Source organism: Crocodylus siamensis, chromosome 4 (genome assembly GCF_052110815.1).
Source record: "Crocodylus siamensis isolate JL-2025a chromosome 4, ASM5211081v1, whole genome shotgun sequence".
Lineage (NCBI taxonomy): Eukaryota > Metazoa > Chordata > Crocodylia > Crocodylidae > Crocodylus > Crocodylus siamensis.
The window spans coordinates 7832192-7954048 of NC_143398.1; the positions used below are offsets into that span (position 1 = coordinate 7832192).

Genomic DNA, 121857 nt, shown 5'->3' on the forward strand with positions numbered 1-121857 from the left:
CATCGCTGGGTAAAGTGTCAGCTTTGAAGAGCAGCTTTGGGTACCTACCTCAGTGGGACATCACCCGCCGCGACATTCCCTCCTGGTGTGCTTATGGGAGTTCGGGTGAATATGTTAATTATGGCATAAACTTCATTTCCTGCCCCACCTTTCAGCAGTTAATTGTGGTTTGGGGTTTTATACCCAGAGTCCTTAGTTTGCTAATCACTGCCCTAACCACACTGTAAATACTCTTTCAACCGTGTCTTGAAGATCGCAGATCAAAGCAGAAGCGGAGATTTGTGAGGGCAGAGAGTTCAGCCTTTGATCCCTTGAGGTTAATGAAAGGGCAGAAAGGTGGGGATGGAAAGCCAAGGTCGAGGGTCCGTGCCGTTCCCAGAAAAGCATTGGGGATTTCTGCTCCAGAGGAAGGGGAGAACTTGGGGTCCAGCGAGGCTGCCGGGTGACTCCGGCAGATCAAGTGAAGACAAGGGAGCCCCGGGAACGGCTGTGCCTGGGGCAAGGCTGGGGAAGACGACTGGCTCGTTTGCCTGAACTTTGCTAACCTCGGCCTGGGCTCTCACAACTTATCCAGAAGCCCAAGTCACCCCAGCAGACCTGGCTCGAGGTGATGGGGAACGCCGGGTCGGGGGGTAACTGCACCGAGTCAAATCCACGATTCTTCATGGTGTCTGGGCTGGGCAGCACTGTGTCCAGGGGCACCTCCAGGATTCGGCAAAGGGGGCGCCGGGGCAGTGCATCCCCGCTCCCAACCTCCTCCCCCACAACCCACCATGCCGTGGCAGCCGCTGAGGACTTCATCAGGTTTTCGAAGCAGGTAAGGAAAGCCTGCCTTCCCCTCTGTGCTCATAGGCACGTCCCATCCCTCCTCTCCCCTTCCACCCCCTCCTCCGCCAGTCCTTGCAGCTTTCCCCACGTCCTCTTTCCCCTCCTCACCCCCTGCTCTTTATATCCCAGTCTGCTCCACGGAGGCAGGTTATTGAGAAGCCGTGCAGACCGCTGCCAGGATCAAAAACTCAAGCCTGGCCATTTCCCAAGCCCCTTACAAAATTGCTATTTGCATTCAAGCTGCAATAAGAAAAGCTGAGAGCGCAAGGGGGAAGAGAGGAACTGCTGAAAACACTCGGGATATTAGTTTCCGAAAAAAGGGCGAGAAAGAAGCAACTGATTATTTATCTGGTGCCTGACTATAGTTCTTCAAGGACAGTTGCTTTATAAGCATCTTAATCCTTGTCCCTGAGTCTTTCTGTCCCTCACCTATGTCGGGGCTCATCAGATGTCAGGTGCATGTGAAAACAGTCCAAGGTCTGGCTTAATTAGTGCCTGGATGGTAATGGTAGCTGTGTGCTGTTGCAAAAGCCAAGTACATAAGGCTCTCTGGCTATTTATTTCCTGGTTTCGGACCTCTTTCCAACACTGATGCTGAGCTGGTTACTTCAGCTACACCTGCGTGGGGTCTTGAACATCAGGGAAAGTCCCTGGAGGGCTCTGCAGGTGTCTTTGGGAAATGCTAGCCCAAACAGTTTATACTAATAAGGCTTAATAGGATAACTAAATTTGGCCCAAGAGGCACAGTGCCACAATCCTAATAATTTTCTCTCCACACCCACATTGTGTTCTGCCATGTGTTCCTCTTTTTTGTTTCTTAAGTGTGAGAAGAATGGATCTGGACCATACATCTGGCGTCTTTCCCCCACCCTGACAGCTTGGTTGAGATGATGAAACATCGGGAAATTAGCGGCCGTTTTCAGCTCCCATATCGACCGTTTTGGGGTTTCCAATCCCCTGCACCATGATAATAACAGATCACCTTTTTTTTTTCATTCAGTGGAGGTCTTGGTACCACTGCAGGAAGCACAGCTAGGTGTCCCCCCACATCTCCAGGGATTAATTTTCCCAGCCTGTGCATTGGCATTTGCATACTTGGATTGTATCCTGGGTAGGCAGATCTGGAGTTTGCAAAGCTCTAATCAATGCAGTGCAAAACAAACAGGATTCATTTAATGTACGGCTTTAATGAGCTGACACGCTACAGGTTAATGCTGTCTTCTGCTGTGCAGAAATGGGTTTCATGCAGAGTCTTGGCACCTGATCTTCAAGGCAGAGTGGCAAGGAAAATGCACTGATTCCCAGGGCAGAGAGCAGAACGGGCTGATTTGCCGCTCAGCAGCGCATTAGCTGGTGGGGACAGCTTCAGATCTGCGAGCACAGTGGTGGTAGCAATACCTGGACCAGGCTATCACGTGGGGCGAAAAGAAGGCAATCCAACAGGGACATAGCGTGGACACCGAGAGGTAAGAACTGTTTTATTATGTGTTTGTTTTCAGGATCCGCTGAGTAGCTGCAGGTTTGTAGCAATGACTCCAGGGCCCTCAGAACAAGAAGGCTCCTCTTTGCAGAAGCCCTCACGGGGATACAGGGCAGGTTTCCTCCTCATCCTGTGCTCCAGCTAGAAAGCGTTGGTCTCGCGTCCCGAGTACAAGGGGCCTTCGCCTCTGCTCAACCTTGTGCTTCAGTTCAGGACACGGTGTTTGTCACGTCCCCTGCCCACCTTTCCCAGTTGCCACAGACAGACTGCCGCAGTATTCACTGGGGGGATCGGGCAGGGGTGCAGTGGTACCGTCACACCCCGCCTCGATTCCCAGTCCATCCCAAGTTTGAAACCAACTGCTTGGCAGTGGCAGCAGCATTTCTATTCAGGCAGCGCTGAGGGAGTGGTTCATTATAATCTGCCTGATTCCTTCTAAACGCTTCGTGTCACAGGTGTTAATGACCCGCTCTCCTTTCTAATGACTTTGCCGTCCCACTAATCAAGCTCCCCTTTCTTCTGCAGTTCTGCCGTCTGGTACCTGCTTCTCCTATTTCACAGCCCTGCAGATAGTTTTTCACTCCAGCTAAAAATGTTAACTCAGGTATGGAAATGGTAACTCAGGAAAATGGTAGCTCTGGTGTAGGAAATAACTCTCAGTAAAGCATTGGATGCACTGTCAAGATGCTAAAAAAGGCTAGATTTTGTTTTATGACTCTGGAAGAGATGTACATTTAATTCTAATGACTACAGGACTAATGACACAACAGCTTTTGATATTTTTTTTTGCCCAGCTTATTGTGTTTTTTATACATAATGTGTGATATAGCAAATGAATGCCCATTCCAGTTAAATTATATATTTTTTTCTTGACTCAATCCTGAACTGAACAATATATCCCAAGGCTCCTAGCATATGAGCAAAGCTTCTAGTTTCTTTTTAATTAAAGCAAAATATGCGTTGTGTTATGGGATGATGCACCACACCACCTGCACTCCCCATTTCAAAATCCCGTATTTGCCCTTATTCAGGGAAGGTCTCTATAACTGTGATTGCACATGCAAACACGACCCTTAAGGGGACCATGGAGAACAAATGCAAAGACCTCCAATGTGAGCCTCTACCAAAGCTGTCAAGTAGCAAATTGTTACTGTTGATAGGACCAGGAGAGGACACGGTCACAAGGACTCGCTGCCCTGTGGGTCTGCGGTCAAAAGTTAACTGCAGTTTCATGTGCAGATTCCCATCTGCAAACTGTTCCCTGCCAGGCTCTAGCTTAACAGCAGATGGACGATCTGGTCTGAGAGACTGCAATGCTGTCGAGTCCTACCGTCTGATTTTCAGATGCACCAGCGCACTCACATCTTTGCTTCTTACACGCGTGTGTGCTGGGGACGCTTCCATCGACTGTCTCTTAAGCTAATTTCCATCCGAAGCTTCCCGCTGCGATCAGAGCCGCCCGGTGGTAATTGCAATGGTTGGGTACAGGCAAAAGTAAGGTTAGAGCAGCACGGAAAGTCACAGTGGTAAAAACAAGGCCCCGGGTTAAGGGCGCAGCTCTTGGTGAAGCTCCACCTTCTCGGTGGTGTTTGTTCCCTGTCGGTGGGTGGAGGACTTTCCATTTATTATCATCACATCTCCCCACCGTGCCCACAGGACTGGAGGTTTCATTTGTCCTCGGTGAATATACAGCTCGGAGTCTGCTTTTCTGGATGTTTGCTATGCCTCCCATGCCAACATCACCTCAAAGTGTGGTCAAGGCTGAACTTACAGCTGACACCTGCCAAAGAAAGACCAGAAACGGCCACACACGATCAGCAGAGGCACTTTGTTTTCTAGTGCAGCTGGTCAAAAATGCCCTGTTATGTCTCAGGCTAGCGTGGGCTAGGCCACACCTAACAGGACGTGACACTGCTTAATCTTAGCAGGATCTTTGCCATGGTGTAAGAAGCAATTCAAAGGGTTTCAGTGATCTGCAGTCTTGGCTCGCTGTCGTAAACCAGACCACCATGCCAAAGAAAATGAACCAGGCTTTGAGATTCCCTGCACTATCGTTGATAAAAGAACCCGTGTAAACCATGTTTTAATCTGTGTGATGAACAGAGTCTCTTGGCTGATGAGAAATGCTATGTGACTTTTCTATCTGGACCCTGGATTTCCATCCTGAGGACCTCATCAGTTAAAGACCACGATTTTCCTGCTTCGCGGTTGATTTTGTAACCAGCTCTTAGTCCAACTGAAGATGGAAAGAATCCCTGTTAAGCATTTCCCATCAGCGGCAGATATTTTCTATGGGAATGCTTTCTTATATTTTAATGTAAAGAATCTCTAAATGCATTCCTATTCTAAACCTGGAGATCTTTTATAAGACCAACAAGATTTTTGCAAAAAAAATTCTTTAGTTGCAAGCTTTCAGGCGCAAAGCCTTCATCAGGCATTGGAGAAAAGACTGTAGAAGTTCTCCTGGGTAGAAATGAAAGTTCATATTTTATAGGATTTCACAGAGGAGTCAATAGAGGGAAAACTCCCCGGGGAAATCAGTTCATAGCTGGTATGGAGCCTCTCACCTCCTGTGAGGATCTGATCTCCGATGCCCAATGAAGGATGTTTGTGCCCAAAAGCTTGCAATTAAAGATTTATTTTTTTTTGCAAAAACCTTGTTGGTCTAATGAAAGAGATCATCTCTACTACGAGTCCTGATTGTCTTTTCCTCTAGACCAATACGGCCACAACCTGGATACCTTCCTGTTCTGAATGCTTTTCCTTGCAGCGAAGTCAAGTGTCAAGGGCTTTTGAGAAACTCAAGTACTTCCAAAGCCAATTATTTTTTTCCCTTGCATGATAATTAGGTTGTCCGGCTGACTCAGCCAAATTCTTGGAGCCTTTTCTAACTGCTTCTTACAAAACACTGAATTCAGAGTGGAGCAAATGCTGCTAAATCAGCCATCACATTAATATCACCATAAATGAGACTAAATGAGTTTGGTCCAATGCTCTCTGCACACAGATATATTGGAAAGAGAAAAGGTATGCTGGGCTGCCTTTGGTACTCAGTTGCAAAAGGCAGAAGGATATCATAGAGGGTCCTTAACCAGATGGGCTCCAATCCCTCTGTGTTAGGACCCTTCAGTGACCAGAAGTGCCATAGAAATATTGAGCGTGGCACTATGCTTCACGTCTGGTCCATGTGGCCAAATGGATCACCCCTCACCCGTGGTTTCACTTTGTTTCACTGTCTAGTCAGTAGTAGAAAGGCTGCTCTGCTGGGGCAACAGTCTTCTCTAGCTGGCTCGCTTCCCGGTTAATAGGCAGTGCATAGAGCAACATGGACAGATTTTGAAAGCGGAGGGGACAGAGCATCACTGCACATAACATAACAATTTTTCTCCTGTTAAAAATAAACTAGAAGCGTTACTAATATCCTGTAGTATTCAGTTTATGTTTGAAACAAATATATCTTTATTAGAAGGTGCATGAATTTGCTATATTCTGCATTCAGTATAAAAACACAAAGCAGGAGGCTAATAATCAAACTGTTAGAATGAAACGCACGTCTCTTTTTCAGGTTCATAAAACAATCTCTAGTCTTCCTGAGTGTGTCAACAGTAAATCCAATGTTTCATTAACAGTTATTTCCACCTCTGAGTTAACGGTCAGCACGGCCAGTCCGTTGAGACAGTCTTCGCCCGTGGCTGAATGAAGCCAAGTTTTAAGACTTTGGTAAAGATATTCGGTGATATGTTTATTGGGAGAGCTGCTGGACAAGGTGATTTGAGGAAGGGCGCTTAGGGCGTCTATATGCAAGCAGCGAGCTATAATTACAGTGTGTTGGAGCAGACTTGATTAATTGAGTCTGCTGGAGCGTGGTAATTGCCAGGCTCCATCAGGCTCCAGCATCTCGTGTATCAGCACCCCCACGCTTAAAAATGGCAGCGAGAGAGCTTTAACTAAAGCTCGTTCAGTGAGCTTTAATTCAAGTGCCCGAACACCATTTTTAAGCATGGGGATGCTGATACACAAGAGGCTGTGGGCACTTTAATTAGAGCAGCCCTGCACACATGCCTGGAGCACGTGTATAAGCAGCCACGCTGCCCAAAAGCTCATCTAACAGCTCTCCTAACTATACAGATGATCCAATATGCCAAAAAATCCTTGCCTCAAGAACAGTGCGTCATAACACAATTAAGTAGGACCTATAAGGTATGGGACTGCAACAAGCGTTGCAGAATGGTAATGCAGAGGGCTGCACAGAGACAGCGAGCTTGCCTCCAAAGGCAAGCCAGGGCTTTCACTGCTATGGTTTCTTTTGCAGCTACAGGGCGCTGGGGTGCGGGGCCCGCTGGCCACGGACATGGAAGAGCTGTAGTGTGCTCCCAACAGCGTGGCTGAGCACTCGCTGCTGGCTCCAGAGCGGGCAGTTTGCTCCCTTGTTGCAGCAATGGGAGCAGGGAAGGGGGATGGGACTCGAGCAGCACCTGCCCTGGACTCAGGGATACCTAGTCAGTCCCCCATTGCTTACCCTTTCTCCTGCAAATCTCTTCTCCTCCCCGTCTCCTTGTACCAGCTCGGTCCTCTCCCTCCAGCCCAGTCCAATATTTCACCAGGCAAGTCAGGCTCCTTCAGCGGAGCAGGAACCAAGCGGGACGATGTACCCGCACCCCCTCTGGATCCACCTCTGTACTAGGGTCGCCGACTCCACTTGAATCTACTCTGGGAGGTTTCATCACACGACGTAATGACATTAATGACTGACATACCGTACTGCACTCAGGAAGGCAAATGTACACGACTATTACATTTTAAAAACCCACTGGATTACAGTATAAATTGGATTCAACATTTAATATTTATCATTTATCTCCCGGGTGACTCTTAGAAGTCTCCTGGAGATTATATTGCTCCTTCCTGGAGACTCCAGGGCAATCCTGGAGGGTCGGCAACCCTGCTCCTTACAGCGGGAACATGCCCTGTCGAGAGGAACAGGCTGCTCGATCCTCTGAAAAGAGCTAAAACCTGGTAAGAAACGTTTAAAGCGCTCTCTAGGCCCAACCAATGGCATGGGTGAGGAGAGCAGGTTTGTGGGGACAACTCGTACGCATCTCCGCACACCGCAGTCTTGTTTGCTCGGCACTTGAGTCCCATGGGGAGCAGCACAGAGCCGCATGTTGAGTTTTTATGAGCGTTGTAGTGCCTATTTTCCTCAAAACAAATCTAATTTTTTGGGCCAAATGCCTTGTGTGTGAGGGAAGGAAAATGTTTTAACTAGCCTTAGCCAAAGTGAGGCATCTGCTGAGGTCTTCTGACGTTTTTGGAGCCAGTGTACAAGCGAGAGTTGCCGGTTCCCGCCACCAGAGGTCTCCCATTACTGGTACTTCCAATCAGGGGGTGAGCTGGCTATCACCGATGCCACCATGTCGCCGGGGGGGTGGGGGGGGGGGGTCGATGACGAACCCTGTAGGATTCACTGTGCCATTAATCTGACAAAATCTGTGTCTTGCCATCGCCCGGCAGAGTCCTTCCGCCCCACCACCCTCCTCTTCCTCATCACCTAACCTTAATGACCATCTTCCAACACAACATCATTCATTCTTTCCTTCACTTTACCATCTATGACTTGTCCCGCGTCCCTGGTGTCTGCATGTTTTCCTGTCCGACAGCTTTTGCGGGGAAATCAAAGCTTCATCCCACTGTTATTCGCTTGTCCATGACTCGGCACAAAGCAAAGCAAACCGAGGACAAGGCAAATAATAATCAAATTGTTAGAAGTAAATGCACATCTCTTTTCAGGCTCATAAAACAAACTCTAGTCTTCCTGAGTGTCTCAACAGTGAATCCCAGCGTTACTGGTGTTACTAAGTCTCTAGATATAAGGGCAATCAATAATTTGGGGGGGTTCGTAGAGTCCCATCTCTTACAGGATTAGATGGCCAAGTGTGATCCCGTTCCATCCTGCTTGAGTCCCTGAAAAACCGTTAATGGAAGAGGTGGATGAGCACTCCTCCTGACTGCGCCTTTTCTGTTAATTGTATCAGTAGTGGTTTTAGATTAACGGATTCCTGTACTATAAAGCCAGAACAGACCACTGTCATCATGGCTAGGGACAGACATTACACATAAACTGGTATAAATGATCAAAAACAGGTTTAAACATGGAACAGAACAGAAGTTCAGTGCACACAGACCCGTTTCAAAATGGCCAAACCTGGTTTAAGATAGACGTGAATGGACGATTTAACTGATTTAGGTTAAACCGGTCTATTGACCTTGTGTCCCAGATGTCCCCCCAGATCAAGTTAGGTTGCAGTCCTCCAGCATCCCAAGATGCCTTGAACCCACCGTCCCCCTGCAGGGCAGGTGAGCTAGCCCTGGCTCCGCTGTCTGCTCCTGCTAAACTGCGCTGGTCCTGACTACAGCTGTCACAGAGCCGAGGCAGCAAAACCTCCACTTCCTAGCCTGGCGTGGCAGTGGGGAAAACAGAGCTGTCCCCCCCCCCGACCCCAGCCCTGCCCCTGAGCCCTGGTCTGCCCAGCTGCGCACCCCCTTCCCTGTGCTCGGCCTGTCCTCCAGCTGGGAGGTGGGAAGCAGTCCCCCATCCTGGGGCTGGGGGGCTGCCCACATGGGGGGAGCTGCCCAGCACCAGAACAAAGGACTCTTTCCACCACCCACCCACCCACCCACCGGGCCACGGCTGGCTGAGCAGCAGCTGAACCACATGGGGGAGGGTGTGGGGGGAAATCCCCAAGGCTCCCGTGGAGGTGGGGAGAACCCCCGGAGGTGGCTCCTCCCATGTGCGCTGTCCCACGGCACCAGAACGGAGGCTTCTCCCCCCTCCCCACCCCACTGGGGGGCAGCCGGAGGCTGGGCAGTCAATCAGGGAAGGCTCCAGCTTGGAAATGGCTGTAGCACCCCCTGCCTGCTGGCCTGGGCCACTGCAGGCCTCTGGTCGCCTTTCCCAATTGAAAACTTATCATGAGCTCAGTTCATTACCAGTTCAATCCACGCAGCTGAGAGAAACCTGCAAAGGTGGAATCGGTGCCTCCTCGGGCATTTTAACTGTCTGTACCGGGCCTGTCTGGTCAAACCTACTGCTTCACGCAGGCCCTGAGTCTTCCCACATGGATTTCCTGTTGAAGTGGAGTATGGGTAAAGCAATACCCAGTGTTGGGGCATGAATGTAAAGAGGGATGGGGTTGACTCATTGACTCCACGATGAACATGGGCCGGCAGTGTGGGGAGGCAGTCAAGAAGGCCAACCGTACCCTGTCATGCATCCACAGATGCATCTCGAGCAGGTCCAGGGAGGTGATCCTCCCCCTCTATGCGGCACTGGTCAGGCCGCAGCTGGAGTACTGCGTCCAGTTCTGGGCGCCACACTTCAAGAGGGACGTGGACGATATGGAAAGAGTTCAGAGGGGGGCCACTCGTATGATCAAGGGTCAGCAGGGCAGGCCTTATGAGGAGAGGCTACGGGACCTGAACCTGTTTAGCCTCCACAAGAGAAGGTTAAGGGGGGACCTTGTGGCCTGCTACAAACTGGTCAGGGGGGATCAGCAGGTATTGGGGGAGTCCCTGTTCCCCCGTGCGCTGCCAGGAGTGACCAGGAATAACGGTCACAAGCTGGCGGAGGGTAAGTTTAGATTAGATATTAGGAGGCGCTACTTCACAGTCAGGGCGGCTAGGGCCTGGAACCGGCTTCCAGGGGAAGTGGTGCAGGCTTCTAGCCTGGGGATTTTTAAAAGGAAGTTAGATGAGCACCTTGCCGGGGTCATCTGACCCCGGTGCTCTTTCCTGCCAAGGCAGGGGGTCGGACTAGATGATCTACCTAGGTCCCTTCCGACTCTAGCTACTATGAAACTATGAGAGGAGAATGTGAATTAAAAAAGAGCAAGAGTTTGGTGAGGGAGGGACACAAGTGTGAGAAGCAGCCAAAGCTGATGCTGGATACCTGGAAAGGAGTGGGGAGAAAGTGCATGGATCCTCTGTTCTTACCTCTGCATCCCAGGGAGAAGCAGAAGACAAGCTTGGGTTTCTATATAAACTCAGGGTGAGGCCAAGTGGTTTTCTGTGGGGCATGAGGGGTATGTGGGGGAGCCTTGGAGTGAGGACAGTGGCAGCTGGAGGGGAAGAAGGGGTTGTGGGTGGGGGGGCCTGGGAAGGACCATTGCCCTGGGTAAAATTTTCAATACACACTATAGAAGCAAACTCCTCAGAAGTGTTTGAGGCCTTAAGTCAGTCACATGCTCAGGCAAACGTTCCTGCTTGCCTCCTGATGAAACGGTGGTCTTCAGTAACCCCTCCTGCCATTGGCAATGTGTAGGGGGTGCATGCGAGTGCATGCATGAGATTGGTGGTGTCCCCCTGCAAAAAGCATGGCCAATGCTGCCGGCGGTGCCTGTGCACGGTTGCCGCTCGCCACCCCCCACTGACATCGCCGGTGGCATCTGCGGGCAGTCCCCAATTGCCTCTGGCTGCTGCCAACACTGCCAGCAGTATCTGTGGGTGGTCATGGACCACTGGTCAGTGCTGGTCACCTTCCCCCCTGCCACCGACACTGCCGCAGCTGCCTGCGGGAGCTCCCCACTTGCCGCTGCCACCTGCGGGTGGTCACTGTGCCCCCTCAGCCTCTGGGGGCACATGGCGTTCATGCCTCCTGCCTCCTCACCTGGGTCCAGTTCAGTCTTGCCAACCCTAAACCGCTGAGACTCATGAGTCAAGCAGTCCCCATCCCCAAATCGGGAGAGAGGCCCTAGGAACCTGTGACATTTTTAGGTAAATAGTGCATCGCACTTCTTGCTCTGTGCATTTGTCAAGCTGCCTTGCTTGGCCCCAGTTCCTCTTTGTGCCTGTGCATCCACGTCTCCCGGATCTCTTGGACCAGGGGGCCTCTTCTATGCACTCCCACTGCCAATGGAGGCAAATTCAGGGGCAACCCCATGGGGTGGAGATCAGAGTGGGCTTAAGGGTGGGTTGGAGGGCAGGAGGGAGCAGGGCTGCCATGAGTTGTCGAGCAAATCCTGCCCCTCTCCTTCTGAGAGATTGCTACACGTGTCCCCTTCCCCCGCCCTGCAACCCCAAAACTCCTCCCAGTCCTCATCTGGGGGTGCTCAGGCTGCTCTGGCAGCAGCTCTACTAGGATGCTCTGCCCTGGGAGTGAGCTACCTGCCTTGGCAATGTTACACTCGCCTATACTTTTTAAGTAACAAGGACTCACAAGCCAAGGTGCTGGGGTGCCACAAGATCCTTTGGAGGTGTGAGTTGATAAGCCAGGTATAAGAAGATAAACAGATGAATGCAGGCACAGGTTTAGCCCCTGCCTGGCCCCCTCTGCAAGGAGGTCAACCCTCTTATAAATGACAGCTTTTGAAACGGGGTGTCGTTTAATTCACAAACATTGTGGAGGACGTCCTTGAGGCTCCCAATGAGTGCACTGAGGCTAACAAGGTTGAAAAGCACTGCTTTTGAAAGTGATAACCTGCTGGCTGCCCTTTGCTGCAGCAGAGGCCTGTGGGTTAAACAGCAAGACAAACCCACAAACCAGCATTTCTCAGCCCATGGGTTGCAAGAATATATAAAAGGTTGCAAACAGTCACAGGAAAATATGGCACAATGTGAACGTCGCTTGGGAGCAACATAAGGCTGCATGTTGATATTGTGCTGTTAACGTTTTCCTCTTGATATTGCTGTCTGCCTTGTAAGTGAAGCCTGTCGAGCTGCTTTAACTTCTAGTTTTAATTTGGGTCCAAAATCCGTTTGTGTTCCCTACTGTTTACTGGGTTGGGACTGGCCATCAATGTTTACCAACATTGTCCTGGTACAAAAAAGGTTGAGAACCACTGACTTTGGCAGCGTCCTGCCACCTGAGGGCTTTGCTGCTTCCAGTCTGATGTAGGGCAACAGGTTTCCCTGCAAACCTGAGCCCTGGTAGCCCTCTCTTGTGTCTGCCCGGCAGCATCTTGGGGGAGCCTCAAAGCAAGAGAGCAGCCAACAGGGGAGCTCCCAGTCCTCACGCACTTGCAGAGCCCACCTCCATCCTTTTCTACTAGGGGAGACGTCCTTTCTGGCCGCACCGGAAAGCTGTGCCGGGGCTGCGGTGTCTGGCAGAGTTGGGCAAGAGGAAGTCTGGAGCAGCATAAAAAAGAAAACACTCCAAAAACCCCCCCTAAAGCTGTTTCGCCCTCGCCCCCTTTCAAACAATCAAACTAAAATAATTCTCGATATTAGCATCAGTCACTGATCCTTGGCTCAGATATGACTCTGTACTTAGAATTATGCTCAGAATAGCTGAAAAGATGTTCATCTGTTGACAGTAACTCAACCTGCCAACTGTCAAGAATATGTTTGAGGAATAACATCCAGAACTGGGAGGAAAAACAGCTACCGGCCCATTTTGTAAAGCAGACACATCTGAACTTTCGTGCGCGTCTGATTTTCTGTTTAACAAAGTTCTCCAGGGAAATTTTGCTTCTGTGATGCAGAGATCTCGAGATTAAGTGTCTCGATTCTTCCCTTTTAACTTTGAAAGATTTTCCATCCAATTTTCCCCTGAATTAAGGACTGCAGACAGTAATCAGGGAAGTGATGGCAGGCCAAGGACGCTGTGTCCTTCACAACGAAGTGCTAGTTAGGAGTAAATTAGGGCATAATTAGGCAGTTGTACAACACTTCATGCCTTCAAGGTACGGTTCCAGTGGTCACAAATTATTCGAATGCCTGTGCAGCAAGTGATTTTGTGGATAGAGCAGAAATGAGCTCCAGAGTAATTGGGGATTCATTTCATAGTTTCATAGTAGTTAAGGTCAGGAGGGCCCTGAACAGATCATCTAGCCTGACCCCCTGCCACAGGCAGAAATGAATGCTGGGTTCACAAGCCCCCAGACAGGTGATCATCCAACCTCCTCTTGAATTTGCCTAAGGTCGGGGCGAGGACCACTTCCCTAAGAAGTTGGTTCCCGATTCTGGCCCCCCTAACTATAAAATATTGCTTCCTGATCTCTAACCTCAACCTATTCTCCATCAGCTTATTACCATTGTTCCTCGTCACCGCAGGTGGTGCTGGGGAGAAAAGGGCTCTTCCTATTTGCTGATGATCTCCCCTGTTGAGTTTGTAGGCAGCCACCAGTCCCCCCTCAGCCTCCTCTTGCCGAGGCTGAACAGATCCAGGTCCCTCAGTCTCTCCTCGTAGGGCCTGCCCTGTTGCCCTCTCACCAAGTGGGTGGCCCTCCTCTCCATGCTGGCCACATCCCTTTTGAAGTGTGGCGCCCAGTACTGGACGCAGTGCTCCAACTGCGGCCTGACCAGTGCCGCATAGAGCGGGGGCATCACCTCTCTGGACTGGCTTGAGATGCACCTTTGGGTGCATGACAAGGTATGGCTGGCCTTGCTGGCTGCGGTTTGGCATTGGCAGCTCATATTCATGTTGGAGTCAATAATGACTCCAAGATCCCTTTCCACCTCTGCTTTCAAGAGGGGAGCTCCCCAGCCTGTATGTACGCTGTGAATTCCTTCTCCTCAGGTGCAGCACTCTGCATTTGTCTACGTTGAACCCCATCCTATTACCATCCGCCCACTTTCGTAGTCTGTCTAAATCTAGTTGCCGCCTCTCTGTCCCTTCAAGTGTGCCCACCTCGCCCCACATCTTAATGTCATCAGCAAACTTGGACAGCGTGCTTTCCACCCCCTCATCCAAGTCACTCATGAAGATGTTAAACAGTGCGGACCCAAGGACTGAGCCCTGGGGGACCCCACTGCTCACATCTCTCCAGGTTGAGTATGACCCATCTACCACCACTCTCTGGGTGCGCCCTATCAGGCAATTTTTTACCCATCCAACTGTGTAGTTACATAGGAAGGAAATCATAGAATCATAAAATGAGGGTGGGAAGGGACTTCAGGAGGTCACATCTAGTCCAATCCCTTGCTCAAAGGAGGACCAGCCCCAACTACATCATCCCAGCCAAAGCTTTGTCGAGCCAGGACTTAAAAACCGAAAAGGATGCAGATTTTACCTCTCTAAGGTAACCTGTTCCAGTGTTTCACTACCTTCCTGGTGAGCAAGTTCCTTGATGCAACGTGAGCCCGTTGCCCCTTGTCCTGTCATCTGCCTCCACTGAGAACAGTCCAGCTCTGTCCTCTTTGCAGCCCCTCTGCAGGTTAGGGAGTTGAAGGCTGCTATTAAATCCCCTCTTGGTCTTCTCTTCTCTTTAAAGTAGCTGATCTCCCTCAGCCTTTCCTCACCAGTCATGTCCCCCCAGCCCCCGAACCATTTTCATTGCCCTCCACTGGACTTGCTCCAAAGTGTCCACAGTCTTTCTATACTGGGGGCCCCAAAACTGGCCACATTACTCCAGATGTGGCCTCACCAGTGCTGAATAGGGGGGAAGAATCACTTCCTTTGATCTCTTGGCAATGCTCCTCCTACTAGCCCAGGATGCCATTAGCCTTCTTGGCAACAAGGACACACTGGTGGCTCATATACGTCTTGTCCACTGTCACCCCCAGGTCCTTTTCTGCAGAGCTGCTGCCCAGCCAGTCAGCCCCAGCCTGCACCAGTGCATGGGATTGTTTTCGTGCTAAGGACTTTGCACTTGTCCTTACTGAACTTTTTGAGATTTCTTTTGGTCCAATCCTCCAATTTGTCTAGGTCTCTCTGGGCGCATCAACACAAGATGCTTAACTGTGCAGTAGAGTAGTTTACTGCTCAGTAAGCATGTGTGTCTATGAGTGCACATTCTTACTGTGCAGTAAACCTTGCTAATCAAGAGTAAATCTGCTACTTGCAAATGCAAGTAACAAATTTTGTTTTAATTAGTAATGGTGCAGTAGCGCTTATGTAGACACCTGATCAGGAGCAAATCTGTTCCCAGTCAGCTGTCCAACAGGGGCAGAAGATTGCTCCCTGTTCCTGGGAGCTGCCTGCTGTGGGGAAGGCTTTGCCACCAGACCCTGAGCAGTGATCATGTCCCTCTGCCCTGGCAGCAGGGAGTATCAAGCCCCCACTTTGAGATCATGATCAGGAAGCAGAGGCTGGGAGATCCTTATCTCCCAGTCCCCACTCCACCATCAGTGGCTGCAGGGGCCTATTGCATGGCCCCCAGAAGCAGGAGCAGTTTGCTGCCATTCGCAGCAAATCTGCTCCTGCTTTTCTGCATGTGTAGACGCCTGCCTTGGAGCATTTACTCATGAGCAGTTTACTCATGAGTAAACTGATCCTAGATCAAATGCACATGTAGACGCACCTGCTGAATCCTAGCCCTACCCTCCAACATATTTACTACTCCCCCCAGCTTGGTGTCATCTGCAAACTTGCTGAGGATGTGCTATGGTAGACTTGCAGTAGTCTGGGAGTTGACCTTGCCTGTAAAGACCAAGGTAAAAAAGGCTTTGAGTACTTCAGGCTTTTCCGTGTCATCTGCCACGAATGGAAAAATCCAGGTTCATAGGATCTAGGTACAGGATCTACAGTTGCATAGTAGTTAGAAGGAATTTCAGATATAACTTCAGTACAGTCTTAGGATAATATTTTATAATGTTATACATTAACAAAGCCACAAGATATGCACTACAGGGAAAACAGGTGTCTGTGCTAACAGGAAACAGCCAGTTTGTGTATTTCCCCCATCATCTACCTGGGGGTCATATTTAAAAAGCTATGAATTGTGAGGTTTTGGTGGCTTTAAAATCTTGTACATAGTACAAGGAGGGCAAAACACCTTTTCATTTTTTAAAAGCCTTCCATGTGTTTAACATGAATAGTGAGGGTAGCAGAAATATACCTAGCATACATAGTCCACTTTACACCTGGTGTATTAACAATACACAGAAAGGGAAGGCAAGGCAGAGAGAATAAGGGGTTTTGCAACTGGTCACAGTGAGTTATTGCCAAAACTAAGATGAGAGCTCAGAAAACCGTATGTCTAAAAAAGCAGTGTTGTAATAGCAGAAACACGCCAAAACCAACCCAAAGTCTCTTACCACAAACCAGATCTGACATTTCTGAAGAGTGTTTCTCTTTGCAATTGGAGTGGGTATTTTATGAATTGCTGTACATGAGAAAACCAGGTACCGTTCAGCAAACAGTCTGTAGCTACACCCGATGTCGCATAATTTCCTTCTTTTGGGGTTAAGGGGTCAACTCATCTGCTGACGCTTCACTCCCTGTATTGATCCCCAGCTGAAAGGGAACGGCCATAGGGACAGTAACTGTGACACACTGCTGTGTCATCCCGCCTCCTACACGCTGCGGCTAAGCCTTAGCACACGTAGAAAACAGCATGATTTCCTGGATGCAGCTCAGGTTACTAATACCTGCAGAGGGGCGCTCCGTTCTCTCAAAAGCATGATTCACTGACCCAAGGGTCAGCCTAACTATGCCCTCCAAACACAGATTTCCATTTTGCTCTCATAAGTCAATGGGCAGAGGATTGATTCGCCCAGCAATCGCCCCTTGACCTTTGAAAAACCGAGAGCAGGATACATTTCTTCCCTGTCGATATGGAGCGGGCCTTACTGTCAGCTTCGAACGAATCTGCGACTTCTGCTAAACAGCAGAATCACAAGGATGCAAAAATAAATGAAAAGAAAGGGTGTGGAGTGTGTTCAGATCCTTGCGGAGGGTTGGGGAGAGTCATGTTAAGAAGTTTCTGAAAAAGTCAAACCAGGCTTACTTTTGCGTAGCTGTTAGTGTAATGAGTGGGACGCTGACTGCTTTAAGTTGAGGAACGTCGTGCTGAAAGGCACTCTGTTTTCTAAGAAGGTAAGCTGCTCTTGTGCCCGCAAACCTCTAACAGGAGACGGGCTCGAGTGGGTGCTTGCACTCTCTTGTCTGGGAAGTGTGCAACTGCTGTAACCCAGCGCCAGAACAGTGGGCAGATCAAAGGGACCCGCAGCATTTGTCTGGCCTAAATGTCTCTGCAAACCCACTGTTTGTCTTCTGTTCGCTTGGAGATGTTAGGAATCCTAAATATAGTAACTGCAATGTCAGTACCAGGCTAAATCGTTCAGTAGTAGAAAGGGGGCCGTGATCACTGGAGATACTGGTCCTACAAACTGGAATTGCTCCTCAATCCATAAACTCCCCTTCTCCTGTGAGAGCAGATTCATTCTGCAACACATCGTGGATGCTTGTTTGGGATGACAGAGGAGAAACCAGGATTCCTGTTTACATGTGTGCACACCCAGATGATTGAATTTCAGGAACAGGGTGGAGGTATTTGGGGGTTTGCAGGGCCCAAATGGTCAGGAACATGCCCACAGTATTTTCCTTTTGGAGTCCCAAGGCCAGAAGTAAAAGTGCATCACAATAAGGTGAGGCAATGTCGAAAAAGGATCTTTGATGGCTGGCATCACAGACCTAGTGGGACAGCTTTTATGCCTGGACTGTCACCATCGAGGGCTGGGTTGTGCTGCAGAAGGGCAGGGCAGGGAGAAAAGGTGGTGGTGTTGCCTTGTATGTCAAGACCACGTACATTTGTTCTCTGGTTCAGGAGGAAGAAGACAGCAGAGCAGAACGCATTTAGGTGAAGAGGAAAGGTGCAAGATGCAGCACCACCATAATGGTGGGGATATATTATAGGCCACCAGATCAGGAAAGAGGAGGTAGATGGGGCACTCTTCAAGCAGGTGATAAATTTATCCCAAAAATATGGGATGGTATTGATGGGAAACTTTGATTTTCTGGACATCTGCTGGAAGAACAATGCAGCCAAACAGAAAATGTCAAGCTGGTTCCTAATCTGTGTGGAGGACAACTTGCTTTCCCAGAAAGTGGAGGATACAACGAGGGGATCGTCTTTTTTGGATCTTGTCCTGACCGACAGGGAAGAACTGGTGGAGGATGCAAAGGTGATGGATAACTTGGGAGGAAGCAATCGCAGTACACTTCTAGATCCCGAGACAGGGAAAGCAGGAGGTGAGCAAAATCAGGACGCTACATTTCAAACAGGCAGATTCCATCCAACTCAAGGAGTTAATAGGCATGGCGTCATGGGAGGATGAACTGGAGGATAGAGGTGCCCGGGAGCGGGGGGGGGAGCTTCTAAAAGGCACAATATTGGAAGCCCAATAAGAAACCATTTGGGCATAATAGAAGCACAAGAAGACTGGCTAGAGTCCAATGTGGCAGCACAGGGAGCTTCTAAAAAGCCTCAAATGCAAGAAGAAAACATAGAGGCAATGGAAGAATGGGCAACTTGCCACGGACACGCACCAGTTAATAGCAAAAACCTGCAGGGCCAAAGTCAGGAAAGCAAAAATGAAGTATGAGCTGCACCTAGCAGAGGAGGTTAAGGACATTAAGAAAGGAAAGTAGGGCTGAAAGGGACCTCAGGAGGTCCCATCTAGTCCAACCCCCTGCTCAAAGCAGGGCTGTCCTCAACTACATCATCTCAGCCAAGGTTTTGTCTAGCTGGGCTTGGAAAACCCCCAAGGATGGAGATCCCACCACCTCTCTGGGTGACCTGCTCCAGTGTTTTACTACCCTCCTAGTGAGAAAATGCTTCCTACTCTCTAACCTCAACTTCCCTTGCTGCAACGTGAGCCCATTGCTCGTCGTCCTGTCACCTGCTCCCACTGAGGACAGTCCAGCTCCATCCTCTCTGGAGCTCCCCTGCAGGTAGTTGAAGGCTGCTATTGAATCCCCCTTCAGTCTCCTCTTCTCTAGACTAAATAAGCCCAGTTCCCTCAGTCTTTCCTCATAAGTCCTGTTCCTCAGACCGTCACCATTTTCGTTGCCTTCCACTGGACTCTCACCTTTCTGTGTTGGGGGGCCCAAAACAGGACTCCAGATGTGGTCTCACCAGTGCAGAATAGAGGGGAAGAATCACTTCTCTAGATCTCCTGGCAATGCTCCTACCAATGCAGCCCGGGATGCCGTTAGCCTTCTTGGCTCAGATCTATCTTATTGTCCACTGTCACCCCCAGGTCCCTTTTCTGCAGAACTTCTGCCCAGCCACTCAGTCCCCAGCCTGCACCAGTGCATGGGATTGCTCCATCCTATGTACAGGTGCAGGACCAAGAAGAGGTTATATAATTATGATGGCCAGAAAATAAGGACCAAGGAAGCTGGGGGTCCTCTGTCAAGAAGCCAGAGGGAACTTGTAAAGGAAAATCCAGAAAAGGTGGAGCTGCTCTAGCTAAAGAAATGAAGCTGCAGCCAGACACCTAATAGGGATTACCTGGTCAAGGAAGCGGGCAAGCTGAGGAAGGAGATAACAAAAGAAACAGAGAGCTTTTGTTGGGTCTGAATGGATTCAGTCAGTAGGGCTGGGGGAACTTCATCCCAGGGTACTGAAGGAACCCACAAAGGAAACCTTAGAGCCCTTCTTCATGAAGTTGTATGAGACAGGCCAGGTATCAGAGGACTGGAAAAGGGTCAATGTAGTGTCCCTTTTTAAAAAAAAAAAAAAAGTCAGAAAGGAGGAACTGGGGAACTACGGACCAGTTAGCCCCATCTCCATACCTGGGAAATTACTGGAGCATATTTTACAGAAAATCACTTGCAAGCATCTGGAGGAGGAAAGGCTGATCACAAGCAGCCAGCGAAGATTTGTGAAAAGCAAATCTGGTCAAACAAGGTAGTAACTATTAGGATGGATGAAGGGCCTGCTGTGGACATAGTGCATCTGGACTGCAGGGAGGCTTTTGACAAGGTCCTGCACAACCTGCTCATAAGCAAAGTGGAGGAATGTGCAGTAGACAAAACTACGACAAAGTGGATAGATGACTGGCTCTCTAGCCACAAGCAAAAGTTAATGATTAGCAGGTCCATGTCAGAATGGCAGGAGGTTTCAAGTGGAGTCTCCCAGGGGTCTGTCCTGGGCCTGGTGCTGTTTAACAAGTTTATTAATGATTTGGATACCGGCATAGAAAGCTTCTTGAGCAAGTTTGCAGATGACACGTGTTAGACCCCGACTCCATGCGGTGCCCAGCGACTAGGGAGACGATGATTCAATTGCTCATGGATCCTGTTTCTCATTAGCCAGAGCAAGCAGGGACCAAACGCTACCTGCACACATTGCTCGCAACAGCTTTATTTAGAATGGAGACAGCTTTGGGCAAAAGTCCCCAAAAACCAGCAAACTGGGGACCTGCACTGAACAATAGTTTTTTCCCATATTCATACACTTTGGTTTAAGTTCATTAACATTCACTCCACCTTCGTCCCTTCCCCTGTTCCATTTCTCTTCCCATCTCAAGCTCCTCCTCTGTTTACTGTTGGCTTCATTAGCATGGAATTGCCTATGAATTTGACGCATTTATGTGTCTTCTTTGCTATGAGCGCATGTCTAAGACCTTGACTCCTGCTCTTCAGTCAATGGGTGGACTTTGACCAAAACCTGGAAGCTTCTGGAGACTTCTTTACCAAACACCATTCACCTTTTTGCATATATTCATCTCGGATCCTGTCACCAATTATGTGTTGTTTTTTGACATTCTAGTCAGTTTTTCAGTCCCAGGTTGTACCGTCTTCCACATTCCTAAAATTTTTCCTCATTCATGACACACAGACTCACACAGACTCACTTGCTGCTTTTTCAGTAAAATGGTTCACACAACTAGGATGGTTACTTAGCATAAGCAAATGGCTGGCTTAGATAAGCATTCTGCCTTGTTGTTAGCAGTTTTGCTGAGACACAGATTAAAGCCTTGTTCCAGCTGTAGGGCCAGTGCTCCCCAAAAATCCACATAGTGTTACCCTAACAACATGAAACTGGGAAGGATTGCAAACCCTTTGAAGGATGTGAGCGTAATTAAGAAGGATCTTGAAAGACTGGAAAGTTGGGCTATAGCTAACAGGATGCAGTTCAATGCAGACAAATGCAAGGTGATGCACCTCCAAATGAATCATTAAAACCACAAATATAAAATAAAGTGACAACTGACTGGCTGGCAGCTCTGTGGAAAAGGACTTAGGAGTCTTGGTGGATCACAGCCTCAATACCAGACTGCAGTGTGATGCAGCTGAGCAAAAGACGAATGCAGTTTTGCAATGCATTAGTAGAAGCATTAAGTTCAAGACAGGGAAGATGATAGTGCCTCTCTTCTTGGCACTGGTTAGGTTTCACCTGTGTGCAGTTCTGGGCACCACATTTTAAAAAGGACATGGAGACATTATATAGCGTCCAGAGGGAGGCCATAAAGATGATCAAGGGCTTGGAAGCCAAGTCATATGTGGAAAGGCTGAAGGAGCTAGGCAGCATACTCAGCTTGTAGAAAAGGGGTTGAAGAGTGGACATGACAGCAGTCTTCAACTACCTGAAGGACTGTCATAAAGAAGAGGGAAAACACCTTTTCTTTCTTGCTGCAGAGAGGAGAATGAGGACCAATGGCTTGAAGTAGCAGTAAAGTAAGTTTAGATTGGGTATCTGGAAACACGTCTTCACTGTTACAACAGTGCGGCAATGCAATAGATGCCTGGGGAAGTTGTGGACTCCCCATTGCTGGAGGTGTTTGAGAAGAGTTTGGACAGCCACCGGTCAGGGATGATCTAGGCATAGCTGTGTCTATGTTTTTCTTTGGGTATTTCCCATCCTCTGGGGCTTTGCTGGTTGCCCTTGTCCTTTCCCCACCACCCCTTTTCTGCTACATGTATTGGGGTGTTTTTAAGCCTCCCTCAGAGGCATGGGGAGTTGCCTACAGCCAAGGCTGTGGTGTGCAAGTGCCAAAGCCAGACATCCCTGGCTACAGAGTCTTTCCCCTCTGCTCAGGATCAGACCGATCACCACATTTGGGGTCAGGAAGGAATTTTACCCCATGGTCAGATTGGCACAGACTGGGGATTTTTGCCTTCCTCTGTAGCGGGGAGGAGGGACCCTGGGGTCTCTTGAGCCTATATTGATTACATTTTATAGGCACAGGATGTAGGCTGCTGTGGTTCCCCTGCTTTACCTGTGGCAGGTTTGGGTGCTAAGCCTGTGTTGTGTCAGGGTTGAGGGTGGTTTTATCTAGAGTTTAGATAATGGTTGTACAGGATGATTTGGATAGGGGTGATCCTGCCTCAGGCAGGGGGTGGACTAGATGACCTCTGGAGGTCCTTTGCAGCCCTATTTCTCTATGACTCTATAAACTGAAGTCTTCACGGATGTTTAATAAGCATCAATGGAAATGATGGAAATTGCTCCGGGGCATTTCTGAGCTTTAGGGAAAGCTCCCAGCTGAGACTCAGGGAATAATTTGATTGGCCCTGTGTCCTGAGTTATTCCTCAATGGGATTTTATACATCATAGAAGTTTTATCCTCTTTAGAGAATTATGTCATACGAGATTTGCATCTGTTTGTTAGGTGGACAATTTCTAGTAGAAAGACTTCACCACTGGCCCTTCCTTATTTTCTAAATGATGTGTTTAACAGTGTCACTCTGAAATGTTCAGCAGCAAGTATGTAAATGTTTTAAGGAAGGGGATGAGTCACCTTTCTCTGTATTACTGTACCCTGGAGCACAGCATGAGAGCTTCTGATGGCAAATCTGCTTTTATCAGAAACCTTTCCTAGAATGGAGAAAATATCCCTGGGTGTCAAACACTTGTTTTTTGTGCTGAATTCTGAGATTCAAACGTGTGATTGTCTTAAAACCCAACATGAAACTCTTGCACTGCTAATCCCTCCAGCATCACCCCCTCTTCTTTCCCCAACTTGTACTTACTTTGAAAGATGGCTACAATGTTGTTTCATGACCACGCTTCTTGTTTCTACTCTTTGCAAGATGAGAGTCCGTTTGTAGGCAAAGCCTTTCTCCGTCCTTGTGTATTACTGGGGCGTTACCTACGCGCCCTGCAGCTAGGGGTGTTGTTTTTAATGACAAGGACTGTGGGATTTTTTAGGGTAAATATAGGTAACAAAAAGGGGTGTCCTTTTATCCCCAATTCCAAGCCAAATGTCTTATCCCTTACTCCAGGAGGTCCCACCGTCCTAAGGGGAGGACACCATGGAGGTAAGGATGTTTATTGTTTTTGCAGATGATTCATCCCTTCTTTCATGTTCTGGTTTCCAACTCTTACACTGGTAAATCAATCTGATTCATGTCATACAATGCATTGATTCATGGTGCATCGATTCGTGTCTCACCGTGCATTGATTTGTGGTGCATTGATTCGTGGTGCATGGATTCGTGTCGCACCGTGCATTGATTTGTGGTGCATCGATTTATGTCGCACCGTGCACTGATTCGTGTCGCACCATGCATTGATTTGTGGTGCATGGATTTGTGTCGCACCGTGCATTGATTTGTGGTGCATGGATTTGTGTCGCACCGTGCATTGATTTGTGGTGCATGGATTCATGTCGCACCGTGCATTGATTTGTGGTGCATGGATTCATGTCGCACCGTGTATTGATTCGTGGTGCATGGATTCGTATCGCACCGTGCATTGATTTGTGGTGCATGGATTCATGTTGCACCGTGCATTGATTCATGGTGCATGGATTCGTGTCGCACCGTGCATTGATTCGTGGTGCATTGATTCATGTTGTCCAGTTCATATGGCAGATTCGTGGGCAAATATGCACTCACTGGGAAATAACTCTCCCCATCATCTTTAAGCGCTCTGTTCCAGGCGACGAGGTCCAGGCCAGAAGGTATTGAGATCTTTTGCGGTGATGCTGCAGTCTTGCAACTGGAGTCATTATCTCTACCTCTGCCAACACAGCCAAATCAGAGTTCTTCACTCAGGCACGGGTGGTAGCTCTTTACTATCATTTTGTGTCAGTGTAAATGACTGTGCATGGAACAAGGATGTTGCAATGCAGGCTTGTGAGGTCTGGGCAAAAACTATTGGGCCTGGTGGCATCCAGGAGCTTAACCCCCGCCCCTGAATATTCAGTACAACTGAGGACAGGTCGCTTTTCACCCAGGAGCTGCTGTGTCAGCCTTCTTCTACCACTGAGCTTTCCAGGACCAGATTTTCTCTCTAACATTGCCTGCACGTGCTGCTCTGCCTCTTTGTGATTCACGGCAGAGCTTTAAAACTGGCTTGGCTATGAAAGAAGACAAAAGGAGCAGGGATACGTTTGTGGTGGGGGTAGGATGCTATGGGGGGGGTGATACCTGGAGCCGTGTTTGGAGCTGCAAGGCCAAGCACAGGGTATTGGGTTATCCCCTTTTTCTGGGCTCTGCTGGTTACTCTCAGGGCCAGGAAGGAAATCTTTTCTCTTCCTGCTTAGTCATCATGTCAGGGGTTTTTTCCCCCCCTTCTCCAGAAGCATTGGGATTTTTGACTGGGGTATGCCCATTTCCCTGCTAAGATTTAAAAACCCGGTGATTCCTGGCTGGAAGATCTTTCCCCTTTCAAGCAGAACCAGACTGGGATCAGGAGGGAGTTGTACTCCATGGGCAGATCGGTACAGACTGTAGGGGTTTTTTGCCTTCCTCTGTAGTGGGGGAAACGGTCCTCTCCCTTGGGCCTCTAAAGCAGGCGTTGGAAATCTCCGGCATGTGTGTCAGAGCATGGCATACAAAGGCATTTTGCTTGGCCTGCATGCCTCGAGGCAGACGGTAGGGATGCTGTGAGGGGCCCGACCCTTGTTTTGCAGCCCTGGTCCCTTCCCCACGGTCTGCCTCGAGGTGTGCTTGCAGCGGCGAGCCAGGCCAGGGCTCTGTGGACCCTGGTGCAGCTGCTTGTAGTTTGTGCGCTGCCTGCTGCAAGCAGCCCAGGCTCTGTGGTGGGCAGCAGGGACCTACCCAGAGTCCAGCCCAGCTGCAAATGGCTGCACCAGGGTCCACAGGCTTGTTGCTGCTGGCAGGTGCATGCAAGCCTCAGGGCGGATGGCAAGGAACGGGCTGGGGCCGTGCAGCCACAACAAGGATCCGGGCCCTCATGGCTGTCCCGCCGTCTGCCCCGGGCATGCCAACATCTTACAAGTCAAGGTTGCGGGTGTTTTTGGTGCACTGCTCAAAAACACTGCTGACCCCGCTGTAAAGTGCATTTTAACAACCACTTCTTGTCCTCCAAGTGGCAGGCATTGACAGCCCCTCATCCACCTGCTTCGCCTGCGGCTAGCTAAAGTGCGTTTTGCGGTTTTGGGCATTGCCCCTAGTAGCCGTGTGTGAGGGTCATTTGTGAAGTTTTTAGGAACAGGTGCGACAAAGTTGGCGGCGGTGATTTAGACAGGGATGATCCTGCTGGGAGCAGATGGGCTCCTGAGGGTCCTGCCAGCCCTGCGAGTCTGGTTGGATAAAATGTGCCTGTCACCACCCTGGTTGAGCTCCCGCGGCTGAAGACTTGCCAAAGCCTTGAGTTTGGATCCTGTGGCACTTGCTGCAGGTGTCCTCGCTTACTGTCTCATCATGCCTGGAGATTGCTGGCACGTGTCCGGTTCACAAGCTGCCTGGCTGTTACACAAGGGACAGTTTAAGTCCAATTGCTTTGGGCCCCTGGATCCACTCGCATTGATGCATCCTCTCCCAGAACTCCAGCTTTGCAGGCACCTTGCATTGTACCATATTTACTCGTATACCACATGCATCTTGCCCCCCCAAAATTAGCCATCCAAAACTGGGGTGCTTGCCTTAAGCAAGGAAGCTGATTTCTGCTCTGGAATAGAGCCATGGGGGTGCTGGCATGACTTCCCAAGGGCTCTGCTCTCCTCCGGCCACAAGCAGTGGGGATGGAGTCCACTCCTCGGCATCTCTCACCTCCGTCTTGCTGCTCAGCTACAAGGTAGAGGGTTAACACTCATACAGCCACTGTAAAGCAGCTTTTGCTAAGCACAGAAGTGCTATTACCTGTACAGATGGCCAACTGAGGCACAGAGGGGCTGAGTGACTTGACCAAGTCCACACAGGCAATCTGTGGCAGAGGGAGAAATAAAAGTTAGGTCTCTTAAGTCTCAGGCTGGTGTTCAACCCTTTCAGCCCAGTGTTTTACTTATCCTCCCTCCTCACAGATGCCGATCTGGATTGTGTAACACCATGTGCCAGAGGTAAAGAGTCGTTTCAGACGTGGTGTCAAACTACTTGGGAGGGGGAACTTTAAGATGAGTTTGCCATGGGGCTGGTTGCTGCTATCATTGGAAAAGCTTGTAGTTGTTTCTGAAGAATTTGACTGTTCTTATCTGTCGTTCACCTGAACGATTGCTGCGTGGCTCTTCTGGGCTGCAACCTCCCGCTCTTTCCTCTTTGTGTCTCATCTGCGCTTGGAAGGAAATGTACTATTTGGTACGCTGCTGTTTTAAACTTGGCATCAAAACCATGTTAACTCTCATGCCTCAAACCCACGGAGGAAAGGAAATTCTGAGCTCAGCTTGCAGGGTGCGTGACTCACAGTATCGTGTTGACATTGTGCTGGAAATACCCACGTCGAATTTCCCCCCTCGCTTATCATGGACGTGGGATCTTTTTATAGAAAAGCTGCCCTTGCTAGCTGTCTACAGAAAAGGATTGGCCAACTCTGTTTCTGCTCTGTCTCGGCTCTTGTGTGCACAGCAGTCATGTTCCTGGAAAGGAGACCTCCAAAACAAACTCTGAGGAGGAAGGAAGTGGGGCGGGTGCTTTCCCGCACGGTCTTTTTCCTTCTGAAATATTGCTGTGTTCGTCTTCCCTATAGGCTTAGTTAGTATCTGAGCACCACACAGTCTTTATCCCTGCAATACTCCCGGGGGTCAAATTTCCCCATCGTTGATGGGGAATGGAGGGGCAGAAAATAGCCTACCCTGTATTTGCACTGCTGCTGCAGCTCCAGGTATCAGGTGCCACTCTCCACCTGCTCACACTCACCAAACCCAAGGACACTCGCTCCAAGGGCGTCCTCAGCTGCTTTCAGGCTCCCTGTCTCTGGTCTGCTTGACAGCAGCCGCTTGAGTAGGCACCCCTCGACAGCACTGGAGGAGCGGTATAGACGCATCCGGAGACCCAGGACACCCTCAGAGGAACCTAGGCATGTCACGGCCCTTGGCTTTATCATCCAGCCTAAGCTGGGAATTGAGCCAGGGGCCTTCCACATCTCCTGTACCCCCTGGCCTGGCCTTGCTCTCGTGGCGCTGAATGGCCGGGGGTGCTGCCATCCCTCTGCTCAGCCCCAGTCTGTGACCACTGCAAATTCTGCCTGGGACAAGTGGCTGTTTCTGCTCTTCCACATGTATAAGCAGTGGCTTTGAATTGGTATTGGAGGCAGGGATTCTTGTGGGTGATATCTTTTATTGGACCAGCTGCATGGTTGGGATAGACTTAGACGAGCTTTTGACCATGATGTATGCTTCTTCCAGAGAGCTCATATAGATCCACGCGTGCCTTAATCCAATCACTAAAACCTGGGAGGTCCTTCTAACTAACAACTCCCCTCCACCCATCAAAGCAAACCAACACAACCTTTTCTCCAGGTCCTGTCCTGTGTTCCTGGACATGTCCATAGCCAGTGAACCACGGACCCAGCAATCTAGCTGGGTCTACAAGAAGCATTTGCAATCAGTAGTTACCACTGGTGCTTTTTAAAGCATAGTGAAATCTTTGTATTTCAAGAAACCACAGTTCTTCTAACAAAAGTGTGTGTGTGCAATGTTTATCCTCTAACACGACACCATTTCTTTTAACTGGTGATGAGCCCAAGTCTTTGTCTTCAGTGTAATTAATATGTGAGTTGATTACCCAGTATGGTAAAATAAGAAAAAGCCTTTATGACAACTCAGGACAAGGGTCAAAGTTCTCTGGAGGTTGAAGCTTGGACAACTTTCCTTTTAAATTTTTGGTCATCACTATTTCCTGGCTTTGGTTGGAGCAGCAGCAATACTTCCAGGGCCTCTTTAAAGAAGTTTCACTGGTGCAATCTCACTTGGAGAAGAGTGGTGGGCCCCTGTTTTGGTACTCTGGAGTCTAACTCTTTTCTCTGCCACTGATCTACTGGGAGTAGGTCTGTGCCCCAGTTCCCCATAGGTGAAATGAGGAAAGTACTCCACCCTTTGCAGTGGCGGTATGGGATTAAATGCATTGAAGATTGCGAAATGCTCAGAGACTCTCGCATTAAGGCCTTCTTAAGTACTCAAGATAGAGGATGCCCTGCTAAGAAATCTACTCATCTCATAGCATGCGAGACAGATCCTCCCAGCAAGGTGAAGCCAAAGGTGCATTAGTAACTGGTTTCTATTGGCACATGTAACAAACGCTGACATTGCCACACTTTAAAAATATATTGTCCAGGACACCAAATCAGATCCCTGCTTCTAAACTCCAGGCTGGCGGTGAAATGTCATTAATACAACAAACTCATATGTGGAGCATTGCCACGCAACTAGAAAACTGGTCAAGAAGACTTGACTTCCCTCCCTTGCAAATGGCACTGGAGGAGGGTGAATAACACTTTCCCTTCTATCTAGGGGGGTTATAAATCACACTCAGCCTTTATTTGCAATGAACCTGAATACAGGGGGACTGGTGACCAGTATTCAAAATGTGGGCCCTATTTGTGGATGAGAAACGGGTGCATGTGAAACGCTTGTCATTTGAATGCACAGTGATACGCTGAAAACCAGCCCACCAACCCCATTTCAATGCACAGTGATACGCTGAAAACCAGCCCACCAACCCCATTTCAATGCACGGTGATACGCTGAAAACCAGCCCACCAACCCCATTTCAATGCACAGTGATACGCTGAAAACCAGCCCACCAACCCCGTTTCAATGCATGGTGATATGCTGAAAACCAGCCCTCTCTTTCTTCTTGTCTACCAGAACGGCTGTGGCCCTTTGCAGGGTATGGACTCCAGGCGTTGTAAGCAGGCCCGTGAGGCTGGGACCCTGCTACATGCGAGTCAGGCTTCCCAGAGGATTCAGAGAAGGGTTTGAAACCTTGAGGGGGAAGCTTGAGACTTCTTTTTCAAGGACTGTGACAGTACAGTGTTTGCAGAGCAAATCTAATCTGATAGCTCTTTAATCACCCTGACAGTCTGTGGTGAGGCATGTGGTTAACTATTTCGGGCACAGCCGCTCCTCTTAAAGCCACTGTCTGCTATTAAGGTTGCATGAGACAAATCCTTTAAAACTTCAGACACGATGGGAGGAAAGACGTTGAAGAGTTTCGGTCATGTGCCCACAGTGGTTGTCTTCGTCTTCTGCCTCCAGGCACTCTCAGTTTCAGCTTTTGCCCATGGAAGAAGAAGGGGAAGGAGGGAGGGGATAATCAAACAAAGGAAGGAAACAGTGAGTGATGCTGAACTTAGAGAAAGGGCGTGTGGCGTGCACCGTGGTAGGGTGGGGAAATCACTGGGGGCATGTCAGCAAGGCCCTGCTCAGCGAACAAGTGCCACTGAGGAAGGAGAGCCCCCCCCTCGGATGTGTAGCAACACGAGTGGGGGGGGAATGCTTCCTGGTTCCAGGTGGCAACCAGCAAAGCCCAGAGGTGTGGGAAATACCCATGAGAGAGAATAGGCCTGGCTACTCCTAGGTCATCCCTGGCCAATGCTCATCCAACCTCTTCTTCAACACCTCCAGCAATGGAGAGTCCCCAACACTCCCAGGCAGTCCATGCCACCGCCTCACTGCTCTGACAGCATAGACACTTTTCCCGATATCCAACCTAAACCTACTTTGCTGCGACTTCAAGCCAGTGGCTTGCGTCCTCCTCTCTGCAGCAAGAGAGAAAAGGAGTTCTCCTGCTTCTTTATGGACGCCCTTCAGATACCTGAAGACTGCTATCGTGTCCCCATTAAGTGTCTTTTCTGCAAACTGAGCATGCTTATTTCCTTCAACCTCTCCTACTATGATTTGCTTTCAAAGCCCTTTATCAGTTTTGTTGCCTGCCTCTGGACCCTGGACCCTCTCTAATGTCTCCACGTCCTTTGTAACATGTGGAGCCCAAAACTGCACACAGGACTTTAGATGAGGCCTAAGCTGTGCTGAGTAAAGAGGGGCATTATGACTTCCTGTGTCTTGCACCTAATGCTTCTTTTGACCCATCCCCAAACTGCATTCTCCTTTTGTTCAGCTGCATCACCCTGAAGACTAATATTGAGTCTGTGGTCCACCACGACTCCTAGAGCCTTCTTCATAGTGCTGCCATGCAGCCAAATGTCCCCTATTTTGTATTTGTGATCTTGATTATTCCTTTTGAGCAGGGGCGGCATTTGGGGAAGCTTGGGCAGCAGAGACTCCCTGTGACTGCACCCGAAAGCTTGCTAAGAACTTTTTTCCAACTACTCAGTTGATGTAATACAAGATATCGTGTCTACCCAAAGAACCTGGCCTGCCAGTATATATCCTTAGATTAACACGGCTACGACCAACAACCCTAGAGACATCTCCTGCATCTGAGGAGTTTAAAGTGAAAGTTATACTTTAATACTGAAATGTATATTTGGCCTCTATTTACATATCTGCAAGATTTCATGAAAAAATAGGCAATTGTATTGTGCCACCTTAAGGGCATCTGTCAGAGTCTAGTGTCCTCACAACTCACATTTCCAGTACTTTTGGTACTGGACAGCTCTGCAATCTAGGCACATCTCACAATATTAACTCAAAATATTAAATCAGCTCTGATAAATCAGGGTCTATATGAAGCCCAAATGTGGAATAACATAGTTTTTTTTTAAATGCAGGTTATGATGCATGCAGTGTCTATGCGATGTGTTGTTCGGATGTTATACAGACTGCCCTTCCCAATATCACATGCAAGTACCCATTACTCTGTTTCTTTGCTTTTAGAAGAAATCATGTATTTCCTCACCTGGCCTATTCTTTAGGGATGATGTGGATTATCAGGGACATTTTATTCACGGTAGACAGAATAAAATTTCAAATGAAGGTAGCCTTCCATATAACACTTACCAGACCAGCACAAATCAGCGATCCATATAGATCAATATGGACTGGATGCTTCAAAAAATTCAGGAAATCTTCGCTACTGAGAAATGTTCACTTTTTCCTAATGCTGCCAGCTAGAAACAAACCTTTGCTGCAGAGCATGTTGTTACCAGATTTGCCCCACCTTTTGGGGTGCACTCATTTATTAGAGTTATGTTTCTGGGGTCTCTGCAATTCTGTCAATGGGCTGCTTGTGTCACTTGTATTTTGCACCCTTCTGCGAGTCCTCACCCCCAGCGGACCTACCTTGCAGGGCTTAGTTTCAATGGGGCTGGGGTTCCTCCAGCTACCGAATCAATTGAGCAAACGCACACACACAGACTGGACCAGCTGCACGGTTGGGATAGACTTAGACAAGCTTTTGAATGTCATGTAGTCTTCTTCCAGACACCTCATGAGTGCATCTAGGTCTATGGACGCCTTAATCCATGAGCACGTCTGAGCCGGCTGGGTCAATCAGCATTTACAAGCTGACACCCTCATGTGCCACAGTCTCAGCACTTCCCAATTGTCCTGATAGTAACTCCCTTGATAAGTAGACCCCACAGGATTTTTTGGCTTTACAGGGATCTTTGGCTTAGGTAAAAGAAGCATTGCTGCAGAGCAAATGGGAGGGAGTGGGGGGGGGCATCGAGGAGAAGAAAGAGTAAATGAGGTTCAGAGACAGAGTACGGCAACCAGCTTGACCATCGAAGTTATTTTATTACCAGGTATATGAAACGTATGATGATACTAGTAAATAAGAGCCGTACAAGGAAGAACAAGTGAAACAGTTACAGTATTGCAGGACTTCAGTCGGGTATTTGGGGAAATCTAGCTCAAGTCTGATCAACAAACAAAAGTCAGGTTTATAAAGTAATGCCTGGAGTAAGAGAGAAGGAGAGAGAGAGACATTAAATTGAGTCTGAGGCTCAGAAAGTGGGCTTAAGCAGAGAGAGAGACTTGGGGTCTCACCACCCGGTGAAGCTGGAACCGGTCGAGGCTCCAGGCGTTTGCTGGAGGTTGCAGACAAGCGGTTCGGGTCCAGGTTCAGGCCCAGGGTGCTGGAGACGGGCAGAGCCCCCAGCACGGTCTGTGGAGGTCTTGCAGGTAGGCAAGGAGACGGTGAAGTCCCAGTGGAAGTGGTGCAGCGTTTGGATCCAAGCACCGCAACAGAAACTGGAGCTTGGGAAGGGGTTTTCGGTGGGAAACAACAATGGTTGATGGGAGAACACTAGGTTTGTTAGGGGTACGTGATGGCTCAGGGGAGTATACCAGAGCTGGTTTGCTATGCCGGACAACAGGAGCCGATCATTCCTGGCTGCGGTGGCTGTTACTCCGAGAGAGCTCGCAGTGCAAACGGGCAGATTCAGTGTTTTGGGTCACCGCTAGAATCGGTCTGATAAATGCCGAGCTGGGTGTGTGCAGACGTGGGCTGATTAGCATTTGGAGCAGAGATCCCCCATCACGCAGCGCTGCCCTGCTTCTCTGGTCCCGGAGTTCAGTGCAGTCCTTGCCTCGGAGTCTCTGTTCTGCGCTCTGAATGCTAACGGAGGAGCCTCCTTGTCCCATCGTGGATGTAATTGAGATTAGGAGAGTTGCCTTCTCTTCATACCCTTGTCTGGAGGGGGTTAGGAGTGTCTCCCGATGCATCTTCATTGCCCTTCGTAAGTCCTTCTTCTGATCAGTTCAGGTGCGGACGGAGGTGGTGGTGGTGCGGGGAATCCTTCGTGAGTCAGACAGGCTGGGTACCGCGCCAGGCTCCCCACGGACACAGAGCCGATAGGTAACAAGGTGGCTTTAAATTGCTTCTGAATCCCGTCCTTTCGAAACTCCTTCGCTGGTGTCATTCTGGCTGTCTTTGCCACCTGCCTATATTATGAATCCTTCCTCATTTCTGATAACCTCAGTGATGGTGCATGGCAGTGAGTCTCACAGCCTAATGACCGTATTATGTAAAAGGTATTGCATGTCTTGGGATTTCTGTGCATATCTTTTTCTGCATTACCATAAATAGAAGAACTCATTTGTCAATCTAAAGCATGTCCCGTTCCATATTTGTGTTCCCTCTTATCTCCCCTCTAAATTCAACAGCCTGCATGGTTTCAGTCTTTCACCATGCAGTTGCTTTTCCTAATAGTATTGCTTGCTCTCTATTCCAGCTGTTTTCATGGTGCCTTTTATGAGATAAGCTGACTAGAGTTAAAATAGTTGTCTGGGCCAGGCTGTGTCAGTGATGTATATGATCTATCCCCATTTCCAAATGTTTTTTTCATAATTTCCCTGCAACAGGAAGGAGGCCGGGGGATCCACAGGCTGTTTTTGTGCATGTGTGAAGACTAGCGCAGAGGTGTTTGTCTCCTGAGGCTTTCTTCCACAAAGTAGCTAGCTGACCGGATGCGGCGTATACAGTGGATGTAGTGTATCTGGACTTCAGCAGGGCTTTTGACATTGTTTCACACGACCTTCTTGTGAATGCATTGGAGCAATGTGGGCTAGGTGAAATGACTATAAGGTTTTATAAAACCTTTCTGACTGGTGTCACACATTCAACTTAACACTTAATAAGTGCAGTTAAAATGCACAAACAGGTGTACTTTCCAGTGGTTTAGCATGGGTTAAGTGCTCTCGTGGTGGTGCGGCATTTTTCCTTTTCAGGCCAGCCTATCTTCTAACACAGGGGCTGGATCTATTCCCACCTTATCCCGCCTGCGGAGGGTCCCTCAGCCTCACCCAGCCCAGGTATGGGGTGGGGGCAGCCCGGGCCACGGCTCATGTGGCCGGTCCCGCTGCCCCCAGGTGTGCATTGGGACAGGGGCAGTGCGTTGCTCCGACTCCGCTTCCGGGCACCTGCCACGGTGCCAGCTCGCTCTGCCCGGCTGTGCCGCCAGACCTGGCCCTGCTGCCTCCATGGTGCAGCCGGGGGGGCGGGATGGGGCTACGAGAAGGTAGCGGCATTCGGGAGCAGAATGGATGGCTGGGGCCAGAGCCGGGGCCGGGATCACGTAGTGATGATAGTGCAGGGCTGAGGCTCAGGCCCGAGCTGCAATCCTCACATCCCTGCCCATGCAACTGGCACCCGTTGCAGGGATGTACAGGGAGTGGGCTATCCTGTCCACCCAGCTGCGCATGCCCTGCCACAGGGGTCTTGGGCCCGTCTTCATGGAGTCCTCACCTGCCTGCTCCATCTGGCATCCCCCATGGTGGGTGCAGGATGCATGGATCCAGGACCAGATGGGATCAATTCTCCACCCCTGCTGCTGCACTGGGTGGGCTCATCACCCTCCCTGCCCCACCATGACAGCACCCCTCTGCCCTGCAACCGCTCACCAAAAGTCCTGAAGTGGCCCTCCAGCCTAAATTACTGTCCACCTCTGTCCTAACATGTTCTAACACTAATAGGTCCGATGATCTGCAACTATTGCAAATGAACTTGTGGCAAAGCCCTACCAGTCCTTTCATAGCATCTGCACAAGCATCTGCAAGCTCATGCCTCTCTGAACTAGTTTGTCTTCAAAGTACCACCCTGCCCTTGCTTTTGGTTGAATAATACTTCTGGTGGATGACCAGAGAAGAGACCTACCCTCGGGGGTGGATACAGCCTTGCATGCTCTGAATAAAATCTTGCTGCCTCGGAAGAAGAGGCTAGAAAAAGACATCGCCTAATGGAGCAATTCAGCTGTGCCACGATGTGCTGCAGCACGGCTGATTCACTTCATTGAGCAAAACACATGCTGCCCCTTGACGGTCCAGGACAATAGGAGACACGGTCTCCCTGCTTTCCCTACTGCCCCTCTCCTCGTGTCTGAGGCAGCAGGGGAAAGTGCTTCCCCGCTCGGCCAGCCCTGCAGGGTTTTCCACAGGTAGCAAACCCCGCAGGGCTTGCCACTAGGTAGTAGACATCCGCCACAGTAAAGCAGCAGAATCTATTACTAGCTTCTGTTACACCACTGATTTTCATGGTATGCGGCACAACAGCGGGTAAGGACGTGTCTCTTTAAAAAAAAATGTCTGTGGTACTTGTGAAAAATGAGATGATATCTACTTCCAGTCAGAAAGAGAGAGGTAAAACCAAGTGTTGCACTGGGGTGTGGCCTGCTCAGGCAGTAACCATGCTGTTCTCATTGGTCTGTACAGGTCCCCATGCCCTTCCTAGTGCTCTGTACTAACGATGAATAAAGCACGTAGCTTCTTATACTTACAAAGCTGTCCATATGTTGTTCCCCACTGAGTTTTATAGACAGTGTTGCTTGGCACCAACCAACTGGGAAACATGAGCTGCAACCATTAGGCATGATGGGAGGGGAAAACCAGTGAAGACTCCTGCACCTGGATGCTCTGGATAGCAGGGACATTATGCAGAAGAAGCTCTGTCTTCTGGCTGACTGAATCCCCCGGCTCTCTCAACCTAATGGCTTCCCCTCCATCACAATGCCAGGCATGGTCCAGCCATCAAGGACCTGATCCTGTGGCCATGAACTCAATGTACCCTTTACTCCAGCAGAGATTAACCATCTCTCCTGCAATGGTGCTGAAGGTCCCAGTGTGAACCAGGCAGGTCCACTCAATGATGCAGGAGAGACCTTTCCCGGTTGAGCTGGAAAACATCACTGAGGTCATTTTTCATCTAACCGGGGAATTTATTGTTATTTCCCATATCGTGGAAATGGAGCTCTCTGCAACAGGGCTCTCTGGTCCTGGCTTTCCCAGAGCTGTTTAAACTTGTGGTCCCACTGACAGTAATGATCCTAGTCCTAAAATCAGATGCATCGAAGTCCTCCAGCCACATAATGCGGCCTGTAGACTTTCTGTTTGCTGAGAAACATCAGCTCCCACCTACCACTTGAAAGGCTCATGGTGGGTGCCAAGGCGTGTTGTAACTGTGACTGACTGCACAGGAAACCAGGGTTGAGCGCTGTTACTCTACGCGTCTGAGAGACTCTGAGCACGTCGAGTGAACTTATGAAGTCTTGCAGCGTATCCATAAATGTTACCCGCCTTGCTAGCTATAAGCACAGGTCCTTTAATGACCTTACTGGATTCATTATTGCCAGCACCAGTGAAAAGAATTGGTGTGTCCGTGCTCATCCCTTCGCAGCGTCCCCTGGCCAACCACCCACCGCTGGCCCACTCGCATTACGAAACCTCACGCGTGCTGAAACGCTGACGTGGGACTATGACAAAGCACTTGAAAAGCATTGCTATGACGTAGGTGTTCCCTGCAGAGCTGTGAACTCGCAGTCAACAACGGGAGGCTGCGGCCCGAGAATCAGAAAGCCGAGCTAAGCACTCTCGTTTCACTCTCCAAGCAAAATGAAACCGAAAGAGTGAAAGCAAACCGTGTCTAAACTGACAGGCTTTGCAGAAAGTCTCACAAGGGTCTTGTCTCCAGGTGATGCTTTTGGTCAGGAGCAAGCTTCTAGTCGCACCCAGTTTTACTTGCACTTTGCTGAGAGCTGGCAGTGAGCTTCGACCGGTAATTAATGGAGCTAATAAATCATTCAGAGCAAGCCTTGACCATCCAGCTGGCCAGTAACAGACCCGGAAAAAACCTTGCACCTCTGTAAGGAAATGCTGGGTTTTACATCTATTTTCCGTAGTTTTTATTTAGCGTATGCCGTGTCAGCGTATTATTTCAGCCATCTTAAGGCAATGTCGTCATAAGGGTGAAGAGCCTGAAGGCCACCATGTAGCACTGTAAATGGACATGAGTCAACAATGTGGAACATGGTTTGAACTCGTCCACAATGCCATTTGTTGTCATGGGGAAGGCCCCATTGGTATAGGTTTGAGGTACAGTTACCTTTCCAGTTAAAAAATGGTTGAGAAATGCCCAATTATGGTGTGGCCAGTTAAATCCTGATTGATTGACTGTAGGGTCAGAGATGATGTGGTGAGTCCGTAGTGGTGGCTCCACAGTGAAAGAATAGCAATAGTTCTGCACCTAGCAGCATATACTGAGGGATGTGGGAAGAGCCATTTAAAACTACAAAGGAAAAGGCCTTCTTACACAAGGAGGAAGATCCTGTTGATCACTATTTGGATTAATGCATTGATGGCTAGAAAATGCTATGTAGAGGTTTGCTTTTGGAAATTGGCTTATAGGAAAAGTATCAAAACAATGGTCCAGGGGAATGGCAAGGGATAATTGGTTTCTAAAAGCCTGCTTCTGACAAAGTTTCCTTCAAGACCCACTGTGTCTGAAGTCAGCAAATACACAGGCTGGGAAATTGAAGAGATGTGCCTCACTGTTTCATAACATGAGATAAGGTGGCAAGGCCCTTGAGATTTCTGGCTTCGTTAAACAGACCAAATTAGGATGCCCAGTGAGTAGACCAAATTAAGATGTGTGCATGTGATGGCTTTGTTGGAACAAATAAATATGCTGACAAGACAGGCCGCGGACAGTAGGACAACCACAGGAAAACCAATCAACGATGCCTGGGAATGAAGAGTCATCAGAGGGGAGAAAGAATACAAAAGGAGGGATTTCAGAGCAGCAAAGGGTCTCTAAGAGGAGATCCTGAGGTCACCATGGACAGAGGGCATGCCACCAGCCCATCTCACCCACCCCACTGGAGGAGGGCGGGCCTCAACCTCTGACCTCCGGGCTGCTGACATCTAACATTCACGAAAGAACCTCAGGGTGAAGCTCAAGTACTGGCCAGACACCTTCCCTCTGCGAAAGCCCTAGGACTGGTAGATATAGAATTGGTTTCATTATTCTTATCTGCTATTACTATGTATCAATAAAATATGCCTGTGATTGAATGGAGAGGTTGGTCTGAGGGTTTGGGTCTGCCTGGAACAATGTATCTGGGTCATAAATCCAGTACCAGCATCCATAACCTGCTTAATAAAGTTCTTGTTATTAGGTTTTCTTTAGACAAGTGCTGCAAGGCTTTTGCACCTGGGAGATGCTTTCCTTGTGGCGGACCTAAAATATAGAGATTTTGTTTAAAGTAACTTCCCAGGTAGGAACAGAGCCAGCTGCTTCCACTATCAAGAATGGGAACTAGTGAAAAAAAAAAAATTCTTTTTTATTAGGGCAATGAAAATGGTGATGGAGCTATGAAAGGGTAAATGATAAGGCTACAAAGGACTAGACTAGAGCAATGAAAATGGTGAGAGGGTTGGGGCTGATAACTTATGAGGAGAGGCTGAGGGAACTGGGCTTATTTAATCAGGAGAAGAGAAGACTGAGAGGGGAAATAATAGCAGCCTTCAACTACCTGAATAGGACTTCATATGAGGATGGAGCTGGACTGTTCTCAGTGGTGGCAGATAGATAGTACATCCTCAGTTATTGAACTTCAGTTATCTGAAAGGCAGCATTTTTTTAAACTAATTAATATCATGTTCTTTGTGTAACCCCACTGAATACAGGTTTGCATTTCTACTCTTACAGTTGATACAGACACTTGTAACTGCTTCCTTTATCCAAATAGACTCAGTTAGCCACTGGGTTTTTCAGCAGGTACTTTCCGGGCGGGGGGAGCATACTATTTGCATAAGTGCTTGTACTTGGTTCTTATTTATACTGCCAAGGTGCTCAGTGAATGCAGTGGGGATACAGCCATGCAAATGAGGGTAGCATTATGTCCAGGGCCTAGAGACACATAGGTAGGGGTCTACTTAAATCATGGAGACACTAGACAATTTTCATGGGCTGGTTGTGGCCTAAATAGCAAATTCCTTGGGGATTTCCTGGATGTGCTTCAGTGGCCCTGCCCCTTGGTGCTGATTGGTGGAGAGGCCCCAGTAGGGAGAGGAGAGACTAGAGGGTGGTCATCACCTTGTCTACTTCCCTTCTTGCTGCCCTTCCAGCTGTGCCTTCCCCCCCGGATGGACTGCAAGGCTGGGCTGCAGCAGCAGTGAGGACGGCTGGCTCCCACTGGGGAGTCAGCATTTAATTTTTATAGGTGTTTTGAAGTTGATTTTGCAGACGATCCTGGATTTCATGGTTTCTGTGAAATCTCTGGAATCATGAGTTGAGTAGGGCTTTACACATAGGTCACATATAATGCAGAGGACACCAGGATCTTTGCTGTCCCCTAAGGTGTCAGTCCAGAACAACACATACTTGCTCCAGTGCTTTTTCTCCTTGACCTTTACTAGCTCAGGTCCTTTTTGCTGCTGCGGTTTATTTTCTTCTGACCACAGTACAGTTTGTACACCTTGTGCCCTACTTAGCAGATGTTTGACCATTTGTTTTGCTCTTCCATGGGGGACACTAGTAATAAGACAACTTGGCAACTTGACCATCGTGTCTGTATCTGACACCCGGCCCCATCACATGCTTATTTGGTTTAAAATTCCCTTCTGCTGGTGTAAATACAGTGTCTATCTTTGACTGTTTCGAGCCAATCGGTTAATTACTGGCAGGAAATGTGTATCTCTGTTGTCATGGATACAAGAAAAAGAAATAACAATAATAATGGAAGCAAACAAGGACACCGTTGTCTTTACTGTCAAGCTGAAAGAGAAAATTCAGGCTGAATATCAGGAACTCGTCCTGATGCTCGGAAAAATCATGCAGGGGTCAGAGTCTAACAGAGCTTGTTCATCTCTAATGTTTATAATTCTGTACAATATCTTCCTTTTTCACAGAAAAGGGTGGACTTAATGTTTTCCACAGGACACCACGATTCACCTCTGTCTGTATCTTGATGCCAGGGAGAAAGAAGAATTCAGAGCAGAGCTCCTAAGACCCTGGCAACCCCGGTCCAGTCTGACGTGAAAGGTTAAAACCAGCAGTTATTAATTCTTAGAACAAGTTTCCTCTGATAACTATAAGGTAGGTGAGTAGGACCTAGTAAAGTCCTCAGTTTTATTCCTGATTATGTTTCTGATGCATTGGGCACGTCTACATGAGATGCTTAACACCCACTGGACTAATTCTATTGCGCATTAGTGTGTCACGCAAAAAGCATGCTAATGCACTAATGCACAGTAGCTTAGCCCAATGGACATTGAGCACTGCACAAAAAGCATTCATCTGTGCTAATGCACAGTAGCACTGATTACGTTTAGTAACCGTTATTCCAGTTACTGAACTTAAGGTGCCGTAATTACTGTGCATTAATGCACGTGTAGAAGCACCCACTCTGTTCCATTAGTCATGCCCTGTACCACCTAGTGATTCTCTGTATAAATGGGGATGACAATACCCACTTACCTATCTCAGAGGAGGATTGCTTCTTAAATTGTAGGCAAGTTCCCTACGAAATACAGGGCAGTTCTGGAGCACCAATGTCCCTGACTTTTCAGTTTCCCAGTCATACTGCCCCCCTTTTGCAGGAGTCTGCCTGTGGACAAAGCGACCCCCATGGGTGGCCCCAAAATGATCACCAGCTACTGAGGTCATGTAGGCCTGGACCAACCAAAATGATGCCTAACACAGGAGTTTCCCAATAATGTTTCTTGCTTTCAGAGAGTGCTTTTCTTTGTATGCCGAGAGTCACGAAAGAGGCGCATTTCACTTCTTTCACCAGCTGGAAACAAAATAGACTCTTGCCACCTCTAGCAATATGGATTTTGTACTCCTATATGGCACTGTCCTTAACTGAACATCTCCCTTTGTTGGATTTCTTCATGAGAAAGCAGTGGGGTCAGATCTGAACCTGGCCTTGACCTAGATGTGGCTTTGAAATCAAACTACCCTAATCTGGATATGAATCCAGTATCCATTTCTTTTGCCTATCACTAGGAACAGCAGTTCGCAGAATTTTTATTCGCGTAACTATAACTGGTGACTTAAATCATGCACGATAAACAGTGACACGAGGCAGTGGATAAGATGCCACAACAGGACCCTTCACACCGCTAGATCAAGTGGCACTTTTTTCTTCCCCCCCAAAGGACACCATAGCAGCTTGATTTCTCACCTGTACACATTTTGTGCCAGCAAAGATTGTCCTGATCTAATATGAGCCTGGGCAGGTGCTCCTCTGCTGTAGGCTAAAAATAAGACCACGCTAAATGCCTACTTCCTCCTGATCCCACTGGTTGCGGGACGCCCACGCCCATCGAATGTGCCAGCATGCATACAACAGAAAGCCATGCGGGGCAAGTGTCTGCGCATACTGGGTGTGCAGTGGACTGCAAGGACGATGATGGGAAAGTCCTTTGGAGAATGCTAACTCTGCAGTGCAACAATGACAGCCAGCCTGGGGGGAGGAGGACAGAGCAGATACTTCACACAGCGCCATAGGAGCCAGCAGTCAGCTCACACTGGATGAGACAGGAGCTCAGACTTAATCTACCCCTTATCTAGGTGCTATAGGGAAGGGATCTAGCAGCAGCTGCAGGTCAGCAGAGTGAGAAGATGATGTGGGAGGCTGAATGTCACACCCAGGGTCAGGAAAGTTTCCGTTTCCTTCTTAATTCTATTCATATAATTTTATTTGACAATTTTATTTGCCTTCCTATTAAAGCGGCCCCCCGAGGGAAAAATCTGGCTGGCCACAGCTATTTTGTTTCTGCCAAGTTAGTTGTCTGACTTCCCCAGGGGCTTTCAGCAGACAAAACGGCCTCAGCAGTAGCCCAGGCTCGAGGCGGAGGAAAACCAAATGGCGTGCAGTAACAACAGGGCTATCAGCCTGAGGTCAGGAACTGAAGTGCACTGCTTTCTGGCCAGGAAATGGAGGCAGCTTGCTCGGGTCTGAGTCTATCGCCACCACATCGGACGCAGTGTGTGGGCACAGCCGTGTGCTCTCTCAGATGTGACGCGGCCGGGGTGTTTTGTAAGCTATAGTCTGTGCTCGGTGATGGTTGAATGGCCTGCACTGTACAGGAAGTCAGATTTGCTGATTGTAATGGTCCCTTAACTATGGAAATGCTACCAGGTGAGCTCGAAGAGACCCTTTCCTTAGACAAGACGTAGGAACAATGTGAAGCCTGTTGCAACTGGAAGCGGCTCTTAGCACAGCTTAAAGGAACTGACTTAAAGCGTCCAAAAAGCTCAAGAGCTGAACTGCAAAGACATTGCAAGAAAGAAGTGTCCCTGTGCCATGTTGCACTCTGTGCGGCTCTAGGTCTGTTCAGGGAGAAGCAGGGGTTCACAGCCGGGCTCCTCCAGCTGAGTTTTACCCGCAGTCCCAGGCTGCCGGGGAGCTCCTGCAAAGTCTCTCAGCAGAGACTGCGATAGTCCCAATATTTTAAAGCCCACCCGTGATGGTGTGACATAACTAGCTCCTGACTGCATGTTTTCATCAATGCAAATGCTAGGTCGATGAAGGATGGGCTGCATTTTAAAATTAATAATGCCACCAGGGATCAAAGGGGCTTGGCTGGAACCGAACCAGTTCGTGCTCCAGCCTCTAGGTCTGTCCCTGTGTGAGAGACACAGTATTGGCAGATGAGAGAAAAAACACCTCTATATCTGGGGTGAAACCTCCGAAGCCTTCCTCACCCCTGCCCACAGGGTTAGTAAATCTGTGGCTCATGGGCAAAACAGTGAACCAGCAATCAAAGAGCAGTCCCCTCTCCTTCAAGGGCCTGTTCCCTGGTACAGGTACAGTGAGTCTTTGCTCCTTGCCAGGAGGTATTTCTCATTCCTGTGCAGCAGTCAGATTTCCTGTTGAAAATCAGGGAACTTCCCTCAAGGGACTTGTTGCAGCCAGGATTTTAATGCATGCATTACAATGCATAATTCCCTGCTATTATGTAACACACCTAAACCTCAAAGAAGGAAGTGAATTGCTGGGAGGGGTCATGGGTGTGCAACTGGGAGAAACAAGAGAGGATTCAGATAAGGGAACGGCCAGATTTTAGCCCTGATAACAGCATTGCTCTCCCAGGACAGTTTTGCAATGGCCCGTGAAGCCAATGAGAAGGACCTACGACAGATCTTAGGGTTTCTCAGACATCTGCCCCATGAGCTGTGCTGGAGTTCACAGTAATGTGGGATTACTACCGTCATCACGGAGCAGTGAGTGATGCTCCCATCTCGCTCTCTGAGTAGAGGGGAGGAAGTGGGAGCTTGCTCTTGGCTTCAGGATCACAGCAGTGGCTCTGTGGTGGTGATGGCAATGCCATCTGCTAGCAGGGTCTGTCTTCCCTTAGCAGCTGCTGGCGTTACCGTCTCCCTGATCCCACACACAGAACAAGAAGATCAGAGGGGACCTCACAGCCCATCTGACTGCACGGGGACCCCATGCCGCTTTCACCCCTGGATGGCGGAGCGTGGTGAGGGGACAACGGTAAGCAGCATGGCAACTCTTTCTATTGCTCCTTTTGCTCGATGGGTGGGGAGAGCTGTTAGGGGAGCAGATAGGGAGTAAACACAGGCTGTGAGGCTTCGGCTCTCAAGTCAAAATCTCCATCCTCCTGAAGACAAAGGAGCCTCTTGCTCTGCATCAAAGGAAGCTGAGGTCTTCATAACAGCTAACTGGTAAGATTTAGCTCAGCTAAAAGAGACATATAAAATGCAGAGAGGGTGCGTGTACTTTTCCCCCAATGGTCGTAGTGTGGATCCCTACCTGCTAGTAAATGTCCTGGTGACACTGGCTATCAAAGACGTTTCCTATCATCTGCAGTTGTTCAGGAGAATATGTCCATCCTTATGTCATCTCAAGAGCAGGTTATTGCAGTCTGCATGGGGTTGCTCCATTAGGCTAGCTGACCTTTGCAGCTGGGGCTCCTTTCCCAGGTAAAGACCCAGCGTCCCCCTGAGCCATTATCTGCACTAGATGACGGTTGGATTGCAAGTTGATGTGGAAGGTGCTAATGTTGATCTTTAGCCCCCTTTCCTAAAAAATAAACCCAGGCTTTGTTGCAAAAGTCATTCCTTTTTTTCGCACGGGCGGAGACTTGTAGTGAAATGCTGCATTCCAGCCCTGGCCTGTGATTTTGGTGCATTGCCACAGGATGAGAAGATGAACCGAAACAACGACTGATGGGGATGGCTCAGGTGGCCTCACCTGCCAGCAGGTAGGGGCAGAGCAGGCACAAAGCACAAGGAGGACACACCAGGACTAAAATCCTGTATGTGAGGGAGGCAGCAAATATTTCACTGTCAGGCCTGAGCAGGTCACTTGCTGCCTGTGTTTTAATCTGCACTTCCGTTCTCTCAGCTCTTGCCTGCCTTGCCTATTTAGAGAGGAAGACTTTGGTGCCTTATTCTCCAGGACTCCTGCCATACTGTACCAACAGCACCGGGATTTTTATTTATGTATTTAATTCTGTGAGCAACGCAGACCAGGGCCAGCTAAGGCAACGCCTGCTGCTTCTTCCCAGCACATCAGCTGATACCCTTGGGACTGGATCTGCTGACCATGATGTGATGCTCTCTAGGCAACAGGAATGGAAAATTTGCACTGAATCAGGGACGTCACCCTCCATGACTGGCGTTCCCTCCCTTGTTGTCTGAGGCATCTTTCAGAGGTTGGGTGTCTGGATCTCCTCAGTGCATGTGGTTTTTGATCAGGTGGGTCTGAGATTTTTCTAAGGAGGAGCATAGCTCTATCTATGTATACTGCATAAAGAGGACTATGCCATGGGTGGAGGGAGGCAATGTCCTGGAGGCACCGGTGCCAAATGAAACGAGGCCAAATGAGACACTCTTTGGCTGGCGCCGTTCATGAGCTAGGCAACCAGCCAGTGCTGCTGATCCCTCTGTGAACCTGAAGGGAGGCCCAGGATGTCACATGCTGTGCGGAGGGGAAGGTGTGCAAGGCTTCCCCATAGCCCCCCGTGTCCCCTGCTTGCCACCTGCGAAGGGGAGGGGTTTTCACGGGACACCGGTGGACAAAGAGGAAGAGGAGTGAGAGGGGCCCTTGGTGCCACACCTGATGCAGACAATGCTGCTTTGATGAGGCCAGGACGAGCTGATTTCCTCCTGGAGCACAGCCAGGACAAGGGCAGGCATTGTGCATCTCTGAGTCACAAGCCCTCCTTCAAGCTGTCCTGCTGTGCTTGCAGCGATGATCAGCCGGGTTTATAGCCTGAGGCACAGTCCTCTTCCTGGGACCATCTGGGCATTGATCCACCTGACAGCTTCTTTGCCATTGCAGTGACAGGGCCCTTGTCTCTCTTGCTTTTTTGCCTGGATTGCTGTGGGGTGTCTGGTGCATGGTCTGTGGCACGTGTGAGGGGCTGGTGTGGACACTTGATATAAACAGTCACTTTTGATGATAGCAGACTGGGCTCAGAGGTTTGAGACACCCTGTCCAGCCCCCTGTTCCTACAGAGAGAGATGCTGTGTCTCTGGAGAGACCCCTGCCTCATTTGTACGCAGAGGTTTACAGGCGCTGCATGATTTCTTGGGACGTTCTCTGAGTAGAAGGCATGTGAGCGTTGTGGGTGAATGATATTATTGACTACCCAGCGTAGCTTGCACATGTTATACCCGGGGGCTTTTCTGTGGCTGTGATAAGGAATTAACCAAATTTCCACAATGCTGTGCAAAGAGCCAAGCAACCAGATCGTGAATCTAGGCACCTTTTCCAAGAATGGCCCAGTCATGATTCAGTGCTGGGGAAACAAGAACCCCATGCACTGCATTTTTATGATTCCTCTTTTTTCAAAATACTGCATGGTTTTCAGTAACTATGCCTGGCATTGTGTGCTATGGGAAGCACTTCTCCTTTCAATGTGAACAGAAGTAAATTAGTTCGTGCTATAGAATGATGCATCGTGAAGAAGTTAGCTATAAGAGGGAGTGTGTCAAAGTATTTGAAGCACTTGTTTGCATGAATAAGCTGCAGCCTGCAACAGAGCACAGATTGAGAAGGTATGTTTCATTTTATTGGTTGGTTATGGTGAATACAATAATTGAGCTGTGCTGGTTTGACCTTAAAAGTCATCAAATAGCCAGGAAATAGGCAAGCCAGCTAGGAGGCAAGCAGCCAGCATCCATTAGCCTGGATACTGGAGATCCTGATCTAGTTGATGGGGTCAAAGACCCTGGCAGTGCAAAACTGAGCGGTGTTTGAGCAGGCTACAAATCGTAACATCCACTCCTGGGAACATCTATCTTTTTTATGTAGGAAAAAAAGAAGGAGCAAAGCAGCGCAGGGTTTCTGTAGGGGTTGCATGGCTTTTAAAAATAAAGCTGAGCTTATGCCAAAATAATTGAGAGCACTCTGGGCAGGACAGCAGGAAAGAGAAAGAAAAAATTAGAGTTAAAACCCAGAAAGTGCCTTCTCCAGCTCATGGCTTGGAGGAAGCCGAACCTGTTTGGCTGCTTGGGTAGTAGATGGGGATCAGGCAAGGGCAGCAGCAGCAGGAGAGGAGCTGAGATGTGTCCTTCAAGCGGCCAACTTATGGATATAAAGAAGGACGGAGCGGAGGCAAGAACTGAAAGAGCAAGTGTGTCCCCCCAGGGACGGGTTCTGCCCTGACTGTTCAGCAAAGTGGGAGCAGAAGGAGAAGTGAAACAGCCATAAAGGGAGGTCCTGTTCATGATAAGAAATGCCCAGTGCACCTCTTTCAAATGAAATCCATTAACACAGTCAGAGTGAGGTTGGCTGTACCTGAAAGTAATATGGAATAATATCAGCGATGAGGTTCGTGCCACCAGTCTCCATGCTAAATACCATGGAGACCTGCCAGATAAACATTTGAATAGCAGCTCATCTGGGCAATTCACTTGGAAGTGGCATAGGAGTCAATTAGGCTCCTTATCCCATTACTAAATTGATGTGGCCTGTAGGCAGCAATATCTGGCTATGAAAACAGAATAACTCTGCACCAGCTTTGTCCAGGGGAAACTGGAGATCAAGCCCAGTGCAATAACATGTAATAACATTTATCTTCTTACTAATCTGCCTTTTTACTGTTTATAGATAAGCAACTACAGTTGAGCCCAGCTAGCAACGGAGCTGTTGCACTCTCCGTTTAAGTCAGCAGGCTCATAATTGTTGTTGATCGGGAACAGCCAAACAATCCCTGTATAATGAAGAAAGTTAGCTGGAGTCCAGACAGCTGTAAAATGGACTCGTCCAGGAGCAGGAGGGAGGTAGTTAGAAAAATGCAGCATGAATAGGAGAGGCAACACGACGTGAATATACAGCCTCTGCGGTTTATAAAGTGAAAATGCCTATGAGGAAAAAAGTAGGCCTCTGAATAAATGCGAAGGCTGTTTGCCATCCATGCCATTTAAAAAATATTCCTGGCATACAAAAATGATTAATTATTGCACATTCATTTGCTAGTATTGTTGTTTTGTACCCAAAATAAAACGGTATATCATCATCCCTGCCTGGAATGATCTAGTTGGGCTACACATGACCTCCTGAGGTCCCTTCCAACCCTAATTTTCTGTCATTGGCAATGCATAAGGGGTGCACATGGGTGCACACGCACCCCCTGAAATCAGCCGTACACCCCCTGGAAGCATCAGCCACAAAACCGGACCCACCCCCGGCTGGCGATCTGGTGCCCTCCCAGACTCGGGAGGCACCAGTTGCCTGTGTTTTCTATCATTCTGTATTATAAGCAGAGAAACTGCAATCATAATCGTGGACATCCAAAAAAGGTAGTAATATTTCTTCTTTGGGCAGCCTATGCGTATTTCCATTTGCAGCTGATTTAGTAGCAGGGGTGTTTGCAACCGTGGCTGTCCCGGGGTAGTTCTCAAAGATCTGTAGAGACCAGTAAAAAACTTTTCTTGTCCTCCAAGAGCCTCTGTGCTTCCTGACAGGGAGGATGCAGTGCCCTTGGGTAACAAGTCACCCATTGCTTCAAGCCAGGAGGTGTCAATGCCTCAAGTAGGAATATGCAGAGCCAATGTTTTTAGGAGAGAACCCCATAGTCAGGACCTCCCTTTGGTTTTTGTTAGCCCCGCTATCCCCGGAGATGGGAGGAACTTATCTGATTTAAAAAACAAAGAAATTGCCACTAAATGACTGAAGGCTGCAAAAGAAATGCCACCTTGAGTGCTTAACTGTAATGCTGCTTAGTCTGCCATTGAGTCATTTTAATTCCTACCAGTTAAAAAACCCCCAAACAACTGAAGGCAGAGCTGCCTAGGATCCAGGCGGGCGAGTGAGCGAGGGAGGAGCTGTGTTAACAGACTGAAGGCTTGAAGGATTTGGGCCAAAACAACAAATCCTCATGGTGGTCTGGGACTGTGAACATGGTATTACCGTATTCTCCTCCAGTGGGTCACCATTGGCGTAGTGGTGTGCAGTCAAGTGTGACTGGTCACACCTCTGACTTCCCTTGTGCTCATCGCATCTGTTTGTAATTATGGGCACTGTGGGCATTTCAACAGGAAAAGAGGTGCATGCAAATGTACAATTGTTTTCTTGTTATAACTGGGATAGCCGCCACGTAACCCTGGAAGTTGGAAAGAAAAATCGATAAATTAAATATTTATCTTTATGTAAATGAGCTCTGTGGAACAGCGTAACAGCAATTTTCCAGCTGGGTAGGCACGAACAAATCTGCAAATGATCAAAAAGATCTTCTATTAGTTATTATTCCTCCAGGCCACTTCTGATTCATGACTGTTTGGGTATTGCAACAGTGATGCTAAAACAGCATTGGTGACAGAACTGGGCAGTAGTTCAACTACCTTATCGGAGGCCCCTTGGACCATGTTACATGCTCTCACCCTTATTTTTGATCCCATTATTTGTATTCTTTAAAGCATTTTGTTGGCTATAAAAGTGTATACAATACACGAGGAGCAAGTCATTTTTACCGGGATCCACCCACCCTTTAGGGGAAAAGTAGTGCATATGACCATTATATCCTGCAGTAGGTATAGTTTTGTGTACTGTAGGAAACATATCCAAGATGAAAAAAAAGTACAGAGAACAGACTCCCAAAGGATGGGGTTGAGAAAGACGCTTAAGAGTAAAACTGATGAAAGGACTGGGGAACGTGGGTCAGATTGCTAGATGCAGCAAAGCCTGGAAAAAACCTGTGAAGTAGGGCTGTGCAAAACAGCACCATTCTGCTTTGACCTCCATGTCGACATTTCGACGGAGCAGTGTTTCATTGTGAGTTTTGTTTCATTTAGAAATCACCGTTCCGTTCTGCTTCGTTTCGAAGCTGTTTTGAAGCCCTTCGTTTTAGTTTGATTTTGCTGTTTTGAGCTTGAAATGAGTCGAAACAGTGTTGAGATGAAACAGCCAGCGAAGCTTCGCACAGCCCTACTGTGAAGCCCTCCTTCACAGTGTGAACTTGTGCTGTGGCAGACAGACTGACACTCTCAAATGTCTTGGGCCACCCCTATGAAGACAGGACGAGGAGCAACGGGCTCAAGCTGCAGCAAGGGAAGCTTAGGTTAGACATAAGGAAGAATTTTCTCACGAGGAAAGTAGTAAAACACTGGAACGGGTCACTCAGAAAGGTGGTGGAAGCTCCATCCTTGGGGGGTTTCAAAACCTGGCTAGACAAAGCCCTGGCTGGGATGATCTGCTTGGGGCTGGTCCGTCTTTGAGCAGGGGGTTGGACTAGTTGTGACCTCCTGAGGTCCCTTCCCTCCCTCACTTTCTATGATTTTATGATTCTACGTCATAGGATAAGCTATATTCCTGTTCAGCCTCAGACCCCAGGACTGGAAGAGGGTTCAACTCTTCTGGAGGGCAGGAAGGGCCCTATTGTAAAATGGAGCTCTTGGAGCCACTCATCCTGGAACTGGAAAAGTTGCAGGCTTTAATGATACAAATGAGCTGCAGCTAAGGGCAAGCAGTTGTGTGATCCCTGGGAATACCCGGTCGGCCTGGAAAGCAGCACCTCAAACTGGTAGCGAGTGCCACCAAGGTTTGTTGATTAAACCACTGAATTATTAATCCCATTGCTTGGAACTGCAGATAAATAAATCTGTGTCCCATGTAGCATTACAATTCAGCATTACAATTCAGATATTGATAACCATAAAAACCAGGGGTGATATAGGGTACACAAACAGTGATTCCCGATACATGATTCTTAGACAGGGACTTTTCCTTCTGTTGGGTCTTTGCATGTTCTCAAGCTATTGTCCTCTTTGGTTTATTGTAAAACCAAGTTATTGGAGCTTTGTAAAATGCAGGTGATAAAATGTTGGGCATCCTACTCTGCTCCTGGCAGAGAGACTTCCCACAGAATGGCAATAAGATTTTTTCTGAATGATTGCTGCATAAATGTCATGAAGATATACAAAATAAATATTTTCTCTCTCCAGACCAGCTGTTAGCTAACCCAGGAATTTCCCAAGGATGTTCCATAAAAAAAGCAAGCAAGCAATTTTTATCTTCCCTGAGCCGTCTTTCAGCACAGCAAGGCAGCTCCTCCGAAAGTGGTTTGAAATCTGCTACTCAGATTGTACCAGTGTCACTCGTTTAGTTGCTGCATAGTGTTTGGCACTGTATCTTCCAGCAGGTCCTGAAGAAGGCCCTTAGGGACCATGATGAGGGTATGGGCCCTACCGCTTTCTGTAGGCGTATATAGTCATACTGTTGGCCAAGTGCACTGTGTCAACTCCCATGCCCTTTCAGGGGTGCATGTTTATCCCCCACAGAATAGCCCCTGTTGCCTCCATCGCTGTCCTCGTTGGGAGTTATCATGTTGTCGGTGTTGAAGACCCAAGGGCTGTGGTGCTCTAAAAAGTCACGGTCAAGAGATCCCAACACCAATCTTGTTTTAAAAAATGACCACAGGCTCAGTCCGGGGGCAAAGGCTCGGCCAGGTTCATTGTCTACAAGGCATGGCCCTAACGCAGTCATGATCTGACGTGACCAGGCAACCCCATGTCAGCTCTTCTAGGCCAATACAAAATTCCCCTTATTTCTAATTCTGCATTTATACAGTGGTCAAAACAAATTACATATTACATCCAGCGGTATCTTGAATATCTTGAGCCATCCTGTATTATGGGCTTGTTCCAGATCCTGACAAGGGTGTTCCCATCCAACCTTATCCTCCCAGTACTCATCCATGCAGCACTTTGTACAGCTATCCCCTCCTCCCATCTCATGACAGGAGCGTACATCTGGCCCGTGTCTGAACCCATTTGGCTTACATAAGGAGTTCATACATCAGTCAGGTTTGCCGGTCAAGCCTACTCCGGCCAGCTGCTTTCACAAAGCCTTTGTGTGAGCAGTATATATATTCTTCAGTACTCCAGAGAGGCCTATACCTATCTGCTCAGAAAGCAAAAAAGCAAAGTTGGGGATAACTGAAAATAATGAGCCTAGCTGTTCTGATGCTGTAGGGAGGCTGCAGAAGACTCTGGTGAGCATTAGACCAGAACATGGTCTTGATATACGGTATCCCTGGTGGCTTCACACGTTATGTAACACACATCCTTTGACATCATCACCACATTCTGCAAGCTATGTCACAAAATGACTAGCTACGTCTTCTGAAGTTTTCAGAAGTGGAGCTGATGGTTGGAGAAAGATGCAGTATTTAATGCAAGGAAATTATTTGTATATGTATACTCTTACCTTCCAATAAGGATCTTTATGTCTACTTACTATGAAGCTTGCTACACTGGTCCTAGCCCCTAAAATAGTAGCATCACCCCCTTTAAGGACCTTCCTGCAAAGACCCTGATATCGGATTTCTTCTGAGAAGATTACAATCCTGTATGGGCAGAGACGATATCAATGTTACATTACTTCAGAGATGGTCCACTGGGTTATTATTCTATCAGGTAGATGCAGACCAAGGACAAAATGCTACACAAAACCCAAAATATAGCTCCAGATTTGCATTTGAGTTCAAAGCTCAAACCTACTTCTACACTGAACTATCCCAAATCAAGTTAATGGGTCCAAACACACTTAACATTCAGAAAAATTCAAATCCAGATGTGGATTTGGAGTCCCCCCCCCCCCCGATCCAAAAACATGTAGATTCGAGGTTTTGTTTTGCTCCGTTGCGCAGATCTGGAGTTTGTCCCATGACCTTGGAAAACAGGCTATGGTTCAGGGTTGCTATTGATGACAGAAAAGCTCTCGCATAAAACCTATATAAATACCAGCTGCCAAGTCACCTGGATAATTCCCACAAAACCTACAAAGGAAATTTACTATTATCTTATAAAAACTTTGAGGGAGCTTACAGGCAGAAGTGCTGTCACTGACCTTGTGAATGATGTATTGAATAGTAAAAGTGTGACAGTGGCCCCAGCTCTGCCCCTGGAGAACTGCACTCCAAATACCACCCGAGAAATTGGATAAAATTTAATGACGCACAATCCTTCCTTCTCCAGGAACATATATAAACAGCCTCAGGGTTGCAGCCGGCTTCCCTGGGACTGCGAATTTGAACACTTGAGAGCCTGAACAACCTCTGTGCAAAGTAGCAGATTTGGGTGCAGCTGTTTTTTTCTGGTAAGTTGGTTTCTTTATATTTCAAAAAATTGTGTTATTTATACCTTTAAAAATTCTAGATCTCAAGGCCCAAATGGGAGACAAGTCAGAAGCCAAGAAACTGGCTCAGCATGAAAAACTCTGATACCGGGAAGAGATACCTAAAAACATAATGTACTTCCAGGACTCTTAATCCACCCCAATGCAGTACATGCCAAGACCATTCAAGTTATTGGACTAGCAATGGGCTTTGGATTATGTCTTAAATTCCCAGTTAGATTGAACCTGGGCATAGTATAGCTGCTGTATCACCTACACATGGCAGGTGCTATCTCAGTACTGTTGGATGGGGACAGTTTTTTATCGTGGTGTACAAAGCTTTCTGTTATGGCAACCTATGAAACAGGTGTTGACTCTACAGGCTGTAAGGAAAAGTTATTTCAGCTTGGTTTCCCTTGATACCCAAGAGTTAGCTGATCTTAGGGAAACTAAAAGAAAGGAAGAGCCAAAGATTGGGGCCAGTTTCTCTTGCATCTTGGGATACATCTGGCAGCAGATAGGCCATCTAGGAGGTGTGGGTGTTGTCTTGGGGGTTTTGTGGTGGGCTTTCTCCAAACAGTGATCCTGCTAGCTGCTTAGGGCAGGCAGGTGGGTCATTAGTAGTCAGGAGGTCTGCAGTGCTCCTAATGTGAATGACTGGGTCTAATCCTCCTCTCAGATGAAAAAGCCTTGGGGAAATCATGCCCCAAATTCAGTATATTTAGGGCTGCTGAGCCCACCTGCCGTCTTGAGAGGAGATGCCCCAGAAACAGCCACAAAACTGCCTCTTTATCCTTTAACCCCGCTCCTTCGTAATGGCTATGATGCCTCCAGAAACTTGGCAGCAATTAAGCTGCTGCCCATTGCACTGACTAATACTGTCTCATGGTTTCACTGTCTCTGTCTTCCTGCATCTATCTGCTGTCTCTTATTTTCCACTGTGAGCCGTATGGGCTGAGACCAACTTTCTTTGGCTGGTGTTTCTACAGCATCTGGTACAATGGGGTCCATAGTACCCCCAGGTGCTACAGTAATGCCAGAAATATGAATAAGAATATGAATGAGAATAACAATAATCCTTCCCTTGGATTTTATCCACAGAAACAAGTCAGGAGAGTGGCTTTCTATTCAACCAGGTGGTATCGGTGAGCCAGTACAGTTGCACTTAGATAGAAATCAGCCACCTCACCCCCTCCTCATGACTCCTCATACAGTGACTCGGTCAGGACCAAGGGTTGACGCTGGCTCCCTCCCCACCTCCTTCTCTGTGTGCACAAGGGGAAGCACCAACTTCCATATCCATGTCCCCTTTATAAGGGAACGTGCTGAGCACGTAAAGTGGCTATGCCTTGGCCCTGACCCTCTGGGTGCACCCTCTCCACCCTCTGCTCCCCTGGAGAACCAGGCTGTGACCAGGCTCCAAGTTGAATACGAAGTCACCGTGTATTTGTCCTCTAGGTAGGGCAGCGCCTACCCACTCCCCAGGATGCTGCTGGTACTGGTCCTGCTTCAGGTTTGTCTGTGCTGCCTCTGGCTGGGAAGCACCGAGGTGGTAACGTCTTTTGAAGGCACGTGCCCTCAGTTTTTCTTCGGTGGAACGCCCCCAGGCGATGCCCTCGAACCGGACAGCGCGGCCAGGATTTGCCAGCGGTACAAGAACCAGTACCGCTATGCCACCCTATACGACAGGAACCGGCGTATCCCAATCTACTCTGCTTATCTCTACCAGCCGGGTGATGGGAAGAGGCCTAACACCTGGATGGTAGAGCCCCAGGTAGGTTCCCATCTTTGCTAGTGTACAAGTGGGCACACTCCTGGACACGTCAGAACTGAAGGTTTCAATAAATCCACTTACGTGCCTGCCCCCGAACCCTTCGCCCCCTCCCCCCACACACGGACACACGCAAGTGGGACTGGCTTTTGGGAATTCCCTGTGTTGTAATGTAGGATCCCAACGGCAGGGATCCCAATAGCGGGGGGGGATCTGATGGGAGGATCTGCCCAATAGCTGTGGCAGGGATCCCAGTAGCAGGGATGCACACTTACAGCAGAGCAGTGGGAGCTCCAGGGGCCAGTTCCCATTCCTCACTTCTCCATTGACTTGCTGTGCAGCTAAGGGTGTCCCTGCACCATGTCCCTGCGCCAGCAGTCTCAAAAATAGACATTCTTGGACATGTCCAACCAAACACAGCACACATGAAACTCTGGTAGTGAGGTGACACTTGGGGCACCCCCTTGCAGCTGCTCTTGAGGCTTCTGTCTCTGGTCAGCTTGAGAGAGGCAGGCAGGGGTGTCCCTAGGGTGGCTTCATCACCACCGGCCTGGGGTTAGCGTATGCAAGTGGAAGCAGGTAGGTGGGGTGTGTGCAAGCATCCCTCCCCCAGAAGGACAGGGATGACATACCCTGAGTCGCAGCATGTTTGTTCCTCTAGACAGACTGCTGTGAGAGCTGCTTTATCCTGGTAAAGTGCTTTGGGACCCTCAAGGGAAAGGTGCTACAGTTGCACAGACTGCAGCAGAGCCTGGATCATTCGTGCCTGGATGGTCTGCAACCCGCTTCGTTCTCAATGGGTCGATAAAACAAGGATGGGCCACCGAGTTGTTGGCTGTGGCTTTTCCTTCAGACGGCACCACTGCTCTGCTCAGCTGGAGCACATTGGTGGGCCCACAGAGCTGATCAGAGAAGCAGCGCTCTTTGAAATAAAAGCTGAAGCAATAGCTTGAGCACCTCAGTGGTCCTGTGCAGCTGTTTGCTGCAGCTGCATGTACCCCTGCTTCGTTCACAACGTCACAGGGAGGCACAGAACTCCCTGCAAAGTACCTCACCTGTTCGGTATCCGTATCATTTAGTATTATTGGGACTCAAGCAACTGATGGATTGGACAAACAGTGGGACGAGCTACGGTACCAACCCACTCTCCATAGGCAGCTGGGATTATATATTAACTTTAATGATTCTGGCTTATAGGCACAGGGTTGGGCCTGCTGCAAAATTCATAGTTGTTAAGGGCTTGCTTTCCTGCAGGGGCATTATTGCATGTCCAGTAGGGGTTCTCCTCTCTCTTTGGAGCAGTGAGGTGGGAATAGTCGTCTCTAAATCCCCTTCATGTTGGTATTTTTTTTCGACAAATGAATTGCCCACAAAAGAATGCAGATTTCTCGGGTCACCTGCTCCATTTCTCCTACACATGTGCCTGACTTTGATTTCTTTTCTACTTCCTAGCTGATGGGGTCGAGTTACCCGAAGGAAATGAAAACAGAATGGACCCTCATGACTACGCTCAATGTCAGCCAAAATGAGATTAAAAAAAGTCAGGCCGTTCTCCAAGATTACAAGAACCTTACTAATTGCAACCGGGGCCATTTGAACCCCAATGGGCACCAACCCAACCCTGATAGCAAGGCCTCAACCTTCACCCTGACCAACATCGTGCCGCAGTATGAGAAACTCAACGGTGGGCAATGGAACAACTATGAGCAATCAATCATGGCCACCAGGACTGCAGACTGTGCCAACACCTACATCGTCGTGGGAGTGGTTCCCGGCAACAATTATATAGCTAAAGGCCGAGTCAACAAGCCCAGCCACATCTGGTCTGCCGCCTGCTGTGAGGTTGATAACAACCACAGGAGGTCCTGGGCAGTCATTGCGGAGAACGACAAGAACGCCATCACGCTGGTCACGCTAGGGGAGCTGGAGGAGCAGTTGGCTGGATTATATCATAAGGGGACAGTTTCTCTGTTTCACAGCAACTGTCCTCGAAATTAAACCCTGGACTCTGCTCCCAGACCTGTCTTTTCGTCTCAGGGAAGACCAAGGTTGAGAGCCTTGCACGGCTTTTAACCTATCCTGCTTCCTTTATGAGATGCTTTTACATCTATGTTTTTCTGAACTAGCTCAAAAATGTCTCCTTTTGTGAGGGAAAACTCAGGTGCCATCTTGTTCCCTGTTACAAGCCTTGAAAGGCAACTTTGCCAGTGGAAATCGAGGAATGCTTCCCTGTGGTTCCTGCTACCCCGTGGGGCAGAGGCCGCATGGCCTGCCGCCAAGCTTGACAGGGTCCTGCCACGGCTGAAAGGAGAGCAGTGGGGAAAATTTAATACAGCTGGGTTATCGATCCTGCCTTGAGCAAGGTTAAAGGGGCTGCAGAAAGGATGGGATGTATAACGCTCAGCCCACACACTTTCCCTAAGACCAGACCAGTGCCTCTTCCCAGCCCACATACACCAGCTCTAATAGACCCTGGCACATCTAGGGCATGGATGACACCAGAGATGCAGCTCATGCCTCCTCCTCGTATGATGTCCCCCTCATTCCCAGCCCCGTCGGGATCCTTTCTAGACTTCCCAGGCTGCTCAGCTCAACTCAACTTCTCAACTGCCCAGTACCTAACCTACTTCTTCTCTCTCCAGCAGCAGTTCTCAGCCTTGGAGACGTGACCCCCGTTTGAGTTTGCAGTGATAAAAAAAAATGTGGTTGCAAAGACGCTCAATGGTGTTGACCAATTTTGGTGAACAAGGCTTCCTGTTTATAACTATGCAATAGTTAAAATGACTGTAAATGTTTTAAATGAACCATATAAAGACCATAAACATGACAGTGCCATATTTATGACTTGTTGATCTTGTCTGCATCTTTCTGGGGGGTGGGGGTTGCAAAAAAAGGTCCAGTGTTTAAATGGAAAAAGTTGGGAAGCCCTGCTCTACAGCTAGGTCTTGGGCTGCTGCCTGTGGCCTGCTGCTCACACAGATCTTCAGCTCTTTCAAAGGACCAGAGGACAGGAGGGCTGGAAGGGACCTCAAGAGGTCACATCCAGTCCAACCCCCTGCTCCAAGCAGGGCCAGCCCCAACTACATCATCCCAGCCATTCCCTCTACTCATTTACAAATGTATGAACATGCTGCAGAAGAGGAATGAGGAATAAGCAGCAAGCCATGTGACAGTGTGAAGGATAAAATTAAGAGGAGAGGGAATGGGGTCAGGCAATTAAGCATAAGGCAGAACACTTCAATTTAATAGATATAATGGGCAGGGGGGAGGAGTGAGAGCTGGCCAGGGTGGAGATAGGGAAAAAAGACGACACAGAGAAGAAATATCACTGAAGAAAAAAGTTGGACACATTGGCCAAGATGCAATCAGTGAGGTTGCTTGGGTGTATTTCCAAAACGCAGCAGGAATTACTGCTTGTATAAATGGGGTTTGGGTGAGAGGCAGGGAAGAGCCACTGATAGGAGCCCATCCAAGTAGTACTCAGCTCCACCCAAATCTGAACCTCAGTGGGCACATCTACATGAGACAATAACTGCTCAGCAGCCTAATAATTCTGCACAGTAGCACATCACAGCACAAAAACTGTTGATATGCTACTGCACAGTATTATTAGGCTACTGTAGCATCACTAAAAAGGCCTGTACCAGTATTACTGCACATAATTTAGTACTTGAGCATAGTACTTGATTTAGTACTCGATTATACAAGTACTAAATTTAATCAATAACCGTGGCACATTAATGAGCAATAACTACCGTGCATTAATGAATGTGTAAATGCACTCAGTGAATATCAAGTTGAAGTGATAGTAAAAAGGTAACTGCACCAGGAAGGTAGAAGTTGAGTTATGGGGCAAATAAACTATTTAAAAAATGTAGTTGCCAGTCCCCAGGTGGAGACAAGGTTATTGTGAAGTAGTTTTTGGACCTGCCTCATGCTTGGCTTGTGAAAGGACAATTATTGTAGCTTTATGTATAATCTTTTTCTTTTCTTTTCTTTTTTTTGCTGACATATATTTGAAATGGATGTTCAGGGCAGTAGTTAATGCAATGATTCTCAACCAGGGTGCTGTGGAAACATGGTTCACGTACTAAATTCAGAGATTTCTGCATGCTGCCCTGTTGTGGTCTTTCCGAGTTCCTGGCAACAGAAAAATTGCTCCAGGATTAGTCTGCAGTCAAAACAAAGAGCTAGCATTTTCTAAGTGGGACTCGAGCCTAACAAGGGGTCCTGGAGTTTAAGAAGGTGTGGACCCACTGATTTACTTTGTTTGGGATTTCAGTTTCTTTAAATCATTTGCAGTATAAATGGTTTGCTGTAGTGTCAGACCACTGGGCATTGCCCATCCACCGTCAGTTGGGGCCCACGAGTGTTTCCATTCCAACCTTACATGCCCGATTAGAGGAGAGGTAACAGCAACCTCATTACAACAAGAGGGCAGCATGCCAGGAAGTGCCCAGGGGCACCAGCATCCCCGCAGAGCTCTGCCAACAGGCACCAGCTCATGTTATCCCATCCATAGCACCCGCTCCTTTTCTGTCACTCACCTACTGGCTCTTATCCCAGGTTGCAACCTCTTTAGCACCAAGCCTGCAACTGCTTGCCCAGTTCCCAGCATAGTGGCACCCTAATCTTTCCCTGGCCTGCCCAGCTAGGCAGGAGGAGTGTTGCATTGACAAGGCTGAGCTTATGTGAGCTGCTTTTTGGCAGAGGAATTACTTAGAAACCCCCACTGGATGTCTATCTCCTCCAGAAGTTACACACTGGGGGACTGACCTGTTATCTTCCCCATTTTTCATCACCACTAAAGTTTCTGGCAGACCCCGGCACTAAGTCATGGAGCAGATGAGACCCAACGGTGCAGTTTCGAGACAAGCACGCCCAATGAGGACCGTGCCCTGTGGGAGACAGCTGATGTCATCAGCCACCTTTTGGGTTACTTATGCAGCCTCCTCCTCACACTTGCTGCCTGTTCCACTCGCCTCCTCCCCCATGAGTGAGTAGAAACCACAGCACAGCTCACAGCCCCTTCTTCATCCTTTCCTGCCAGGTGAATCCCCTTCCTCTCTTTCCATCGTCTCTGGAATCCCCCACCCATCCAAGTAATAACCACTTCCACTTCCCCTACCACCTGAAACCCTCCTCCAGCGTCTTCTCCCCTTGCGAAGCTCAGACATGCCCCTGGTAATACCCAGAAGTGCTCTTTCCTCCTGGGAAAGGCCATGAAGTCTTTCCAATCAGGTAATACGCAGAAGCGCCCTAATTCCGCTACGCTCTCTGTAACTAGGCTGTGTGAACCCTAGAAAATAAAGTGATGCAGATGATGTGCCTCTGTGACCACAGCAAGCCATGCACTAGTCCCCCTGCTTCGCTGAGCACGTGGTCTGAAACCTCCTACAACGAAAAGAGCTCCTGCCCACCAGTATCCAGGACCAGCATTGAACAGTAATCTACAGGGATGTTTCTCAGCCTCCTGCGGGTGGGTGGGTGGCTGGTGCTGGGGTGGGGGATTGCTCATATGATCTGTGAGGTTACGTTTGTGTCTAATCACAGGACCATAGATTGATAACCAAATGAGGGCGTTCAACAGGAGCGGGGGACGCAAACCCCATGGGTAGGTGGTATAAACCACAGGTAAAACCTAAGAAATGGGCATAATATGGGTGACCATAATAGGCTCACTGGAGGGCTCAGAAGGAGAGCAGCGCTCAAGCAGCCGAACATCCTGGATGTTCTCGTGTTAATCCCTCCTGACCCCAGCTGCTATGAAACTATAATGCAAAAGGATGGGGGATACCCAAGAGGAAGTGGTTGTCTGCACTGAGCCTGGCAGTGCCATCACGAAGCAGGTCCTGCCTCCTTGCTCCCAGCTTTCCAAATCCTGGATGTAAGGCAATGTGGTCACCTTAGAGCAGCACCGGGCCACTCCAAGGCTGCTGTGAGCGTGCAACTTAGCGTCAACTTCGTATTGCTTGATTTTTGGATTTGGATTGCCTGGAGCATGAACAGATGGACAGGGAGGGACTTCATGGTGGCTCTCCTGGGCTCTCTCTCTCAGGAAAACAGCATAGACATGTCCTTTGTATATAATTAACATTGTGATGTAACTGTCAGGATGGAGGCTTGATGTGATAATCATAGAAAATTCAGGTTGGAAGGGACCTCAGGAGGTCGCATCTAGTCCAACCCCCTGCTCAAAGCAGGACCAGCGCCAACTACATCATTCATGTGACTTCAGTATTGGTAGCAAAGGGCACAGCTTGTATGGGAAGGATAAGAAAGGAAGAAAAAGACTAGGTGTTGCCTTGTACATCAAGGAAGTCTATCCTTCTTCTGAAGTCCCGGATGCAGTGGGAGAGAGCCCTGATAAACGGCTCAGGATAAGAATAAATGGCGAGGAGGACAAGGGGGATGTCATGGTGGGGGCCATTACAGACCACCATACCAGGAAGGGGGAGTGGGTGAGGGTTTTTTGGCTCAACAAAAAATATCAGTCAATGTGTGAGCTTTGGTGCTAAGGGGGATTTTGCCTAGGCATCTCGGGAAAGTGCTACACAGTAGAAACAACAAGGTTTTGGAATGTGTCAGGGACAATTTTTTGATACAGAAGGTGAAAAAAGAAACTAGAAGGGAGACATTTCAAGACTGGAAAAAAAGGTAGAAAACAAGTTGGGTGGAAATGATTTTGAGATGCTGGAGTTCCTGATTCTTAGGAAGGGAAGGAAGGAGGATGGCAGAATAAAGGCAAGGTTTTTGGGTGGTGCTGTGTTGGCCTAAGGACATAGGCAAATGAGGTTCTTTGGGTAGATGCAATATCTTTTACTAGACCAACTGAGTGGCTGGAAAAAAAATAGTTGGAAGAATTAAATCAAGGGATTTCCACTTCAATAGACTCAGAAAATTGAGAAGCAAATTGAGGAAAGGAGTTTAGGAAAGCTGCCAACGTTAACAGCACAAACACAGATTGTTGTAATGTGAATGAGAGACGGGAAGTAAAGGAAAAGACCAACTTGGCTAAATCATGCACTGTTCAATGGCCTGAAATGCAAGAAGAGATTGTACAAGAAGTGAAAGCTGGGTAAAATACTGAAGGATGAATATAAAAGTATAGCTGTAGCTTGAGCAAGAAAGGACAAAATTAGGGGGCCAAGGCATAAAACGAGATTCAACTAGCACAGGTCATAAAAGCAAGAAAACGTCCTGTAAGCAGGTTGCTGACAAGAGGAAATCCAAGGAATGATTTGGTCAGCTTCCATCAAGGAAGGACAGTTAATAACAAACAATGTCAAGAAGGCAGAAGGTGGTCATAGGCAACAGCCAATATGAATTTACTAAGAACGAGTCATGTCAAACCAGCTTCGTTTCATTCCTTGACAGGTGAACAGATCTTGTGAATAGGAGAGAAAGAAGATTTGCTGTAACTAGACTTTAGTCAGGCTTTTGATACTTTCTCACGTGGGCTCCTTACGTACATTGGGGAAATATTTGCCCGCATGAAACTACTGTGATGAGCGCACCAGTGGCTGGAAAGTTGTACTGAAAGAATGATTATGAATGGCTCGCTTTCAAAGTGGAAAGCTGTATCAAGTAGTGGTCGAAGGGGGGCTATCCTGGGTTCTGTACTATTCAGCATTTCCATGAACATCTTGGAGGATGGACGAGAGAGTCCATCCAGATGATCCCAAACTGAGATGGACTGCAAGCAGTTTAGCGGATGGGCTCAGAATTCAAAACGATTTGGACAAATTGGAGAAATGGTCCACCATCCACATGAGGAATAAGAGCAAAGACAGCCATTCTTCCTTCTTCCAATTGACCAATTCAGGCTGGAAACCACATGACATTAGTGACTCAGCTGCTTATCCAACAGGGGGTAGGAGCCATAGCCTAGCAGACAGGGAGAGTCCACAAGCAGATGCGTTCCCACCCCGTGCACACATGCACAGAGCTCCTTCACAGACAGCCACCTCCTCAACGAGTAAGAGGATGTTGCTTTGGGGAGGGAGGGGCTGGTGGGTCTGGCAGGGACTGGGGATCGGAGAGCGCCAAACCCATGTGTTCCTCATCCAAAACGCTTTCAAAGTATTCAAAAATGTGTGTTTCTGTTCTATTCCTGGCTCCCCCACAGACTTCCTGTGTGCTCTAGGCCAAGCTGTTTACTCACTCGGTCTCTGTTTCCCATCTGTACAAGGTTTGAATGCTCCCACCTGCAAGGGAAAATGCACCAGGAGGCCCTCAGCTGCCACCATCGGGGCCACCAAGTGAAAGCCAGTAGCTGGGAAATGTCACTTGGCACAGTTTCCCCATTGCCTTCATTGGTGGCAACTCATCGGTTGGATGAAAGGCCCTGAAAGCCGGGGCATCCCAGTCCAGAAAGCCTTCGTTCCTGGGGACAAGGCTGGAGGCAGCCAAGGGCTCCACGTGGGTTGGACCCAACCTTCAGCAAACTGCATCCTGGGCAAGGAGGTCCTCGGTCCCCTCTCCTGACCCGGGGGACCAAAAGCACCAGGCTCCAGGGATGGGCCCAACCTAAGGGCGCAGTACACAGTGCAGGGTCAGCATCTCTCCCAGCTCTGCAGGGATACGGCGGTGCTGCTGAGACCCTTCGGGGCCGGGGCTGCACCCCTGTTAATTGCCCCAGACGAACCAGAACCTCCCCCATCTGCGGAAGTGACAGGGACAAGAGAGGACATCAGCCATCTGGCTTGGACATTTTAACCCTTCTAAGAAATCTTTTTGGGTTTTACCTGCTGTGAGCTTGTCCTATCCTGTATGTGCAGTGCTTGGAACAGGCATAGCCTTATTATCCTGACCGCATTTTACTGATGAATAACCATGCTCCAGAAATGGTTAGAGGTACTGGGGTGGGAGGAGAGGGTCTCTGCACCTCGCCCAGACACTTGGCTCCTGGAGTTTCCCCAAATCCAGTTGCAGGTAGACCACAGAGTTGGATCCTGACGGGTTTTTTTGTATGCTTGCTACTTTGCTGCGGTCACACCCAAGCTGAAATGACAGCAGCCTGGAACCGAGAGCACAGTCACGTATCATATTTTGTACAGATATTACCAATCCTATCCTCCACTACCATGAGAAGATGGAAGGAAACACACACGCTGCTTTGGGGACAGGCTCCTAAAAGCTGTTCCGTGGAAACATTTCGCTGATGGAGTATAGCAAGGGTGCTAAAATTACAGCTAGCGGAAAAGATTGCTGTCCCGCTCCTCTCTGCAGGAACATGGAGAGGTCGGTGTGTTTTGTCAGCTGTTAAAATTCAGGGGGAGATTGACAGTCATCCTGATCAACTCAGTTCTTAAAGTAAAAGCACAGGAAAGTTTTCTTCTGGCTCACCCATAGCAATGTGCCACGCTGCATTCAATGACTGCCGAAGAAGTCCTGGCAGGTAGGGCTGTGCGAAGCTTCAGGTGGTGATTCAATTCACAGCAGATTCAGCCTGATTCGGTGGCCGAATCTCTGAACCCGAATCAAATCAGGGGACCAATTTAAATGTCTGAATCGGTTCAAAGCTCCCCAGATCTTCGGCTGATTCGATTCAAATGAATCTGATTTGGAGACTGGGCAGCAGCTGAATCTCCGAATCAGCCAGGCCAGGCCCATCCCCTGCCCCTCTCCCAGTCCAGCAATGGCTGCCCTGCTTGCCCCAGCTCCTGGCACTTGGGGGAAAAAAAGCCCTGGCTTAGCAGGTGCTGCCAGGTGGGGGGGGCAATCCCTACTGCCCCCCACTGCCCCCCACTGGATGGGGGGCTCTGCACAAGCCCCCACCTCCCCCAGACTCCCTATGGGAGCCCCACACAGGCCAGCTCCGGCCCTTTAAGGAGAAAAAAAACTTGAAAAAACCCCCAGCAATCCCCGCCACACCGAGGCTGCACCATGAGCAATAAGTCCCAGGACTGTTCTCAGCTTTAGTTTTCTTAAAGGGCAGGCGGGGCAGCTGTGGGGGGGCAAGGGGGCTTGTGCAGAGCCCTCCATGCAGTATGGGACGGTGGGGATCGCCCCCCGCCCAGCAGCACCCAGTGAGCATAAGGGCTCTGTGGCAATCCTCTCTCGTACCAAGCTAAAGCTGAGTTGACTTTATTGCAGATGAAGGGCTTACTCTACTTAGTCTTACAAGCGGAGACTCGGGCCCACGTCTCTGACTACAGCAGGGTGAAAAGCACGGCTTTCGGCTTGCAGGAAGGTGCTTCTTTTTAACTATAATTTATTTTAACTGTAACTACTCAAAATGCCCATGGAGTAGAAATGGTAAAACTATTAACTGCATTTCACCTTAGTCACAAAGTCTTCTTTGCATTTATTCATTCACTACAAAGGAAAATGAGCTCGTGTAAATAAAGAGAGAGCACCCTATACTTTATTAGCATGAATGACAGGTATGTCAAGTCTCGCCTCCATTGTCTCCAAGGGTAGACAGTGCTCAGGGCCCCAGACCTCCTTGCCACTGGTTCCTGTAAAGCTCTGCTGACTTCAGCTGGCATCCTTGTAGACATCGAGTCTGGCCGTAGAGCACACCAAAGGATGAAGGCCTTGGGTAGAGACCTAGCCCTGAAGAGCTGGTCTGCCCAAGATGGCTGGCTGGGGTCCCCTGGACAGTCCTGAGAGGACATCTAATAGCTATTAGCTAAGGGAGGGAAGCGTTCGACCCTATTAGCAGAGTGAAAAGGATAAACAAATATTTCAAACAATCCCTGAAGGCATGGAGAGTTGCAGTTCAGGAAGAAAGGCCTTGCCTGGTAGAAAGCCAAATGACTGGCAAGACCTCAAGGCTTGCCTCCTGTTCCTCCCATCTGCCACAGTGCATTAGGCAGAAATGGCAGGAATTTTTGAACCGAGTGAGCCATGCCAGTGGCGTCTAACGCGTGTGAAGCATGGGGAAGAGGTTGAGATATCCCCTCCCATAGTTTATGTGTGTTTGGTGAGTGACCGCCAGGCCAAGAATGGCTTAGAAGAAGAAGGGTGAGCCTGTAATTCTGTGGTCAGCAGATCATAAATACCCTAGACTAGCTAGGCTGCGAACCCGTTAGGTAAGGACAATGCCGTGTTTCTTTGTAGTGCCCACTTTGTTTATGAATGCTCAAGAATAAATTATAATAAGGCTATAGCTGCATATTAGCTCTCCTCAAACAGCTCTGGGTGTTTCACTGAAGCTGTTCCTCATGTAGACATGGTGAGATATGGCACTTAATTTATTAGGGATAATAAAACCCAGGGATAATAAAACCCAGTATTACCACAAGGTTGTTTCTCCTGCCACCAGCCCACACTGGCTTAATAGTGCTTTATTATCAAGCCACCGTCCTCAGTAGGAAGGCTCAAAAATGAAGACCAGGCCGAGCAGAGGTTGCTCATGGGTCAGCCAGGCTGGGGAGTGAGGGGACAGATGCCAAATCAGTTGGGGACATAGGACATCTTATCTGGGTAACTTTACACCATCCTATGCATGTTAGGGACAGGGGTACTATTAGCCTTTCCCCTTGAACTATCTGGAACAGGATAAGACACCAGTTTCCAGCAATAATGTGTGCGTGCCTGACCCATCTGCAGTGGATGTTTGAAGGAGCTGTCAGCAATAAGTAGCAAGAGGGTCAGACCCTGTAGGAATGAGTAATCTGTCTCAGCGCTTGGTGTGAAGAAACACCCATCCAGGACACAAGCACAGGAGTTATTTTTTCCCACCACAGAATAATAGCTTTGTAAAGGAAAATGTCTGTACATGGATCATATAATCCACTGAAACCATAAAATTACCTACCCATCTTAATAAACATATACATAAGTAAGGCTTATCCTAGCAGGATTCAATTCAAGCCATGTAAATCTAGAGATACATACATAAGTGCCAAGGATATTGAATAAGAATAACTCATCAGAATTAACAAACCAGTCAAACCAGTGGTAGGGGATGGACGGGGAGGGAAGACCCTTCCAGCAAACAGTATCAAAGTGAGCATTTTCTTTTTCTGGTAATGATTCTGTACAGCCTGTATTCAGGAAACTGTAAGTCTTTCCCAGCCACTGCAAGCTAAGACATCTTGGCTGCTGGTTGTGGTCAAAACCATCCCTCTGCAATATACCTTAAAATATCATCTCCCCTCTCAGACATTCAACTTGAAACTTTGACCTTCTTCCTCACTTCCTACTTCTTTTCTTGGTGGTACAGTTGGAGAAGAGGTTGTCCAATTGCCCATCTTAATATTTGCATCTTCTACAAAGCTCCTCTTTCTTGTCCTGTAGCAATACACTAAAATCACAGGACAGGGTGTCAGAATAATATATTTCTCTTAATGTTCTCTGTTGCAGAGGATAAGGGAGTGGGGTTTGTTGCCATATGGTCCCTGGCACTTAGATCCTATAGTTGCCGTTACATAAATGAACAATTAGGATTTAAAAATATATATATAAACTAGCATCCTAAGTGTAAGGCTGGAACTGGTCGATAATCAGAGACCACACAGCACCAGGGAGACATGCTTTCTGTATAAGACTCACTGCGTAGTGATCAGGCAGAAGACAGGGTAAGGTGGCACTTTAGAGACTAACCAGTTCAGTGAATCATAGAGAAGTAGGGTTGGAAGGGACCTCCAGAGGCCATCTAGTCCAGAAAGACATAAGCTTTCAAATCTGATGAAGTAGGCTGTCGCCTATGAAAATGTATGCATTTCTGAACCAGCTCCTTCCTAAGATGCCGCGCTGCCCTACCTTCTGCTTGACTTCAGCCTAACAGGGCTAAGCACCTCTCTACTTAGCAATCAGTCACGGCTGCCTTTGCCAGGCATGGAAAATGGCTGAGATCTGGCATGAAAAAGAATAAGGCTGCCCCTGGTTGCCACACAAAGGGCAGAAACACCTCCGACAGCTGCTTTCACCCTTTCGTAGGCACCCTATGAGTCTCATCAGGACTGAACCTAGCTACCTGTCTCTAATCCAGACCTCAATCACCTTTCAACTTAAATGATATCAGGCCTTCTAGGAGAATAAGAGACCCCAGAGCTGAGGACCCTGGCACTGAGAATCAGAAAGTCATAGAAAATGGGGGTTGAAGGGACCTCAGGGGGTCACATTGAGTCCAACCCCCTGCTCCAAGCAGGACCAGCCCCAACTACATGATCCCAGCCAAGGCTTTGTCTAGCCAGGTCTTCAAAACCTCCAAGGGTGGAAAGTCCACAACCTCTTTGGGTAGCCTGTCCCAGCTTTACTACCCTCCTAGTGAGAAAATCTTCCCCAATATCTAATTTAAACTTCCCTTGCTGCAGCTTGAGACCATTGCTCCTTCTTCTGTCAGTCTCGCTCCATCCTCTTTGTAACCCCGCTTCAGGTAGTTGAAGGCTGCTATTAAATCCCCTCTCCGTCTCCTCTTCTCTAGACTAATTAAGCCCAGTTCCCTCAGCCTCTCCTCACAAGTCATGTCCCCCAGCCTCCAAACCGTTTTCGTTGCCCTCCACTGGACTCTGTCCAATTTGTGCACATCCTTTCTGTAGCGGGGGGCCCAAAACTGGACACAGGACTTGTATTTCTTATCTGCCTGCTACCAACAGTTCTCAACACACAGTTAAAAGCGGGGGTGGATACAGGTGGGAGTCCTTCCAGGGAGGTAATAGAGATTGGCCAATGCCATCTTTTGGGGCTTCTTAAAAGGATGGAGCAGAGTTCCTCCAAAGCAGCCCCAGCCACCCTGCAAGTTACTGATCATCAGCAAGCCCCTTTGATCTGAAGGACTCAGGAGAGGGTACATGCTCTTCCTCCCTTTGTCTGAAGGATCATAACAAAGGCGGCAAATGAAGTTTCAGTCCCATACTGGGGCTTAATATCCATCAGCTACAGCTGTGCTGTTGCCACCATCCTTGTAAACCTCCCACAACCTGGGAAATTCCAGGTGACAGCTGAAGGCCGGAGTGATTGGCTTTTTGAGCAAGGGCCCAACCATCGCTTTTGAAATGTGCACTTGACCCAACACCACCAGGGCAGTAGAAGTCATTTCCAGCAAAAGCCCTCTGCCTCCCCCCTCAACATCCCATATCCATTTCAATGGTGTAGGGAAACTTGAGTTTAGCTTCTGTGGAGTTGACCTGGATTTGGCCTGCGGAGTTAACTGATTTTGGAGCGTGGTCTTTTAAGCATGCAGGGCGAACTTCCCAGGTGTGTAAGACTATGGCAAAAGTCTCTTGCACTCTTGGCTTGGTTTCTATCCAGGCAGCAGAGGCTTTCTCAGCACGTGATTTCTCCTCCAGGCGGTGGCAGTTTTGCTTTCTGAACTTCTTGATGGTGTCAGGAAGTGGGGAGAACCGTTCAAACAATGAGGGCAAATTACAAAAATGAGCAAAACGTTTGGTTGCATTTTGTTTTGGCTGCCATTTGCCCAGCACTAAATTGTATTTAGCAAATACATGCACGGTCGTGTTTGTTGTGCGATCCCGGTGATTGCGTGTATCGTTAAACCGAATTAGACATCTGTGTGGCTTTACCAGACCCTTCTTCACCCTGTATTAAACAATGTTCAGTGGAACTGGCTTGCAAATGTGGCATTGGTCTTAGCACATCTGCTTGCAGAAGTATTAAAACCAGCTGTGCTAGTTAATCAGAGGTAATGTTGTGCTCAGAGCTGTCCGGCTCTCAGGACCTAGTGTGAAGGGGGCTGAAAGGAAAGAGCTTGTGTAGAGCTATTACTGTAGAGGTTTTCTAAGAGTGCGGATTAAGGAAGTGTTTGGCTTGCATTATAATCTGACTTCAGCAATAATGTAGCAGAAGAAGCACAACTGGTATAATAAATGGATGTGGCACGAATCAACGTGGAAACGAATTTAGTCAGAACTTGATTGCTAAACCTGAGACATGGGGGGCAGTTAAGGTAAACGGGTACAGTGAAAGCAGCCCTGCGTCTCAGAGATTAGCTAGAGATAAAATTATATGTGGCATTAATTACTTGAAATCCTTCACATTTGCATAGATTAAACCTCATTTCCTCTTCAGAGCGCTCTCCCACTCAGGTGTGCAGTTCCCTTCACTGACACCTCACTCTCACAGATTCATCTTCAAGATAGCAAGGATTGCAAGATGACATGGATGGCAAGTCTATGTCTCCACCTCAGCCTTAACATGCTTTCATCTGTGCTTTTCTTTTTCACTTTATTTTATATATTGAAGGGAAAAGAAAAGCAGAGTCATCCCTCGGATGCCAAAGGATATAGCCACGAATCCAGCCTGGGCTGCTTATGGTTCAGGAAAATGATTTGGCTAATAACTCCTTGCATCACGGGGATTTTTAGAGTTAACTAACTCTTGCTACTCACCATACTTGGCGAAGATCCACCCCGCAAAGATGAAGGCACTCAGCAACACGACAGGGATTGTAACAGCTAAAAAAGACAAAGACTGGAGTGAGCAGAAAGCATGAACTGAAACACCGCAGTGTGATTGCTACGGTTTTCTCAAAGCTGACTGATCAAAGTGGACAGAGGATCGGGGCTAGGAGCTCACCAACATCCCAACCGCACAGCTTTTGACCTCTAGTCTAAGAGAGGTTATATAGGAGAGACCTCCAGACTAACAGCACTCAGCAGTGCAAAATATCTATGGGGGTGCCTGTGCCCCAGGGATGCTATTCACTCCCCCACTTTGCTCGTTGTTATGTCTGATAGTAGCACTGAGAAGCCCCCAGCTGGGATCAGGAATCCACAGCAAGAGGCAGCTTGGGTCCCTAATTAGACTATAACTAATTAGACACTTGGCGGAGATGGCCTCTGATTTGGCTGGTCTTAGTTGTATTAGTTCCCCTGGGTGGCAGCTGCTTCTGCCTCTGACCCTGAACTCAGCCCGGGAAGGATCACAGTCATCGTGACCCAGTGGACTCGAAGTGAGAGCGGTCCTTCAAAGTAAAGTTCAGTAAATAACCTTTTTTTTTTTTCTTGGCACAATATTGGGGAGGAAATGTTTCAGATGGACCAAAATGTTTTCTTCGCTGTGAAAGGAAACATTTCATTTTTAGGTCATTTAATCCTTTTTTACCCAGATGTTGGGGTTTGGGGTTTTTTTTTTTTATAGGAGGTGGCCAATTTTTGAAACCAGACTAATGCCGACAAATGAAGTTAATATGCTTTCTCCTAGAAGATGTTGTCTGGGATTTGCCCCTCACCCATCTTTTTTTTTTCTGTATGAAATTAATTTGTAATCTGACTTAAATTTTCAGAGATTTTTTTTTCATGGGTCCCCAAACCTGCAGGCTTCAGCCAATTTACTATTTCACTCCCACAAAAAAAAAAAATCTAGCTAAATCTACTACTGTAGGCGCCTTGCAAAATTGCACCCTAAAAAAGCTTCAGTGTTTACAACTGCAGCTACGCCATAAAATCATTTCTCTCACCCCCTCAGGGTTTGCAGCCTAGTACATAAAATGAGATATTAGAGACCTGGGAAGCATGATTTATGAGAAAAGCTGAACACATTAGGGTAATTTTGTCTGGAGAAGAGAAGGCTGCGGAGGGCTTTCATAACAGCCTTCAGTTGGAAACGGCCTTTTCTGCGTGGCTGTGGAGGACAGGACTGGGAGCAATGGAAATTTAGACTGGAGATTAGCAGGGACTTTCTGCCTCTGATAGTGGTCAAGCACTGGATCAGGCTAGGACTGAAAACTGGAAGGAAGGGGAATTACCAGCTCTACCCTAAAGACCTCGTTGTTACCTGTTATTACGGCCGTCCTACATGTCAAATGAAACGGCTTAGTCGTCACTGTAAAGAGATGAGAGATTTATGTTGATTTACTCTTTCCAGTGATAGCTACCGCCCATTCCTACTATCCAAGCAGCAACGTAAAGCGGGGAGGCCAAGCGATATCTCGGATCTGACTGCACACGCGGCGATCGAAAGTGCCGCCTTTGCTTCTTGAGCAACCCGTTACCTCTGGGTGTGAGACCGGCTGCTAGCTGACATTGTCGGCTGTGATATAAACTGTTTCTCCCAGTTCTCCAAATGGGGGGACCCAGTGAATGAGCTCTGTCTGATGCGCCCGTTACTGGAAGCGTTGGGGGTGCAAAACAAGACGGATCCGCTGGGCCTGCGATGAGATTCCTGTTTGCTCTTGGTGTGCGGCTTCCATCGAGCGGGTCTGCTCATGTCTAGATCACGGGCAGGTGGGATCAGACAGCTCGTTGCCTGCACACCTTTGCAATAGCTGCTTTGCTTGCTGTTTAAACAGCCAATCAACGCTTCCATCCCGAGAGTTTGCACTGCCTGCCGCCTGCTACGGATGAGTAGGATAGGAGCCACGTCTTCCTGGGTCTGGCTCAGGGTTGGGAGAAGTGCCTCCCCCTCTCCATGCCCCCAGATAACACACTGGTTCCTGTACCTGTTCCTGGAAACGTCATAGGTGGAAAATGGGACAGATCCGCTACGCCTATAAAGAAAAGAGAGATACCCCTTTACTGATTTTTCTGACTCCCTTGGGCATGAGCATGCTAGCGGTGAGTATGATGCGAGTTGCATATTCAGGCAACTGAGTGCGAGCTCAGGCCTTCGGATTGAGGGGGGCAGATGTAGTACGGGTAAGGAGATTCGCGTAGGGCTCAGGAGACAGGGGTTCAGAAGTCTTTTTTCTTCGAAGCCGCCAGTAGTGAGAGAAGCCAAGAAATCGTGTGGTTTTGGCCAGTGCTGAGCCTCGTGAAGAGGGAAAGCATCTGTCCCAAAGGTATGGGACCCCCCCCCCCCCCCAGCCAAGTTATGCGCTCTGATGTACCTGCCGCGGGATGTGTTGTAGGCATAATGTGAGTTGGCTCGGCCGTACCTGTAACGAAAGCAGATTCCTGTTTATTCTCGAAGGGGGACTTCCAGGGAGGCTCGTTTCGAGGACCCGAGCGGTAATGTGGGGCAGATGTGGTCAGGCTGAACTGACAGCTCCTGCCCTGCATGCCTTGGCAAGGACTGCTGTGTTTGCAGCTTAAACCGCCCTTCACCCCTCCTCTCCGGTGGGCAGTGCAGCCATGGACAAGGAGGGCTGGAAAGGACCTCAGGAGGCCACACCGAATCCAGCTCCCTGCTCCAGGGAGGATCATCCCCATCTAAACCACCCCGGATAAGTGTTTATCTAACTTAGCTGGGGCCAGCATTTTTGGGAGGCATGCTGATAATTAGCCCCAAGCCTTCCCCAAGTGCCACTTTGATTTCCCATCCCCCGCCCCATCTGTTGCTCTGCTTTCTGTTCCCAGCCATGTGGTCCCTGCCCAATCTGCTGCTCTGCTTTCTGCTTCCTTCCCTGTGCTCCTTGCCTAACTGGCTGCTTTGCCTGGCCTACCTGCCCCCTCTCATATCTGCCATGCACTTCACACAGGGGTGGTCTGGGCTGCTTGCGGCACTCACGCCACAGGTTAGCTGCCCATGGTCCAACCTGTTCCTCAAGCCTCTGGGAGCGACATGCTGGGTGTAATAGCAGCTGCATGCTCTAGTGCATGGAGAGACAGCTAAGAGCCTCAATACTTTTATGCATCAGATTGGAGGAGGCCAATTCTCCAATGCTGGAGACTTTTGTGACCCAGGTTCAGATCCCTGCTCTGCTGCAGAGTTTGTGAGAGCTTCAGCAATGGTGTTGGCTGTCTGTGCCTCAACCCCCAACCTATGACATGGGGAAAACCATCCCCCCTCCCCGTATATTGTGAAAAGAATACCTCAACCATTGAGAGACACTCATATAATAGGGTCATTGGGGCCTGTCTAGACACCTTGGCTAGGTTTGCCGGTGACATCTCTGCAAAGGCATTGCCATAGCAAAGGCCCCCCTGAGAGGCAACATTTCCTGTCTACACGAGTGATGTAGCTCTGGCGCACGGTGGAGATGGGGGAGAAATGGCAGTCCACATTGCTGGACTGGGAAGCAGTGAAGTCCGCATCTACAGTAAAGCGATTCTTTATTTCTCATCTGCTAGTCGCACTGCTCAAGTCATCGTCATCGGCTATTCCTCGATACAAGGATGATGTCTGCCAGGGCGGAGGGGTGGGATTGCTGGTGGGTTTTAAGCTGCTCAAGTACCGGAGAAGCAGGTTTTGCAGCAGGAGCTGGGCTCCAGCCAGCCCAGCTCAATTAGATCCAAAAAGACCGGGGCTAAAGGGGTGCCGCAGTTTTCTCCAGTCGAAACACCGTCTGGAAAGCTCTGTTAAATCATGGTCCAGAGAACATCATGCATTGTGAGCCCAGCCATGCTGCACAGCTCCACCAGCTTCAGCAAGAACGATCTCCCTTCTGGCAGGGACTCTGATCAGCAGCCCAGCCTGGGCCAACTGCTTCAGGAGCCGCACCTGCTGTTTAGGAACAGCGAGCATCTTCACTGGCTGCTGGGAGACCTGCCTATCCATTTAGCCCTGGGTCTGCAGGCCAGCCAACAGCTCTGCTGTGAAGCCTCCTGGTTCCTGCTCCCTGGTTTTCGTGGTTCCTGGCCCTAGCTCAGGCTTAGTTTTGGACAGCGGCTTTGGATTTCCCACTGGATCTGTTGCCTGGTCCTGATGCTGGTTTGACTCTGCTCTTGGACGTCACTCTGTGAATTATCCCGCGGATTCTGGATCCTGATCTGTGTTGTGGACTCTGTCCCTGGGCTTGCATGTGGATTTGGTAATACGGCTCCTATCCTCTTCCCCAGCCCCCTACTTTCTCTCAGTGGTATAACCATTAAGCAAGACTGCCTGCATCCCAGTCCCTTACACCTTCCTCTTCCCCTACACATGCACAGCAGTCAGGCAGAGCCAGGTACTGGCCTGATCTTGGTGCTTGCTGATCAGCATGCTCCTCATCCTACTGCCCCATGCATCTGAGGCCCTGGCTCACAGCTAGCTCTTGGACAGAGAAGGGACAGCACTTGGTCTAGGGGAAGTGAAAATGAACTGGAGCCAAGAACTTGCTCATCAGCAGGGATCCTGGTTTTCTCTAATTTAAAAAAAAATCCCCAATTTTTGGTTAAAAAAAAGTAACCCCAACTCCACATTTTCCCATGATCAAAATGAAACAGAACTCTATACATATCTCCATATTAGTGACGTTGCCTTTAAATCATGGGAAAAAATGTGGATTTGGAGTTACTTTTTTTTTTTTAACCCAAAACTGGGGCTCTTTTTAAAAGCAGAGAAAAGCGGGATCCCTGCTCATCGGGGTCTGTGAGTGTGATGGCGCCCCATCGCACCAGCGTGTGAATAACCGGCATACTTACTGTCATTGGTGCATCGCAGATGTAGTGTGGTCCAGTTTGTCGTGCTTTCACATGTGGTGATGGCAGAGGTTGGGGGTCGAGCGTCATAGCCTCGCAGACAGCTGTACTGCAGTTTCTGCCCCACGGGGTACGAATCTGCAGTGACGCGAGCGTGTTGAACAGGCCGGGGCAGCCCGCAGAACGCTACAAGATCGAAGGAAGGCCTGTGGTTAGCTGGGGGCTATATTTAACCCACGACGACCCTTATCAATCAGTGCAGTTTGAACCGGCACGAACTGTGCGCACGTGACGAAACCAAGACGCTTGATTCTTTGAGAAATGCTTACGCTGATCGCTCAGTACCTATTCATCCAGATCGAGTTATTTCGTAAGCCAAAGAGCTGACAGATCCGGCGACTGCCAGGCCGAATCGATTGCACTGTGGTAAATAAATTATTAAAGCAGACAAGTGAATGTGTCTCTCAAATATTTTTTTGTCATGAGTTCTTGTTCTCCATATAAAAATTATTCAGCCAGACACATCGCTTCAGAGACGGTTAAACTGGATTAAGCTCATTTTCCAATAGTTCTTAAATACACGAACTTGAGAGCAGTGGGGCACAGAGCTGCTCTCATACGGACCACCGCTCAGCTCCGCTCTAAGAGCTCCTCTACCCATGCAGGGAGGCTGCTCTGACACACTGTAATTACACCTCGCCAGAGCAGACTCAGTTAATCGAGTCTCTTGGAGAATGGTAATTAGTAATATAGTTTCATTACTTCAGTCATTCTCAGGGTATTGTTGGGTCCCTGCTGGGACAAGACACCAGTGTCACCTGTATCAGCATCCTTGCACTGAAAAATGGTGGTGGGGCCCTTTAAACTAAAGCTCATTCAAAGCACCCTGCCGCCATTTTTCAGCACAGGGGTGTTGATACATGTGCTGCTCTGGGCGCTTTTAATTAGCATGGCTCTTAGACTAATTAAAGCACCCCAGCCCCCGCCTCCAGGAGCACATCAATAAACACCCTAAAAGGTTGTAACTTGAAAGAGTCTCATTTGATCGAGAAGCTGAAAATAAGCTTGATTTAATTCGATGGGTTTGTCTCTTTTGGTTGCATATCTTGGCCCCCAGATGGAAGGAACTATCCATTTACACCGTTATAAGCAAGGTATATACTTGCCCAAAGTAACACACCAGAATCCAGTGTAATTAATCCAGAAAAAAACAGGGGTAAAATTACATTGCTGTAGGTGTCATGCGTCCATTTGTTACCCCGGGACATCTATTTGCTCAAAGCAAAGAGGCTGTTCTTGGTCAGGGAAAGGGCACGTTGCATTAATAGGGACATGCAGCGATCCATCATTTGTCTCAGGCCCTACGGCACCTGGAACATGAGACCGCAGGTCTGAGCAACAGACAGGGGATCTGCACCTTGGGAACGAACGGCAGACAACAGAGTCAAAAGGTAGTTAGATCCTCCGTGCATGCAGGATGCAGTGTTCAGCTCCAAACACAGCAGCCTGGTAAGCTGTCTGGGAGAGGGGTGGGAGACACCCCAATTTTTAACTTCTGCACGTCCGACTTCAGTTTGAATCGGATGGTCTGCCAAGGAGAAACAAAGGTGCCAGGTAAGACAGAACCTGGCCCATGCCCGCACCCGCAATAGCCGAATGTCACAATGTCGGGTGCTTTCCCTTCATCCTTATGCCAGACAAGAAAAAACACTAGTTTGTTATTACTCCTAACAAGCCAGGGTTATAAGAATAAGTTCTGAATAGGAAGCTATATATTATAATACTGAAGGGTGGGAATTTATATAGGGCTGGCTTTCCTCAATTCCCATGGAAGTCAATGGGAACACGATTAGGATAAGCAGGGATTGCTGCATGTTTTACCTTTTGACGCAAGTTGTTTTACAGCTTGTGAGGTCTCAGGCCTGCTGCTCCTTGGTCTTTCCGGGAGGCGTGAAAACGAGGACAAGTTGGAGGTATCTGTGGGCAAGATTAGTCTTCTCTATAAGGACACCTGATGTGTTATACAATCAGAATAGCAAGAGATTACAGGCAATGCTAGGTTATCTCGGTGTGCTCTGGCCACTGCAGGATTGTTCCTTACAGCACACATGGTGAAGTCTATAGAGAGGCATATTATTCCACATTTACTATCTACGCTGTCAGAAGGGACACTAAGGTTAGTTATTAGGAAGAACATCCTAAGCGTGAAAATAATTAAACACTGGAACTGGCTGCTTAGGGAGGTTGTGGTATCCCTGATGGTTTGGGTTTGGGTTGTCTAAAATGTGCTAGATTGGGGGTGACCCTGCCTTGAGTAGGGAGTTGGACTAAATGCCCTCCCGAGAAGCCCTGCTTTTCTTTAGTTCTGCACTGTGGGGGTCTTATACCATCTGCTTTTGACCATTGCTGGGACAAGATACAGGATGAGGGGGATAACTAGCTGTATCCAGTACAGAAACTCCTGCATCCCTCTAGGTCCCAGTTTTAAATTATGCTAGCAACAGGGTTTCCAGAATTTCTCTGGAGAGACTATTTTCCAGCTCAGTACATTGCATCTCTGTGCAAGGAAGTTTTTCTCCTATTTAGCATCAATTTTCCCCTGGCTTTAAAGGGAAAGGTAATGGCTTCCTTATCCTTATTGTTGAGAGTAATGGCCTATTTAAGGTCACAAGAGCCTGCTATGAACTAATGGCTTTCTAACCAACCTTAGCATGAAGAGGACCATGTATGCATAAGGAATGGCAAGTGAGCATATAATTGTAATGGAACAAAAAAGTTACGGCTGATCCTAAAGCCAGAAAAATCTGGTTTGGTTTAATACAGAATGTGTACTGAACAGGAAGGAGAGTTAACAGAGGGTTTTAGGGGCTAATATATACTGATAGATAAAAAGAAAGATAATGGAAAGATATAAATATTCAGCCACCAGAGGAGCTTGTGGAAGCATCCCCTTGTGCCTGCTGTTTTTAAATAACTGGACACTACAGGCGAGTTTTGCCTAATAACTACTGGGTTGATCAAAAGTGTTGCATGGTTGAGACACTTCTGTCCAATACATTTAGGTGGGTTCATGTGTTGTTTAACAGCGAATGACAGGATTCGAGACAGAGGAACTAAATGAGGCACATAGGCTGCATTGTTATCACAGGGCTGGAGCATGCCTTACTAGAGATGTTCTCCCTAAATCCACGTCCCATCCAAAATGCGTGTACACAGGATACATTCAGCCATGGTGCAATTCAGTTTAAGTCAGGAGAGGTGCCTCTCTGCTTTTGGCAGCTGAATGCATGGGACTGGCCCCAGCATTTGTCTTTAATCGTGTTCATGACTATGTAATGGGAATCACATATCACGATCAAGCCTCAGGCCTGTGTAGGAAGTATCAGACTCCTGGCAAATACGGCTGAAATCATAGGTCTGTCTCTAGGGATGTGGACACAAATACATATTCCCTGCATCAGATCAGGTTGAAAAATGTCAAAATAACTCATGGCTGCATCTAGTCTCTGTTGAACCAGAATGAGCATGTGATGGAAGGAGATGTGGTAGTGCAATTCCCTCTTTGCCATGTGGCCAGTTTCCCCAAGAGCCCAGCAAGACTAACCTCCAAACACCTGAAAAATGTTGTTAGGCACAAGGACTGATCGTGGTAAGAGGGTGAACTGCAGAAGCAGCAGCGATGAAGTAGGTCTGAGCTAAGAGAAAGTCCTCTTCCCTTTGCTCAGACTACGTCCCTGGAGGGTTGTTACTCAGCTTGTGTATCTTGTGAGTGACTTGCATGGTTTTAGGTGTCCTAAACTTCCAACCTACCCCAAAGCTCAAATCAAAGGTCTGGTATCATCTCTGTTTGTTCCCAGTTGAAGCACTCTCATCAAAAAGGCACCGTGCACATGTCAGATCGTAAGCCCTTTGCTGTGACTCTAAGTGTAGCAGGGTGGCATCCTCAGGGGTGGCTATAAGCCCCCCACAAAATCCCTTTTTGCCCATCTCACTCTGGGAACAGTCTCCCTTTCACTTTCCTGCCACCTCTTGATGTCTCTTATGGTTATAAAAGGGAGGCTTCCCAGACCTGGTCTTGCTTTAGTGACCACCTGGTAACTGTGGTCTTTGGCCTTACAGGCTGACTGCATGGCTCCATACCTCCCCTACACCATGTCCCATGCCTCACAGATGGCATCATCATGGATGTTCTTTTTGTCAGATGCCTACACCCATGCAGCCCTCTTCTGGGCCCTCAGACTCTGGCTACAAGCAATTTTGTCCCTTTACAGATGTTGTCCTTTACTCAGGGCTCCCTTGTCCCTGGCTCTTTCTTCTCTCAGGCCCTGGTCTTCACTGGCTTCAATGCAGCCCCTACCTGGGCTCAGCCCTCTCCCTCTTCCAGCCTACCTTTGGCTCTCTCTTTCTCAGGCCCTTGTCCACTTCTGACAGCCCTATCACTGCCATCCTTATTCTGGGCCTTGGTTTCTCTGACCCCTTCCTCTATGCCTGTGGCCACATCTGTGCCTTGGGCTTCTCCTAGGCCATGACCCCACCTTGGTCCAGTTGATATGTCTGGGCCCCTCTCACAGGTCCACTCTCAGGCTACTCGGGTCCATTCTCTGAGGCTACTCAGCAGATCTCTTAAGCTCTCAGCCTCTGTATCTGAGCTGATCTGAGCCTCAGAGTAGGTCTTATATACTGAGCCCCTCACTCTGGGTTCACCTGGGTCCCAGCCTGCGTCCCTAGAAACCTCCTCCATCCCCTTAGTTCCTATCCAAACCTCCAGACTGCTTCAGTTGTCCTCTCTGCAGTGGTGCTCCAGATTTGCAGTCCTACCCCAAGTGCCCTGCTACATTAGGTTGGTAAATTTTGTTTCTTCTGCAAGCAACTAATATGTGAAACCCTTTGTTTTAATGTCCTATAAACACTTTGGATTCCATTAGTGTTGTAATATCAATGGGAGCCAGTATCAGGAAGGTTTATTTGGGGGAGACCATAATGCAGAGTGCAGTTCACTACAGGAGTGAATCATGGCCACTTATCATACCAAAATCAGTTGGAAATTACTTGTGCAGCCATCACATTCAGTTATGGAAGAAACGTGCTTCTATTTAGCAGAAGGAAGGGTGATTACTTACGGATGCATTCAAAACTGGTGTCGTATGCCCACTGAACGAGCCCAGATATGTTCTTGCATGCAATTAATGCTGATGACCCACTTTTCTTTTTGTAGTCACCTTCACATGTATATCGTGCTGTAGTGCTCACCATGTATTTTTCTGTGGTAAACTCAGCAAACTCAATTCTTGGTGGGGAACTACATTTGCCTGCGAATAGAAAGGGCATGTGTTAGGGTGAAATTGTAGAGTTGGATCTTAGACAACCAAGGGAGAAGAGCACCTTGTTCCAGTTCTGCCCATGAGGTTGCATTATAAATTCCTTTCCTGCCACTGAGAACTTGCATCTTCTAGCTCATTGATGGCTTGGAAGTTGAAGGAGTTGCTGATACAAGATCATGCCCAGAGTGAAACTCATTACCTGAGCTCTGACTGCTCTTGACAACATGGGTGTAAATCAGAAGTGGCTCTACAGAAGGGGATAAATTTACCAAGGTGGAACATGGCTCAAAGTGTGGGAAGGGAGACTTCAAAGAATTTACCCCTCTTGGCTAAGAAAGATAAAATCCTAGGTTAGACTGCTTGTAATGGGAGCCTCTGATGAGGAGAACTAGATCTCTTGGGATGGAAAGTGCAGATAAAATCCCACGTTAGATGGAAAATGATCCCAAGAATATTTACTCCAAATCAGGAAAGTCTCCTTCAAAGGGCTCCAGCATGGCTGCAGAAGAGTGATGCCCAACTGGAGTCTCTGCAAAAGCAAAGTGGGGCACTAGATAACAGCACTGGATGGTGTGAGGTCCTCGATGGCTGTCTCTGGAATGCCAAAGGAAAGGAGGCCAGTGGGTTGAAAGCATGGGGGAGCAGTGTTTTGGCATGTCCCTGGTAACTCATGCATTGGCACAGACCCCACTTCCTCTGGAATCAAGGTGTCCTTCCCCTCCTGTTATTTGTAATAGTAGCTGCTTGCATTCCCTAGGTTTCTCTGGGCATGTGTGCATATTGCCCTACAGCAATGCAGCAATATGCTACATTGCTGTACAGCACGCTACAGCGACGTAGCAATCACATGGTTGCTAGGTATGTTGCTATAGCAGGGAAATCGAACTGTGAAAATCTACTAGGGACTTAATGGTGGGGGTCTACTATAGATCTCCCAACCAAGGGGAAGAGCTGGACCGCAAATTCTCGGGTCAGCTTGTGGAGACACTTAAAGCAAGGCATGTAGTTGTCATGGGTGATCTAAATCACCTGGATATCTGCTGGGAGGAGCCATCAGCCGGGTTGGACCACTCACAGAGGTTCCTGGCCAAGATACAGGACCTACACTTAAGCCAGGAGGTGCACAGTCCTACCGGGGGAATGCCTTGCTGGGCCTGGTCCTGGCCACAGTCAATGACCTGGTAAGAGGGCTCCAGGTCCTCACCCACGTGGGCAATAGACATCATCACCTGCTGGAATTCACCATCCAGTGCAGGGTGTCAAGGGCCTTCAACAAGGCAGTAGCCCTAGACTTTAAGAGGGCCAACTTCAGTGAGTTGAGATTAGTGGGAGAGGTGCTGGGGTCCTTGAGAGTGGGGGAACTCAGTGCCCAAGATGAGTGGTCGTTCCTTAAGGAGATGATACTCAGAGCCCAAGGGGTGACCATCCCAACAAGAAGCAAGGGGAGCAAGAGCGCTCAAAAGTCCCCCTGGCTCGCCAAGGGCATTTGTGAATGCTAGATTGCCAAAAAGGAGGTATACACCCAGTGGAGGGGAGGGGCTATCACCAAAGAGGAGTATACCTCCACTGCTTGGGTCTGTAGGAGGGATGTTAGAAAAGCTAAGGCCCCCTACATGATTTGAATCCAAGATGAACATGGGCCGACAATGCGAGGTCACGGTAGATAGGGCTAACCGGACCTTGTCGTGCATCCACAGATGCATCTCAAGCAGGTCCAGGGATGTGATCCTCCCCCTCGATGCAGCACTGGTCAGGCCGCAGCTGGAGTACTGTGTCCAGTTCTGGGCGCCGCATTTCAGGAGGGATGTGGACAGCGTGGAGAGGGTCCAGAGGAGGCCACTCGCATGATCGGGGGCACCAGGGCAGGCCCTACGAGGAGAGGTGACGGGACCTGAACCTGTTCAGCCTCCACAAGAGAAGGCTGAGGGGGGACTTGGTGGCCGTCTATAAACTCACTGGGGGGGATGAGCAGGGTTTGGGAGAGACCTTGTTCCCCCTAGTGCCCCCGGGGGTAACAAGGAATAATGGCCATGAGTTGTTGGAGAGGAGGTTTAGACTAGGCATCAGGAGGCACTACTTCACGGTCAGGGTGGCTAGGATCTGGAACCAACTTCCAAGGGAAGTGGTGCTGGCTCCTACCCTGGGGATCTTTAAGAGGAGGCTAGAAGTCTACCTGGCTGGGGTCATTTGAGCCCAGTTTTCTCTCCTGCCCAGGGCAGGGGGTCAGACTTGAAGATCTACAAGCTCCCTTCCGACCCTACATCTATGAATCTATAAACAGGTTGCATCTCATTCATGACACTCAGGTTTACCCCTTTCTGTCTTCAGGGGGAATAGGATTTCATTTTAGAGACTGAAAGGCTGTATCTGTTGTCTAATCTAATTGCCTCTAATTGATCTCTCAGTGTAGAAGCTAGATTTAATCTTCACAGCAATTAAATGACAGCTTTTAATTATGCATAATGAACCCAGGGTATTTCTTTGCAGTATATTATACTTGAAATGCTACTTCTCAAAGACTTCTCATGTGTCTAGGGGCAGGGCTAGACAATGCGGTTCTTGATGCCTGTCTACGCATTGGAATATTTTGGCCTCCTTTTTTTCAATATACATATTTAAAACCATTGTTTCTCCTCCAAGGCAGTGAGGGCTACTTCTATTTCTTATATCAATAGGATTAGTAGCCCAGGAAGGGAGAAACTGGGAGTTTACCATTGACTTAAGTAGAGGCAGGATTTCTGCCATTAGCCTTTAATCCAGCAGAGCAAGATTTTGCTTTGCCACCACTAATTCCCTGTGGTGTTCATTCCCTTTCACCACTGGCAGAGGCTACACTGCTCCAGGCACGTCAGAGGCCAGGTAGGAGGGCTGGCCAGGTGGAGCGGCTATTCTGGGAGAGAAGGAACGTGGGGGCCAGGATGTTGGCTAATGGTTGGCGGTGGCCATTGGCTGCTATTGGTGCGTGAGCTCACACCAGCGCCAGCCCCCTGTTGTCTGGGCTCAGTTAACTTCTTCTGAACCCACCAACCAGTGTAAAATGCCAATAATGTTAACTCAACTTAGAGGAATATCCCTCACTAGCCTTTTGTGTGGTTGCCTCCAACTGCAATAACCAACGATACCCTAAGAAACGACTGAATTAATATGCTGGGACATTTTCTCATTTCCTCCAATGTCACACATTTAAGCACATCTTTGATGTCACATATTTAAGACACAGAAACTCAAAGAGGTCATTCTGGACGTGGAGGGCCAGCTGAGCACGAGGCGTTTGCGTTAGGAAGGACATTTGATTTATTGACCGGTCCATTAGAGGAGTTGTCTAGTGCGCTGGTTCCCAATCTGTGACAGGTGTACCACCAGTGGTATGCATGAACAGATTTCCTGTAATTGCCTTACGTGACAAAAATTTGCTGGTGGCACTTAAGGTTGAACTGAAAAATTTGCCGGCGCTACTTAAGGCTGTATCATTTTTAAATTGGTGGTGCACAATCTGTCAGAGTTTGAGAACCGCTGGTCAAGTGGAGAGAGGGCTCTGGGGGAAGTGAGGAGGCGACAGAAAAGGAAAATATACACGGTTTGGTCAGCGGCCATTTATTTCAAGACATTTTGTGGGCTGTTATAGCTGCAATTTGCTGCCTGCCACCTCTTTGCATTTCCTGTGTTCATAAACAATAATGCAGGCGCTATCGCAACAGAGGAAGGGTCTGCGTTGCCAGCCAGTCCTTCATCTCGAAGTCTCCATGTCTCCCCAAATGCCCTGTCTCTGAGCAGTGCCTTGCTGACATGACCCCAGTGATTTCTGCACCCAGCATCACCCGCCACTTTCTTGCTTCGTGCCCCTTCTGCTTCCTCCGTCCTTTTAGCGAAAGCTGAGAGTGAGACTGCAGGGCAGGAGAAGGCCCAGAGAACCGCTGAAGGCACGTGATCTGAACTGCTAAACATCTTTCAACCCCTCACATCTCATTTTCGTTAAGGGATTCGTGCAACCTAGCAGCTGACTGTGGCTTTGAGAGAAGCTCCTGTACCCGAAATAGTTAACCACATGCCTCACCACAGACTGTCAGGGTGATTAAAATTAAAGAGTTATCAGATTAGAAACATTTTGCGAGCACATACTCTCACTTTCCCTGAGAGCTAAAGCGCCTTTCCCTCAAGACTTCAAACACCTCTTTGAAGCAGCTGGTAGATTTGAATCTCAGCAAGCAGCTTGCAGGCCCCTATCTCTTTATGTTCTTCTTAAGAAAACCCACAGCATTTAGCCTACTCATCGTAAAGGGCAACTGATATTTTAACTGATAGGCAAGGCAAAAGGTCCCCCTGAGCTGCTGTGTGGCAGATGCAAAAATGGCCCAAGTAGATAAATGTGGTTTTACAGCTGCTTTCCCTGACACTCAGGACTGTGACTTATCATCCGGTTTGACTCAATCTCTCGCTAGATCTGCCTATGTAGGCTGTGTCCAGAAATGGCCTATTCTTCATTCACCATTTCTAAGATCCAACCTTTTCTTCTTCATCCATCCTGTTAAACTCACATTTCAACTGCTGTAACTTCCCCTTCCTTGGCCTTTGTCAGTGCAGTCTAACCAGTTGGGATAATACTCCACAGATATATTTTCCTATCTTTGACTATATTGCCTCCCTCTGTTGGCTCTCCCATTTCCATCACATCAAACACAATCTACTTGTTTTTGCTTTCAAAGACTACCAGAGTCCATTGCCATGCAAGCTTACATTGTATATATACCCTGATATACATAATATACCTTGACTTTAGCAAGGCTTTTGATACGGTCTCCCACAACATTCTCATAGGCAAGCTATGGATGTATGTTTTGGATGAACGGACTGTAAGGTCAATAGGAAAATGGCTGGGTTATCGGGCTCAGAGGGTAGTAGTCAATGGCTCGATGTCTAGGTGGCAACCAGTCTCAAGTGGAGTGCCCCAGGGGTTGGTTCTGGTGCTGCTTTTGTTCACTATCTTCATCAACAACCTGGAAGATGGCACAGAGCACACCCTCAGCAAGTCTGCAGATGACATCAAGCTGGGGGGAGCAGTAGATACCCTAGAGGGTAGAATTCAGGATCCAGAGAGACCTCACCAAATTGAAGGATTGGAACAAAAGATATCTCATGAAGTGCAATAAGGACAAGTGCAAGCTCTGCACTTTGGACAGAGCAATCCCATGTACCGGTGCAAGTTGGGGACTGGCTGGCTAAGCAGCAGCTCTGCAAAAAATGACCTGGGGGTGATAGTGGACAAGAAACTGAATATGAACCAGTAATGTACCCTTGTTGAAAAGAAGGCTAATGGCATACCGGGCTTCTTTAGTAGGAGCACTGCAAGCAGATCAAGAGAGTGATTCTTCCCCTCTATTCAGCACTGGTGATGCCACATCTGGAGTCCAGTTTTGGGCCCCCCACTGCAGTACGGATGTGGACAAATTGGAGAGAGTCCAGCAGAGGGCAACAAAAATTGTTAGGGGGCTGGGGGACAGGACTTGTGAGGCGAGGCTGAAGGAACTGGGCTTCTTGAGTCTGGAGAAGAAAAGACTGAGAGGCGATTTAATAGCACCTGAAGGGCGGTTCTGAAGAGGATGGAGCAGGGCTGTTCTCAGTGGGGGCAGACGACAGAACCAGGAGCAATGGGCTCACGTTGCAGCAAGGGACGTTTAGTTAGATATTAGGAAACACTTTCTCACAAGGAGGGTAGTAAAGCACTGGAACATGCTACCCAGAGTCGCTGTGGACTCTTGATCCTTGGAGGGTTTTTAAGAAATGGCTAGACAAAGCCTTGACTGGGATGATCTACTTGGGGATGGTCCTGGGGTTGGACTAGATGTGACCTCCTAAGGTCCCTTCCAACCCTAATTTTCTATGATGCTATGATCTTTCATACACTCTTGGGATGCTGATGACTTTGCCTACATGTCTTCAAGCTTTCTCTTGTAGCTTTCCTGTGTGAGAGTAGCACTCCATAAATACGATGTGGCAGGCCGGCCTGGGGGCTTACCGTCAGCCCAGATTGCTAGCTTCAGCCCAAAGGGCTCAGGCTGCTATTTGTAGAGGCAATTTTCCCTTCTCCGCCAATCAGGGCAAGGTAGAAAGAAAGCGGTCCTGCCCTGACCCAGGAGCAGGGGGAACAGAGGACTGGAAAGGGAACTAACCCCTTGAGCTTCCTGATTGGTCGATTCCCAATCTGGGGCGGAGCCTCCAGAGGGAATAAATGCCCATGTGCCGAGTACATGGGTGGCTTCAACGAGGGATGATGCAGAGGCTGGTTGAGATGACCAGCAAGTTGCCCCAGAAGAGCCCAGAAGTTGCCTCCGTCGACTAGGGGAGCAGGAAGTGGCTGCATCCCAGCCCCATTGTGGAAGGAGCCACGGAGTCAGCGTGCGGGTCGTGTACAGAGGGTCCAGGAGCGGAGAGGACCTCGGTGGCTGAATGAGGCAGTGCAGGTCTCCAAGCCTGTACGAGGCAGAGGGCGTCTCCAGCCCTGCACAAGGCAGGAGCCGAGCCCCTTCAGTTCACAGAGCAGTGCATGGAGCTGGTGGCGAGCTGACGGGACCCTGGCAGCTGGATGAGGCAGTGCAGGTCCTGGTGCACAGGGCGGTGCACGGTGAGCTGAGAGAGGGCTGATAGGCCCTGGTGGGTGCACAAGGCAGCTCCAGAAAGCAGTGACCAGATGGGTCAACTACCCCTGCCAGGAAGGATGCTGGGAGTCGTGAGGTACACAGGGAAAGGGGGTTCCCACAGGGAAGGAGGGGCCTTCCTCACTGCAGGTGATCAAGGGGAAGCCCCTCGAGGTGTGGGGACGATTCACCCCCCGGCACAGAGGACCCCTGTTTGTTAAGGGTGGTGTCACGGTTGTGGGCCCCTCCTCCCTGAGCGATCTGGGGGAGGGTAATGATGTCCTATTAGGTACTGGGATCTTTCCCTGGGTTGCCATTTCTCCTTTGGGCATAGCTGCCGTGCCATTGGTTGTGGTCTGGCTACTTAACGCTTGTTGCATTGCATCCATGTTGTTGCTATTCGAGATGACTGCAAGCTGTCTATGTCTGAATCTATTGCACTGGTTATTTTTGCACATGTAATGTAACCTTATTGTGTTCGGTTCAATTACTGTCCTGTCACCGACACATACTCCTGTCGTTGAATTGATGATTACCCTGTGTTTTGTTATTGAATGCTCCTTCGCCTGTTGAAGGGCAGGGGCAGCACACTGAACAGGAGGCCACAGAGAATTAGGCCTTAAGATAAGGGCGAATAAGAGTTATTGCTGGTGTCAGTCTAGATCTGTAAATAATACATGTGTGTGTCTATCTTTATATATAGATATCTATACATATTTACATATATATAGATAGCTATATATTTATACATATATAGATTTCTCTATATATCTTTATCTATCTATATAGATATCTATAGATAGATATCTATATCTATATATATCTATATCTATCTGTATATGTATATGCATATGCATTTAGAGAAATATTTGTATGTAAGTTTATGGTTATAACTTTTATGTTGTGTTGTATCATTAAACCTGTAAATAGTTAAGTATCACTGGGTGTTCTGGTCTTGGCTTTGGTTTTGCAGGGATAGGAGGTGAGCTGGCCTGCAGCTAAACTGCCCAGCTCCTGCAGCATTCCCACACCCGCTGACACCCCTTCAGCTGAAGGGGGGGTATACTTCGTGTACTACCCAGGTTGCACCTACAAGGCTAGCTCATTAATCTCCTTCAGATCCCTCCTTGAAACGGTCCTTTGCTATGATGCCTACAAAAAAACCCCCTAACAATGGTTGGGCTGCTTGGGGGTTGAGATCACTGTCCCTACTGCCGACTAATATTGTTTCCTTATATTTCTCATTGATGTCCTCCTCTTGGTTCTTACCTTATATTCTGATGGCAAGCTCTTTGGGGAAAACGCTGTCTGGATCTGTGCTTGTCCGGTCTGTGCATGAAAGAAACCCCAGGCAATATTGCCATGTAAATACTACTACTATTTCTATTACTACTACTACTACTATTACTACTACTAATGCAATTCATATAAATGGAAGCCATGGTTTGAATGTCAAGTCTACTTATTGCTTTGGCTTTTGCAATACTAGACTAGTGCTCAATGCAAGTTTTCCCTCTACTCAGAGGCAGGAGGGTGACAATTCAATTGTGTGCTCCTTTTAACCCTCCCAAGTCATGTTCGAGTAAGATAGGGAGGAAGATTGCTCTTGGCATTGCTGTGTTTTCATTTGGGTTGCTTGGCCCCTCTCATGCACTAGGGGCTCCTGGCATGGTCATCCCTATCCAAACCATCCCACACACACACACATATCTAGAGTATATTATATATATGTGTGTGTGTGTATGTGTATATTATATATGTATGCACCATATAATTCATATATGAGATGGAGTATTTGTACTGAAAATGATAATATCCCACTATAGAAAGGGCCTGTCTCTGTGTCTTGAAATAGCTGCTTTCTTTCAATGTATCATTACTTCCTTGCTAAGCTTTTATACTGTAGCTGGCTCCCATGTTTGCTTTTGGCTTTGTTGTTTTGCTGTTGTGCAGCCTATCTCTATATACAAGGATTGCTGTAGGAAGCAATGGTGTTTGCAATAGTTTAAAACTACCTCTCAGTTGGTAGGGGGTTGAACAGGATTTAGACCCAGAGTTGGTCACAATTGGCCAGGCAAGCCTTCAAGTTAGTAAAGAGCTCTGTGAAAAATATCCCTGTCACCTATACCAGTTTATGGTACAAGTTTGCAGATGGGACATAGGACTGGGAAGGACTATGTCAATAATCTTGTCTAGTCCCGTGCAATTACAGGCAGAGGGAATAAAGGAAAGTCCAGAGGGATGCACAAGAACATCCACTCTCCCCCACCAAAACCCAGCACACCGCAAGGCACAATCCCCACCCCTCAATGCTCTGTAACAAACTTATAATCTTTAGCACAAACAAATTTTAAGCCTCAAAAACCACAGTGTGCCACCAGAAAAGAGATGGGGAGATCAAGGGTGCTACCATCAGAGGAAGATCAGAAGTGAACACCTCTGAATGCAACCTTTATTGTCACAGGGTATTTAACTTAAAAGGATCCCCAAATCCTTTACTAACTTCACTGAGTTGTACAAAGTCAGTTGTACTGAGTTGTACACTGAGTTGCACGTGTTTTCCTCCTACTGCATAACTGTCTTTTCTTCATGTACCTAGGATGAAATATGGCAATACCTGAAATGTTTATGGTAACACTAACAACTGGGACCAGTTTAATGAGGCATTTGGGGTATGCAGAACGTATGTACCTACGTTCCAAATTCGGGAGGATATTGAAACCAAAGCCTTTATTTTGGCATAAGTGCCAGGGGTTTTTTAATGGTGAATTTACTTTTCATTGGGAAGATGTTTACTTCAGGGTCTAATACAATGACATATTCTCAGAGGAAAGAGTGACATCTAAGTATCACTTCCTTCATCGTGTGGGACTGTCCTTCAACGTTTCCCATCCAATTAAGCTGTTCCAAAATGTATAAGTGGTAGAAATCTGACAAGAATGTGGTTTTTGAGTATTTGATAGTAACAGGGCTGGTTTTATACAAGGATACAGACCAAATATTTTTGTCCAGAATAGGTGAACGGGGAAATTTGACATGGGGTATTTTTAGTATTAGGTGAAGACAAAACTATGAGTCATGCCATAGTACGCTAAACTAAGAATTTCCTTTCTCTTGAAGGTGTGTGTCATCAGATTTTACATGGCTCTGACACTAAGTTTATAACTCAGATGCAGAATAGAATCTGTTTTCCAAGTACAAGCTGGACATCAAGGGATGGGGCGGGAAGCTGGCAGTCCTAAAACCCGAGGCAGAAACCATGGGAGAAGATAATGCAGCAGAGATGAAGTGAGGAAAGCCTTTCTTAAGAGGCAGCAAGAACTCAAGGCTGGGTCAAAATCCAGAGTTCCCTTCAAAGCTACCTAAAGCTCACGCCACCCAGAGGTCTGATGCCATCTCTGTGATATTATCAGCTTGCGAGCATGGTCTCCTACAACTAAACCTGACAATGGATGAAGAGAAAGAACTGGTACCATCTACTGGACTGACATGGTAATAAGCTTGCTTCAGACTCTAACCCCTTTTGCTTAAATAGTTTGCATAGAAGAAAAAAAGGGAGCTTTGTAGAAAGTCTGTTTTGTCTTTGCTCCCTACCTCATTCCCCACAACAAGTTGTTTTGGCTTGGGCTTTATGAATAGAATACTCTTTGTGTCTTATCCAGCATTGTAAGTGGCAGTGGGATGTGAGAAGTGAAGTTTTAGGAACAGATATTCAGTTTGGGGTTGGTTACATTTGCGGTTTGGGTTTAGCATCATGTATGGTAAAGACATAGATAGATAGATAGATAGATAGATAGATAGATAGATAGAGTGTTACAAGAATCTCATAAGAACCAAGTTCCTTTCTCAAGGAGGTTATGGTCTAACTGAGACAAGTCCCATGTAAATGAATGAACCCAGCACAGGAATGAATGCAAACACAGAGCAGCCCTGGATGGGAAGTACTATGCCTGTACTCTGCTTCTTTGAGCATCACCACCCATACTGTCTCTGACTCCAGTCCTCACCCAGGCAGCCAGGCTAGCGGCCAGTGACTGTAAAAGTGATCTTAGGAAGGGATGTTGAAGAAGAGATGGGAAGTATTTGATACAGAGGAGCTTGTTCAAGCAGGGAACTATGTGGGAAAGACGCAATGAAAGAATGTGAGAATTTGTTTTATTTGGTTCTTCTTGGTTTATTCTGCCCTTCTTGCTATTGTGCAAAAGCCAAGGAGAGCATACCTCTCCAAGCTGGCTGCTGAATTGACAAAGGCAGCAGCACAACGGTTTTGAATGTAACGTGTGACAAGCACGTTCCTCTAGTGCGTGCCATCCATAGTTTCAAACAGCCTTGACCACAGTCTCACCCGAATATGTTCAGCTTCGTTGCCAGAAGCAAAAGGCCGATCTGAGATGGAAAGTGATTGTGGGCGTGTGCATTCAAGTGCAAATCTTTGGAACAATCTTCCCCGGCTTTGTCTTTTCCTGGGATTTACAATGTCATCTCTTGAGAAATATCACTTTCTGACAAACTTGTGCCCAGCCTATAGGGGGGTATTGAAAACTGAGGAGAACATGTGCCAACCTTAGCTGATAATAGCAAAGTTATGAATGCCAGCATTTTGGTTTTAAAAAGTAAATGTCTGTTGCTGCAGAGGAGTGCAGGTTGTAGCTGCGTTGCTCTGAGGACGTAGTCAGACAAGGATCTTTGGGTTAATCCGATATCTTTTATTAGACCAACTCAGATACTCAAATGTCGCTGCAGTGGGCATTGACAGACTTACGCTGACATTACAACAACGGTCATCGCTATAAAATCCTTTGTCAGTGGTCTCTACAGAGAAGCTAGGGACTGAATAGGCATTATTCTCTAGTACTAACCATTTGTGTAATCTGATATAGGTTATAGCATTTTATAAAGGATAGCAGGGAGCAGATTGCCAGCTGTGGTGGACTCACACTAGAAGCAGATGATAAAAGACAGGACCGTAGTGACAAAATTGTATAGGTCATGATAGACCAAGGAGAATTCACTGGCACAGAGAGTAAGGCAGGAAGGGTGCTGGGAAGGAGGAATTGTTGGAAGGGTGTGTAGGAGGGGAGGAAAAATGTGGACAACAAGAATGAAAAGATATTCCCTCCAAGTGTAGAGCTAGAAGGGGGAGAGGAGAGAGGTGAGGGAGAAAGTTCAACAAACCTTGCACAGAGGCAACAGACCATAGCATCTGGGATGAGAAGGAGACCCTGTCATGTTGGTAGATCCGGGGCTGAGGAAGTCTATTGGAGTTATTGGTGGTAGGGAAAAGGGTGCTAGGAGAGAAAATAACAGACCAGGGCAAAGCAAATCTCTTATCTCAAACTGGGGGTAGGTCCTGGAGAGTCCTGGTCTGTAGCATCTTCTGCCTGTCCAGTCTTGTGGGGCAGACATAGCTGTAAGCATTTGCCCTCTACAACTAGGCATCCAGAGGATTGAAATAAGGTGCCTTGTTCTCCAGTGAGCTCACTGACAGTAACATGGATCTGGTGGGTAACATCTTGTATGGCATCCTGATGCCCCTAGTGATGTGCGCCGACACACACACAGAAGGAGAGCGTATATTTAAATCCATCACAGAATTCAATGAAAATGCAAGAAATTCAGACTTACCATGCTAACTACGGAGAGATGGTGCCCTGCATCTGAAAGCAAGTTCTTTCGCTCTGATTTTAATCCCGTCTCATCTTAAGTCATGTATTCATAAAATATATTTCTGCAAGATTAACCCTGAGATTATAAACTTTCTGGGGCACAGACCGTCTTTTTGTTCTTTGTTTGTATAGCACCTTATACAAAGTGTCATGATGAGGGCTTCATGGTCTACTATAATTCAAATAATAAATAATATGGGGGGGAACAAATATGGTCCACTGAACCAGGAGTCTAGGATCAGGGGGGTTTCTTAAAATCTCTGATACGCAGTGAAGCTTTAAATAACTGAATGATGTCTCCATACCATACTTGCCTTATATATAAAGTAGGGAAATGGTGTTTGCCCATGTTTTATAAAGCAGCTAGTTAATTAATAGACGTTGTTGCCATTGGAGGTCGCAAAGGCAGAGAGAATGGACAGGTTTAAAAAGGGATTAGACTAATGTCTGGGGGACAGATCCATTAGTAACGATTAAATTGAACAGTCAGGGATGCAACTTCTGGGATCCCTAAACCAATGACAGTGCATGCCAGGAAAGGTATGACAAGGATCACACTAGACATGCCCTGCTCATATTTCCCTCCTCCACAGCATCTACTGCTGCTGCTGTCAGAGACAGGACTCTGGCCTAAATGGACCATTGCTCTGACCTAGTGTGGCACTTCTTATGTTCACTGGGGTGTCTACAGATAAAAAGTGCTGTGTAAGAGCTAAGTATCCTTATTGTCATTCATGGTCCAGCGATACTCATGATTGACAATATGTTTTCTTAGAAAACCTGCTACTATATATGAACTGCATAACACAATCCAAGTTATGCCGCTGAACTGCAAACCTAGGAGAGCCGGGAGACTGAAAATAGGGTGTCAGGTATAGTGGAGGCACAGTGATTACAGGTGCAGTGCTGTAGCAATGAAATTTGGTACCCGAGGGAGAGCCCACAATGGCAGCCCACCCTCACCGCACACACACGCACCCTTCATGCTTGCCCAGAAGTGCCCTTCCCCCATTCCCTCCTCCTCCCCCCCCCAAAATGACTCCTCCATCCCACATCCTGCCCCAGCTGGCACCCAGAGCAGTTGCCCCACTCACCCCTCCCCCCCCCCAAACTTGCTACAGCGCTGTAGAGATGTTTTCAATTTTGGCCCAGAATTTGACCGTCCCCTTTTACATCGCTATATCTCATTGCAGGACTCCTTGCTATCCATTACATGTTCCCCATTGGAAAAAAAAAAATCAACAAAGCCAGCAGTGATAGCCCTCACAGGCAAAACCCTACAATAACAAACCCAAAGGGACATATATTTTGGTAAAAAAACAAGATTTCAGATTCCAGAGCAGATGAAAATAAAGAGAACCACACAAATAAGTTACAAATGTTGTGAGCCTGTGAACTAGGAATTCATCAGAAGTACAAGAAGTGGAAAAGAGGGGTAGCCCCACAGCAGAGATGTGTGTGGAAAAATCAATGAAAGTTAATTAGGCATATATTTAGCTTCATTGCAGAATCCAATTGCAGGATTCAGTACAAAGTGCAACTATTAGACACCCCTCAGTTTTTCCACCCATCTAAGAAATGTTTCTGATAAATGCTGTGCTGTCAGCAAGAGCTTGTGCAATTGTGTCCCAGGGCACAGTAAAACAGAAAATGCTATATGCGGGACTTGACTCATTCCATAACTCATCCCATTTACATATCCCCTGCTGAACATTTCACATTGGTGGTGTCTTAAACAGCATTTAAAAAGAGGCCAGGAGCAGTAGCACTGCATTTTGCTATTAAGATGTCTCTTTTAATAAAACACAAGTCTCTTTATGGGGGTACAGTCACCTGGAGAGGGAGTGGTTTTGTCTGAGCTGACTAGGGAAGCAGTTAGCTTCATTGCATGTGATCCCATGCACTCACAGTGGTCCCAGTACAATTTCATGATCATTTAGCCATGTCTCCATTTCATCCGAGATTGCTCCCCTAGGTCCTAGTCTAGATGATCTTCTTCACTCCTACCTCTGGCTTTTGGAGTCCTTCAGACCCCTGGAAGGAAATATTGCATGCATTGAACAGGCACTTTTGCATTCAAACCAGTTCAGACTCGGACATAGGATTATATTTCGGACCTATTCCTCACATTTAGCCAATTTCTTAATGCACCTGCCCTCACTAGAAGTCCCACTGTAAACTTACATCAGCGGCTGAAAGATTCATCCCACAATGAATGGGTAGAAATGCTGGCATGAAGGAGCGCATGTTGTATTAATGGCATCTGTAGCAAACCTGGATTATACCATTTCACTACTAACAGGTCCATCAAATGCTCTTGCAGAGATATTAGCATTTTGATTTCTATGTTTAGCTTTCCAAAAGTCTCATGTGAAATGGAAAAAAATTTCCTAAGAGCTTTTAAAGCTAGATGTGTGCCAAATATTCCTTTGATCTGCCTACTATTCCAGCGATGGGTTAGAGGAGCTGTACATTACTCAAAAGATTTCACCTGCTCTGGACCGTCTCCAGCTGCTGGTTTGTGGGCACCCCTGCTCTTTCTATTCACCTCCTTAGAACAGCAGGTTCTTGAACGATTTGCTTTTTCCCTATCATCAGGTGGCGAGACTATCAGTCACCCGTGACCAACCAAGCAATAGCAAAAGTAGCAATGGTCTCTTACCTGCTCCACTTCCAGTCCCCGCTATGGAACCGATTATGACCCACATCAAAAGGAAGGCACACTCCATGTAACTTGTTCAAGTCTTTTCTCCGTAGCACCGAGGGTGAGGAGGAGGGTTTTCAAAGAGTAACAGGCTTTTTGCCGGGTGAATCAGTGATGTCTCCCTTTATTAGCGCATAATAAGAAGGTGTTTTGAAGGTTCAGCTAGGACATTTCTCTCTGGTCAGCAAATCATTGTTTTGCTGGCTAGATCTGCCTGAGAGAATAAAGCTGCTCTCTGTTCAGGTATTACTAACTTTCATCCAGGAAATCATGCTTAAGGCTCTGCGAGACAGAGTTTTGCTGTAGTAGGTAGGAAGTGGTTTGACACTTCAGAGTATGTGACAGTTATTGATACCATCACTGTTTCTCTCCAACTCTGGGGTCAGTAGAGGGGGGTGACATTTTAGCAGCAGGGGTTGGACCCCTGGACCCCAGGCTGGAAAATTTCTATATCATTGAATAGCTACACTGGAAAAGTGAACTCTCTCCAAAGAAATGTCATTGTCTCACTAAGACGGTGTTTGGGTGGTGTCTGGTTTTCCAGCGTGTGATAACAGAGAGTCCCTCTCTCGTGCCATCTATTCCAATCATAAGGAAAACAGTGCTCCAGGAGTTGTTATTGGCTTTTCCCTGGTGTTTTTTTCCTGATAAAAGGGGCACTTTGAAAATATGATTATTTTTTAATGTTAACAACTGAAGGATGAACTTCTAAAGTTCCCTTGATTCAGTCTGAATCAACATTAGTTGAAATGGGCTTGGTCGTTTGGGAAAGGGGATGTGTTTTCCCATTCCTAGAGTATTTTCCACCCTCCTGGCAATGCCGACATGAAAATAACTTATTACAAAGTGAGTGGGGATGAGGGAGAGATGCTGAAGTCAACAGAGAAATGGGTTGTAGGTAGGGTAACCATATGTCCCAGTTTAGCAGGGACAGTCCCAGGTTTCAGAAGCTGGTACCAGCTGGCTGTGGAGCATTATAACGGGTGTCCTGGAAGAGCAGGGGCATGGGGTGCAGTCTGATTGGGAGTGGGAGTGGTGCTCTAAACTGCATAGGTTGAACTGATAACCAGTTTTCAATTGGGAAAGGCAGGGGGAGGCCTGCACTGACCCAAGCCAGTAGGCGCTGGACATTACAGCACGTCTCCCAGCCCAGCCAAGTATCCTGGATTGTCTCCCCAGTACATGCCCCCCCAACCCCACCCCCTTCCCCTGCCCAGCAGGGGGTTTTAGTAGCTCCCTGCCTTGTCCCCCAGCCCAGGCAGCCCTGGGCAGCAACGGGACTCCCTCTCCCCCTTCCCAGCTGCTGCCCCCGGAGGGAGGGAGAAGGAGTCCTCCCAGCCGGGTGCCCACCCATGCAGCCCAGCATGGAGGCACCGGGGAGCCCCTGCCTTAGGGGGCTTCCCCCCACCCCAGCCCAGATTCCCCCAGCCCCGGGCAGCCCCAGGGAGCTGAGGGCAATCTTCCCCTCCCGCACCCCAGACCTGCTTGCCTTATTTGCTGCAAGGCCCAGGGGTAGCCCCAGGGAGCAGAGGGAAATTCTTCTGCTCCTCTGCAAAAGGTTTTGCCTCAGACTCACAGCAGCTCAAGCAAAACTGGCTGCAGAGGGGCAGGAGGATTTCCCTTTTCCCTCCACTTTCTGGGGCTGCCCAGGTCTGCCCCTGAGACTAGCAGGGGATAAGGCAAGCAGCTGTGGGGTTTGGGAGAGACAGAACTCCCCTATGCTCCCTGGGGCTGCCTGGGGCTGAGGACCCTGGGCTGGGGTGATGGGAAGCCCCGCAAAGTAGGGGCTCCATGGTGCACCCATGCCCGGCTGCATGGGAGGCACCCAACCAGGAGGACTTCTTCTCCCTGTCTCCTGGGGGAGAAACTGGAGCAATCAGGAGCTGGGAAGGGGGAAGACAGGAGGTCTGCTGAGGGTCAAAAAGTCTGCACAACGGGGGTTTTCCCTCTCCCCATGGGCTGTGTAGACCCTGGATAGGGGGTCTGGGGGTCTGTGCCCATTTCCCTCCATCCCACTGGGCCGATGGACTCAGGCAGGAAGCAGGCTAGGGAGGAGAAGGGCAAGGCAGTCCCTATTCCACTAGAGCAGACAGCATAGCTCAGTGCTGCAAAGCATGCTGGGATGCTGGGGGACTGTGAGTTAACTTGAACCAGGAAGGGGTCTGGGACAGAATTCTGTAAACTGGTTTGACCTAAATCAGTTAAGTCTGATACTACACCCAACCAGGTTTATCTTAAGCCAGTTTGGGCCATTTTGAAAGTAGCGTGTGCGTGCTGAACTTCTGTTCTGTTACAGGTTTAACCCAGTTTCTGATCACTTAAACCAGTTTATGTGTAACTTCTGTCCCTGGCCTACATGGTCAACCTAGTTATTGTTCACAGTAAGATTCAATTTTTGTATGGTTAGAAAGAATGAATCAATGATCAGTTGATCCTTTAATGACTGGCTAAGCAATTGCTATAGTCTACTGTAGAGTCCAAGGTGTCACAGGCTGTTTAGGACCACCTGTACCACTGATGTACCGAGACCCATCTATAACACATCCAACCCCTTTCTGTCACACTGTTATAACATCAACTGGTCTTTTACTAACGGTTTGTAAATGAATCCCCAATACAAAGTATGACTGAGAAATGTCTGTGACACATTTTAAATGTTCCCCTAATAGTCAACTTTGGCATCTACTGACACAAGTTTCTGTAATGAAACATAATTATGGTCAACCTTCTCACCCTCATTCCCGAGGAGAGCCTGTGGCAGTCTGGTGAAATGTAATTGTGGATAACACAGAGCTACCATCATGGGATGGACTAGCTAACAATTAATTAATGTACTAATAATATCTCACAAGACCACTCCAGCACATACCAGCTAATTTATTATTTAGGACTATCAAAGACTACAAGCAGTCAGTGGCATCAGGCCTATATTATCCACACTGAAGCTATTCAAAATGCAGCAAGGTCAGCAAAATCCTTTTGTTTACAACTTCTTCTCCTATCACTTCATCTCATTCACTTGTGCTTATTTTGAAAGGGAAAATATTCCAGAAGTACCACAAAGCCAGGCATATAAATAATTCTTACTGATAACTCACTGGCTTTCTTAAGCGAGAAAACAGGAAAATACAAGATATGCACAAGTCATATAATTTAGTTGAGAGGGAGGGAAAAAACCCTTAGTAGACAGTTTGCAAAACAGCCAATTAGTTATAAAAAGCTTGGCTAAGCACCTATCCTGCCTTAAAAAGCAGGCTAGTTTGGTCAGTTATTTATTTAATATAGTGCTAGAAAAGCCTTCTCCTATTAAGCATGCAAGGTAGACCAGATGTCCAAATAATAGCATTCATCAGCAGAGAGATCCCTTTTCGTGACAGCTCCTACATAGCGTGAGAAATCGTTGTTTGTCAGACTTCAGAGAAGCACGGTTTTGCTCCATCAGGGACTTACAGTCCAAGGCCCTACAACAGTCATGGGTAAAACCACACGTAATGGCAAGGAGAGCAAACAGAGCTTGTAAAGCCTGGTATGGCAGGTAGAAGACACCTGCCTGCCCCTTGCTCTACATGTCTCTTCCAAGACTGAATTGTAATAACTGGCACTAGCCACTTCCCACCGAAGCACTCCCAGATGGAAGAGTATAAATCAGCCGATTTGGAAGTTCCCTGGGATTGATTAGTGATGCTGCGCTGCTTTTTGGCAGGACTTTTGAATAAGACCTCCTGGTCCCTGCAACTATCCCCGTTAGGACCAGGCTTCTCTGCTTTCTTACACTCTGCTGCTTTCTTAGTTTGTCTCTTCTTTTATTCCTTGGCTTTCCCTGCATGTGGCTTGCAGGGCCATGAGAACTCCTCCTTGTTGCTTGCATTCATCCTTTTCCGAAGGCCTGCATTGCTGCATCCTCCTTCTGGAGAAACGCCGTTTGGACGTCTCTCCCGCATGCTCGGTGATGAGGTAGCTGTCTGTATGTTTTGATAACACCCTAAAGCACTACCTACCTACAAAATGCTCCATGCCACACACGTCTCCTGCAAGGAGAGGCTGAGCAAACAAACACAGGGCAACAGGGCGATCCTGTTGCTCAACTCACGACTGGAAGATGCTCAAGTCTTGATGCAAGGGAGAACTTGGGCACCTCAAGTAGGACTTAGGTCCTGCTGGCTCTAGTTTCATGGCTCCTCCTCATGTGCCTGCTTTTTAAATGTGTCTATTTACCAGACAATGGGCAATGGATAAAATATATAAACAGTCCTGTGGGATTGGACTCCAAGCTGCCCTTTTTATCCTTGGGCTAGAGCCATGCTCAGCATTGCACTCTCTCTTTCTCTATCTGGGTGTCCATGGATCTTGTGTTTTTTCCTGCTCAGCAGTACAGCTTCAGAAAGAGTAGACTGGGCCTCTATCCCAGACTTGACTCCCCCTAGTCTGGTGGCTGGGGCACCTTCCTGGGAGGTCATCCCCCGGGTGAGTGCTCCACTCACTAGCTTGTTATATGAAAGATGGGAAGCACCAGCCTTGTCCCTGCCTGTAAGTGCCTAAGTGTTGGAGGGGAATTTGGTCAATGGACCTTGGTCTTACGTGGGCATCCAACCCAGTACTGCAGGAAGGTACCTAAAAATCCCAGAGAGGGGTGGGCTTTCAGACATACTCCTCTTATTGACTGGCTTAGGAATTTCCCTGCTGCTCTTCCTCCAGTAAATTGCTGCCTCTGATGAATCTCATTCTGCAGTGCCCAGCTGCCCCCATGCACTGTGCAGGGAACTGGGGTACCTAAAGCGGGGCCGTGGTTTCCAGGGCAGGGACCTACAAGATGCAGCAATGCCAAGCATTGCTATGCCAAAGTTCGTATGTGGATCTGGCTCCCACCCACCACAAGTGATGAGTGTGGCTTGAGGACACACCTAGAAGCGTTTGGGTATTATTCACTTCCTAGCCGAAGAGCAACAAGAGCAGCTTTAGGAGTGTGTGTTAACATCCCGAAATGACCTCGGCGATTTTGAGCATTTACCCAAAGGCTGAGGAATCTATGCTCATGTAGGCTGATCACATCTGTGCTGAAGGAAAAATGCATTTGATTGCAATGAGGAAAAGCCTCATAGAGACACCATTGAGAAAAAAGAATTATTATTATTTTTACATCCAACCTCGGCTCTCACATCTCTCTGGCCAGATGCTGTTTTAACTCCAGGGAATGAGTGATCTAAGTCATGGCCAGAGACCAAAGAACGTCTCCTGAAGTCCTTCGGTATTTTCCTCATTGCTAGCACCGTTGCAGATTCCCCGCATTACCTGTCAGCTCATCCCGAGAGACTCTGAAAACAGGACATCTTGGGTTTACTGCAGAGGCAGACTCTGGTAGGGGCTGCATGTCTCTTCTTTTACACTGCTCCAGTCCTCTTCTCCAGCTGTACCAGCTCCTAGCACAGCTTTCCTGTGATCCTGGAGATCTTTGCCCCATTCGAAATGGATGGACGTGGATTCTGGCAAGTGAGCTGGGAACTCCCATCACCTGCTTTCTTGCTCTGAGGATCTTCCAAGAAGCCACAGGGGAGACACGGGACAGAACGATCAGAGCCCGGGATTGCACAGGATATACTGTATATTGATCTATATTGTCCTATATCGCTGTGATAGTGGAAGCAACAGAGCCCTCAAGTGGTGGGACATTGCAAAAGTTTGCATGAGCGGCTGCCTTCTTACTTTCACCCGTAGCAAAAGACAGCCAGGAGCTCAACCCGCTCTGAAGAAAGGCCGCGTTTTCTTTTGGTACAGTTCTGAGAGGAGAGGAAAGTTTGACACAGCCAAAGCCAGGTGTGAGGACGGTTTCTGTCCCCTGTGAGAAAAGAGTTTCTATAAAAGTGTGTTTTTAACCCAGGGTCTTTATTACAGTTGCCACAGAACAAAACAGAACAAACCCCAGAGCACACAGTCTCAAAAGGTGGAGTATCCTCAGCAACAACTGGGCTCAAAATAGACAGTTTTCTCCCGCATCTTGCTGCTGTGCTGCATGACATCCTGGGAGTCTCTTCCAGTCATTCCTGTACAAAAAGTGGGACCCCTTCATAACTCTGATGCTTTTATCTAAGGTAGCTTTCCACCAGCTCTGTTGCTCCTCATGCCTGTCCCTGTTCCCTTCTGCAAGGGAGGTGAATTTTGTTTTAAAAACCCTAGATTCCTCCCCCTTTTCCCCCAACATGCTCAGTGGCTTGCTACGAAACGTGGGAAATCGCTCAAATAGCTGACTTCTCAGGTTTGTTTCCAAGTGGCTTGTTCCTCCACTCTGGGCGCAACTAAACATGCACATTTACTGCACAGTAACCGAAATTACTGTGCAGCACAGGCACGCATCTACATGTGCACACCCATACTGTGCAATAAATATGGTGAGTTATCCTGACTTGAGCATAAATTTGATACCTGCATTATGCAGGTATCAAATTTACACCTAGTTAGATACTACACAGTAACACATGTAGAGGTGCCTTACTGGGCAGTTACACAGTGTGCATGGCCTGGCTTGGGACTATATTTACTGCACAGTACAGGTATGCATGTGTAGATGCGTATCTGTACTGCACAGTAATTTCACTTACTGCATAGTAAATGTGCATGTTTAGTAATTTTGGTTACTGTACAGTAATACTGTGTGCTCCCTGCCACAGCCCTGGGCCAGGCTAGACCTACCCTGTCTCTGTAACTGGATGCAGTGAAGGAATCCTTTCTTTAGCCCTCTAGTTCAATCCTGATTTGATCACCCCAAGGGTGATGCTGTCTTCTCTATGAAAATCTTGAAGACTGTCAATGAGGGCATGAAAGGAATGAAATTTTACTTCATTGACTAAAGACTTCTTAACTGAAAGTACAATTTTTTTGTAATGATGAGGGTATCTACTTATTTGAACATCTTACCTAGGTAGATGCTCAGACATTAGAAATTTTAAGTTCAGATTGGATGTGTTTTATCTAAAAGAAACGCTTTTGTACAAACAAGAATTAAAAATCCTTTGTAGGAGGTAACTGCAACCGCAGAATCAAAAAAATCGAAGGAAAATAGGGCTAGGCAAGACCTCTGGATCTTGCTTAAGTAGGATCATCTCTGTCTAAACCATCCCAGCTAAGTGTTTGTCCAACCTGAACTTGAAAACTGCAGTGATAGAGTATCCACAACTGCTCTAGGTAATCTGGTCCAGTGGCAAACCACCCACTAATAGAGGCATTATGTTAGGATTAATTTACTAAAAGATTAATCTTCCTCTCCTGAACCAGTCTTGGGGCAGATGATTTACTCAGAGTGGGCACGTCTACACGTGGCCATATGGCACGTTTGTTACTGTGCCATCATTTAGTACTTCCTTTTGGAAGTACTAAAAGATGGCGCAGTAATAGCCTGCCCTATGCCATGCCAGCCATGCGTGGTTATTTTTGGCTGTTATGTTGCCGTTGCAACATGCTATAATAAGGGAGCGCATTGCTACAGCGATGTTGCAGCGATGTCACAGTTGTTGCCAATGGATGCTACGGTGCCATAGCGCATCGCTACCATGCCATAGTGTCTTGTGTAGGCATGCCCATTATTACCCATTGGGTTTCATGATGTTCGTGTCAGATTTTCTGGGCCCCTTTATAAGCATCTGGTGCAACGTTTGAATGTGTGCTAATACAAGAGGAATGCATTTTCTTCTGGATGTGTATAATGCCTTGCTATTTATTGTCCTAACTTTAAACACTACGTGGCTTTGCCACCTGTTTAGGAGTTCTCCCACATTTAGTCATGTCTGGCAAGACTCCACTGATCTCCTGGTCCTATGAAACTGCCTCCCATGCTTTCTTTGTTCCTTCAGTATAGAGACTTAAGCATTTTGGTCTCTTAAGAGCAGGAAGTTGGATGGTGGGATTTCTTTAGTAACAGCTCATATTCACTCATCCACATCTCCTGAGAATTAGGAGTAATGTTTCAATAACTTCATTTTTCCTCTGGTCCTGGCCTCTCAACAAAATTTGGGGCACCCCTTCCTGTTGAGGAACTCTTTGCTTCCTTCCCATAAAGGAAGTTGAATTCAACTGAAGGTGAATGTTCTCCAAGGTGCTGGGAGCCTGGAAGTTTGCCTCTGGATGAGGCTGACTGACTTACACCTCAAAGGCCCAACAGGCATGAAAAATTAACGGCACCTCAGCCTTATCTTACACTAGGAATCGTAAGAAGGAAATATCCAACTTAGCTGTGCTCAGAGCTTCAACAGCTGGGGCCTGGAAGAAGGCAACCACACACAAAGATAAAAAGACAGAGTGGCTAATAAGCATTTATTTATCGTATCGGAGATCTATCCTTATCTTAACTGACAGTTACTCCTCCTACAGAGAGAGAGAGTGAGAAAGAGAGACTTTCCTTAGAGGTTTATAGGTGGCATCTGGTGCCATTTCACCGTCTGGAATAATAAAAATTAGGGAGTTTGGGGAGGTGGGGAGTTAGTATATTTGCTGAGGGCTGTAGAAAAAGGCTGCTTTTTAAACCTGTTGTCTTCAGGTCTGTCAGATCGAAGTCAGGGTGCTGCCTGTTCTGAAGAAGCTGGTTGTCGATGAGGGGAATGGTTCCCTGCAGAGATTTCCTCATAGGTGGATTAACACATGGGCCAGCAGGGCCCGGGCCCAGGGTCCCATATCCATCAGAGGCCCTGGTTGTGGCTAGCTCCTTGGCAGGGAAGCAAAAACCATGGTTTTAAACCCAATGCCATTTTTATTTCCCTGCCAGTGGGCAGCAAGCCGCAGGGCCAGCAGGACCACTGAGCTAATCAGCAGTGGGCAAACAAAAACGGTGACAAGTTTAAAGTTGTGGCTTTTACTTCCCAGCCGAGGAGCAAACTTCAAATGCAGCCCCCCTCCCCCCCAGTAATCAGGAGGGTGTGCATGGAGTCTGCAAAATTAAAGGTGCTGCCATGCATATGGCCAGGAGCACAGTGGACAGCCAGGGCCCTACAGGTAAGTCTGTGGGATGGATGGGGAATGGTAGAGGACATATCGAGGTCCCCATGGTGAGGGAGGGGCTGGGGCTGGGGTGGGGGCAGGGACAGGTGCTGCCCATCCAGAATTGCAACCCTGGGGCTGGGAGCAGGATGGAGCTATAGGCGGCTCATCTGGGGAGAAGGTGGGGGTGGGGAGAGGGGGGAAGCTCCCTACCATTGAACATACCCCTGGGGGAGGCAGGGGGGGTATGTGCCCGCCCAGATTTGTGTGTGGAGGTAAGGTGGGCTTCCTGCTGTGGGCTCAGGGCCAAGGGCTGCACCAGCCTCTTCCTGGTGAGGAAATTTTGGGGTGGCTACAGCCCCCCAAGTCTCCCCTGCTCTGCTGCCTTTCCCTTTGGAGCACCGCATGGAGTGCCCCAAGCAGGGGCAGCGCTGGGTGGGGGCAGGGCTGTAGCCACCCCAAAATTTCCTGTAGCCACCCCATAGTCACCACTCCCATCACTGCCACTGCTGCCACCTGCCCTGCACAGCTGAGCCTACCCCAAGCCCAGCCCTGGCCCAGCACGCCTGCCGGGAAGAAGCCAGTGCAGCCACTGGCCCTGGAGCCCGCAGCAGGCAGCCTGGCTCTGCCTGTGCAAAAATCCAGGGTGCACATAACCCCATGCCTGCCCTGAGGGTGCGGGCAACTATGGGGAGCCACCCCTCTTCCCACTCCCATGCGTCCCCTGGATGAGCTGCCTGCAGCTGCCTCCCATTTCCCACCCCAGGGTGGCATTCGCCACCCTGGCTGGGCAGCACATGCCCCTGCCCCGCCCCACTCCCTCCTTCACTGTGGAGGCCTCCATCTCCCCCCCTACACCCCTTCTCTTCCCCACGCCCCTTCTCCACAACAGACTTACTGGCAGGACGCTGCTCTCCAAGCTGCCTGGCTGCGTTCTGGGCTGTGTGTGTGCAGCATTTATCGGTGACATTAATCTGCTGCACTGGCCAAAAAAACCCGATAGCTGATAATGTTAATTTTCCTTTTATCAGTGCAGCTCCAATATAAGACTGATGTATTGGTGCACCTCTAGAGGGGTCCCCCAATTTTGTGTTTGCCCAGGGGCCCGATAAATCTTAATCCACCTCTGGGTTTCCTGCAAGAGCCACTTAGGACCAGATGTGTTAAATAAAGGCTCATGTTACACAATACTCATTGTTTGGGACTCAGGCACTGAATGAAATAGGCTTTTGTCAGACTCCTTGGCTCTGATGTCTGTAGGATGCAATGTATTTTCATTGGAACACTGCACTTTTCCCAGTCACCTTTAGCATGAAAAAACACCCTGGCTGCTTAAGTACTAGAGCTACTTAAATGTCACAGTCTAGTTTCATAGTTGGTTGGGTCGGAAGGGACCTGAGCAGATCATTGAGTCTGACCTCCTGCCATGGCAGGAAAGAGTACCGGGGTCAAACTACCCCAGCAAGGTGTATGCAACCTATTGTTGTTTGATAGAAAAGAGAGGAGCAATATGCATCCAGATCTTCCAATTAAATTGTTCCATTGACGTTTCCATTTGAAATAAAACTAAGCAGTACTGAATTTTACATAAGACGCTCTTTAGTTTAGCTTATGGTGCTGTAACCTAAAAGCAAGCAGGCTGATCACTCGAGATGACAGAGATAAACATCAGCTAGTTCGCGCCCTGTGCCAAATAGTTCGTAAACCAGCTTTCTTAATGTGGTCCTCCATATCTCATCATTTGGATATGAGTCACTCTTCAGCTGAATGGAGTGTAACTTCGAGGGCATCTCCCAGAACAATCGAACATTGTTAGCATGAGCAGGCTGCTTGAAAGTCTGTCTTGTGTTAATACTAATGGGGAGCTTTCATTATGGTTCTGTTGGGCTGGGGGAGCAAGACGTGGGCCACTGTACCTTTTAGGTCCTCTGGCATAAGCCATTTGGAACCTGCTGTGTTCAGAAGTTCATTTTTCACGTGCCGAGGAATTAGATGTCAGACCCCAAAACAAACAGACTTGTCTGACTCCTTGGTTCTGAGTAATTTCTGAACAAGACAATGGCCCCATGATGAAGGCAGAGTTGAATTTTGCAGCTAAGTATTGAATTCCCTTTTCATGTTTTGCTTTTCTTTACCAATGCACTGAAGGGACCATGAGCAAACCTATAACTAAATGCATTTAACAGATTTAAGTGAACAGGATAAGAAGTGGTGCCTGGATGAGCAGCAACACTACAGCCAAGACCAGTCTCTTCTGGGGCAGTCACTTGGCTCAGTACCTCCTAGCACAGGAGAGTTGGAGCATCTCAACGCAAAGGTCACCAGAGTTTTCTTTTAATCTGTTTTAACATGGGCAAAACAGCCTATATACATTTCCCTCCTATCATTCTTGGAAATGGCTGAACTGCTTTAACTGAAATTTCCATCTCCCCCACCACTTCCACCAAAAGAAAAAAGTACCAGCCTGAGGTAGACATCTGGCAGGAAAGCATTTGGCCTAAATGGATAAAGTGTGATGAAGCTGCATACTTTATAGTATCTGGCAACCAAGCTCACTGTATGCACCAAGGGATTCTTGCAGCTCTCTATTTCCCCCTTAAAGCCACACTCCTACCCCATCTTTAGGGGTCCCACCCTCCCAGTGCCAGGGACTCTGCCAGCCCCTTCTACCCTTCCCTCTGTCCAGGGTTGTCCCTTCTCCTCCTGCAGGGATTCTCTGTACTGCCTCATTTTCTTTCTTCCCAACCCTCAGTACCAGGGTCCCTCGCTCTCCAGCATCATAAAATCATAGAAAATGAGGGCTGGAAGGGACCATAGGAGGTCGTCTAGTCCAACCCCCTGCTCAAAGCAGGGCGAGATCCAGTGCTCCATTTTTTCCCTTTGACCCCAACATCATTATTTCATTTCTTTCTATCTGAGGGATGAGATATCCTTGGTGTCAATGTGTTAAACTATTGGGACATGAGGCAGAGAAGAGATGGGGGTTAGTTATGCTGGAAAATATTAAGGGCTGCCATTGGTTAGGTTCTTTGATTTAGAAACAATTGCGGACCTGGTAGAAGAGGTGGAATTTGCTAAGCAGATCCCAGGACCTTCCCGTGTTCCTGTTTGCACCTTCTGGTGTTGTAATTTTCAGAAAACTCAAACAGTTGAAAACAAGACAACATTCAGAATAAACCATGCCCGTAGATGCTATTTCAATAAGTTCCACTTGGGTACCTTAGGTCCTGCACATAAATGCTTTTTCCTCCTTGGATCTTATTTCCAGAGCTGATTGTTTCCGTCTTCAAAGTATGGCTTAAAACAGGGTTGACCATCCTGTGGCATGTGTGCCGCAAGTGGCATGGGCAGCCTTTGTGTGGGGCATATGGCAGGGGAGTAAGGAACACAGTGGGCATGTCTACATGTTCATTAATGTGCCTTAGATACTGCTCATTTAGTTTAGTAGTTGCTTAATAAAGTACTAACTAAATGTGAGTTACTGCGCAGTAACACTGGCGCATGGTTATTTACTGACACTTACTGCACATTAGCCTAATAACACTGCACAGTAGGCTATTAGCACGGTTTGTGCTGCAATGTGCTACTGTGCAGTGTTATTAGGCTAATGTGCAGTAAGTGTCTCATGTATACGTGCCCAGTGATAGATAGGGCAGAGAGAAGAAAAAAGAGCAGTGGATCAGGCAGGGAAATGGGATTGGAGCAGCACTCGGGGAAGCTTACCTTGTAGCATGCCTACCAAAAAGGCTGGTCTCTCACTGGCCTAAAATGTTCTTGGAGAACTATATAGCTTGAAAACAATTGCAGCATCATTATTTTCTTTTCCAGACATGTCAGCAAACACAGGACAAAGCTCCTTTTACTTTGCATTTCAGTCCAGGTTTCATAGCTGACTAGTTATCTCAGTTTCTGGTGGAGAAGGAAAACTTCTGTCCCTACAAAGTCTGTGACTCAGCCGTGGTAGGAGAAACATCTCTTAGTCTTCCATTGATCAGCTGCTGAATCTACAAAGCTGTCTTCAATTTTTATATTTACGTGTTATCCTTGCTGCACTCAGCTGCCAGGTTATGACTCTGTAAGACATATGAACCTGCCCCCATTGGTGACTGCCACAAACTCTGAAGTATAGGATTTCCAGGTGCCCCGCAATGGAGAATGAGCTTCCTTTCAGCCCCGCCATGAGGATACCATATATTCAAATCTACCTACAACACGCTCAGATTACTACACCCAGACCCCTATCCAATTGGACTACCCTTTCCATAAATGTAATAGGCTCCATCTTGAAACCTGGAAGCAAAGGAAATACTAAACACCCTCCATTCTGGGGACAGTAAGCACAACTCCACACATCACATGCTCTGACTGGACAGCCAGAACTCCCCTTTCTGTATCCCCTCCACAATTTCATCCAAACTCCTTTAAACTTTCATAATTAAGCCAGTTGTGGACCTCTGCTTCATTCTCTTGCTGCTGAGTGTGGTCATCCTCAACATCCACCTGCTTTAGGCTACAGAGCTCTTCTCATTATCTACTGGCAATCCGTGTTCGTGGGGGAGAGGCTCCTGGGTTGCTAACTTTACAGAGCACGCCATGCATAGCTACTCCAAGACCAGCCCAATCAGTGCTTATCCAACCTCCTCTTGTAAAGCCCCCATGGCAGAGATCCCATAACTTCCCTATTCCACTCTCTCACTGTTCTCATAGTGAAGAGTTTTTTTTCCTGATACCCCTTCTACACCTACACTGGGACAACTTCAAGCCATTTGTCTGTATCCTGCTCTCTGCAGCAACAGAAAAAAGAGAATCAACTGCTTCTGCAGCAACAGAAAATCAGCTGATTCACCTTACTTAAGCAATCAAGCCCCTTCATGTATTAAATCCAGTGAGACCCAAGCGAGGTGCATGGCAGATACGTGCCCAGGGCACATGGCAGATCACAACCAAACTAAATGGAAGGAGGGATTCTCTGGTTGTGAATGCAGGGGCAAGGATAGTGGTCGGCAGCCTGTGTTAGATGGAGAAAGAAAAGCTAGTGGATTTGTGAGCATGACCCCAAGAGGTTGCAAAGAGACAGGACTGCTTGGGCCCAGAGCTTGCTAGAGGAAGAGATTGAGGATATCTGAACTTGTTTCTACAGTGGGCCCAGAGCTTGCTAGAGGAAGAGATTGTGGCTATCTGAACTTGTTTCTACTGTGTTCAAGGAAATGTGGCTTCATGTATATGTGTGTAAACAAATAAAATTACTGGTACTCCAAAAATGGACCTGGTTTCAACTTTTGATTTCTCACCTAACAGAAACAACTCTGCAACACTCTTGTCTAACTGCTAAGGGAAAAGACACCATTGGCTTAAAAACCCCCCCTATAGAGCATACCTAGTAATTTCTATGTTATTTTCCTGGGCATTTCTGGGATTATCTCATTGGTATGACCTGCCTGAGTCTCAGCATGTGTCAAATGAAGAATAAAAGTGCTGTTGATGTGATTTGTGTGAAGCTCCTATGAGCTTGTGCAGCAGTGCTTTGAATGTAGGTATCAGACTGAACCTAAAGGGATGAACACTAATGAATTTGTAAAAAGTTTAATGAACGTGTAAACTATTTTTTTTATCAACGGAGTTGGAGTCCCCTTGATAAGTGTCTTGGATTGATGTCATTTTACTTTAATTAGCTGCTTCTTTCAATGAGAATATGATTCTGTGATAAAGTTGTTAGCAACATAGGATTGCAAAGGATCTCTTGGGTCACTGAGTCCTTGCCCCTGCCACTGAAGGCAACGGTGTCATATAATCCTTTTTATAAACTGAGCCAGCACTATCTTAAAGTAGTTGGAAAGTATCTGTGCTTTACAGCAATTCCATACTGAATTCCTGCCTGCCTGCAAGTTGCAGGATTGTTACAAACGCCAACATAATAGTAGGACTTTGAAACAACCAGTCATTGAGGTATCTTATAGCACCAAGAAGAAAAGGATAGGTTGGAGGGATAATCCATTTCATATTTAGTGGTATAATGTGTAACGCGCATGTCTCAATGTGCCACTATAGGACTTACTGCACATAAACATTTCTTAAGGAAGATACCCCTGAGGAGGGATGTGTTAGACCCCGACTCCATGCGGCACCCAACAACTTAGGAGACGACGATCCAGTTGCTCATGGATCCTGTTACTCATTAGCCAGAGGTCCCCAAAAGGTAGGTATTTGAATGGCAGGCCTGCCTGGCACCAGGTTCCAAAAAACCAACAAACCGTTTGCTTCATTAGCCTATGCCTTTCATTCATCTACATGCTTCTCTGCTACGAGTGCATGCCTAAGACTTTGACCCTGTCTTTTCCCAGTCAATTGTGGTTTCTTGCTGGTTCTTTCTGGTTCTTTGCTGATTTCAGCACCATCTCCAAGGCCGTACTTATGCTTTATCTCCTAACGATAGCCATTGGTCTGTATCCAGTTCATACACAATAAAACATGCATCTTCCACGCTATCCCGTTTGTTAGGAAACTGCTTGCTTAAGCATTTGCAAAGTTACTTTTAATATATGGTCTTCAAGAGGAGGTTAGATAGGCATCTGGCTGGGGTCATCTGAACCCAGCACTCTTTCCTGCCTATACAGGGGGCCAGACTTGATGATCTATTGAGGTCCCTTCCAACCCTAACATCTATGAATCTGTATCATCCTCCCTTGTGACCAGCAGATTTTGCTGAGATACAGGAAAAAGCCTTTATTCAGCTGCATACCCAGTGCTCCCCAAGATCCAAATATATTCACCCTAACAGGATGCCTTGGCAGAAAAGTAGGGAATTAAATATCTAAGTATACAACAAAGTACAAAGCTGAGAGCTAGGTTGAGAGAAGGGGGGAGTGAGTGATGGAGTAGAGTTATAGAGAAGTCATAGAGAAATCGGGCTGGCAGGGACCTCCAGAGGTCATCTAGTTCAGCTCCCTGCCTGAGGCAGGATTATCCCTATCCAAACCATCCTATACAACCACAATTTAAACTCTAGGTAAGACTGCCCTTAACCCTGGTGCAACATGGGCCTAACACCCTAACCACAGGTAAAGCAAGGGAACCAGGGCAGCCAATATCCTGCATCTATAAAATGTTGTCAATATATGCACAAGAGGTCCTGGGTAGAGGGCCATACAGATCATAGTTTCATAGTTTCAGACTTGGTTGGGTCAGAAGGGACCTGAGCAGATCATCAAGTCCGGCCCCCTGCCATGGCAGGAAAGAGTGCTGGGGTCAAACGACACTGGCAAGGTGTTCATCCAGCCTCCTCTTGAAGACCCCCAGGGTAGGAGTGAGCACCACTTTGCTTGAAAGTTGGTTCCAGATCCTAGCTGCCCTGACCATGAAGTAGCGCTTCCTGATGTCTAGCCTTAACCCACTCTCGGTCAACTTATGGCCACTATTCCTTGTTACTTCCAGTAGTGCTCGGGGGAACAGGTACTCTCCCATTGCCTGCTGGTGTCCCTTGGCCAGTTTATAGATGGCCATCAAATCCAGGTCCCGTAGCCTCTTCTCGTGGGACCTGCCCTGCTGCCTCATGATCATGCGAGTGGCCTCCTCTGGACCCTCTCCATGCTGTCCACATCCCTCCTGAAGTGCGGCACCCAGACCTGGACGCAGTACTCCAGCTGCGGCCTGACCAGTGCCGCATAGAGGGGGAGGATCACCTCCCTGGACCTGCTCGAGATGCATCTGTGGATGCATGACAAGGTGTGGTTAGCCCTACTGACCATGTCCTCTCATTGTCGGCCGATGTTCATCTTGGAGTCAGTAATGACTCCAAGATCCTTTTCTGCCTCTGCCCTGACGAGAAGGGAGATCCCCAGCCTGTAGGTATGGTGCTGGCTCTTCCTCCCCAGGTGCAGCACCTTGCGCTTGTCAGTGTTGAATCCCATCCTATTCTCATCCGCCCACCCCTGTAACCTGTCCAGATCCAATTGCAGCCTGTCCCTCCCTTCTAGCGTGCCCACTTCTCCTCACATCTTAGTGTCATCTGCGAACTTGAACAGGTGCTTTTCACCCCCATGTCCAAGTCACTGATGAAGATGTTGAACAGTGCGGGCCCCAGGACCGAGCCCTGGGGGAACCCCACTGCCCACATCCCTCCAGGTCGAAAATGACCTGTCCACCACCGCTCTCTGGGCGCGGCCCTCCCGCCAGTTGGTGATCGTTACAGAGGAAGGCAAAAACCCTCACAGTCCATACGTAGCTGGCCATAGGATAAAATTCCTTCCTCATCCCAAATAAGGTGATAGGTCTGACCCCGAGCGAAGGGGCAGGGCCCTCTAGCCTACAACTGCCAGCTTTGCATCGAGCAGGAGAATCGGCACACCCCAGTTGAAGTCCCCAGCCTTGGCTGTAACCAACACCCAATGCCTCTGAGCTGGCTTAAAAACATCCCGGCACATAAGCATAAAAAAGTGGGGGTTGGGGCATGATCAAGATATGGGGTTGGGAGCAAATGAGGAAATAAGCTCATAGATGTACCTGGAATGAGCTTAGAAAGGCTCTTGATTGTAAAGATAAGAGATGCCCTTCATCTGCCCTCCGCATACAGACTTGTCTGATTTGTTAGATAAGCTCTGGGACAAGGGCACTCTTCTCTCTATCAGAAGCATGGCGTATAATCAGAAACAGGATACTGGATTTGCTAGATTAATGACACCATTATTTCTGTGGAGTTCTTTGGATTGGCATCAAAACACCGTTCAGCTCCTCAGTTTTCATTTCTGCACGAAAGATGAGACTTCACAGGGTTAACCGTGGGCTAACAGAATTAGACTGGATCCTGCCAGTGCAGTTGGTCTGTCTTGGAAATCATGTGATGGCGCAGTCTCAGCTGATGTTTTTCCACAGCTAAGGCCAGCAAGTTTTTTGTTCTCTCCAAATACAGTGGTTAGCAAAAAAAAAAAAGATTTGTTTTGAACAAAGAAGCCATGGAAAGGAGCACCAGAGCTCTACAAATAACAGCCCCAGCCATTTCACTGTCAGACTTAACTACTAAACAAACTACCCGCGAAGCAAGCTTTGTTCGGTAACATCTTTAACTGGACCAACTGAGTAGTTGAAAGAGATGTTAGACTAGCTTACAGGCAGAAAATGCCCTTCGTGAGATCTGGGAATGAAGCAGGTACATGGAGAACAATGATATTTGTTTAACCACGTTATGTAAATGAAAGAGAAGTCACAGCTGGTCTAATAAAAGATATTCCCTGGATCATCACAGCTATGACTACTACATGAGTACGTCAAGCAAGACGGTCCTTGAGGAGAGCAGCAAGGTCTCATTTTGAAAGCTATTGTCTCAAGGTTATCAGTTTCCTCTGGAAAACTCTTTGGATATGTTACAGTTTCTTAAGCTGAGCACAGTATAGCCCGCACTATAGTGAAACCTCTGTTAGGTTGTCTGAAACTTGCCATTGCAAAACATACTCGTAGTCCTGTCTGGATTTGTCTTGTCAGAAACCTGGGCAGCCATAAATGTGATATTCCTTAATCAGTAGTGCTTGGTATGGCAACATATGTCAGCTTTCTTGCAAACTAGATTTTTTTTGTATGTATGCAAAACAGTTTTACTGGGCCTCTTTGGCCCAACCAGATCTTGTAGGGTTTCATAGAGTTATAGATGCATAGATTTGAGGGTCGGAAGGGACCTCAACAGATCATCAAGTCCAACCCCCTGCCCTGGGCAGGAAAGAGCGCTGGGGTCAGATGATTTCTGGGCTCAGGTTATTTCTATTGGGATGAGAGCTTGATGAGTGGGTTGCATTTGTGGTACGATCTTGTTCACTTATGCCCCCAAAACCCAAACCCATGTGCAAAAAATCCTGTTTGCCTGAACACAGCGGAAACCAACCACAGCAGGCAGTCCCTGTACTTAGAAACCCAAAGCCTGCCTCTCCAGGAAACTCTGCGACCGAGCAGCCCCCTCTGTCTGCTTCTTCTCAGGGGCATAGACATAATAATTTTACTGGGCTTTCTGCCTCTAAAATACATGGGCTGCCTACCAGTGTCGCAGCCCCTGCATTTTCAAGCAGGGAAACTCGGTCCACACAATTTAGCTCTGACCAGTCTGGTGCCTTGACAGGACCTCCCATGGCTGCCAGCTGTTGAGCCTTTGCTTAAGCCAGAAAGAGAGCACTTGGCATAACATTGGTCTTAATGAACTTGGTGTTTTTACGCAGGACAGCTTTTGTTATCATCTTTCAGCTCAGTGTAATGTTCAATATTGCTACGGAAGTGAGCCAGCCAGCAAGGAAACTCTATCCTGAACATAACAGCCTTGCTTAATCGGTGCTGGGGTGAGTTTGACCAGAAGGACAGCCTGCTTGTCCACATATATCTCACAGGAAACATAATAAATCATGTTCAACTATGCCCATATAACCTTCCTTTAGTTAAAAATGCCCTGCTAAACTGTTGGGCTGCTGTTTGGGCCAGTTTAAAGATTCTTGTCAATCCAGGAGATAGCTGTATGATTACGGTTAGATATCCGTTGAAAAAAACGGGGATATTGTTACTCTAAACAGTACAAACTTCTGGTGATATCAGCTTGGTGAGTGATTAAGTAGTACTTACTCAGCTCTGCGTTTACCGCTGCATAGGAAGCTGTTACAGTGGGTTCCAAGAATTGGACTTAGTCAGCCGAATAGACAGCCTAATAACCAAGAGAGCGGGAAGAATAAATGAAATGTAATACATTTGAAGTCTTAGATAGCTGTACTTCAATGCATCTCTTCCTTAGGTCAGGAGCCTCTGGGGTAGCTTCCCTCTGAAATTTCTGGATTGTTAAAACGTAGGAAGGATTTCCAAAAGCAGATACCTGTGAATGATGGGAAACATTCAGCAAATGTGGGGGTTTTTGTTTTAATTGTAGGTTTCTAAGACTAACCACTAACCAAGAAACCTAAAGTCTGTGTGAGAAAACTGGTGTGGTCCTCAGGAAGGAAATATAGGGTGAGAAAAAGAAAAGTTGAAGATAGGAAAGTCTCAAAGTCTTTCTGATCACCCAAGCTAAAGAAACAGCTTCTCCTTCTGTGCAATAAAACAGGTCCTTGCATCCATGGTAGGTCAGAGACATCCTGTGATCCATTACTTACTCTTCTTAAGGTGGGTTGGTTTAGTCATGGGCCGCAGATGGGTATCTTTACACCATCTCCTCTGCTCTGGCCCTTCCAACATCTGTTTCCAGCTACATTTCTGGGGTTGCCCCTTACTTCTGGCACACTGGGGACACAGATTTTCACTGCAGTGGCACAGGCCACACCTGAAGCAGCTGCATGCCTCTTCTCGGTTTGGTGCCTTGGAGCTGGAGCCAGGTGGGGAGGGCATCCTTGAGAGCAGCCCTCTCCAGAAGTGCCAGGGATGTGGTGTAGACACATCCACCAAGCCTCTTCTTATATAATGGTGTCTTTCAGGCTTCCAGCAGAGCTATTTACTGCTAGGGGTAGCTTGCCTGTCTATGGGATGCCAGGCTCATTTTTGACAGCTGCTCTATAAAAGCCCAGTCACCTGTCTTCACCTCATGTAGTTGCTTCTGGACTTTCTCTTCCAGGCATTTGTTCGTGCAAACTCTGCTCTAATTAAAGGTGGCAATGACACCACCACTACCATTTAAAGGGTAGCAAGCATAGAATCATAAAAATTAGGGTAGGAAGGGACCTCAGGAGGTTACGTCTAGTCCAACCCCCTGCTCAAGGCAGGACCAGGGCCCAACTACATCATCCCAGCCTAGGTTTTGTCAACCCAGGCCTTAAAACCTCCAAGTATAGAGAGTCTACCACCTCCCTAGGTAACCTGTTCCAGTGCTTCACTGCCCTCCAAATGAGAAAGTTTCTCCCAATATCCAACCTAAACTTCCCTTGCTGCAATTTGAGCCCATTGCTCCTTGTTTGGGCATCTGCCCCTACAGAGAACAGCCCAGCTCCATACACACATGCAAGGGGGCAAAATAAAGCAAGGGTCAACAAAGCAGTGAGGAATTTGAGCATGGCCAGATGAAGATGTATTGTGGAAATAAAGGGAATGGTGCATTCAGCGAGAGTAAATACAGCAGAGATATGCAATGAGTGGTACAACCAGGTAGCAGTGGCTTGGTTATCGGGATTTTTTTTATTCCCTTATTCCATTAATGCTGTCCAAATATTATTTATTCGCATAACTAAGCACCATAAGTGGTTCAGGGAAGGTGTGAGATTGGGGCTGGAAATATGTGAGGGGAAGTGACCATAACACAGAAATATTCACTCAGTGAAATCATTTCAGGTGCAAAGATGTACAATGACTTGGGAACTTCGATTCTTTGCCTTCCGTTGAGCAACAATGACTCTGTTCTGCTCTACCTGGTAGAGAAAGCTTTGGGACTTAAAGGCTCCAGGTTTCTCCTGCCAAAAGCAAATCCCACCTGTAGTGCAGTACCTGAGTGCCTTGAGTTACTAGGCCCAGCACGAATGATCTATAGATTGATCTCCTCCTTTAGTTCAAGGCAGCCAAGACTTTTGCTGAAAGCCCTGACTCCAGCCCGGATGACAACCCTTATGTCTCTATGTGACCACCATTTGTTTTACGTGCGTGTGAAAATTGACACACACTGCTCTTTGGAATTGAGATGCAAATATTTAAAAATATTTGAGCTTTTCCAATTGACCCCTTTGCTCAGGGGGATTGGGTCGTGCGGGTGTGCAGCGGCCTAAGGAGGTGTCCATAGTCCTGAAAGGTCAAAGCTGTGCAAACCAGTCAGCTGCTCAAACCTGACGCAGCTGATTTCTATGTGGAGTTTGGAAAAGGAAGGGAAACCTCCTGTGTCCCTGCCAGCGTGGTGTTGAAGGGGACACAACTCAACTCTCTGAAACACTGAGGTTATCAAGTGGCCCATGCTGCATGCTGTTCTTTGGACACGAACAACCCTTACTATTTGTCAGAGTGTGAAATACAACCTAACACTACCCTAAGGTCTTCCATGGCCTTTATGAAACTTATTTTTTTCTGCTGCTTCATGGTCAGGCCCTGCTTTGCACCACTCTCTTCCCAAATAAGGGGAAGTGGATCATTTTGGAGGCCTGCTCAGACAACTCATTCATCAGCGGGCTTATTCTTGAGTGACACCGGGCTTCACACCTTTTCCCTACACCAGGAGTAAGCACATTGCCTCTTCAACCCACTTAACCCTCCAGATGAGAGTCCAGAACTGAGAGTCAGACCTAGGATTTGGCCTCTACAGAGGTTTGCAGCAAGAATCCCATTTCCTAACTCACCCTTTTACCTGAATCCAAGCCATCTTTGACTGTAAGGTGACCCCCCCTCCAGTAATTAGATTCTACACATGGAAAATTATTAATTTGTTATATTTTGCCATGTATAGGATCTAATTATTGAAGATTCATCTTAAATCTATCCTCTCCACACTGCTGTGGCAGGGAAAGCAGTGGCGGGAGGGCAAGCTTCGTGCCTGCCCTGCCCCCAACCACTTGCTCCCACCCCCTCAACTCACTGCTACTGCTTACCCTATGTGGCAGCTCTGGCTCTGGCTTTGGCCAGGACTAGGAGTACACAGTGGTTCAAGCCCTGGCCACACAGCAGTGGCAGCTGCAGCTCCAGACCCAGCCTTGGCCTCAACTGGCACCACAGCAGCTTCTCTGCCGCTATGTGGTTTGCCCTGCACTCTCTCCCCTGCACAGTGCAACCTCCCCTCACTATCCCCTAGTGCACTGCACTGCATGGTCTCCCCTGAAGCCAGGCTAGAGCTGGAGTTGCAGCAGTCACTTTTCTCAGGCTCTTTCTGAATCCAGGACAAGGTTTCTTCCCCCCGCCACATGTTCAATTATGGGGGTGGGGGGAACCTGTCGTGGTCTAGAGTAGAGACGGTAATTGGAAAGCTGCAGACTTCACTTTAGAAGCTTCTCCCCAGTGCAGAGACATGTGATGTGCATTGATCAGGACAGGTGATGAGGGCAGCAGAAGGGGGGTCCTGTGGATTTGGGGGTGTTCCAGTCATTTGGCGGCACAGACCAGATCTGGGATGTGAGACTCTTCACCATTCAGACATCCCCACTCTGGCAGCAGGATGGCAATTTGTCAGCGTGGCTCCAGAACCTAGGGGGTGAACATTGCTGTCGCTCATCCTCTCTTTTCTCCTGGCCCTGATCTTAGTCATCCAGGATCCTGAATTCAGCAACAGACAAGGGCATGGGAGGGTAAGTGACAGCCGTGTTCACCCCCTGGGTCCCAGAGCTGAGCCAAAGAGCACTGACAAGTCCCACTTTAACCACTCATGGGGCACATTCAGCCTATAAGCCACCAGTTGGACAGCCTTGATGTAACTAGAGGTGGTATTGCAATGTAGATGCACAAAGATGCTGAAGCATGTTTCCTGGACGCTGCCCAACTTTCAAGTGCTCGACTTTGCCATCTTAATCTTCCTTTAGTTTAGTAGTCTCAGGATGTAACCTGTAGTAAAAGATAGAAGAACCAAGTGTTTGAAAGTAAGGGCTATCTAATCCCTCTCAAAGTCTAAACGGTGCAAAATTGGCACTTGGAAAAAAAAAGAGCTGATCAGACATTACAGTGCATAAGAGTGGAAATCCCAAAGCTTTTGATGTGACTAATAAAAAACCACAAACAATGAACCTCCTCATATTTAATATTTTGTCAGCTCATTTAAGGTTTCAAGGGGCGAAAACGCCCCAGATATAATGTGTAGATCGGTTCATGACATATATAAGAAGAAGAAAGGGCACTGTACTATATGGAAATGGAAAGAAGGATAAGAGACTGATCATAAGCCCCATCCTAGCTCCTTTTGATTTCAGAACATGATATTTTGAGAAGTAGGATGCAATCACTTCCTGGGATTTGGGTGGGGGTCATACCCTCCAGTCCCAGGGTCTGGTTTCCTTGATCACCATGCAGGATCATACCTCCTCTTCTCTGTAAAATAGCCTGGCCAGCAGCATGGCACCCCTTACCACCAGTCCTGACTTACGGGGTTGAGTATGTCCATGTGGCACAACTTAGGTGTTCATCCGAGGTGTCCCTTGCATTTGCTGATCAGTCCCAGGAGCATTCTTGAAAGATTTAAAAACTTGATTATGGATTGGGAAGGGCTAGACTTGAGAACATGGAGCATACAGTAAGCGGTAGGGCAGAGGTTCCCAAACATTTTCTTACTGCGTACCCCCTTCTGGATTTATCAGCGGCCCACAGACCTCTACCAACGTGTTTTATATTTTAACCTCTTACATACCAATCATTATTGTCATGAAAATTAAACCCGTCCTTACACAATTCTCCAGCGTACCCCCCAGAGAGGTCTTGCGTGCCCCCTAGGGTACCACAGTTTGGGAACTCCGGCTGTAGAGGAATGAGTCCAGAGTAAACAGTTAAGAGCTCCTGAATTCAACACCCATGACTCGTTTTGTGGCCTCAGGAAGTCGCTTCTCAACCCCATTCCCTGCCCCCTCCGCCCCAGTGGAAAATAATTATGATATTCTTCATTGTCTTCATAGGGGCACAAGACTGTGGTCACTGCTTATAATGGTTCAGCCTTTGAAGAAGCAGACTGCTATGAAGGTTTCAGTGGGAGCAGAGAGACAGGTATCAGTAATTCTTATTTATAAAAGAATCAAACAGAAACTTATCCGAAATGTACTTCAACTTCTATAAAATAGTAATAATAAAAAATAGGCAGCAGATTAATTTGTTTTTGCTTCAGGAAGCTCTCTGTTCGACAGAGAAGAAAGTCCCTTTCTAAAATAACAAGAAATTCATTAGCACTTCTTGTGCTTTTTTTTTTTAAGGTCACCATTATAGATATTTTGATAACACATCCTTTTACGTGCATGTGGTCTGGTCTGATGATGTGGTAGATGGAGATAATGCTGTTTACATGGCTGCTACCTGTAGAAGGGTTTTTTTTTTTCTTCAGAGGTCTCCCTTGTTTTTCAGGGACAAAAAAAATGGATGGTTGCCCGTTCTTGACAGGTATAGATTCAAGATCATCTTTCTTCTTCTATAAAATGCACAGTGGGTGAGTGCAGAGGAGAGTAAGAGGCTATAAAGAACACTTTCTGGTTAAAAACAAGACAAATGAAAGCCACACCTCTCTCTCTTTTTTTTTCATCATGTCATGAAGTTGCCTTACATGAACCCTTTCAACCAGAAGGACTAGATCACAAAGCACTAGCCTGGCCCCAGGCGAGACCGTGCAGCGCAGTGCACTAGGGGATAGTGAGGGGAGGTTGCATTATGCAGGGGAGAGAGTGCAGGGCAAACTACATAGTGGCAGAGAAGCTGCTGTGGTGCCAGTTCAGACCAAGGCACATTGGTCCTTTTCCAGTCCTCCGGGACCTGGCCCGAGCACCACGAGCGCTCAAACAGCCGTGCCAGTGGTTCTGCTATGACACCGGCCAATTCCTTCAGCACCCTTGGATGCAGCTCATCTGGGCCTGCTGATTTGAACACATCCAGCCCATCCAAGTGACCCTCCACCAAGTCAGCGCCAACAGTTGGTGGGCTGGTGTCCCTCTGATGCCCATCTAGGAACCCGTTAGGAGACTTATCTTGAACCCTGTTCAGGAACACTGAGGCAAAAAACTCATTGAATAGCTCAGCCTTGTCCCCCCGTCTGTCACTAATTGCTCCTCCTAATTCAGTAGGGTCCTATGCTGCCCTGCACCTTCCTTTTACCCCCTACATACCTAAAAAAGACTTTTTGTTGTCTTTAGTTCGTGTTGCCAGCGTCAGCTCTGTAGTTGCTTTGGCTTTTCTAACTGCCTCCATGCAAGTGCGGGCCGAGTAGCTTTACTCCTCCTTGGTACTTCCCCCTGCTTCCACCGCCTATATGCCTTCATTTTTGCCCTTAGGCTCCCCTGGATTTCCCTGTTTAGCCAAGGAAGTTGTTGGCTTCTTTCCCCCTTTTCCCTCATACTGGGATAGTCTCCCTCTGTGCCCGAAGGATCGCGTCCTTTAGGAACGACCACCCTTCCTGGACTCCCATCTCGTCAATAGTCGTATCTTGCAGTGCGCCATTGACTACGCTCCTGAGCGCACTGAAGTTAGCCTTCCTAAAGTCAAGCACTAACCCTACTAGTTATCTTACCCACCCTACGCCGTGTGATGAATTTGATTGACTGGTGGTCACTGTCCTCAAGGTGACCACAAATCTGCAGCTCCCCGACCAGGTCCTCCCCCATAGCCAACACCAAATCCAGTAAAGCATTGCCCCTAGTAGGACCGTATCCCTCCTGCATTAGGTGAAGGTCCTGCATGCAGGTTAAGAACCTACCTGAATGGTTGGATTTGGCTAGCTGCTCCTCCTAGCAGACGTCCAGGTAGTTTAGGCCCTCCATGACAACCACATCCCTAGACCGTGAGGTCTCTGAGAGCTGCCTCAAGAACTCCAAGTCGAGCTTTTCCCCTTGGTGCGGTGGTCTGTAGCAGACCTCCCCCCCCACCAAGTCCCATTCCCCACAACCTCCATTTATTCTAACCCACAATGCCTCAACTTTCTTCTCCTCTGATCCCATTTTGACTAGGGTAGATGTATAATGCTTCTTTACATAGAGAGCAACCCCACCCCCTTTCCTCCCTACTCTGTCCCTTCTGTACAACCTGTAGCCCTCAGTGTGTACCGCTCAGTCATGAGTAGGGTCCCACCAGGTTTCCGTTAGCCCCACTAAATTGAAGCTGTTATCTACAGCAGAAGTGCGAGTTCCTCCTGCTTGTTCCCCATGCTCCTAGCATTAGTATAGAGGCACTTGAGCTCTTTGCATGGTGCCTTTTGTGCCCTCCCCCCCCGGTTCTGATGCCCAAAAGGCCCCTTGGTACTTATCTGGGGTGTACTGCTGCACATCTCACAATTCGTAGGTCCTAGACACTCTCCATCTGCTGCCTCCACATCCCCCATCATACTTAGTTTAAAGCCCGATGTAGGAAGTCAGCCAACCTTTTGCAGAGAGATGAAGCCCAGCGTGTCCCAGGAGGTCCCTTGTACAGAAGTGAGGATTGTGGTCCTGGAAGCCAAAACCCGCACGATGGCACCAACTCCGGAGCCATGGGTTGACTTCTCTGACGCAGGTGATGTGACGGCTACTGTGACTACTGACTGGGAGGATTAACGAGAAGACCACCTGCACCCCTGTCTTCCTAAGTCTGGTCCCCAGAGCCCTGTAGTCACTCATGATATGGTCTGGGCTACTCCTGGCTGCATCATTTGCTCCCACATGGATGAGGACCAT

The 121857-nt window shown here is 47.9% G+C and overlaps 2 protein-coding genes across 4 annotated transcripts; one reads left to right on the forward strand and one right to left on the reverse strand.

Annotated features, from left to right (window-relative positions):
• The first annotated feature begins 42901 nt into the window (after positions 1 to 42901).
• On the forward strand, positions 42902 to 56973 carry LOC149865454 (endonuclease domain-containing 1 protein-like). Of its 3 annotated transcripts, XM_090041564.1 has the most exons (5): positions 42915 to 43004; positions 43139 to 43275; positions 52227 to 52347; positions 53824 to 54139; positions 55589 to 56973. In XM_090041564.1, the coding sequence occupies exons 4-5, from the start codon at positions 53852 to 53854 to the stop codon at positions 56132 to 56134; spliced, it is 834 nt and encodes a 277-aa protein (XP_089897690.1). In that variant the 5' UTR covers positions 42915 to 43004; positions 43139 to 43275; positions 52227 to 52347; positions 53824 to 53851; the 3' UTR covers positions 56135 to 56973. The 3 variants fall into 3 exon arrangements, with proteins under 3 accessions (XP_089897689.1, XP_089897690.1, XP_089897691.1); XM_090041563.1 differs by having other exon boundaries at positions 42902 to 43275; XM_090041565.1 differs by lacking the exons at positions 42915 to 43004; positions 43139 to 43275 and adding an exon at positions 44084 to 44501.
• A 7522-nt stretch (positions 56974 to 64495) lies between these two features.
• IL2RA (interleukin 2 receptor subunit alpha) lies at positions 64496 to 94742 on the reverse strand. Its single transcript, XM_090046279.1, has 9 exons — positions 94610 to 94742; positions 79449 to 79637; positions 76210 to 76305; positions 74332 to 74514; positions 71877 to 71924; positions 71490 to 71537; positions 70826 to 70873; positions 69439 to 69504; positions 64496 to 66392 (listed from the first exon to the last, which is right to left on the reverse strand). Exons 1-9 carry the CDS (start codon positions 94674 to 94676, stop codon positions 66247 to 66249), a joined length of 891 nt encoding a protein of 296 aa, XP_089902405.1. The 5' UTR covers positions 94677 to 94742; the 3' UTR covers positions 64496 to 66246.
• Positions 94743 to 121857: the final 27115 nt, after the last annotated feature.

Coding starts and splice junctions, on each gene's coding strand:
- LOC149865454 (XM_090041563.1), top strand. CDS start 53,852: ATGCTGCTGGTACTGGTCCTGCTTCAGGTTTGTCTGTGCTGCCTCTGG. Junction 54,140..55,588: donor CCTGGATGGTAGAGCCCCAG/GTAGGTTCCCAT, acceptor TCTACTTCCTAG/CTGATGGGGTCGAGTTACCC.
- IL2RA (XM_090046279.1), bottom strand. CDS start 94,676: ATGGAGTGTGCCTTCCTTTTGATGTGGGTCATAATCGGTTCCATAGCG. Junction 79,638..94,609: donor GGGGACTGGAAGTGGAGCAG/GTAAGAGACCAT, acceptor TTCTATTCGCAG/GCAAATGTAGTTCCCCACCA. Junction 71,538..71,876: donor TACAACACATCCCGCGGCAG/GTACATCAGAGC, acceptor TTTTCTTTATAG/GCGTAGCGGATCTGTCCCAT.